Here is a 144179-nt window from a genome sequence, read left to right as displayed (position 1 = left end):
AGAGAGCTACTGCCTATGTTTTCTTCCTAGGAGTTTTACGATTTCAGGTCTTCCATTTAAGTGTTTAATCCATTTTGAGTTGATTTTTGTGTATGGTATAGAAAGTGGTCCAGTTTCATTCTTTTGCATATGGCTGTTTTTCCAACACCATTTATTGAAGAGACTGTGCTTTTAAAGTTTAAGGATAAAATAAGAGGCAATTCAGCGTTAAAACACAACATTTTTCTGTTAAGCCTTGTTTCCTATTGATATGAAAACATTCTACCAATTCTTCAGGGCTGACATAGCACATTAAACTAATAAGAAAATGCAACCATGAAACAATTGTGGGCACTTCAAAAAGAGCATTCAGTTTATAGTGAATACAATGAACAGATATACCTCTGTTCTGTTTTTAAAAATTAATCTATCAGTGGTCAGTGATCATGAAAAGGCTGATTAAAATGTTAAAATCCCATGTAACTTTATTCCCTTGGGCCAGAATAAACTTGAGGTGATATGGAAATTAATTATACTAACACTGGGAGATATTTCTTAAACCAAAGGTACCAACAATTCAAAATTAGAGTAGTATCTAAATTAATGGATATAGAAAACTTGGCCAGCTGCCTTAAAGAATCAGGCTGCCAATTTCTAGAATGTACACGAGGAAAAAGTTGACCTTCAAAGTCTTGTCTAAGAAACATGTCTCCTCTCAGCAGTAAGATTCAAGTTTTGAGAAACTGTCTTGGAGAGGAACTAGTATAGGAAAACTTTATCTATCTGGCAACTACCAGGGTGTCGTGACCATAAATCATAAAAAGGAAGTAAAAAGGATTTGGGCCAGTGTGTTCCTTAACCATCAGAGAAATTTACTAGTGTAAATTCCTGAGTCTTAGACACATGGCAGAATGGGCAAGGGCTGTTTGCTGAGATTTATTTTTCGCTCCAGGTATGCTTTTCCTGTCCCAGTGATCTCCTGGTAATAATAAATATCCTACTTTACATCCAAAAACCTCATTAGAAATAAGGACCATAGTTATCAATTTGATTTTAGGAGCAAGAGATTAGAAGTGATGTTTCCCTGACTTTATACAGTCTGCCTCACTTCAGAAGAGGGACAGAGCTTTGTCCATAAAGGTGTCTCCTTATAAACAAAGAAACAAACAATTTGTAAGGTTTTCTGTACATGCCTTGGAGATCTGTGCTTGATTAGGCTTCGGGAGGCTAAGGAGGAATATGACTCAATTAAGTTCAGATTTTGTTAAGGCACAGATGAAGGAGAACTGAGAGTTTTATTTTTAAACCACCCCCCTAGGGTCTTAATAAAATACGAAGTAGTCATTACTTAACGTACTCTTTGGTCCTTCCTAACAAAACTGGAAGAACTTTAAAGAGCATGTGATTTCCATTTTACCCCATGGGTCCATGTCTCTTGGTCAGTTTGGAAATCAAGCCTAAAACAACAACCAAAGAAACTTTAAATTTACATCCAGGTTAACAAACAGGTTTCATATTTCCTGCCAGATCTCATCAATTAGAGGTGGCTGCCTGGAATTCTGTGTTGAGCAGAATGGTAAAGTAGATTGACTCAGTGGGAAGGAAACCAGGATGGGTTATTTTTGTTTACCATGGACTCAGGGAGGAACTGTGACAGGGCCTATGCCATGTGTTCACTGACTCTGACGGAGATATTCAAAGAAGCAGTGAAGACAGATGATTGTTTCAGGGATCATGATGGAGGAAAAATAAAACTTCCATACCAAGAAGGGAGAAAACATAAAAAGTACATATGTGTATAGTGATTCCGGAGTAAAGTCATTTATTCATTCATTTAAAAAGTTTATTGCATGCTGATTTAATAATAATATTATAAAATATATTACATATAATATAAATATATTTTTATTTAAGATACTAATATATTAAATATATAAATGTAAAAATAATGTAAAGTATGCATTATATATGAATAATGAAACAATAAATATTTACTGAGTGTATTTTCCAGGTGCTAGAGAGGTAATAGGAAACAAAACAAATTTCCAACTCTGCTATATTCCTTGTGAGGAAAAAAACAAACAAAAAAAAAGCAGTTAAACAAATAAATACATGCCTGTGAGTTATAAAGGCTGAGAATAAAAATAAAGCAAGGAAAGGGAACAAAGATTATTGGGAGTGCTGTTTCATATGAAATGGTTGGTGAAGGCTTATCTGAGAAGGCAGCCTTTTGGGTCCTGTGGAGGACCCAAAAGAAGTCAGGGGCAGAGCTGTGCAGATGTACAGGGAGGGCACTCCTCCTTCAGGGAGGAGCAAGTGCAAAGACCCTGATGCCAGGATGTCCTTGCTGTTTGGGGAACAGCAAGGATTTCAGTGGGGCTGGAGTCGGGACCACTGAGAGTGGAGGGGATGAGGTGAGAACAGGGGCAGATGATGAGGGCCAAGCCTAGTCGGCCATGGTGAGAAAGTTGTCTCTTATTCGGAGTGAAGCAAGTTACCAATAGAGAGTTCTGAGTGGAACAGTACCATGATCGACCTGGCTGTGTAGAGAAGGGAAGGGGAGAAAAATAGAAAAGAATAGACCACTTAGGAGGCTGCTACGATAATCCAGACAAAAATGATGGTAGCTTGAACCAGTTTAGTTGTGGCAAAGGTGAGGAGAAGTGATTATATCACGATATATATATATATATATACACACACACACATATTTCCATATCCATATAATATTTACATTTTTAAAATTTGATTCAATTTATTTAAACTGGAAAAATAAACTCAGCTTGCCCATTTCTCCTGCTCCCCACCCCCGCCTCTTGCAGCCACCAATCTGTTCTCTGTATCTATGAGTTTGGGTTTATTTGTTTATTTGTTTAGATTCCACATATAAGGGAGATTTTACGGTATCTGCCTTTCTCTGTCTTACTTATTTTATTTAGCATAGTGTCCTTGAGATCCATCTATGTTGTCACAAATGGCAAGATTTCATTCCTTTTTAGGGCTGAATAATATTCCATTGTATATATGACTCCATTAAGTTGAGGTTTTGTTAAGGCACAGGTCAAGGAGACTGGGAATTCTTTACAACTTTTCTATTCATTCCTCCATTGTTGAACACTTGGGTTGTCTCCATATCTAGGCTGTTGTAAATATGCTACATGGAACATGGTGATATATATATATTTTTCAAATAGTTTTTGTTTGGAACCCTTATACTTTTTTCCACAGTGGTTGCACCAATTTACATTCCCACAATTTACATTCAAAAGGATGTATTTTGAAGGTAAAGGTGATGGAATTTGTTAATGGATTGGAAGTGAGATGTGAGAAAAAAATATCAAGAAAGACTCCAATATTTATGGCCTGAGCAGCTGGAGAAATAGATTTGTCATGTATTGAGATGGGGAAGATTGTGAAAACAGCAGTTTTTCAGGAAAAATGTTTGGACATGTTAAATTCTTTTTAGCTTTCAAAATCAACTTCATTGTGGTATAATCCACAATAAAATGCACCAATTTAAAGTGTTCAGTTTGGGGCTTCCCTGGTGGCTCAGTGATTGAGAATCCGCCTGCCAATGCAAGGGACACAGATTGGAGCCCTGGTCTGGGAAAATCCCACATGCTGTGGAGCAACTGAGCCCGTGTGCCACAACTACTGAGCCTGTGCTCTAGAGCCCACGAGCCACAACTACTGAAGCCCGCGTGCCTAGAGCCCGTGCTCTGCAACAAGAGAAGCCACGGCAATGAGAAGCCCACACACTACAACGAAGAGTAGCCCCTGCTCGCCACGACTAGAGAGAGCCCGCACATGGCAACGAAGACCTAATGCAGCCCAAAATACATAAATTAATTAATTTTAAAATAAATAAATAAAGGGTTCAGTTTGATGAGTTTGGGCAAATGTATACACTTGTATAACTACCATTGCAGTCAAGATATATAATGTTTTCTGTCACTTCCAGAACTTGTCCTAGTCCTTTCCCCAGCGACCATAGGCCCCAGGCAACCACTGATCTGCTTTCTATCCATATAGTTTAGATTTGTCTATTCTAGAGTTTCATATGCATGTGGTCATATAGTATATAATTTTTGGACTGACTCCTTTCAGTCCAGAGCAATATTTCTGTGATTTCATCCATGTTGTGTGTATCAGTAGTTCATTTCCTTTTATTGCTGGGTATTGTTTGCCTTTTTATTACTGAGTTATAAGAGTTCTTACTATATTCTGAATATTACTCCTTTGTCAGATACATGCATAGCAATATTTTCTCTAGTCTGTGGTTTGCTCTTTTTTTGAAGAACAGTGCACATTGATGAGCAGAACTTTTAATTTTGTTGAAGTCTGATTCATCAGATTTCTTCTGTGGTTTGTGTTTTTTGCCAAAAAAATGCTTGCTTACTCCAAGGTTGCAAAACTTTCTTCTGTGTTTTCTTCTAGAAGTTTTATAGCTTTAGCTTTCAAGTTAGTTTTTTTTTTTTTTTTTCGGTACACAGGCCTCTCACTGTTGTGGCCTCTCCTGCTGCGGAGCACAGGCTCCGGACGCGCAGACTCATGGGCCCAGCTGCTCTGCAGCATGTGGGATCTTCCCGTTCCGGGGCACAAACCCGTGTCCCCTGCATCGGCAGGTGGACTCTCAACCACTGCACCACCAGGGAAGCCCTCAAGTTAGTTTTTATATATGATGTACAGTTTATTTTTTTCAAATGGATATACAGTTTTTCTAGCACCATTTGTTGAAAATAATTTACTCTCCCCACTGAATTATGTGGGCACCTTTTTCAAATTCAATTGACCATAAATGTGAGGGACTACTTTTGGATTCTCTATTCTGGTGAATTGATCTGATTATGTACTCTCATGGCAGTTTCACACTGTCTTGAGTATTAGTTGTTGTGTTTTTTTTGCGGTACACGGGCCCCTCACTGCTGTGGCCTCTCCCGTTGCGGAGCACAGGCTCCGGACGTGCAGGCTCAGCGGCCATGGCTCAGCCACTCCATGGCATGTGGGATCCTCCCGGACCCGGGCACGAACCCGCGTCCCCTGTATCGGCAGGCGGACTCTCAACAACTGTGCCACCAGGGAAGCCCCTTGAGTATTAGTTTTATAGTAAGTTTTGCTTTGTCCTTCCAGGTAGTGGTAGTAGCTTATTGTAGTTACCAATATCTGGATTTTCTCATCAGCCCTTGGTTGGCTTCTCAGCTCTTCTAATTAACTGTGTTACTAACAAATACATTAAATTCCCTTTGCTGTAAATACTTCAAGTGGTTTAGGTTTTCCAGGTTTAATTTGACTAATATAAATTCTCACAAAATTGGTGGGTAAGTCCTATAATTATCCCCACTTTACAGATGAGGAAATTGAGGCACAGAGAAGTTAACTATTTTGCCTATACTTAAAGAGCTAGTAAGTGGTGAAAGGCAAGTTTCAAAGCCAGGTAGTCCAGCTCCTGAGGTTGTGCCTTTAACACACTTCTCTGCTGCTGGCAGACATCATTATACAGATGATATTCAAACCTTGAAGCTGAGTGAATATATGCTGAATGGAAATAGGAAGAGATGAGGTCAGAGGACTGAGCCAGGAGAACTCCAATATTTAGAGCTCAGAAAGATGAGGAAGAACCAACAAAGGAGACTGAAAAGAAGTAATGCATGAGAGAGGAAAACCACAGAAAGGAGTGTCCTAGAAAGCAGGGGGAGAAAGTGTTTCAAGAAGGAGGGAGTGATCGACTACATCAAATGCTGCTGGTAGATCAAATGAGGTGAGAATCGGGAAATGCTCGTTGGATTTGGCAACATAGGTTGTTGATGATCTTGATAAGAACAGCTGTGGTGAAACTGTAGGGGAGAATTAGCCTGATTAGAGTGGGCTCAAGGGGAGATGGGAGAAGAGAAAATGGAGATGGTATACACAATTCTTTAGCTTCATTGGTTTTGGGGGGTATGGGTGGTAGCTTGGAGTGATAGTAGTAGGAGCAGATGAAGTCACGTTTGTACGATGATGTGGATGTTCTAATGAAGAAGAAAATATCTATGATGCAAAAGTGAGGAGAGAAAACTGCAGAACCCAAATCCTGGAGGGGGCAAATGAAGATGGGAGTTAGACCCAATGCCAAGAGGGAGAGTCAGCTGTAGGTAGGAGGAAAAATAACCCCTTTCTAGTAGCAGGAGAATAAGGCAGAGGATGTGGGTACAAGGTGGTTTGACAGGTTTTGTGGTAGGAATGTGTGGAAGTACTCTTCTGGGAGCTTGTATCTTTTCAGTGAAATAAGAAGTTGGACCATTAGCTGAGAATGAAGAGAGGCAAGAAAGTTACAGCAACTTAACAAAAATGGAAAAGGTATCAGTTATGAGAGTGGGAATTAAATAGATCAGGGAAATATAGTAGAATTGCCAGGTGGTAGCACCAGGGACTTGCTTGAAGGTAATTATCAAACATTCAAACTGAGGTTCAGTCAGCTGATACTGAATAAGTAGCTCTCATTTTTTAAATGACCACTTTCACTCCAGTAACAATGTTGGGAAAATTTAAAAAGCCAAATCTTTGAATTTTTAAAACGTGGCCAAAGGAATCTCCCTATAATTTTCCAATTAAATTATACTATTATATGAAGATAACTTCCTGATTTTGATCATTTTACTGTGGTTCTGTAAGAGAATTGCTTTTTTTAAGAAAATACACGATGATATTTGAGGGGAAAGGGACATTATCTCTGCAACTTACTCTTAAATGGTTCAGAAAAAGAATAATGGGTATGTAAATGGAATATTATTCAGCCATAAAAAGAAATTGAGTAGTGAGGTGGATGGACCTAGAGTCTGTCATGCAGAGTGAAGTAAGTCAGAAAGAGAAAAACAAATACCGTATGCTAACACACATATATGGACTCAAAAAAAAAATGGTTCTGAAGAACCTAGGGGCAGGACAGGAATAAAGATGCAGACGTAGAGAATGGACTTGAGGACACAGGGAGGGGGAAGGTAAGCTGGGACGAAGTGAGAGAGGGGCATGTACATATATACACTACCAAATGTAAAATAGATAGCTAGTGGGAAGCAGCCTCATAGCACAGGGAGATCAGCTCGGTGCTTTGTGACCACCTAGAGGGGTGGGATAGGGAGGGTGGGAGGGAGACGCAAGAGGGAGGGGATATGGGGATATATGTATACGTATAGCTGATTCACTTTGTTATACAGCAGCAACTAGCACAACAATGTAAAGCAATTATACTCCAATAGAGATGTTAAAAAAAAGAATAATGTGTATATATAAATGTACATATACATATATACATGTATATATGTACATTATGTATATTGTGTGTATATATATATGTATGTGTGTATATAGAGAGACACTGACAGAAAGGCAGGGAGAGCAAGAGGGAGACAGAGAGAGAGAGAGAGCGTGAAAATAGAGCAAATGTAGCAAGTATTAATATTTGGCAGAATATGGATAAAAAGAATCCAGGATTTGTTTACACTATTCTTGCAACTTATCTGTAAGTTCAAAATTATGTCCAAAAAAAAAAAACCCACAAAAAGACTGGCTAAAGATTTTTAAGCCTATCTTTGAGGTGAAACACATTTGAAAAATTACTAAAATCTGATTCTTCCTATAACCTTACAATGCCATGATTCAGAAATTTTAAGTAACTATTCAGAAGTTATATTTGAGAAAAAAGTCAAGGCAGGATTGGTGCTAGTTTATTTTTAGTCTGTGTCTCAAAGCATTAGGAGTACTCTTCCATTGAGATATAAATGTCTATTATGAAGAAGGAACATGGTTATACTGCTTGTTGCATAGACCCTCTCTGTATTTGCATTTTCCCCAGGACTGTGCAGCATAACAAAGAACAACTTACTCAACACAAAATTCCAAGAACCATAGTTGATTCCTCTCACTCCGTCTGCACATCTAGTGCATCAGAATATGCTGTTGATTTGATCTCCCATATCCATCCTGAATTCCTCACCTCACTCCGTCTCTGTGATCTCTTTGATCATCATTCTAGTCCATGTCATCACCATCACTGCCCTGCAAACCTGTTTTCACTATTGCCTCCCCCTCCAATTCATTTTCTACATTCTAACCAAGGTCTGTTTAAAGTCAGTCATGTTTATGACTGTTAGGGAGTTTGGGATTGACATGTACACACTGCTATATTTTAAATGGATAACCAACAAGGACCTACTGTATAGCACAGGGAACTCTGCTCAATATTATGTAACAACATAAATGGAAAAAGAATTTGAAAAAGAATAGATACATGTATATATAAAGAAAAGGTTTTTAAATGATTAACTGATGAGGAGAAATATTTTAGTTTTGAAATTTATTTCTAAATTTTCAAAGAGCAAATTAAAAGAGGACTCCCTTCATCAACAACAGCAAAAAATAAAGTCAGTCGTGTTTAGATACGTAAAATATTCCAATGCATTTGGAGTTTTCTGGGCCCTGCATAGGCGTCCAAGCATCTCTCCTCTCCTCCCATCATTCCTCACACTCCAACCACACCAAATTTTCCATGACTCCTGGAACAAGTCATGTCTGTTCCCATATCCGCTGTCTTGGCTGGAATGCTCTTCTCTCTCACCTCGCACATCTCATCATTCATGCAGCAAAGATTGACGAAGCACTTGTCATGTGCCGGGCAGTGTTCTAGGATTTGAGGTTACAATAATGAGAGTGCAGACATGGCCTTTTCACAGGGCTTACGTTCTTGTCAGTGACATACTCAGGATGCTTAGAGCCTGAAGTTAACATAAATTTGACAGGCCCTCACTGAGAAAAAAAGAACCTACAAATTACGAGTACAAAATTAGGTACAAAAGTTAGCACTTATTTAGAATAACAGAAGAAATTTCAACCACTTTCTTGGCCTTGGAGATCAAGCCTTCCTGATACAGCTTGCCTTCCCCTCTTCACCCTGAACACTGCACAGCTTCCAGAAACTCCCAGCACTTATAGGGCCCCCAGGCAAGACAGGGACTCTGAAGTTTAAACTTCACTAGCTTCATGGGAAACTTGCCCCTAATTCTGTGAACAAGACAGATAATAAACAATTACACCAAAAATATTTTTAGGGAGTGATAAGTACTATAAAAAATATAAAAGTAGGCCATGTGACACAGAGTACCTGGGCAGACAGTATTAAATATATTGGAAGTGAAGATCTTAAACCTGATTCCAGAGTAAAGATCATACAAAAGCCACAAGCCTTTAAAGGTCACAAGTTCTTTGCTTTCTTAACTATTTCTATTGCAGCACATTTTAAAAAGGGATTTCATAGAAGGGTAGCAGAAGGCTATGTTGCATTTATTATGATACAAAATCGTTTATATCTTTAAAAAAATCTATACATTTAGTTTTCAGAGAAAGGAAGGATTTTGCCATAAGATAAAGCAAGCAAGATAGGCAACTGTCACTTTTATCTTTGAGATTGTGTTTCAGATCATCTTGCAGGGTATTAAAGGCATATTAACCTACCCAAAGCCCTTTTGGAAATTGTCTTCAAACTCCAGGGCTTCTATTTAAACAGAAGTGCACAGTGCAGTAGCTATTAGAGAAATTAATGGAAAGAAGAAATTGTCTTCAATTTTAATAGAAGACAAAGAGCTAGAGATGCAGAAATAGGAAAAGAATATGAAAAACATTTAAATTCTCAAGTACCTCACTGTAAATGGTAAAAACCCAAAGCCTGTGTGTCAATTTAAGCTACTGAAGGGTACGGTCATTTAGAGTCAGAGAGAAATGGAGATTGTCAGCAGCACTGTACTGTCTCAATCTGGAAGAAGAAAGAGATGAAATCTCTACATGTTTCTAGACTTTCATTGAACCACTTCTTTTAATCTACTTGAAATTGGACTTTGTCATTTTACAAGAACACTACTTAGCTCTGCAAGATTATCTTAACAAAAGAGTATTTCAATTCAGGAGTTTAGAGAAATTAATCAAATGGAGTTGGCTGTCATAATGACCATTCTGGCTTTCATCTTCACTGAGATAAAGTTATACACTTATAAACAGTCAGGAATGAGAGTGCTCCCATCTCCTCTTTCAAATTCTCCTGTCAGAAAAGTTCAGAACAATTGATGGAAACTAGTTGCAGAGAATTTTTGTAATGGAATTCCTTCTGTCAGCCAGCTTTTTTGTTTGCTTGTTTGTTTTGCAAAGGGTGGGAGTCTGGCTAATTACTTTTTATTTCAGGTGATATAGACTATGGTAATTTATTTTTTTTAAAGTCAGTAGACAGAAACATATACAATGCAAAGTAAATCTCTCTTCCCATTTCATGCCCAATCTTTCTCCCCAAATGTAACTAATAAGAATAGTTTCTTATGGACCCTTCAGGGAATAGGGGAAAGATATACACACACACGTACACACACGTACGCACGCACACACGCACACACACACACAAAGGTATACACATGTTTAATGTTTTACACAAATTGCATCGTACACCAAAGAGTGTTTGAATCTTTATATTGTTCAATTTGAATAACTGTTGCCAAATTACCTTTCAAAGAGATGGTATATTTTATTTTCCCACCAGAAATGTATGAATGTGTCTGTTTCTTCATACCCTCTCCAACATTGACTGTTAGCAAACTTAAAAAAATTTTTTAATCTAAAAGATGAAAAAGATCATCATTTTTGCTTCTGCTAATTATGAGTGAAAGTGAATATTTTTTCATGTTTTTTGGCCATTTATATTTCTCTTTCCATTAAGTACTTATCACCTTTGCATGTTTCTCTACTATATTTTGTTTAATGTGGCAATGTGTGTAAACCATTTGTAAGTTTAGAAAAATCACCATTTGTAAATAATATCTCTTACAAATACTTTTCCAAGATTTTAAAAGCACCTCCCATGGTGCTGAGACCCAGTTGTTTCTTCCTCAGAGCTTTGGTATGAATACGCTCATTTTTCTAATTATGCATGAATTGGAAGAATTAAGTTCAGCTTTGGACAACCACAGGTAGATGACCTTGCCTATGTGCTCTCTCATATCATTTTGTTAGAAATTCACCATATAAGAAAATGGACAAAAGACTTCAATGAGTACCTCACAAAAGAGGAAATCCAGGGACTTTCCTGGTCGTCCAATGGTTAAGACTCCGTGCTTCCACTGCAGGGGGCACGGGTTCAATCCCTGGTCAGGGAACTAAGATCCCACATGCTGTGTGGCCAAAAAAAAAAAAAATCCACACAGCCATCTCGGAAAATTGTTGGGTAGCACCTATCCACAGAATCTGACAGTATGTATACTCACTGACCCAGAAATTCAACTTCTAGATATATACCCAACAGAAGTGTTTCACATGTTCACCAAAAGACATATAAAATGGGTTCATAGCATTTCTAAACTGGGAGCTACTCAAGAATGCTTCAACTATAAAATGTGATATACTCATGCAATGGAATACTATACAGTAATAAGAATGAACAAACAAAACTCCACACTATAATATGCATGAATCTCACAAAGATAATGTTGAGAAAAAAATAGAGAGAGAAATCTGTTATGGATTGAATGTGTTCATCCAGAATTCATATGTTGAAGCCCTAACCCCCATTATGACTGTATTTGGAGATAGGGCCTTTAGGAGATAATTCAGGTTAAATAAGTTCAAAGAATGGGGCCGCGATTAGATAGGATTAGTGTTCTTATAAGAAGAGACACTAGGGAGCTCACTTGCTTTCTCTCTCTGCCATGTGAGCGTGCAGCATGAAGAACTGTGAGAAATTAAATTTCTATTGTTTAAGCCACCCAGACTATGTGTTTTTTTTGTTCTTTTTGTTTTTTAATGGCATCCCAAGCACACTAATACAGAATCTATTATAGTAATCCTCCATTTATGTAAGTTCAAACACAGGCAGAATTAATCTGTGGAATTAGAAGTTAAAATAATGGTCACTCTTGGGAAAAGTAGAAAATGACTAGAAGGGAGCCCAGGGAGATGTCTGAAGCACTAGCAATGTTCTGTTTCTTGATGTGATTGCATGGATGTCTTAACTTTGTGAAAATTCATTGAGATGTACACTTATGACTTATGCATTTTTCTAAATGTACATTATACCAAAAAAATTACAAAAATTGTCTTTTAAAAAATTCAGTGCCTTAGTTCACTGCTCCTAGCCAGGACATAGTTTTCTGGGGGTCTTATTTATTTATTTATTTTACATGGAGCTACTCTTAGGAAATAGCTCATTCCCCCCAATCAGCAAATTTAAATAGAGAATCCCAGATCTTCAACTCCCTCACTGTCTTTCAACAGCTGTAATTCACAATTCCCTCCCATTCAGACATTCTTTTTTAACTACAAAACATTAGTTCACAGAAAAGAAAATTAATTGGATTTCACCTGTAGTTGTCCAAGTGCCTCTTCTCTCAGATGATTTTATCTTATTTTCTTTTCTGGCATCCTCTATATTAGATCCCTAAACAACTTTTAAAAGATCAATTAATTTAGGAATTATTATAATTTTTTAGACTTCTTACCTAGCCTGCCTCCCAGAGGGTGAGCCCTGATGGACTTGCCTACCTCACTGATAGAAAGTGGTTTGTATTTCATACTCTCAAAGGATTTGGTATGTTTTGCCCAAGCTGACATCTTCATTTCTCCATTTTTCTTCAAACTGTGGTGATTGTCTGTAGGAGGGGAGGGGAGGCATGAAGGGGTGGAGATCAGTGATCCTTTAGGATACAATTCATATTCTTTCCCCCAGATGCTTATGGTATGGATGGAGGATGCCTATCATATTCTGGTTCTCTTTCCCTGGCTTGGTTATATAGCTATTTGTTTAAATCCTGCTGCCATAATAAAATTTTCTTTCAGCCATGTCTGTAGTTTTCACTGTTTTAAACTTATTTTTAATTTTTAATAGTTTTTTTATTTTTGGACAAGGAAAGGTCTACAAATACAAATTTTTTCATTATCTTACCCCCAGAAAGTCCAAGTCAAGTTTTCCTAACTACCAGTTAATTTACTTAGTTACCATATCTTCTAAGATGCATTAGTAGGTAGTTGATTTAAAAACAAAAAACTTGTATAAACCCCTATAAATGACAACAATAATACATTTATGCTAAGTTAAAATTGTCAAAACTTTTAATAAAGACTCCTGATCATGATTGACCCAAAATGTTACATAGTAGAATTCTATCAGTTCAGACCCCAAGAAAGAGGAAGAACATCTCCTTCTCCTCAAAGGACATTTAACCACTGAATTATTTTTTTCTTGACGATGACAGTGTCTTATTTACTGTTCACTGTCCTACCCCCACTGCCAGCACCCTGGACAGTGTCCAGTTCTAAATAAATATTTGTGAGTGAATAAATAAACTAATGAATGGGAATGTAATCATAACCAATAAAATATAAATATAGCATGCTGAAACTGGAAAAATAGAAAGGAGAAACATCTCTTAGCCATTTCTTCACACTTTTTTTTTTTTTTTTTTTTTTTTGGCGGTACGTGGGCCTCTCACTGCTGCGGTCTCTCCCGTTGCGGAGCACAGGCTCCGGACGCGCAGGCTCAGTGGCCATGGCTCACGGGCCCAGCCGCTCCACGGCATGCGGGATCCTCCCGGACCGGGGCACGAACCCACGTCCCCTGCATCGGCAGGCGGACCCCTAACCACTGCACCACCAGGGAAGCCCTCTTCACACTTTTAAAGCACTTTGCCAGAATGGTACCAAAAATCAAACTAAACATTTCACTTAATAAGTTAGAAAATTGAAACCCAAGAATAGAAAATAATTTTAAAGGATGACACCAGGAATGAATGGAAAATAAACACATAAAGAATAAGTTGGTAAACAAAACCATAACCTGACTCTTTGAAAATGCCACAAAATGAACTATTGTTTAAACCTTAACAGGAAAAAGATTGAAAGGAAAACTCTATATTGATATATTTGAAACATCTCAATATTTTGTAAATAGTAAGTGTAATTTTCCAGTAAAACACCCATTTCCAAAATTACTCCAAAAAGGGGAAGAAAATATGAATTTGTCGAAGCACTACCCTCTCCAAAAGATACAGCTTCCAGATGATTTCATAACTGAGTTATTTCAAATTCTCAAGGAATAAATAATTCTTCTGCTTTCTAAGTGTTTCCAGATCTAGAAAAAGAAGGATCACTTCCAAGTATATTTTACGAGGTTAACATATTGATACCAAAACCTGGCTAGAGAATGATATTAAAATAGCTAATACTTAAAATGACCTTTTAGTATAACAAGCACTATTTAACTGTTCTAGGAAGATCAATCCATTTAATTCTCACAAAATGCTTATGAGATAGATGCATATTATCACCCTTTGCAAATAAGAAAACTTAGACACAGAGATGTTAAGTAACTTCTCTAAGATCTCACAATTAGTAAATGGTGGAACTGGCATGCAAGCTAGGTAACTTGGTTCTAGAAAACAAGCTATTAACCATTACACTTCCTGCCTTCCATAGAAAACAGAAACTACAGCCCTACCTCATTTATGAATGAAGATGCCACCATCTGAGATAAATTACTAGCAAGTTTAATTCAAAATTATATTAAATGGTAAAAGAAGAAAACAAACATATATCATGACCAAAGTAGGATTTATATAAGAAAATCAAAGAAGATCAAGAGTATAAAAACAATTTATATAATTCTTAAATTCTAGGTAAATTAAAATTGTATGTAGTCATTCAATCAGATAAGAGAACAAAATAAATCATATATGAAAGAAGCAAAAATTATCATTATTAAAAGAAAATATAGGGAACACAAGAAAACAAAATGAAAAAACTTTAATAATATGAAAATTCAGTAAAGAGGTTGTTGAATAGATTTGACTGGGGGCAACTAGACCCAGAGTCTCAAAGCAGGAGTTGTTAATCAGTTGATCACTTTCTTGAATGATAAGGATAGGATAGAAGGTGGCCATAAATACAATACATGCCACCTAAAATTACTTTGGGCACTCAGTCAGAGGTTACTGACTTTAGGAATAGACCTTCATTCATACTTGCCCTTTGGGAAGCTGGGGCAAAAATAATGTTCTGAGAGATTGCAGCAAAAGTATGTAATTTTGTGTACGTAAAACAGCCTCTTTGATCTGCAAATGTCCCTTTGGGCTAGCTAAAAGCTGAAACCACGTTATAAAGATCCTTCTTTTTAGCTAGAAGCGTTCTTAATGTGTTAAGTGAAATGCCTATGGTCATGATGGTTTACTAAGGCATTTCTACCCTAGTGCAGGTAATTTAGAGCAAGTATGTTGGCCTCTTTGGTCTTCAGTTTGTTCATTTGTAAAATGAGAGGGGTTGAACAAGATAATCTAAGGTTTTTTCCAGCCCTAACGTTCCATGATTCTAAAGCCCTCAGATCCTTCCCAGAGGGCAGGTACTGATGGCTGTAATGGAAGGAAAGTCCTGAGGTCCTGATGATATTAAGAGAGAACAAAACAAGGGTGGGATGGGGAGGGGACTTGATGCAAGGAGGGCTAAAGACAAATCCAAGTGTTTCAGAACTTTGTCTAAGGTATGCCTCATAAAAGGATAATTTTTTATGTAACATATAAAAAATTAGATGTGTCAGCCATACAAGTAAAAATTATCAAGCATTCTTAATTCAGCTTTGTTCTGAGATATGAAGTCATGGAGGTGACTCTATTAAATACTATAACAACCATTTATTTCTAAGATCCTGTTACTAATTTCTAGTGTGGGTTTTTTCCCCCACACCAAGCAGTTCCCTGGCACCAGCTAGGTGTCTGTAAATTTAACTCAATTCTGACATTATGTACCTGGAGATAGCATCAGATTCCATAGTTAAGAGTTCAGTCCCACAAGACTGCCCTCCATTTTAGGTGCCAATAGCAAGTCCAAATTATTACCTGTGTTTCTAATGAACTGGCTATAAATCAGAGTTTCCCATGACCCCGCTCCTTGTGTTCAACTAATTTGCTACAGTGACTCACAGAACTCAGGAAACCAGTTTACTCACTAGATTACTAGTTTATTATAAAAGGATATAATTCAGGAAGAGCCAGCTGGGAGAGGTCCACAGGGCAAGGTATGAGGAAAGTATGAGGAGCTTCGATGCCTTCTCTGAGCACTACTCTCCCCAAATCTCCATGTGTTCACCAACCCAGAAGCTCTCCAAACCCTGTTGTTTGGGGGTTATATGGAGACCTCATCACCTAGGCATGATCAATGAAATCTTTGGCCATTGGTTATTAAACTCAGTCTCCAGCGTCACCCGCTTCTCCAGAGGTCAGGGGTGGAAGTGGGACTGAAAGTTCCAACTCCAGGGTTGGTTTCTCGGGCAACAAGCTCCATCCTTCGGTGACTAGGGCCTTTCCAAAAGTCACCTCATTAACAAAGACACCTTTATTATGCTCCTCACTTTGGAAATTCCGAGGGTTTTAGTAGTTCTGTGCCAGATAGAAACAAAGATCAAATATGTATTTCTTACTAAAAAACCAGAATATCACAACTACAAACTTGTATTTGTTACAGGTATATAGAAATGAAGTTGATTTTTTTTTTTTTTTTTTTTGCGGTATGCGGGCCTCTCACTGCTGTGGCCTCTCCCGTTGCGGAGCACAGGCTCCGGACGCGCAGGCTCAGCGGCCATGGCTCACGGGCCCAGCCGCTCCGCGGCATGTGGGATCTTCCCGGACCGGGGCACGAACCCATGTCCCCTGCATCGGCAGGCGGATTCCCAACCACTGTGCCACCAGGGAAGCCCGAAGTTGATTTTTTAATATTTACTTTTTATGTGTCTTATCCTTGCTAAACACATTTATTAATTCTAACAATTTATCTGTAGGTTCTTTTAGATTTTCTAGGTACATATCATTACATTTGAGAATAACAACAGTTATATTCGTTGCTTTCTAAAACTTATAACATTTTTATTTCTTCATTCTGCCTTATTGCCCTAGTTAGGATTTTTTTGTTTCATGTTAAATTGAAATGGTGGTAGATGGCATCCTTGTCATATACTGTAATTCTTTTGTACAGTTAATTTTTATACAATTAGCATTTATTTAGATTTACCTATTTACCTTTGTCTTGCTCATCATTCCTTCCTGCCTTTCTGAGCTTTCACCTGCATACTTTTCCATACTTTAACATTTCTTTTGGTATGGATCTGTTGGTAACAAATTGCTTTAGTTTTTCTTCCTTTTTGAAGAACCTATTCTTTCAAAACTTTGAAGACTATCTTTCCATTGCCTTTGGGCTTCCATTCTTCATGTTGAAAATTTAGCTCTCAGCCTAACTGGTCAAGAGAGTTAGTCCCTAGTTACCTGTAAGAAGCAAACATAAATCTTTGTGGAGAAAGGTAATATAGGCTTGGAGTTATATCACAAAACTTTTTGTATACAGTCTCCAGCACTCAATCAAAACTAACCAGGCATCTGAGAAGAAAAGAGAACAGAAACAAAACTTTGGAGAAACAGTGGACAAAACTGACAAAACTACAGGTAAAATCCTGCTTCCTCAGCCCCCACTGCTCCTCTGTTAACTGCTTTTAAGGCTTTTCTCCTTGACTTTGGCTCTCAACGTGGTCACTCTGACGTACCTAGTTATGATTTTCTTCTTTTTTTCTTTTCTTTTTAAATTTAGCTTCAGCTTTCTAAATCTGTGAATGATATCTTTTATCAGTTTGGGAAAATTCTCAGCCACTATCTCCAAATAATGTTTCTTACCCTACTCGCTCTCCTCCTCTGGGACTTCAGTTACAAGTATGTTACATCCTCTCAATGTATTCTGTATCCTCCTGCCTTTTACCTTCTTTTCTTTATTGCCCACCCCTTTGTCTCCCAGTGTTTCATTCTGGGTATTTTTTGGTTTTTGCTTTGTTTTGTTTTATTTTACTTTTCTGACTTAGGTTCAGGGTCATTAATCCTATACTTATCTTCAACTTAGTTCCTTCTTTTTTAAAGTTTCCAGTTGTGTGTCAAAATGCTCATGCTTCTCTTTTATGTCTTGTATCATAATAAGCATAATTATTTTAAAATCTATTTCTGATAATTCCAGTATCTATTTCTTCTCGATCACTTCTATTAGAGGTCTATTGTTTATGGAAAGTTTTGTTTCTGTTCCCTTTTTTGCTCGTGTGCTTGGTTATTTTTGATTGAGTGCTGAAAATTGTGTATAAAAAATTGTGAAATAATTCCAAGCATAGTATAATATTATTTTTCTCCACAGAGGATTTAGATTTGCTTATTTACTGGTGAGGGAATAACAATCTTGGTTTACCTTAATCCAATTTAAGGGATAGATGTGTTTGACACTGGACTTCAGTTCCTGGAATAAAAACAGATTATTTTCGTACACCCTGATTCTTAACGTGTGGCCCTTTGGGTCTCAACCCAAAGCACAGAGACATTTACTATTTTGTTTGTTTGTTTGTTTTCTTTTGGCAGGTGCTAGCCTCAATTTTTTTCTGTCTAGCTGTACAAAACTTTTAAAAGTACTGCTCAATCTCAGGCTCTCAGACATCTTTTCAAGAATTGACATATGACCCTAGAGGAAAAGTGCTCCAAATTGAGGACTCACTTCCTAGGTTACCTTTTTCTCCTAGATTTTGACCCTGTGACTTTTCACTATCACTTTTCACTATCTTCCTTTGTTTTTCTGTTGTTCACAGTGGGAATTTTGTTCTGAATTATGTAGCCTGCTATTATTGATAAATTTATTGATAAATTTTTCTTAACCATAATATAGCTGGATAAAAGTTACTGACTGAGTGATCACAGAAGTACCTTATACATTTTATATTAAAAGAGGTTAAAGGATTTTAAAATTATATTTCTAGTTCTCCAAAGTATAATTCAGATAGAAACATTTATTTTCCAGGCAGGAAAACATGACCCTGTGTTCATTATGCGATTGATTTTGTTATGCCAACTGATCTCAGCAAATTTTACACCATATCATCCTCTTACAAGGGATATAATAATTGTTGTCAGGCAAAGGCAACCATACTACAAAATAATATTTAACAGAAAGTTATTTAGAATCACATTGTATCATATGGTGACCTTTCTGTCAGTGAGATATTTAGAATGTAGCAGTTAAATGTATAGCCTTTGGCAACAAAAACACCTGTGTTTGAGTTCTAGGCCCATCATTTGCTGGGGTAAATTAATTTCTCCAATCCTAATTTTCTTATTTGTAAAATGGGATTCATAATGCTATGTACCAAATCAGGAATATCTTGAGGTTAAAGAAACCACTATTTAGAAATGAATTATTTAGCATAATGCTTGGCATATGGTAAATATTTAATAAAGATATTTATTATTAGCCATTATGCTAGATCACAATTTTCCAACCTTGGCTCTATTGACATTTTGGGCTGGATAACTCTTTTTCTGTGCAGGTATTCTATATATAGTAAAATTTTCAGAGGTATCTTGACCTCTATTCACCAGATGCCAGCAATATCCCCTCAGTGGGACAACCAAAGATGTCTCCAGACATTGTCAAATGTTGCCTGGAAAACAAAAATTTCCTGTTTAAGAACCTCTGTGCTAGAAAATCATGTATATACAATTAGTCATCCTATTTAAGTGGGAAAAATGCTAAATTTGAAGTTAGAATATCTGAATTACTATCCTAGATTTTCCCATTATTAATCTATGAACTTCAGAAAATTCCTTAATTTCTCCCATCTGAGCTTCCCCACTGTTTCTATATACACACATATGCATATATATGTTCATATGTTATATAAATGTGTGCAAATATATGTAGCTATTTAATATACATGGCAGTTCTTTTTATCCTTAAAAGGATCATACATGAGCAAACTGTGAAAAATAGCTTTGTAAACTTTCTCAATATTTCATTAGCTTGGTAAAGAAGAAAATAATAACTGCATACCTCCAGTTTTGAGACTTATAGAAACAGAAAACTGGGCATCACATGTCTTTTACAGTGAAGTAGAATCTTACTGAGAAGTTAGGTCAATTCAGTGGTAGACAAAAATTAGGTAGAGCCAAAATTACCCTTGAAAACCTATTAGAAAGGTGCTAAATTGGAGACCTTTTAATGACCTCTTAGTAATTAAAATATATCCAACGTTTAGTTCATATTGGAATAGATATCTGTTTCTTTAATTGAGTACCAGATGAAGTGTTTGGAGGCACATTTTTTTTGGGGGGAGGCACATTTTTTTTTTAACTACTGTATTATGTTTAACAACTGTATTAACCCTCCAATTAGCAAAACACTCAATGATGGGAGGCATAAGCGACAGGCTAAAGAAAAGAAAAAAATCAGGCTAAAGTTTGTGTTTCATTTCTCTTGTTCATTCTGAGACAGGTATACTCCATTGCATGGCATGATGAGGATCATCACACACTGGTTGTTTATTCATTATTCATTTAACCACACATATGTCGAATTTAAGTAACTCAGTTGTATTGATGGGACTCTGAATACTCTTCGATTCCTTTGCCTTTGAACATACTGTTACCTTTACCTGGAAGACTTTCTCCTCAATCTACTTAGTGAGCTTCTAGGTATCTGGATTAGTTTCCTAGGGCATCTTTAGCAAAGTACCACCACTGCCAGCTTAAAACAATCAGAAATTTATTGTCTCACAGCTCTGGAGGGCAGAAGTCCAAAAGCAAGGTGTAGGTAGGGCCAGGCTCCCTCTAAAACTTGTAAGGGAGAATTCACTCTTGCCTCTTCTAACTTCTGGTATTTGTTAGCAACCCTTGGCATTCCTGGGCTTGTAGATGCACCACTCCATTCTCTTCCTTGATTTGTTGCATGGTTGCCTTCTCCCTGTGTGACTCTGCTCTGGGTCTCTTCTCTTTTTATAAGGATACCAGGCATATTAGATTAAGGCTCACTCTAATATGATCACATCTTAACTAATTATATCTGCAACGACCCTATTTCCAAATAAATTCACATTCTGAGGTTTCAAGAAAGACGTGAATTTGGGAGGAACACTATTAAGCACAGTAGAGTAGCGTTCGGCAGTTTCCTCAAAGATAATCCCTGTGAATTCTTTTTTGTTTTTTTAAATTGATGACTTTGGGCCTTCTTTCATCAGCACACTCAGGTAGCTGTAGCAACTGTTTCTCATTATCACTCTCTCCCCTACCAGACTGAGACTCTTAAGGAGAGAGAACACATTCTGTTTATTTTTATATCTTAAGCACCTACTATATACACTAGCACATGTATGTCCTTGATAAATGTTTGTGAAATGAAATGAATGAATTACGCTTCACCTAGATCCTGAAGACCCTCCAGATATAAAGACAGGTGGAACTGTTCTCCTTTAAATCTCAGCTATGGTAAAGTAGAATGGAATATAGTAATACACAACTTTCAACAAAGTACAGGCTATAATTATCCTTAATTCTTTATAAAATCTATGTCAATAAAGTGAAATTTTGTCTCTTTATCTGTTACTACATAACAAAAAATAGCATAACAGAGTCTCACAAAATTTGAAGGGACATTGTCTAATTTAAAACATGAGCTATATGACATAAACAAAATCTACTTTGTAGAGCCCTGGGAGGTGCTTTAAATAGACAGGCAGTCATCGTCCAGAGCAGCCAAAGCTGAGGTAAAGTGAGGGCAGTGACTAATTAGAAGAAGCATTCCATACATAATAAGACACTGTGGTCATAAAAGAACAGTGTTTTCAAATTTGAACCAAACTGTACTGATATGGGCTGATGTTCCAAATTACTGTTGTTGCTGTATATGGAGCTGCTTTCACACAGGCAGCTTCGTACGTATGTATAGTGTCTTCCAGGATGAATAAAGAGGGATTGATTTTTTTAAGCCATTTGGGAGCTTCTAGCTGGTTCACTTAACAGAATCAAGGACTGTTAGACCAGGAAAGTATGTTAGATATCATATAGTCCAACTTTCATTTTGTAGAAGTGAAACTGAGGTTCACAGCTTAAATAAATATTGTGAGTTTCAAAAGTCAACTTTTAAAGACTATTTAAGATAGAAAATAAATATTTCCCAGTATTTATCTCTTAAAGAAGTATATAAAATTGTGACATAACCTCATTTATAAAATAATGTATATGAACATAGAAAAAGAGTGGAAGATGTATAGTAAAAGCATATACAAATACAGATGATTATTGTCTTCTTTACATTTTCTGATGTTTCCTATTTCCTATAAATAAATAACATGAGCTTCTGTGGTTGATCCCAAGGCTGGGCTCCCTAAAGTTGTTTGTTCACCTCTCCTTACTCACCCATTGCCAATAGTGAAGGCACCTCCATGTAAAACTTAATTTTCTGTGGAGCAGAGTTTTAAAGTAATTAGGATAAACATTAAAGCAGTTTTTCCCAAATTTCAGTCATTTGTATATCATGTTAGTGAGTTTGAAATATCTGAGTACCAGCTGAATATTACTTACCTTACTGAAAGTTTTTAAAAATTATTTTTGAACAGACACTTTAGCAACAAGATATAAGGATACCAAACAGGCACATGAGAAGTTATTCAAAATCACTAGTCCTTAAAGAAACGTAAATTGAAACCACAATGAGACACACTACACACCTGTTCCAATGGCTAAAATTAAAAGATTGACCATACCAGTGCTGGCAAGGATGTGAACCAAACGGAACTCTCATACATTACTGGTGAGAATAAAGAAAGCTCAAACCACTTTGGAAAACAGTTTAGCAGTTTGTTAAAAAGTTAAGTATGACTATCATATCCAGCCATTGCACTCCTAGGTATTTATCCAAGAGAACTGAAAGCATATGTTCATATAAAGGCTTGTACATTAGTTTTCATAGCAGCTTTATTTGTAATAGCCTAAGTAGGAAACAACACAAATGCTAATGGATAAACAAACTGTGGTGTATCCATACAATGGAACACTACTCAACAATACAAAGAATGAACTTTTGCTATTACATGGTTGAATATAAGAATAACTATATTAAGTGAAAAAGCCATACAAAAAAGAGTATACTTTTATAAATCTAACTAACTACATATATATGTGTATATATATATATATATATGTAATGATTACATTTACATAAAATTCTAGAAAGTGAAAACTATCATATAGTGACAGAGAGCCAAAAATTGTTGCCTGACCATAAGGGAAAGTTAGGGGAGGGCAGGAGAGAAAGATTATCAAGGGGCAGAAGGAACTTTTGGAGAAGGATGGATAAATTTATTATCTTGATTGTGGTGATTCTTTCATGGGTATGTACATATGTCAAAACTTATCAAATTGTACACTTAAGTATGTGCAATGAATTATATGTCAATTAAACATTTATCACGGTGTTGAAGCCAAAATAATTCCCCCCAAAACTTGGATACTGTAAGCCTGTCTGATACAGTATCATTGGTGTTATTAATCAGCTACTTCTTTTGAAGTCTCTATACTTATAACCACCTTTTCCATTCCATTCTAGCTGGACTACCACTCACTTAACAGAACAAGTTTTACTAAATTTGGCTTAGCGTGAGTGACATATGAGACCACAGAATTTTACAGCAGTAGGGAGTAATTGAAAGTTTTTGAACAGCTGAGGAGTGAAATAATCTGAGCTTCTGTTTAAAATAATCAACCAGGGAGTAAAGTGAACAATAAATTGGGATAAATAAAAGATGAAATTGTGCATTTGTAAGGATAATGATTAAAATGTTAGTATAATAATTCAGAAAAAAATAAGAGCATTCATGCTGGTTAATGTTGGCTTTGGGAATGGCACGTAGGGGAAGAATTCAAGAGATCCTGTGGAGATAAAAATGTTAGTACTTGGAAACTTCCTGTATAGGTAGTAATATAGAAGTCATTAAAGATCACTTGGATGTGTCAAGCCTAGATGAACTTGGACAATGTTGATTCTATAAAATGTATGGGTTCACAAAAGCATGGGTATATGAAGTGTCCTGCAGATGGAAGGATAGGTGGGTCTACCACTCAGGAAATACACTGGACAAACTGATGTAGACTTGGTAGTTGTCTGTCATGAGATCATAGCTGAGATAATGAGAATGGATAAAAATAATCAAGGAAGAAATGGTAGAGATTGGTTCAAGATGGTGGAGTAGAAGGACGTGCGCTCACTCCCACATGTGAGAGCATTGGAATCACAGTTAACTGCTGAACAATCATCAAAGGAAGACACTGGAACTACCAGAAAAGATACGCCACATCCAAAGACAAAGGAGAAGCCGCAATGAGATGGTACGAGGGGCGCAATCACAATAAAATCAAATCCTATAACCACTGGGTGGGTGACTCACAACTGGAGAACAATTATACCACAGAAGTCCACTAACTGGAGTGAAGGTTCTGAGCCCCACATCAGGCTTCCCAACATGGGGGTCCGGCAATGAGAGGAGGAATTCCCAGAGAATCAGACTTGGAAGCCTAGCAGGATTTGATTGCAGGACTTCAACAGGACTGGGTGAAATAGAGACTCCACTCTTGGAGGGCACACACAAAGTAGTATGAGCATCAGGACCCAGGGGGAAGGAGCAGTGACCCCAGGGGAGACTGAACCAGACCTACCTGCTAGTGTTGGAGGGTCTCCTGCAGAGATAGGGGATGGCTGTGGCTCACCACGGGGACAAGGACACTGGCAGCAGAAGTTCTGGGAAGAAGATGGTGGAGTGGAAGGAAGTGCGCTCACTCCCTCTTGCAAGAGCACTGGAATCACAACTAACTCTGAACAATTATCGATAGGAAGACACTGGAACTCACCAAAAAAGATACCCCACATCCAAAGACTAAGGAGAAGCCACAGTGAGATGGTAAGGGGGCGCAGTCACAATAAAATCAAGTCCCATAACTGCTGGGTGGGTGACTCACAAACTGGAGAACATTTATACCACAGAAGTCCACGCACTGGAGTGAAGGTTCTGAGCCCCACGTCAGGCTTCCCAACCTGGGGGTCTGGCAATGGGAGGAGGAGTTCCAGGAGAATCAGACTTTGAAGGCTAGCGGGATTTAATTGCAGGACTTCAACAGGACTGGGGGAAACAGAGACTCCACTCTTGGAGGGCACACACAAAGTAATGTGCGCATCAGGACCCAGGGGAAGGAGCAGTGACCCCAGGGGAGACTGAACCAGACGTACCTGCTAGTGTTGGAGGGTCTCCTGCAGAGCGGGGGATGGCTGTGTCTCACTGTGAGGACCAGGACACTGGCAGCAGAGGTTCTGGGAAGTACTCCTCAGCATGAGCCCTCCCAGAGTCTGCCATTAGCCCCACCAAAGAGCCCGGGTAGGCTCCAGTGTTGGGTCGCCTCAGGCCAAACAACCAACAGGGAGGGAACCCAGCCCCACGCATCAGCAGACAAGTGGATTAAAGTTTTACTCACCTCTGCCCGCCAGAGCAACACCCAGCTCTACCCACTGCCACTCCCTCCCATCAGGAAACTTGCACAAGCCTATTAGATAGCATCATCCATCAGAGGGCAGGCAGCAGAAGCAAGAAGAACTACAATCCTGCATCCTATGGAACAAAAACCACATTCACAGAAAGATAGACAAGATGAAAAGGCAGAGGGCTATGTACCAGTTGAAGGAACAAGATAAAACCCTAGAAAAACAACTAAATGAAATGGAGATAGGCAACCTTCCAGAAAAAGAATTCAGAGTAATGATAGCGAAGATGATCCAGGACCTTGGAAAAAGAATGGAGGCAAAGATCAGGAAGATGCAAGAAATGTTTAACAAAGACCTAGAAGAATTAAAGAACAAACAAACAGAGATGAACAACACAATAACTGAAATGAAAGTTACACTAGAAGAAATCAATAGCAGAATAACTGAGGCAGAAGAATGGATAAGTGACCTGGAAGACAGAATGGTGGAATTCACTGCCACGGAACAGAATAAAGAAAAAAGAATGAAAATAAATGAAGACAGCCTAAGACCTCTGGGATAACATTAAAGGCAACAACATTCACATTATAGGGGTCCCAGAAGGAGAAGAGGGAGAGAAAAGACCCAAGAAAATATTTGAAGAGATTATAGTCAAAAACTTCCCTAACATGGGAAAGGAAATAGCCACCCAAGTCCATGAAGTGCAGAGAGTCCCAGGCAGGATAAACCCAAGGAGAAACATGCCGAGACACATAGGAATCAAACTGACAAAAATTAAAGACAAAGAAAAATTATTGAAAGCAACAAGGGAAAAAAAAAACCAAAACATACAAGGGAACTCCCATAAGGTTAACAGCAGATTTCTCAGCAGAAACTCTACAAGCCAGAAGGGAGTGGCATGATATATTTAAAGTGATGAAAGGGAAGAACCTACAACTAAGATGACTCTACCCAGCAAGGATCTCATTCAGATTCGAAAGACAAATCAAAAGCTTTACAGAAAAGCAAAAGCTAAGAGAATTCAGCACCACAAAACCAGCTCTACAACAAATGCTAAAGGAACTTCTCTAAGTGGGAAACACAAGAGAAGAAAAGGACCTACAAAAACAAACCCATAACAATTAAGAAAATGTTAATAGGAACATACATATCAATAATTACTTAAACGTGAATGGATTAAATGCTCCAACCAAAAGACACAGGCTTGCTGAATAGATACAAAAGCAAGATCCATATATATGCTTTCTACAAGAGACCCACTTCAGACCTAGGGACACATACAGACTGAAAGTGAGGGGATGGAAAAAGATATTCCATGCAATTGGAAATCAAAAGAAAGCTTTAGTAGCAATACTCACATCAGATAAAATAGAATTTAAAATAAGGAATATTACAAGAGACAAGGAAGGACACTGCATAATGATCAAGGTATCAATCCAAGAAGATGATATAACAATTATAAATATATATGCATGCAACATAGGAGCACCTCAATACATAAGACAACTGCTAATAGCTATAAAAGAGGAAATCGACAGTAACACAATAATAGTGGGGGACTATTATTATTAATAGTGGGGGACTTTAACACCTCACTTAACACCAATGGACAGATCATCCAAACAGAAAATTAATAAGGAAACACTGCTTTAAATGACACAATAGACCAGATAGTTTTAATTGATATTTATAGGACATTCCATCCAAAAACAGCAGATTACACTTTATTCTCAAGTGCTCATGGAACATTCTCCAGGATAGATCACATCTTGGGTCAAAACTCAAGCCTTGGTAAATTTAAGAAAATTGAATTCATATCAAGTATCTTTTCTGACCACAACACTATGAGATTAGAAATCAGTTACAGGAAAAAAATGTAAAATACACAAACACATGGAGGCTAAACAATATGTTACTAGATAACCAAGAGATCACTGAAGAAATCAAAGAGGAAATCAAAAAATACCTAGAGACAAATGACAATGAAAACACGATGATCTTAGAACTGCTTTTGCTGCATCTATGGGATGCAGCAAAAGCAGTTGTAAGAGGGAAATTTATAGCAATACAAGCCTATCTCAAGAAACAAGAAAAATCTCAAGTAAACAATCTAACCTTACACCTAAAGGAACTAGAGAAAGAAGAACCAACAAAACACAAAGATGATAGAAGGAAAGAAATCATAAAGATCAGAGCAGAAATAAATGAAATAGAAACAAAACAATAGCAAAGATCAATAAACTAAAAGCTAGTTCTTTGAGAAGATAAACAAAATTGATAAACCATTAGCCAGACTCATCAGAAAAAAGGGAGAGGACTCAAATCAATAAAATTAGAAATAAAAATGGAGAAGTTACAACAGACACCACAGAAATACAAAGCATCATAAGAGACTACTAAAAGCAACTCTATGCCAATAATATAGACAACCTGGAAGAAATGGACAAATTTTTGGAAAGGTATAACCTTCCAAGACTGAGTCAGGAAGAAATAGAAAATATGAACCAACCAATCACAAGTACTGAAATTGAAACTGTGATGAAAAATCTTACAACAAACAAAAGTCCAGGACCAGAAGGCTTCACAGGTCAATTCTATCAAACATTCAGAGAAGAGCTAACAGGCATCTTTCTCAAACTCTTCCAAAAAATTGCAGAGGAAGGAAAACTCCCAAACTCATTCTATGAGGCCGCCATCACCCTGATACCAAAACCAAAGATACTAGAGAAAAAGAAAATTACAGACCAATATCACTGATGAATATAGATGCAAAAATCCTCAACAAAATACTAGCAAACAGAATCCAACAACACATTAAAAGGATCATACACCATGATCAAGTGGGATTTATCCCAGGGATGCAAGGATTCTTCAATATATGCAAATTAATCAATGTGATACACCATATTAACAAACTGAAGAATAAAAACCATGTGATCATCTCAATATATGCAGAAAAAAACCTATGACAAAATTCAACACCCATTTATGATAAAAACTCCAGAAAGTGGGCATAGAGGGAAACTACCTCAACATAATAAAGGCCATATATGACAAATCCACAGCGAACATCCTTCTCAATGGTGAAAAACTGAAAGCATTTCATCTAAGATCAGGAACAAGGCAAGGATGTCCACTCTTGCTACTATTATTCAACATAGTTTTGGAAATCCCAGCCACGGCATTCAGAGAGGAAAAAGAAATAAAAGGAATACAAATTGGAAAAGAAGAAGTAAAACAGTCACTGTTTCCAGATGACATGCTACTACCCATAGAGAATCCTAAATATGCCACCAGAAAACTACTACAGGTAATCAATGAATCTGGTAAAGTTTCAGGATACAAAATTAATGCACAGAAATCTCTTGCATTTCTATACACTAATGATGAAAAGTCTGAAAGAGAAATTAAGGAAACACTCCCATTTACCACTGCAACAAAAAGAAAAAAATACCTAGGAATAAACCTACCTAGGGAGACAAAAGACCTATATGCAGAAAACTATAAGACACTGATGAAGGAAACTAAAGGTGATACAAACAGATGGAGAGATATACCATGTTCTTGGATTGGAAGAATCAATATGTCAAAATGACTATACTACCCAAAGCAATCTACAGATTCAGTGCAGTCCCTATCAAATTGCCAATGGCATTTTTTAAAGAACTAGAACAAAAAAATCTTAAAGTTTGTATGGAGACACAAAAGACCCCGAATGGCCAAAGCAATGTTGAGAAAGAAAAACGGAGCTGGAGGAATGAGGCTCCCTGACTTCAAACGATAATACAAAGCTACAGTAATCAAGACAATATGATACTGGTACAAGAACAGAAATATAGATCAATGGAACAGGATAGAAAGCCCAGAGATAAAGCCACACACCTATGGTCAACTAATCCATGACAAAGGAGGCAAGAATATACACTGGAGAAAAGACAGTCTCTTCAATAAGTGGTGCTGGGAAAACTGGACAGCTACATGTAAAAGAATGAAATTAGAGCACTCCCTAACATCATACACAAAAATAAACTCAAAATGGATTAATGACCTAAATGTAAGATGGGACACCATAAAACTCTTAGAGGGGAACATAGGAAGAACACTCTTTGACATAAATCACAGCAAGATCTTTTTTGACTCACCTCCTAGAGTAATGGAAATAAAAACAAAAATAAACAAATGGGACCTAATGAAACAAAAGCTTTTGCACAGCAAAGGAAACTATAAACAAGATGAAAAGACAGCCCTCAGAATGGGAGAATATATTTGCAAATGAATCAACAGACAAAGGATTAATCTCCAAAATATATAAACAGCTCATGCAGTTCAATATTTAAAAAACAAACAACCCAATCAGAAATGGGCAGAAGACCTAAATAGACATTTCTCCAAAGAAGACATACAGATGGCCAAGAAGTACATGAAAAGCTGCTCAACATCACTAATTATTAGAGAAATGCAAATCAAAACTAAAATGAGGTATCACCACCTCACACCAGTTAGAATGGGCATCATCAGAAAATCTACAAACAACAAATGCTGGAGAGGGTGTGGAGAAAAGGGAACCCTCTTGCACTGTTGGTGGGAATGTAAATTGATGCAGCCACTATGGAGAACAGTATGGAGGTTCCTTAAAAAAGTAAGAATAGAATTACCATATGACCCAGCAATCCCACCACTGGGCATATACCCAGAGAAAACCATAATTCATAAAGACACATGCACCCCAATGTTCATTGCAGCATTATTCACAGTAGCCAGGTCATGGAAGCAACCTAAATGCCCATCGACAGATGAATGGATAAAGAAGATGTGGCACATATATACAATGGAATATTACTCAGCCATAAAAAGGAATGAAATTGGGTCATTTGTAGAGACGTGGATGGACCTAGAGACTGTCATACAGAGTGAACTAAGTCAGAAAGAGAAAAACAAATATTGTATATTAACGCATATATATGGAATCTAGAAAAATGGTACAGATGAACCAGTTTACAAGGCAGAAATAGAGACACAGTTGTAGAGAACAGACGTATGGACACCAAGGGGAGAAAGTGGGGTTGGGGGGGTGGGGGGATGAATTGGGAGATTGGGATTGACATGTGTACACTAATATGTATCAAATAGATAATTAATAACCTGCTGTATAAAAAAATAGATAAAATTCAACAAAACAAAAGAAAAAATAAGAAAAAAGAAAAATGGTAGAGAGATGAAAAGAGAAGAAAAGATGCTTAATTTACTGGACACAGAGAGGGAAAAGAGGACAGGAGAGGCTAGTGTAGGCACAATGATAGCATAGTGTTGCAGAAGCTGAGAACTGAAAGTTCAAGAAATATATGTGTTAAAGATTTCCGGACTAGAAATAATGGAGAAAATTAAAGCAGGTTTTCAGTAAGAAGGATGAGAGTGGACAGCTCAGAGTTAAGAGAGGTTTGTCCAGGCCCGGGATAAGGTTGGAGGGAACGTGAGCATCCCTATAACAGAAGAGCACTAACCTGACACTTTTTTTTTGAGGTACTTTAGGAGAATATTAATCATTTCTTGCTAGAATGTGAAATGGTGCCCTAGCAATTTATTGAAGATATTGGAGGAGGAGAAAAATTGTACTTTATGGAGAAATCTTTTTTATTTTTATATTAACACCTACTTCAAAGAGTTACTGGAGAAATTAATCTGGCCCTGGATTCCTTAGCAGAAAGAAACTCACTAAGTTTCAAATGAGTAAAAAGCTGTACCATCAGCCTGATGGACTGGGAAGAGGCTCCATTACCTTCAGCTCTTTTAATACCCAGATACTGGCTCAATTTAGCAAGAATGTGACTGAACTTATCCCTTATCTTGTGACGTCAGGCAATCCTAGCAAAAACACCTTACTGAGATCTGCCTTCCTACCCAGCTCCAGAAGCAGCCAGAAGTGGGCATAACCAGAGAGATCAGGAAGAGATTATTTTCCCTTGGGAATGTAACTGCCACCTCTACCCAAAGCCAACAGGTATCACAGGTGGACTAGGGGAACAGACAATAACTCTTCTATAAAAATACAATTTGTTTGATAGGACAGAAAACATGACAAACCACATTGTTTAATAGTTTTGAATCTTTCAAGTACATCAGTTTTGTCCTATTCAAATTTCTTTAGTTTTCCTGGAGTAGTTTTGAAAGTTACAACGTATTAATGTGTATTGAACAAACTATTGTGAAGTAGCATTCCCAAATCACCATACTTGAAAAGATTTTTTACTTTAAAAAGCATCTTGGGGCTTCCCTGGTGGCGCAGTGGTTGAGAGTCCGCCTGCCGATGCAGGGGACGCAGGTTCGTGACCCGATCCGGGAAGATCCCACATGCCGCGGAGCGGCTGGGCCCGTGAGCCATGGCCGCTGAGCCTGCGCGTCCGGAGCCTGTGCTCCACAACGGGAGAGGCCACAACAGTGAGAGGCCCGCGTACCGCAAAAAAAAAAAAAAAAAAAAAGCATCTTGCAGCAATGAGCTGTTAGTTTTACTTAGGAACTGGCATTCAAATATTTTAAGCATTCTTAAATAATACATGCACTAAAAGCCACTACGTACATACATCTGCATGTACAGATCAGATTGAATTTTAACAAGTTTTCTTTACAGTTGAATTAAAGAATGTAGGTAAATGCAATAATCTGAGTCGGTAAGAATGTCTGGTGGAAAGGATAAAGCGATGGGGTTAAAATAAGCTTTATCTTTGCAAATGAATTGGTGTAGCATAAAGCAGAAAACATGAGTCTAAAATCAAGATATTTCTATTTCACTTGGCACTTTTCCTGGAAACATTAGGAATTCAGGAGAAGTTGGGAATCAATTATATTTAAAATATGAGTATATCAAGGTAAGATGCAAACTTCCCCCTTCGCGGGTTGCTTAGAAGCCACATTTCTTTCCTTTATCTTACTTGTCCTAGTTTTGACTATTTGTAAACAGCCCTCTCCCCCCTCCGCAGTCAGAGTCAGAAAGTACCAGAGATTTAAATGTAAACTGTGCCAAGGCTAAACAGCTGTCCCCAATCTGGGTTCTTCCTGTGGCTGCTGCTGTGTAGTACTCAACTCCCTGCTCCTACCCCGAGTCAGGGCCACAGATGTCCACAGGAAATGCATCAGAGAGGTCTGACGGGAGTGAATCAGATGCATATGTTTCTTGGTATGTGGTGATAGGCATCCTCAAAGTGCCTGTCACAGGCAGTACTCCCTCCAGGCCAGAATTTGTGAATTTAGGTTCCAGGCTTGTGAATGCCAAGCATCCACACAAGTTTGCTGTAAAACCACCTCTCCTTCCCCTTTTCTGTACATGATCAGTTACGGAACTTTGGAGAGTTGCCGTGATGAAACGTGTAATCATTTGGGGATGTGGAGGGATGAGCACATCTTTGCAATTGAGCTTAGTCACGTCCTCATGTGAGGGGGGAGTGCAGGCTGTCCCCAGAGGGACTTTCCTGCCCCGCAATATCAGAGCACATGGAACAGTTTAGCCAGAGAATAGGCTCAATTCCACGTTTTAAAATGTAATTTTCATTCAGTTATAGTCAGTCAAAAAACTGCTTGATGGGTGAAGGTTGAAGTTACAATGTTTCTGAGCCTTATTTGTCCATCATCACAATTAAGTATGCCTTTGGCACATAACAGATATTTAGATGTTTTGCCAGATTGTCAGAAACAACAAACATCCCATTGTTATGTTCTGTCATATGACAGAAATGCTACAATTTCAACAATTTGTTCAACATTCTATCTACAACTCACCACCACCAGCACCAAATATTCCCTATCTCAGTGAAGTGATATATCCAACTATTTGCCCCAAACTACAGGAGTCCTTCTAGATTCCTTCTTCTGTACCTTCAATATTAAAAAATCCTAAGGCCTATGGTTTCCACCTCAAAAATCTCTCCTTTGATTGCCTTTGATCATGTGTTTTTAAGACACCTCTCATAAGAATTACTGCGCTCGCTTTCTAACATCTCTCTGCCTTCATTTTTGCCTCCTCTGGCCATGCTTCTCATTACCATCAGTGCGGCATAGGTATTCTTATGTACAACTCCGACCTTATTGCTCCCTTGCACAAATTTTACCATGCTTTGTATTGCATACATCCAAATGTAAGCAATTTACAGAGCATACAAATTCCTTCATTATCTGGTTCCTACCTCTTCAGTCTTCTCTTGAGAAACTGCTCCCCCCTCTCCTCCCTCCCCATGCCTTTTATACTTCAGCAGTACCAAACTGCTCAAAGTCAGCAAAAGTTTGCAATGTACCTCATACAATATTCAAGACATAGAGAAGGTTCTCTATGTTCTCTCTGTCTTGAACGTTCTTATCCTCTCCTTTTTCTGCCAAATACCTCCAATCAAGTAAGAAATGTGTTAAGTGATGGAGTGTTCTAATGTACCCAATGGTAAAAAGTTGCCCTCTCACATATTTCAAATGAACTTTGTATATATTACTCAGTTATAAAAATAACCATGTTCTATTGTAAATGCTTGTTTGCATTTCTCTTACCCACTAAACTATGGCTTCCTTGATTACCTAATCATCTTATCTTTTGTTTTCTTTGTATCTACTCAGTCTTGCAAAGGATTTGCTTGCTTTTTCACTCAACATTATCTTTCTGAGTCATCCATATTGATTCGTTTAGCTGCAGTTGGTTATTTGGCATTCTGGGTAGTATTCTAGTATTCCATTTTATGAATATTACAGTATTTTATCCATTCTTCCATCAATGGACTTTTGTGTTCTTTCTAGTTTTTTTCTTATTATCATTATAGACAATGCTGCTATGAAGCCTTGCACACATCTCCAGATGCACATGTGCACAAGTATGTATTTGAAGGTAGACTTGCTGGATTGTGAATCATGTACTTCTTCAATTTTTCTAGATAATGCAAGTATTTTCCAAAGCAATTTGCTAAAGTGTAGTTTTGGTTTTTTTCAAAACTATATTGGCCAGTCAAAATTTTATTGGCCAATGCCAGTTAAATGTTATGTTTGGGGTTATCTTTTCAATGGAAATCAGTAGAATCTCTGTCAGAAAAAGTTTATTTGCATTGTTTGAAAAACAATCATTTCTATTGCTATCAGTTTCCTACAAATTACTAAATCTTTGAATACATTTACATTACTTTTGATTTCAGAGTTGTAAAATAGCATGGCCCATAGAGAGTCAACTGCTGTATAGACCAATAGAATCAGTTAATCCTGGAGGATCTGCTAGCCAGGGATCTGCAAACTATAGCTGGCTGGCCAAATCCAGTAGTAGCCTGCTTTTTAGGCCCAACATACTAAGATTTTTTTTCTTACATTTTTAAAGAGTTGTAAAAAAAAAAAAAGCAACAAACATATGTGGACAAAGCCTAAAACAATAACTATGTGGCCCTTTACAGAGTAAGTTTTCCTACCTTTGTGCTAGCCAATTCCCCAAATTCCATTAAAAATAATCTTTTTTTTGGGTAATTTATTTATTTATTTTCCTCAGTTTCCCCATTTTTTTAATTTTATTTTTTTAACACACACACACTGTATTTTATTTTTACAAGAGATAAATCAGCTGACATCAAGCATTGTTAATGGATGACCACAACAAAAGCAACAATGATTGCAATTACCAAACACAAAACACACTCATACTATGTCATAATATTGACATGCAGTCCAGTAATCCTCCACTGTAACAGCTCCTTTACTTTGCAGTGAAAATTGATTTGTATATTTTTTGCCTCTGAGTCCTTGTGGGATCTCTTTTGTCCTTTATAAGGACAATTTTTTTTCCTCCAGGCAGATTGTACAAATTAATATTCTTACCAGTGGTGTGTAAGAAGTCAGATGAGTAAAATTTGGTTTTATGTTGGAATTTTAATTGGCATTTGCCTATTAATTAGTGAGATTGTGTATCTTCTTATATGCTATGGTCATTTCTATTTAATATTCATTTTAATGCCTGATTATGTCTCTTATTCATTTGGGGTGATTATTTGGCCTCCATTTGCAGTTCTTTATATACTCTAATAATTTTCCACTTTTATGTGTTGGAGATATCTTTCCCTAGTGCATCGCTTGTCTTTGTATTTTCTTTGCAAAGTTTCTTTGGCAAGCAAATAGAATTTAATTTGTAATTAAACTTATCAGTCTCTTTATGTTTTGAACTTTTGGGGCTTTGAAATCACTCCATATCACAAGGTCATAAAGATATTCTCATATATATTTCTAACACTTTTAACACTTTAAAAAATTTTGCTTACCACATTTAAATTTCTAATTCATGTATAACTAAGTTTTTGTACTGTGTAGAAATGCAGTATTTTTCCAGCTGAGTTCTCATCACATTTTAAAGAATTTTAAATTCTTTCTCTATTTGTAATATCAACTCTGCATATATCAAGTTTTCTTAAATACATGAGTCTACTTTTTCTATCCCTATTTTATTCCACTGATATATTTTCTTTGAACCAATAAACTACTGCTAATTAGTAAATTATTATTAAAATTACTTTGTAAGCCTTGTCATCTAGAAGGTCAAATCCTTTCTAGTGGTTCTTCTTTTTCAGGATTGTCTTGGCTATAATTTTCTCTTTGTTCTTTCGTGAACATTTTATAATCAGCTTATCATCTTTCAAAAAAATGTTTTGGGCATTTGATTGACATCTAATTTAATCTATAAATTAAGAATAACTGATATTTCTATGATATTGAATATTCAACTCTGAGTTCTTGATTTGTCCCTTAGTTTACCTGGTTTTCTTCAGTAACTTTCAGTGAAGATTTATAACTTGCATGTCTTTTATGAGATTTATTTCTAGGAAATATCTTTCTGTATCTATAATTATATTTATATCTATCTGTACAAATATATGTATTTGTTACTGTAGACAGGTCTTTTTAAGGTTACATTTTCTAAATTTTTATTTCTGTTGTAGAAAAATGCAATCAACTTTTTAATACTGACCTTATATTCATTGATCATATTACTCTTTTACAAATACTAATTTTTTTATTGATTGCTTTCATTTTCCAGTATTGACGATCATACTATTTTCAAACAATGAAAGTTTTGCCATCATTTGCTTAGTTCTTTCCTTCTTTATTCTTTTCTCCTTCCTCCTGCCTTCCTTTCCCTGCCTCCTCTCTTTCTTTCTTTGATTACTTTCTAACTGTATCGTCTCAGTCCTCTAAATACTATACTTAATGTTGAACCAAACTTGTATTCCTAGTTTTTGTGTCATTCTTATACATTGCCTGCATTCAGTTTGCTATTATTTTGTTTTTGCTTTGAAACTCATGAGTGAGTCTGATCTTAATTTTCCCTTCAGATACTCTCCTGTTATTGGTGTCAAGGTTATATTAACCCATAAAATGAATTAGGAAGTATTCTTCAGGAAAGTTTGTATGAGAATGGAATTGTCCATTAATAAGGTAGAATTTGCCTAAAAAAAAAAGTCTAGGCCTGTTTCTTTTTTCTTTCTTTATGGGAAGATTCTTAACTGTTAGTTAATTTTATTTAATGATTATAAGATTATTTAGGTTCTCTATTTCTTCTTGAAACAGTTTTTGTAATTTGTATTTTCCTACGCAACCGTTCATTTTATCCAATTTCTTAAATATATTGGATATAGCAGAATATAACATTTTCATTCTTTTTTAATTTCTGCTTTATTTTTTGTTTTTCCTTTTATTCGTGTCATATAATATTCAATTACAACCTCCCGACTCATCCTTCTTATTTAGCCTTGCCAGTTTTATTTGTCTTTTCATATTTGTCTTTTCAAAGATCCAACTTTGGATTTGTTGCTCTTCCCTATTATATATATTTCATGAATTTATTATTCTAAGGTAATTATTTATTTCCTTCCATTTTCTTAGGATTTATTTTGTTGTTCTTCTTCTAACTCCTTAAGTTGGATGCTCACCTCATGAACTTTCAGCTTTTTTCTTCTAAAATAAAAACTTTTAAGACTGTAAATCTCCTTCTAGATAAGTCAATTGTTATTGATATGCAGTATTTTCATTGTCATCCAGTTATGTTTTTTTAACTTTTGCTATGATTTCATCTTTCATTCATGTGTTATTTATTTTAAAACACAGTTCAATTGAGTAAAATATAAAGATCTAATGGTATTTATCCAACGATTCAGGAAAGAGGCAGCATTCAACCTAGCAGGTAGATTGGAGCTCTGAAGAGCTATACAGGGCAAGAAATTTTATAGACATAAGGGAGCAGGAATATGGCAGTTGTACTAGGGGAAGAAAAGCAGATTAGATATTCCTTTGGAGGATGGTAGTGGTCCACCAGGCAGATTACCTAACTAGTGCTGATCAGGCAATCCTGATTGGCTAGTTTAAAATTCCATTTTTGGAGTAGCCAAACCTGTAATTAAGTTCAGTCTCACTTTGGTGTTGTGGGACTTAACATAAGCTAAACTCCATTTGGGGCCTGTTATCTTGTCTTTAACATATTTAAAAGTGTCTGTGTGTATCATTTAACAATTTCTAAATGTACATGTGGTTTTGATTTAGCTTTCCTTAGTTGTGCTAAGTTCCAAGAATGTGTTATTTATAATGAAAAGTCTTTGAAATTCATTGGATCTTGTTTAATGGCTTGGTGTATAATCAATGTTTATAAATATTCGATGGATGCTTTAAAAACGTGTGTTCTCCAATTCTTGGGTAAAATATTCAATACATTTCCATTAGACAAGCTTTTAGTATTGTTATTCAGATCTTCTGTATCATTACTGATTTGTGCACATGCTTTATCAAATATTGTGAACAGTGTATTAAAATCACCCATTATCATGGTGAATTATCAGTTTCCTCTTGCAGTTCTTCTGTTATTTTTTATAGTACACAGTTCAACTTTATGCTATTGGATGTAACCAAGTTTAGAATTGTATCACCCTTCTGAACTGATTACTGTCTTCTTTGGTAAATTGTAAGTTTATTTTGTCTGATTACAATATAGCTACACTACACCAACTCTCTTTTGGTTCAAATTTGTTTGACATATCTTTTTTCCATCATTTTGCTTCAACCATTCTATACTATTATGTTATAGGGGTGTCTCTTAAACAGAAGATAGCTGGATTTTGTTTATTTGTTGTATTACAATCTTTGTCCTCTAACTGGAGAATTGGATCCAATTATATTTATTGTGATTAATATATTTGGATTTATTTCTACCATCTTATTTCTAATATTTCATTTTTTCTCTTTCCTTATCTTCATTTAGATTGCTTTTTATTTAATTCTAGTTTTTTTCCTTATGCGAAATTTGACCTTATACACTCTATTCCTATTTTTTTGGTGGTTACACTAGTAATTTTTACATGTATAATTAATTTAATAAAGTCTAAAATTAATCAGTATCATTATCCTCCTTTGCAACAACATAAGTAAGCACTTTAGAGTGCTTTAACCTAATTAACACTTTCCCAAGTTACAATCACCATTGTCCAGTATTTTAGTTGACCTTTTCTCCCCCATACATTTTTTTAGTCAATGTTTTCTTAGATTTACCTATATTGTTACTGTTTGCTTACCATTCCTTTTTGCATATCAGATCTTCTATCTAGTATTATTTTGTTTCACAAATTCATTCTCAACAAGTTCCTTTAGTGAGAGACAGGTGGCGATAATTCTCTCAATTTTTGTTTGGCACAGTCTAGATGGGACCACTTTACTATAATTTTTAACTTGGGAATTTTCAGGTCGCACAATTAATATAAATCTCAGCCCTACATCCATCTGAAGTCTGATCTGATCATGAATTTTCACCAGAAGCTTTTTGGTATAAATTTACCTGCCTGAAGTAGAGGCTAAAAAAGCAAATATATTTATGTTTGGGGACTGGGAAAGAGTGGAAATGGGATTTGAGTTTTTTCTTTTTTCTAGTTCACCTCTTCACTGCAGATGTTTCTTTTCAGTAGTCTCTGCTTTATGTAGGAATCTCTGACCTGATTTTCACCTTGTTCTGCACTAGGTTTTGTAAGAAGTCACAAGTTGTGTTAAGATTGAAGCTCTAGGTCACCTAGGTTTGACAGGGCCTCCTGAGATAGGTAAATGTCCCTAGGGCAGCACCATCTTCATCACTCAAATACCCTTCTGGATTCCTAGCTCTCCATTTTTTGGCTTCTCATGTTTTCCTTCCCTTTCTTGCTGGCTCAATGGTGCATTTAAAGGGGCTTTAAAAAATACTTTATCAAGCATTTGTAAGTGTTGCATACAAGTACAGCTTTTAAGGATCTATTCTGCATCTTTCTAGAACCAATGCATTCCACTCTTAATAACTTATGCATGGCAGCCAGGAGGACTACTGTTGTTACCAAAAGGGGGACCCCTTCCAGGGCCCGAGAGTGGGCTCTTGTCTAACACTTGGAAATGAATTGTCTGAGGAGAAATACGTGCTGACAAAGCAAAAGACTTTATTGGGAAAGGGCACCCAGGTGGAGAGTAGCAGGGTAAGGGAACCCAGGAGAACTGCTCTGCCACGTGGCTTGCAGTCTCACGTTTTATGGTAACGGGGTTACTTTCCGGGTTGTCTCTGGCCAATCATCTTCTCCGTGCCCATATTTAGCCTGATTCAAGGCCCTCCCTGACAGTGCGCAAGAATTTCTCAGACAGGATGGTTTCCAGCGCAAGGATTTCTGGGAGGTTGGTGGGACATATTATGGGCTGACATCTCCTCCCTGCTTTTGGCCTCTCCCGAATTCTCCAAGTTAGTTTTCAGCGGCAGCACTGTGTTCCTTATCGTGACCTCCTGTTGTAAAACAACTTACGCAAGTGGTTATTACCATGACTGGCCAAGGCGGGCAGTTTCAGTCAGCAGTTCCCTAACATTTTCTCCTCCATCCCTGTAACTCACCAAACTGCATGCCTTTGGACAACCTCCGCAAACCTCAGTTTTCTGAGTTTCCTTATCTGGTGCCTCCTTATTAGATCCGTTAAAAGAGAAATTTTTTCAGTTTACGTAACCTCCTTCAGGGAAGAGATTTAGCATTTTTGATAAAACCCTTAAATTTCTGGGGACCTTTAATAAAATTAAGACTTCTTGTAGGAAACACACACTTGCTAACAGGTGAAAGTCTCAGTCTAAAAATAACTTTACACTTTGATTTTCATTAGCTGTATACTCTATCCCCATTCTTTTCCCCTATGAAATACCCTTATCAAGAGTGAATCTTTGAATTGGATTCCTACAGGGCTTTTTTTTTAATTTTACAATAAGATAGACCTAAATATATGATATATGATCATAACTGAATAGTCTGAAAAGTTTTTATTAGCTAATCTTTCATTTATAAGAAAATTTAAATGAATTTGTTTTCATCTTTCAGCTCTAAGTTTAGAGGCACTATAAACAAATCAGACTATCTTAGTTTCTACTGGAAATAAGATATTCCTGAACTGCAAAGATAAATATTACCTTCCAAAGGAACTTTTTCTGTTTTAAAGTTTTGTGCAAATTTGAGAACAGAACCTAGCTTGAAAAGTTTAAACAGAAATGTTAAGACCAAGCCTATAAGTTTTACTTGCATTTCCTGTTGATATGCAAATTTGGTGATTATTCTGGCCAAGGCATCCCCCTCTACCACAAACTTTCATCATTATGTTAATCAGAAGAAATGTATTAAATTTTTAATGAACATGGCTCCTTATGAAGAAACTAAGGACTGGCTACATGAAAAAAAGAAAAGACTTTTCTAGCTCATTTTAATTTATTGTTAATTATGTAAGTTTGAAATAACATTTTGGTGATTTAGCTGAAAAGTAATAAAAATTAAGTACTGGAGTGTTAGAAAATCTAGATTTCTCACAGATTGAATTTGAGTAAATCACCTTTCTATGCTTCAGTATTTTCTATAAAGTGAGGATAACAGTAACTCAGCATTTGAGTCAAAATGAACTGGATTCAAATTCCTGGCAGTTTTAACTTAGAAGAGCTCCTTATGCTTCTTTGTGGGGTAGTTACATCCATACTGTAAGGATTAAGTAGTGTCTGCACCATGCACCAAGAAAGAGTAAAGAATAAAGATATGAGGAGAGTACTTTTGCTGCCGGTGAATTTAAGGTTCTTTCCTCCTCGCGAAAGAATTCAGAGACAAAGTGATAGGTAAAAAGTGGATTTATTTAGAGACACCACAGACAGAACGTGGGCCATCTCAGAAGGCGAGAAGCCTTGGGGGAAACACACTCCACACACAGAGTGTGGGCCATCTAGGAAGGCAAGAAGCAAGAGGCCTTGAAATATGGGGTGGTTAGTTTTTAATGGGCTGGATAATTTCATAGGCTAATGAGAGGATTATTCCAACTATTTTGGGGAAGGGGCGGGGATTTCCAGGAATTGGGCTATGGTTGACCTCAAAACTGTCAGGGCACTGGTGGGTGTGTCATTTAGCTTATGCTAATGTATTACAATGAACATATGATGAGGCTCAAGGTCTACTGAAAGTCAAATCTTCTGCCATCTTGGATCCAGTTGGTTCTCACTAGTTGTCATGTACTGTGGCTATGTCATTCTTTTAAAGGTTGTGCCCTGCCCCCTTCCCTCCTGTTTCATTTTTGATTTTGCTATATTAATCTAATTATTTAATGATTGTTTTAACTTTTTCTTAATGTCTCTCCACCGTATTCCCTTTACCCTTTCATTAGCAAGTACCACTTTTTCTCCTTGCTTTTCAACTTTCTCTACTATAAAAAGGATGCAAAATTTGTCAGTGCAAAGGGACATCTCTCAAGCACTGCATCATTTTGATGTTAAAAATAGCAACTGCATGTTCAGGAAAACCCACCTGTATTTCCCTATTAATTCCCCAGGGTGTGTGTGTGTGTGTGTGTGTGTGTGTGTGTGTGTGTGTTTGCAAATATATAAGGAAAAGGGGATCAATGTTAAAGCTACTTATATACTTGGCATTGATTCATTGAACCAAAAATCATGGAAGCAAAAAAAGAAAAAATTAGAAGAGCTTTAGTTCTTCTGAGTTTATAGCTGCTAAAAACAGCTTTTATAAAGGAATCGCCTTTGTGCAAAAAGTATTTTCTTGCTTTTTACGCCCTTGAAAAGGAATCATACATGAAAATGGTGTGCTGCTTGACTGCATTAAAATGACAAGGGTCCAGCAGACACATTATAGCTAAATTTTAGTAGGTAGAGCAGACACACTTGAGCTTATTTTTCTCTGACTTTCTCACTCCCCATTCCAGCCCCTCGGGTACGCACGTTACACGATTCCCTAGAGTCAGAAGACGGGAGTGGAGAGTTTCAGTACAGAATGTAGCTCTGGACATCACCAAGAAAAAGGAAGGGAAGAAAGAGAAGAGAGGGTAAGCAAAAGGGAGGGGGAAAAGGAAAGGAAGGAGAGAAGGAAAAAAGGAGGGAGGGAGCGCAAGAAAAGAATGAAAGAAAAAAAACAGAAAGCAAGGAGAGAAAAAAAATAAAGAAAAACTGAGAAAGGAAGAAGCTTCGCTGAAGGGAGGAAAAGGAGCGAGGAAGAGGAGAAGGAAGAGTGTGAGAAATGTTTTTGTCTCAGGTCCATTAGAGAGAGAAATAGAACCCTTATCAGCACTACAGAATCTCGAAGAGGCAGTGTATTTTCTTGAAAGCCCCGAAGCTAAGCAATTCCAAGAATGTTTGGCAAAGCCCTTTGGGGAAGGGTGAGGTGGGGGGGGGACGGGCGTGGGGGTGGGGGCTTTCTCACACCCCCACCCCCGGCCCCCTCACAGGATGTGACAGGATTTGGGAGACCTAGAGGAAACCTTCAGGTCACCCAAGGAACTGCTCCTCTCGCTGGTCCTGCAGTGGCGAGGCGGGGTGGGGGTGGGGGGGTGAGAGCGCCGAGACGCGCGGGGCGCGGAGATGTGCAAGTGGCGAAGCTGGACCCAGCGCAGGCGGGAGAAGCCGCCCGACTCCTGGCGCGGGATCTGCTGAGAGACCACGGTGAGTCTCTCCGGGTGCGGGTCCGAGAGATGTCCGGGTTCCCCGTCGCCCCCGGGCCCGGGCCGAGGCGGGCCCGGAACCTCCCTGGAGTCCGGCCTGGGCTCGGCGCCGCCGCCCGCCGCCAGGAGCCCGCGCTGCTCGGGACGCGCCTGGGCGGACGCACCGACCGACCAGCGCTCTGCGGCGCTCCCCGCCGCCCGCAGACCCAGTGCGCTCATTGGTCGGGATGTGTCTGCTCAGCAGCCTCCAACTTCTCCCGAATCCCATGGGTGAGTCCCGAGAAAGCGAGCTGGCACCTGGGAGCTGGGGGAAGATGGGTCCAAAGGGCGCGAGATTTCCCTCGGGGGCGGTGGGAGCCGTTGGGACGGGAGCCGGAGGGGAGCGGCGGCCGCGCGGAGCGGCTGCCTGGAAGGCGCACGGAGCAGGGTCCGTGGCTCAGGTCCGGCGAGATCAGAGCGCCCGGGACCCCGCGGCCGTGGGCGAGGGAGGCGTGCCCTGGGAAGAAGCTGCAACTGAGACTTGAAGAGTGAGGGACTGGGGTTAGAGAGGGTGACCTGGGCGAGGGCTCTGCAAGTGATGTCAGGTCGACTCTTCAGGTTCATTTCCATAGCTTCCTGCAGCCTCTGCCTGGGAGAGTTACGTCCGGTTACAGAGATCAGCGCTACGAAATTGCAGGCTGGCTGATTTGGGGGCTGGGAATTTGCCATTCCGCTGTAAAGACACTGTTTGTTTTTGTTTTTTGTTTGTTTTTTAAAGTAAGGTTTGTTTACATTTTGGTTTCTGTCAGATTTTCTTCTCATTTGTAACTCACTTGCCTATTTTTACTTTCCCTGCCCTGAAGATCTTTTCGTTATCCTGCTTCTTCATCTTGCTTTAAACCTTAGTTTCCTCTTACATAATTTATGCTGATAGAGTGCTTAAATCTCGAGGGTTGGTTGGTGGGAGTGGTGGTGGGAGTTCTTTTGCAGATGAAAGTTTCCTTAATCTGTCTTAACCTATTTGTATTATTTGAACAAAAGAGTAATTGCAACTGAAGTGTTCTCTTTATTTATTTATTTTCCAATAAATTTATTTATTTTTGTCTGAGTTGGGTCTTCTTTGCTGCGCGCAGGCTTTCTCTTGTTGTGGAGCACAGGCTCGCGGGCTCAGTAGTTGTGGCTTGCGGGCTCTAGAGCGCAGGCTCAGTAGTTGTACAGGACTGGCTTAGTTGCTTCGCGGCATGTGGAATCTTCCCAGACCAGGGCTTGAAACCCTGTCCCCTGCATTGGCAGGTGGATTTTTAACCACTGCACCACCAGGGAAGTCCCAAATTGTTCTCTTTAGCCTCTTGGTCAAGTTTACTCCTCCTCCATATACGATGCAAATGGTAATTTTATTAAACTGAAAAGAAGTACCTCGATTTGCAGTGTCAGCATTTGGAAGCTACTAGTCTGCACACCGGCTATGGAGGCATCTAGCTGGCATTATTGCTGGGTTCCAGCACTTAAAAAAAACTGTGCGACAGTTTCTTGGACTCCATGCTGTGTCTTTTGTTGTATAGCAACACTGCACATGGGAGTAATATGTTTGGGGCTTTGCGTTCAGAACTCCGTATATCAGATCCAGGAAACACCTACAAGTTTCCCTTGTCCGGGGAAACAAGGAGGTGATTCCTCTACCATATGTGCCTCCTCAAATCTGCAGCTATCGTCTAAATATGGAACCTGTTTCTCTCTGTATTTTTTGAATTGAAGTACAGTTGATTTACAATATTGTGTTAGTTTAAGGTGTATAGCATACTGATTCAGTATTTTTGTAGATTATACTCCATTATAGGTGGAACCTGTTTCTCTTGCTTCCTGTGCCTCAGTTTCCATAATACAAACTGTAATTGCATAGTGTAACCTCAGAGACTTGCAGAAATGTTAATGTACTAATGTGTTGTGAAGATGAACATTGCTTTGGTTTATACTTTTCAACAAACCAGTTATCCTCTGGGTTCTTTGATTTGATGATGTGATAAAGTAATGTGTACACTCAACTGGTATAAAAATTGCTGCTGTATATTGCTTTGAAACTCAGTTTCTATTTGGGCAAAATAATCTTTTATTCTTTTGGAGATGTTGTCAAGCTGAAGTTTGCAGTATTCTCGTTAGGGTAGATGTCCTAATCCTCTATCCTCTCTTGCGGAAGTGTCTACTTTTTGGCTTGAACTTTCCAACATATCTCCAATTGAGATGGAATACTTTAAGGATGTAGGTATATTTGGGGATATCCTGCTTTATATGGGACTACAAGTATCGACTTTATAATTTTTGTATTCTTTTGTATAATTGCCTCCTTTTCCCCCTCTCTAAAATGGGGTTGGGTGTGGTTGCATTGGACATCCAGGTATCTGAGGGATGGTGATATGTTTTTTCCTGAGGTTCAAGATTCTGACCCCTATTTTCTTAAAAGAAAATAGTGAATCAATTGGAATTACTGGAAATGAATGACAAAGTTAATTAGGAGGTTAAACTTGCCTCATTTCTGCTTTGGTCAGTGCTGTTGAAAAGTGCTTCTTAGGAGCAAAAGACTGAAAATTTGCAGGACGTTTATAGGAGGGGCAGATGGAGAGTTTGCAAGTGATTCAAAGATGATATTATTTTGATTCAGGTATAAGGACTAAACAACTTCAGTCACTGCCTTCATTTCCCTCTGTAACAATTTCTGCTAAGGTGCGGAACCATTAAGAGCCCAGCTGCCTCAGTACCCCAGTCTCAAGGGTAAGAAGTAGACGCCCGGGAAAAGTAACCCAGAAGGGAGAAAGACATAACTGCCTACTAGTTTTCCTGCATGGTGAAAACCTGGTGGCGCAAATGAGCAGCTTCAATTTAACCCATGGCTGCCCTGGTTCCTGGCCCTAGATTTTACTAGAGAAACTAATTGTTTTTTCTAAGAAAGAACTAAAAAGAGAAGTGGGTCATATTATAATATATCAGGAGAACGTTTCTCTAGATTGTTTTCTGAAATATTATCAGAGCAGGGGGAGAAATACTCAGGAAATGGAAATACTCAAGCAAATGTGATTAATATTCAGATGCTCTTGAAGTCAGTCTTGAATTCATCTGGGAGAAGCGGGAAAATTATTCTTTATTGTTTACCTCTCTGTATGGTGTCCAAGCGTTAAGTGTGTTTCCATCTTTTCTTTCCCCACCCACCTCCCCTATTAAAAATCCAAGGGCTACTATCAATGCAATTCCAGATCATAACCCAAGAAAGAGGCTGTGAGACTAAGCCAACATGAGTCATATAACCATTAAGACATTTTAACATTCAGGTACACTACATTCCACTTTTATTGAGCAGACATGGTTTTCATGGTCTAATAAAATATTTTTATTTGATAGTCTGTCCTTGGTTATAGCCTCATGTAATCCCAGGGACAGCATGCCTAAGACTTTGTATCCAGAACTTTAAAGTCCAACTGTGACTCACTTATTAATAACTCACTGGGGAAATTAAATTCCTAGTTATCTGCTGATAACTGATGGCCTGATCACCCAGGCCATACTTCAAACGTAGAATCCGTTTCTACTTTATCCTGTGCCTCAGTTTCCGCAAAACACACTCTCAGAAAATTATGTGTATTCAACAAAGATTTCTAACTATGAGAGCATCTCTGAGCAGTCACTTCATCTAGGAACTAAATTATATGCTTAATTTGCATCAGGCTATACACAGCTAATCTGTTAGTTTACAATGCTCTTTTCTACAGTCAGGCAGAAAAATTGAACTTGTGTGTTCTAAGGTTTGGTGAATAGCTGATAAAGAGTCACTAGGCCTCTAAAAGAAATATAATGAAATCTAATATTTAGGCTAATATCCCCTTAATTTTACCCCCTAGACTTCTGCAATAAGGTTTAAAGTAGCTATCATTGTATGATGATGCAATTTTCTTTCAAAATGTGTTCTTTGTAATTGTATTCTTTGAAATGTGTTCATTGTAAATGTGTTCTTACTTGTGTAGCTTTGGGCAAGTTACCTGGCTTTTCTGTGCCCCACTATCCTAAGGTATAGAACTGGAATATTCAAATCCGCCTTACAAAGATTCAGTGAAGTAGTACGTGCAAAGCACCAAGAACTGTGAGTGGCACATGGGAAGTACTCAATAAATATCAGCTATAATTAGCAGAAGTATTAATATTATTAATTTAAGAACAAGTTAAGTATCTTAATTGTTATCCTGACCTGCAAGGTTGAATTTTTTTAATCATATTTTCTTCTTCTTCAGTTGCACAAAGAAACAGTACTTACGGTTAGTATCTTTAATCCCAGATTGTAAACCATGACTTTTGGTCCAGTGAGTGACCATTTTCAAAATGTTGTCTAAACAGTTAATAGATACCCATATTAGCAGTTGTTGTAATTTTGAACTGTAAAATTAAAGATGTTTTTAAGATGAAAAAAAATACTACAAGTGTTTGTTCCTTTTTGTTTTTATCTGTATTCATATTTAAAATTATTGCTTAGTCAAAACCTCGAAGTATTAGTCATTGATTTCTAAGCTTATAAAGGAAGCCAGTGGAGCAAGCTATAAAATTCACCTTTGATGTTGTACAAAGTTCAGAAGGGTGAGTTTAAAACTTTCCTTAATGATGGTACAGAAGTTATTTGCTTATGAACTGCTGAAGGAATCGTCCGTGAGTATTTAACTGAGTCTCCTTGTCTGATTTTGCTTGGATCTTCAGTGATATGTCAAAAAAATCCAAAAGATTGTGACCAGGATCTGTCTAACTTATGTGACTATAGACTCTTTGCTTTCAGAATCAAAATTTTGACTTTCAGCAAAAAACTTTTATTTCTAATTTAAAATGAGTTAAGCTTTTACTATATTCAGCCACATTAAGCATTTAGAAAATTGTATATAGATCTCTTCTTTTTATCTATTGATTAATTTATTATGATTAGTTTGAAAAAAACTTTTTAATGTGGTTTTTTTTTTTTTTTTCAGACTTTAGGTAATGGGCAGATCAGAAAGTCAGATGGATATAACTGATATCAGCACTCCAAAGCCAAAGAAGAAACAGCGATGGACCCCACTGGAGATCAGTCTCTCCGTCCTTGTCCTGCTGCTTGCTGTCATTGCAGTGACAATGATAGCTCTCTATGCAACCTATGATGGTGAGTTACTCACACACCTGTGCCCACAAACATGCAGAAGACAGTGAAACCTTCATCTTAGGTTTTTCCCATCTATGAAACAATGTGTTAAGGAAAGAGACACTTAAAGATGGTGATATAAAGATTCATTTATAAAATGTAACATCAGTATGCCAAAACACCTAACTTTGACTAAAGTACAATGTCTTTTATGCTTGAGGTAAGTTATTAATTGCCAAGTATGTTTCGTGCACTCGTATGTATTTTAATGAAGATTCTAATGTATAATTTTACTTGATGAAAGTATTCACAATTTTATAGCCAACTTCAATTAGTCAACTGTGTCATTGAAATTCGAAACGGCTTTACAAGAATTTAAGAGGTCTAGTTTGAGTCTTCGAAGTTTTTCACAATAAGGATTAGAAAAGGTTGGTTCATTAATGGAAAAAAAAATGATTACCAGACTAAAACAACTGATGTTTCAACTTAATAGACCTAGGGCTTAGTGGTCAGGGATGATATAAGAAATACATTTTTTTCCTTCATTTAAAAAATTTTAAATTTAGGATTTGCTTATTTTATTCCTCTGTATTTTCTTCTAACTGCTGTCAATGATATATAATACTTAGGTTTTAGTTCTTGCTTTAAGGAATTGATTATTTAATTGGCCGTTTATAAAAGAACAAAAGGTAGGGAGAAAGAATATGTGTATTGCAAATATTTATGCATATATCCTCCTTTTTCTAGATGGTATTTGCAAGTCATCAGACTGCATAAAATCAGGTAAGAAGATAGTTTTTAAATTTAATAGTTTTACAATTGATGTATAGCATTTAAAAATCAAATGCTAATAGATCTCTATATTTGCTTTGTGTATATTTTTATTTATTATAGGTCATTAATTAATAGTCAAAGAACATCAAAATATACTTAAGTAATAGATTTGTTAATTTATTCATTCCAAAAAAGAATTCACTCTTTTCATCCCCAGAGTATATGGTAGGGTAGAGATGGAGAACTATATCTGTAGCTTTATGGAGCTTGCCATGTAATTGGAGAAAAAAAATCAGCACTTGAAATGGCACGCATCATATCATTAAGTGCTAAATTTCTCAATGCAGATCATTAGAGGGGTAAGAATGAAAAAGGGAGTGACATATAGTTCTGTAAAGCAAGGTGGAAAAGTTAGATTTGGGAGGGGTCTTGAAGCAGGGCTAGGATTTGGAAGTGGAGGTACAGAAGAGGGAATTCCAAACTAGAAGAAAGAACAGGAGTAAATCGTGTAGAGAAGCAGTGAAAATGTAGGCATGATAGATAGGGACATGTTATGGAGAGTTTGAAAATTCATATTTAGCCTTGATTTTGTAGTAAAAGAGAAAAGGATATTTTCCTGAACAGATCACTCGTTAAGGCAAAAGTTGGAAGATGCTTCTGAGAATGCTAGGCTGGGTGGATTGAGTGAAAAGCTAGGGAGGGAGGGCAGGTAGGGGCTGCTTCTGTAATCCAGGTGTGAGCTTAGGAGGGCTGCTTGCAGTGGGATGAAAGAGCTCTGAGACAATGTGAGGAAAAGTTGGATGGCTTAATAGCACTGACTTGCTAAATGAAGGATATGAATACTTTGAAAATGACACCAACTTTGAAACCTCAAGGGACTCAGGAGACCGTGGCAGCTCATACTGAAATAGCAAAGTTACGAGGTAAGTTTGTTTTAGGGAGGTTGTGATTAATGTGGATTTAGACCTATTGCGTCTAAGTCAGGGGTAACATCCAAGTGGTGATAGACAGCAAGAAAGTAGAGATCAAGTGAATTTAGGATCTGTCAGCCAAGGGGTGATAGCTGAAGCCTTGGGAATATTTGAGTTCCTAAAAGTAGAAGAAGTGTAAGAGCTGAACTTAAGAGGACATCAAGAATTAGAGTAGAAGGAAAAGAAAAGTCAGAGAAGGGAACAGAGAAGTGTATGGAGCTATAGAAGTCACATCAATTAGAATGTGGTAAAAAAAAGAACATTTTGACAAGGAGAAGAAAGGTGGTAGCTGGCATAGCACCTTGGATATGAACACAGTGTTTATGCCCTTTGACAAGAGATTCTAGACTTCCTTTCTGATATCTACATTTCTTCCAAGAAATAATCTGTCCCAAATGATTTTTAACCATTTTCTGTTGGATTGTCTTATCTGGGTTTTTGTTATTCACTGACTTTTGCAAAATAGTAATGGGAAAATATTGTGGGATTCTAGGTTATAGTCTAATGTCCTTAGTATGTATGTGCTCTTTGTTTTTCTGTATTGCTTTTTGCCTTTTTTCCCCCCGCACTGCATCTCAAGTACACTGACCACATGTACACTCTGGGACATGATGTGGGTAGCTTGAGGGAGACCTGATTGGGATACTAGCCATTTGCTCCTCAGCGTAATAACATGCACTTTCCCATCCAAGGGCCTTCCCAGAAACAAAAGAAGTTTCTTTATTCCTCAGGGAAATGGCTGCACAGGTGCCTTGGCTGGGAGATGTCCAGGGTCTCTGTGCCAGAGTTGGTATGTGCCCAAGTTGTCAAAGTTACCATTTGCTTCTCCCTAAATCCTATCTCTCCTTTCTCTCTACCAGCTGCCCTATTATATGCTCATGCTATTCTGTTTTGAGTAACTCCCACTTATGTGTTGCCCTCTAATTATCTCTAAGTGTCTCAGTCCTCAGTATACTTGATGCATCTATTAATAAGTCTCTTAATCTGTAGGTTCTCTCAGATTTTTCTCCCTCTCACTCTTTTTTCTTGGATTTTATTTTTGAAGAAACTAGATCCTTTGACTAGGTAGGCATATCTTTGTAAAATCCTACAGGTGATTGTACCCCAAAGATCTGAGCAGGTTCCTTTAGTGGTACCCACCTAAGGAGCAATATGACATTTGGAATCTGGAATCTTACATGTGACTTAATGTTTAGAGGTATGGCTTTGGCTTTTTTTTATACCGGTTGGCAAGGCTTAACTCATTAAAATGTATTTAAACTGTATCCTTTAATTGTAGTTTAGAAATCATACCAAATGTAAAAAGCACCTCACAGAACTATACCTTGGCAGAGAAATGTATACAATAGAAATAGCTTCAGTGGTAAACAAGGTTACTGAATAGCTGTGTGTTTTTCTTCATTCTACTCTTTTGGTTCACAAGCTGCTAGAATACTTTCATATTCATAGTTACTCTTCCACCCTGGGGGGAAAATGATGAAACTCACTCTTATGGATAAAGTTTTTACGCCCTACACACACACACACACACACACACACACAGAGAGAGAGAGAGAGAGAGAGAGAGAGAGAGAGTCCTCTACTGGTTAGAAAATATTTTCTGCCACAGAAAACATAACTATTGCTTTTAGAAGTTACTTCAGATTAAGAAAACTCTAGGGGAAATCTTGGACAGAAAAAAAAAGGGAGAGAGTGAAAGAGTGGAGTGGATGGAAAGAAAAGAAAGACAGAATAAAAGATGTTGAAAAAAATATAAAGTCTCCTACCAGCAATTCTATAGATTACTTTAAAAGATTGGGAGAATTCAAACCTGAGCACAGAAATTGTTGAGAATTGGAAAAGTTAGGTATTGATACCCAAGGTGCTTATTTCAAGTGAAAGTTGGTTTTAGCTGAAATCTTTCTCCTCATGGAAGGGGAAGTCATGGCAAGTGCACTTCTCTCTTTGATCCTTTGAAGTCAAGGGATGGAGGTCAAGCCACACCAAGGCAAAAATAAAATACTGCAGAAAGCTTTGGATCATCTTGAAATTTGTTTGGTGTTGGGTCCTTTAAATCTGAGCCTCTATAAATTTAAATATTTGTAATATACATAAAATGCTGTTTACAAGACGTACTTTAAATTAACTTGCCTGTATAAGAAATGCATCCCTCTGAAAGATTACACCAGACCTAAAATGAAACAAACACTTCTTAACAAATTACAAGTTAAGGCAGTGTTCAAAACCCTACTATTAAAGTATGAGTAATACTATTCATCTCTTATTTACTATATAAGATTGTTAAAAACATGGAATTATAGAGCTTGGATGTGATTTCTCAAACGTCTCTGTGTAAATCTAAATCCTGAAACTGGCTTCCATTGCATTGCAACCTTACTAAGATTTCAAGGAATCATATACTTTAAATCAGGATTTCTCAGCTTCATCACTGTTAACATTTTGGGCTGGATAATTCTTTGTTATGGGGAAGGGGGCTGTTCTGTGCATGGTAGGGTGTTTTACAGCACCCTTGGCCTCTACCCACTAGGTGACTATCAGCACCTTCTCCCAGCTGTGACAACCAAAAAGTATATCCAGACATTGCCAAATGTCTCCTTGGGGCAGCAGTATCATCTCCACTTGGGTACCACTGGCTTAAATAATCTCAAGAGATCATCTAATGCTTTTCCCTTTGTGGTAGACAGAATAATGCCTCCCTAAAGATGTCCACTTCCTATCCCTGGATCTTATGAATATGTTACCTTATAAGGCCAAAGGTACTTTGCAAAGGTGATTATTAAGTTAAGGATATTGGGGAAATTATCCTGAATTATTGGGATGGTCTTATGTGATCACAAGGTTCTTATAAGGGGAAGGGGACAGGAGGGTCAGAATCAGAGAGAAAAATGTAACAACAGAAGCAGAGGAAGCCAAGTTTGGAGTAATATAGCCATGAGCCAGGGAATGTGTGCAGTCTCTAGAAGCTGGAAAGGGAAAGGGATGGTTCTTCCCTAGAGCATCCAGAAGGAATGCAGCCCTGTTGACCCCTAGAGCCATAAGATAATAAATTTGTGTTGTTCTAAGTCACTGCATTTGTGGCAATGTGTTGTAGCAGCAATAGGGAACTAATAATACACCCTCCATAGTTCTTTTATTTGGGGGCTGTCTTTGAAGAGTTAAAACACACACACAGTGTTTCTTGCTAAACTAGTGTTTTATTACTAAATTGAGGTATATAATATAATAAAGTAAAAATAGAAGATAAAATGGAATAATAATAGCTAACACTTACTGAATGTTTATGTGTCTGACACTATTGTAAGCAGTTTACATTTGATCCTCATAATGACCTTGTGAGGTAGGTACCATTATACATTCCTTTTACAGATGAACAAACTTGAGCTAGGATTGCACTCCAGGCAGCCTGACTCCAGAACCTGTATTCATGACCCCTTTTCCCTGTTGCCTCAAAGGAGACCAGGAGTCTATCAAACTTTTAATACTCTATGCCTGTACGTACAGTATTTGAGAGCAGATTGCCTCCGCTCATGCTAGAACTTGGAACTAAAGGACATAAGATGACTCTCAGAGAGTTGAAATAATTAAATACAGACTAAGAAGGAGGAGAATGAACATTTCTTTGACCAAGAAACAAGCTACTTTACTGAGAACAGCGGATCAGCTCCATCAGTGATTTTAGTACATCAAACACAACATGGAATTAAGGGCTTTAAAGAAGCAAACATTAGCATTGTAGTCCTAAACTCTCCAGGGGATAGAGAAACCAAGTTAAGATACACGAGCCATACAGTTCTCAAGAGAGAGCAAGACCATCTGTACAGTTGTGCAGGTTGTACACTGCACAATTGTGGCAGTCCTGAGGGACAGGTTTGTGGAGCATCAGGACCTGGATGAAACCCCTCATAACTATCCATTTCCTTTACTTTAATTCTTTACTCATCAAGCAAACTTTGGATGAGTATTTAAATATTAATACAGGGAAAGGAGGCATTCTGTTCACTTGAAAGATATGTTAAGCTTGGTGAGATTATGTATTCATATTCTGATTTATAATCACTTTTGTGTGGCTTGAGCTGTAACCCTTGAAGTAAATGAACCTTCCAAATATCTGAACATTTCTTCAAGGACCAGATCCTGGTAGTGCCCTAAGTGAAGTATCTTGTTACCAGCTGGCCTTTTCATGGCAGCAACAAGGAATCTCTGCATTGCTGTGGGCCATGGTCCCTCCTTTCTTGCCTGTTAACACCCCAGAAGCCTCCACGAAGAAAAATGACACAACTAGATGAGTACAGGAAAGACCGCAGACAGACTCTTGAGGGCTGCCAGGCATGTAACAGCCTTTCAGAGTGGGAGATGAGGCTATTTCATTATGTAATTTAGCTTGAAAAAATCCTTCAGGCAATAAGCCGGCATCCTAGTGGAAAGGCTGCTGAAGCACACCTTTGTTAATTTAAATGTGGCATGTGGCAATTTGCTTTGGGCGGCTTCCCTGACACCATTCTCCTGACAATTGTGTAGCAATACTTGCTTCAAAAATTCTCCAGTCAAAATTAGCATCTGTCAATCACATCCTTTCCAAGAAAGGGAGTCAGTGATGTGATAAATACACACATATGTAACTTTTTTTTTTTTTAACCTTCTGGGTAGATTTTAAGCAGTAGTGCACCATCTTTTTTTAGTGCAAGGTCAAGGTATTGAAAACATAGATAAGTTGGACTAAGTGGTTAAAAGGAAAGAAAATTAGCAATGCCTGATAAGCTTATTTGGAATCTTAAGGTTTATTTTACAACTGCGAACATTACCTGTGAGTAAAGGAGTGGATATAAACGCTAGCTTGCAGGGGGTGGGGTGAGGACCCCAGCTTTATGTTCAACATTGTAGAATGAGAAATATGGGAGGGCCCCTCTGCAGTTGAAGGGTCTTGCTTTGTCCTGCTCACCAAAATCCATGGTGTAGCAAGGTGCTTCCCAATAAGCCTTTGATATAATATGAAGCTCCAGTTAATAATATTGATAGATTTTTAAAGGGAAATTGAAAAATAAAGAGTTAAAAAGACTGTAAGGGGAAAGTTACACAAGCCCTTGAATCTTGAAAAATTTTGTTCTCTGAGATCATTCAGAAAAGGAAATTCTGGGGTGGGGGGTGGTGGTTTTGAGCCGATTTCTGACTGATTGAAAACTGGAAAAAATTCTCTTTGTTCAAAACACCCTCACCCCATACCCACTAGAAGGGCTATAATAAAAAAGATAGACAATACCACGTGTTGGTGAGGATGTGGAGATTAGAACTATCATACATAGCTGGTGGGAATGTAAAATATTTCAGTCCATCCCAGTGCGATATATAAAAACCATTTTGGAAAACATTTGGCAGTTTATGTGGAAAATTAAACATACACTTTCCATAAACCCAACAATTTCACTCCTAGGTATTTACCTAAGAAACATGAAAATACATGTCCTCAAAAGGATTTCATGTGATTTTTAAATTACAGCATTATTCATAGTAGCCCAAACATGGAAACAACCCAAATACCCCTCAATAGGTGAATAAACAAAATATGGTATGGGTATAAACGGGAATACTACACAACAGCAAAAAGGAGCAAACTGTGATACATGCAACAATAAGGAACCTCAAGAATGTTATACTAAGTAAAATAAGTCAGACAATAATAAAACCTGCATATTATATAATTTCATTTATATGAATTTACAGAAAAGGCAAAACTGTAGAGGCAGAAAGTAGAATAGCTATTGCCTAGGGCCTGGGAGTGGAGCAGGGATTCCTGCAAATGGGCAAAAGGAAACCTTTTGGGGTGATGGAATTTTTCTAAATTGGATTGTGGTGATCACTGCACAGCTGTATAAGTGTATTAAAAGTCATTGGGTGAATCTTATGGTATGCGGATAAAAAGCAACAAAATCACCCTTATCCCTTTTTTTCCCATCTCTCCAGTGTCCATTTGTTAAGTAATTATCTTCTGTTTTGATCTTATGCTTGTTATTGTAATTAAATATTGAGTCCGTTGATTCCTATTTCCACAATTCAAAGTGATTCTGTGTAGTTTTCAGTGCCTACCAAATCACTAAATAACTTAAGCATCTCAGTTTGAGTGAGTACCTATTATTTCATCATATTAGTGTTATGTTGATGAAAAGTCTGTGGAAATTGTAAATCAACTAGGAAGTTGAAGTTATTTCGGAATTAGACATTGGAAGCATTGTTTCCATGTGCTGGAGTTTCACTTTCAGAGCAAGTGAGAGATATATGTGGTATGGTAGGGCCAGGTGGACCTGTCATCTGTCAATCAAAGGCAGAATACTGGGTCTACCACAAAGTGGATACTGGTGACAATCATACTTCTGGGAAAATGTGTTGGTTTTTGTAAGGGTTCTATGAAGTGTTTCCCTTTTCACCTTGACTACTAGTGTGTCAAGAGATCTGTTTTTAACCTATAATTATAATCTTTGTATACATTTGATTCATTAGCATTATTCATGCCCTCCTCCTTCTTTCTCAGCTAATGTATTTGATTTTATTTCCTGTATCCCTGTAAGGCCACTTTGAATTCTTTTATGAACAATGTAGGTTAATAATTAGATGACTAGAATATAGATAAATTCCAACAATAGATATGTGCAGGAACAAGGCTGTTAAATAGTAAACTTTATTTCAAAGAGATGCAAGTGTTATGAATAATTAAGGCACAATCTTTTGAAAGATTACAGCTTCTTTTTCCACTAAGCCAACAACATGGTAGAACTAAGATGTAAGTTCAGGCCACATCCTGTGTTGTTAGTATGCGATCTTAATTAAGTCAGTTTAGCCCTCCGCGTTTCATTTTCCTTACCTACAAAATTGAAATTAAAAGTGTCTTATTTTACAGAGAAAACAGCAAAGATTAATGACAGCCTATTTCATGTTATGCATCCTTCAAGGAGATGCACCACAGGTATAATGCACAGATATATCCCATTTAATGTGTTCTTTCATGAAAGTAACAGATGCGCTACTTAAAGCTATTTATTGAGGGGAAAAAAAGCTATTTAGTGAGAATCAAAAGAAAGCAGTCAATATATTTTTTAAGTGGAAGGTGTAGCCAAAAATAGAGAGAGGGTAGGGGGTGGAGGGAGGGAGAGAGAGAGAGAGAGAGAGAGAGAGAGGGAGAGAGAGAGAGAGAGAAAGTACATTTTAGATAGTCTCGGGTAAAAATGTCATCTCTTATTAACATTTTCCTTGACTACTGTGCTCTATGTTAGCACAGGGAGTGACAGTTCAGCCTGTGAATGAACTGTGAAATGAACACAATCAGAAATGGGCACTTGGATCCATGTTTCCTGTAAAGCAAAACGCTTTTTTTTGTTTGTTTTCTGTAAAGCCAGTCAAGCACAACTTGATTTGAACACGTAGCTATTCTGTGCTCACCCTTGCAGACATTCACTGTTAGCCCTTCCCTCCCCAGTGATTAACCCCTCAAAGTAAATAAGCCAGAGGCCTGTGGTACGAGGAGAATAACTAGATTCTTGTTATTCAAAGCGTGGTCCACGGTACCATCAGCATCAGCTGGGAACTTGCAAAAATGCAAATTCTCAGGCCCCACCTCAGACCTATTGAATCTGCAGCTGCATTTTTAGTAAAGTCCCCAGGAGAGGAGAGTGCACAGTAAAGTTTGAAAAGCGCTGAAGACTAGTGATTCTCAACTGTGGCTGCTTATTAGGATAATTGGGGAAACTTTTCGAATATACCCATGCCAGACCTCCCTCCTCTCTGACACACAGAGTTCCAATTCCTTCAGCGGAGTGGTCTCTGATAAGTGTTGGGGGAAAGGAATTTAAGTAAATAAATTGACATTAAGATATGTAGGAATTCCCTGGACATTTGCATTTGTAAAAGAACGTATATGTTAACCAACTGGTTGCTTTAAGATATGTAGGAATTCCCTGGACATTTGCATTTTTAAAAGGTATATGTTAACCAACTGGTTGCTTTAACGGGTGCGATTTCAGACTGTGCCGCTCAGTAAAAACTAAGTCAGAGCAGAGGGTCATTAGGCCTGTTTTTCTACTAATAATGGAGAAGCTGAACCTGGACTGTCCCCCTGAATTTCCCCAGTAGAATGCGGGCACAGATGTTTTCATAGAGACTTCAGAACAATGTCTTTCCTCATCCATTCATCTATTCATTCAGTCATTTTTTTATATTTCTCAAAATCAGTAATTGTGCACCTTCTAAATGTTGAGCACTTTTCTAGACACTGGGAGTATGAACTAAGATAAACCCTGTCATCAGGAAAGTGACAGTCTGGTCAGCATGACAGACCAATAAACAAAATTACCATACGGTTTGGGTAAGTGCTAAGGCAGAGAGAAGCAGTGCTACAGTCATTCTGAGAACAGGGCGCCTAAACCACATCAGTCATTATAGACTGGCAGCTAGAGTGATTGTAACTAACAGGGCCAGGAAAGCATTCGCAAGAGGAAATGTCATCTGCTAGTTCAGAAGGCCACTCAGAGGTTGCCAGGCCAGTGGAGCAGAGGGCAGCATGTGCACAGGCTGGATGCAAGATGCATGCAAAGGCTGGGTGAGTGTAGGATCTGCAAGTGGTTCATGATGGCTGGCGTGTAATGTGAAATGCACTGGGTTATAATTCCTCTTCAAGTCTATAGAAAATGAATAAATATGTTATGGGGAGCATCTAAAGGATTTTAAGCAGAAGTGGAACATATTCAAGCTTGCCTGCTGGCTAGCACAGACTTGGTGAAGCGGAGACAAAGATTTACCCACACAAGGGAATACTATTTCCAGGTCCCGGGTATGAGGGAGAGCTTAGCAAGGTTAAAGAACTGGAAGAATGGCTATAGGGCTGAGTCACAGTGGGCATGAATGTGGATGTGAGAGTGGGGGTGAGAAGGGTGTTTGAGTGCTGGCACAAGAGATAGGCAGAAACTGAATCTTGTAGTCTGTGGTAAAGTGTTTGAGCCTTCCTAATAGCAATGGGAAGTTACAGAAGGAAGGGTTTTCAGTGAAACATGACTTGATCCGAATTGTTGAGAAGGGTCACTGACTGTACCTAAAGAATGACTCTGGGCAAGGAACTGGGCTACTGCGCACTTAATCTGGATGAGAGCTAAGGGTTGCCTGGATTTGATGGTAACAGGGTGGAGAGAATAGATGGATTTGAGAAATATTTAGGAGGTAGAATTTATAAGGCATAGTGTTTATGTAAATATGTGAGGTTGTGAAAAAGGAGTGAAATGTAACTCAAGTTTCTGGCGTGAGAAACTAGGTGGTAAGTGTTGCCAGTCACTGAGCCAGGGAACACAGAGGAAGAGCTGGTTGGATAATAGGCTGGGGCCCATGCAGCGAAAAGTTCCCTTTGAGACAGTGTAGATTTGGGATACTGGTGAGTCTTCTGTGTGGCGAAGTTCAGGGAAGTCTAGGTTGGAGATAAGGATTCAGGAGTCATCAGCATAGGGGAGAGGTGGTTGAGATTTCCCAGGAAGGAATGGAGATTTTTTCAAAGAAACTGAGGAGGAAGAGCCAGGGAGGTACAAGGAAAATCAGTAACGTGTAAAATCACTGAAGCAAAAGTTAGAGAGTATGTTCAAAATCAGAGTCTGATCACTGCAGTTAAATGCAGCTGAGAGGTTGAGTAGGACAAGAAATGAAGACAGAAAGGAAGAGGTTGAAGATTCCATTGAAGATGGGAAAGTTGATGGATCTTGTTCCTGGGGATGTAAGAGAGGATATATCCAGAGAAAAGATGGCAGGACCCCTCTTAAACAGAGGAGGACCCCCTCTTCCTCTCTTACCAGGGGGAAAGCAGCGATGATAGTGTGCATGCAAGTACGGTTAGAGGCTGAGAAGGATGGGAAGCCATGTGGCTCATCCAGTTACTTCAGTTTTCTCTGTGTAAGAGGAAGTAAGGGTATTGAAGGCTGGAAAGGGCCAGTGTATGGAGTGGAAGGGAAGGCTAAGCAGGACCACGTAGAAAGGCTGTGCACAGAATTGATGGCCCTGTTGAAGCTGAAGGCCATAATTTGAAATGGCATTAAACCAGGAAGTTATGGGGTTTTCCCAGCATCACAGGTAATATCTTCCACAGATATTTATGGAGTACTGTTCTAGTTGCTGCAGACGCAGAAGTGAACAACACAAAGTCCCTGCTCATAAGGAGCTTGCCATAAAGAAGTCAATCAATAAATCTGTAAAAAACATTCTTAAATATCTTAGCCTAGAGTTGGAAGGGAAAAGGTAGGCAGCTGGGAAGATTCAGGGTAGGCTCATGTGCAGGGGCGAGGGAATGAAATACTTTGCTGAGTTGATGGTTTAAATGATGACACCACAGGATGTAGGCTGGATAGAAGGTGAAAGAAAGGCAAAGGAAGAACAGAGTGAGCATGAAGTGAGAATTCTCAGGAAAGTAGAAGAGCAGGTGCAGAGGGAATAAAGAAATGAAAAATCTTCTAAGGATGGGAAGGCCAAAGTGTAAGTTACTCAAGTTGAATATTTCTTGGTGTTAACAACATTAGGACCTTGAAAATGCAGGTACAGGTGTGGAATGGAGGTGAAGGTCATGAGAGTTTCTAAGGTTAAGAAATTCTTAAGCCAGAGAGTAGCAGAGATTGTCCACATAGTCCCTGATGTTACTTGGGAAGATGGTAGAATATTTGTGGAAGGGAAGACTGAGCGAGGTGTTGAGTCTTTAGTAAACAAAGATGAATGTCTAGGAAGTTAGTGGATGACAGAGATAAAGTAGATGAGGTGGGTGGGGATGGTCAGCTGGCAGAATCCTAAATAAACACAGTGGAGAGGAATGATTTGGAGGCTGCGTAGAGTGATAGAAGACTGGTTTTGTTTTTCAGTGTGCAGAGTGCTGAGGGAGAGAGAGCTTCAGGGGAGAGGGTTTCCCTTAAATCAGAGAACTGAAGGGAGTATCCGTGAGTAGGCTCAGGGCTTAATAAATCATGCCTTCTTGCCCAAGATGACTCTAGAAATGCTCTTCTAATCCTGTTTCCTCATACAACCCAAAGCCCTTTCTTTCATTCTCTAGAGGTAGGATTGTAGGAGATACCCTTCTGAATGGAGGGAAGTGTTTGCTGACAAGAGTCAGATTCTAGAATCATAGGATATGCCACCCGATCTAGAAATTAGTCCACACGGGGTAGGGTTTTCGACTTCTTTGTTGTCATATGTGATAATGTCACTCCAGTGGATCAACAGCAGCCGGTAAAAGGAGACACTGGAGGGCTGCCTGTCTGGCATGTTGTGCGGGAACTCCGTTTGATGGAATTCGAATTACTCATGAATTCATTTTTATTTGTTTTTTCACCAGCTTAGATAAAAACTCAAAGTGAATCAGTGAGTTCTTATCTCAAAACAAAATGTTTGTTTAAACATTTTTCAGAGGCACCATCTCCCTTCAAAATTAAAAGAAACAAAAAAGTCCAAACGGAACTATCACATTTCAGATACTTTTCAATCCAGAGAAGTCTGACAGTAGGTACCTTAGCTTGAAACTAATAAAGAGAGGTTTGGTCCACAGCACAGACTAAAGGATTAGGAAGTCAAACTGAAATCAATTAGCAGGTAACCAGTAGCCAGCAGTGCATCTGTTCCTTTGTGCTTGATGCTTAAAGCAAAAACAAGCAAGCCAACTATAAAATGGTGAAGATGGCTTAGGCCATATCTTTTAAGTAGTTCCCTTTGTTAATCAAGGCTTTCTTGAACTTCAAAGAAATTCTTATTGAAAGAACTCCCAAATCATTAAAGACTTATAATAAGATGTGCTTGAGGATCTAGTAGTTATTTAAAAATACTTCCAGAAAAGAAAGTTTTTGTAAAATCTAGGGGCTTAATCTTCTGGTATAATGAAATTAATTGAGTGAAATTAGGATGTTTCTGATACCTCTGCCAGTCTGAAGCCAAAATGAATTCATTATCCCTGAACACATGTATATAGCAATCAATGATTTCACTAACTTAGAAGCCAAGAAACAAAGTATTAACAATTGTATTTGTTCAGAGAAATAATTTAATTATATTTAAGTGAATCAAATAAAAAAGCAATATATGAAAAGTCATTAACTGAACAGAATATTTCTCAAAGCCCGGTGTATATAATATTCTGTAGCAAGGAAATGAAAATGTGTTGAGAAGAAATGGCACAAGTGAAACCTTGAAAGTCCCCTTAAACTCGTATCCATGCAAATATGAATCTTTAAAAGAGAATATAAGTTAGCAGCTATAGATACTATGCAACTTTACATGATGTATTTCAACAACTATGTAATAAAATTAAAACAAAGAAAAGAAGTGGGAGGATTTGCAAAGCTGACGAACTGGTTGAGTTCCATGAAGGCCCTTGTTGCAGGATCAGCCCCATTGCAGGCCCAGGCCCTTACTAAGAACAAGGTCAGCGACTCTGGTTCCATCTCCAGTCAGTCTCACGTCTGGTGAGCTGCCTCTGACCCCAGCTGTAGTGAGTGGGTTCCTACCTTGTCCCCTGGGACCTCACTTCTGGCTCATTCCCTAGCTATGGAAATTGAGTTTCTGCTTTTTCTTCCCCGTCTTCTGGGACTGAAACCCAGCTTAATTCTTAACCTCATTGCCTTTTGCCTGAAGAACTTTCTTGGATCACCACACTGTCTGCTGGGTACAGCCCCCTCGTCACAGCTGCCTGCAGTTCCTTGTCCCTGTGTAGCTTCTCTCCATTGCTCTTAGCCAGGAACTTCCTCTGTTGCTGATTCCTTGTGGTCTATCTAAAATAAGATTCAGTCTCACTGGATTGGCTCAGACTGCTTCTACCTGAGCCCAGTTTATGTACATGACACACATTTTATATGGAAGAAAAACGTTTCTTCATTTGCTGAGGAAGAAACAGCTCACTAATGTTATATGCCAACACAGAAAGCCAAGGATCCGGCTTTTCCCTCAACCATCAGCCAACCACACCTATTAATTTTAAAAACTTAAGGAGGGAGGAATCAGTTCTTTGTCTTGTTTTATTTAAATATAAGAAAATCTAATTAAGTGTTGAAAGTTCAAAATTTTTCAGATACTGCCTATCCGACTTTAAATGAACAATAAAAGCCATTTTTATTCGAGTGTAGTAACAGGCATAAGAAACCAGTATCAAAATATTTTAAGATCTGATAAAGTAAAAGTATGGCTTTTAAATAACAGGTGGTGATAATTTCCTAACAGAAGACTTAACTGAGAATGAAGGATTCTTTTGGAGTGTCTGTTATGAACTAGTCATCGTGCAAGGTGTTGGAATTAGAATCGTTGCTGTGGGTAGAGGGTGTACCTATAATTATCATTGTTTTTATATTCTGCGGATTACCTGGTAATATACTTTGAGTTATTTCTTAGAAACTGCACATCTCATACTGATAACTTATTTCATGGTTGATGGTCTAAGGCTCCATCTCTCACCTAGCCATACAGTCATACGAATGATGCCATGATGTATGAACCTTACAGAAGAGGTCGTCCCGCAGCTTAACATCTGCAATCCACGAGAACTCTGTCTAGATTCATGGGGACACCTTGTCCAAACTAGGGCTCCTGAAAGCCTAAGTTGACTTGGCAAGGGCATGTGTTGAAGAGATGATTTGGAACTTTTTGACCAGCCATACAGATAGATTGAGGATGAAAGGACCCGCTTCTATTAGATGCCCAAGATAAGGACTTCTAGGACAAGGCTGGCTGTTTCCTGCAAGCTCAGCAAGAGTAAATCTTTCTTCCCATGATCAGATCTCTTTCCTAAACTGGACAGGGTGACAAAGGCCAAGCCCCTGACTATTAGTTCCCACAGGTCTCTTTCCACCAATCAAAGACAGGTAGGGTTCCTCCTGGGATTCTGAGGCCCTGGGGATCTAGCTCTTCATTCTTTATCTATCCTGTGTCCTTCCTTCTGAGAATGGCCTATCTTTCCACACTCACAGAGAGCCGCTCTACACTCCAGTCCTCTTTCGGTTGCCTCTTTTATCAAGGCTGTCACTCACCTTCTCTGCCTGGACCACAACTCTGTTCCTGACTCACATATCTGTTGAATGAATGAAGGAATGAAATGGCTTCCCTCTTCCATCTTTGCCTAGCTAACTCTTTCGCTCCCAGCACATCCTGTATGCTTACCCATGACTCACGTCTCACTTGTAGTTAGTTGTGCAATGTCTAGTTTTGCCCCTGTAATAACTATTTCTATCTTACTTATCACTCTGTTTCCAGCAGCTAGCAAGGTGCATGGCACATAGTAAGTTGTCAATAAATATTGGTTGCATAAATGAATATTTAATTTATTTTTTATATTTATTCTGTCAGGTTCCTTATCTTGGTCACAAAACCAATGTTGTCTAGGCAAGGTGTTTGTTAGGGCACCTGATACACAAATACAGCAGCAAAGAAGTGGTCTCATTCGGGCTTTGTCTCACATACGTAAATTAGATTTCTCAGTTCTGTATCTCCCTCTCAAACTCTTTTCTGTCTGATCTATCTCCTTTGCTAGCAGTAAAGTCAATTACTCTCTTCCTTGGTTGTTTAATTTACCTAGTTAATTCTACCCTCCTAAGCTAGAACTGGGTCAACAAGGAAACAGTTTCTGTATGCATTTCTCTTTCCCACTATTTTCCTGTTTCAGGGAGATTTTTCAACTAATCTCCTACTCAGGTAAGCATTTCCAGCTCCTTGCGACCAAAATCTCCATTAGTCTGGGCTTTCTTTTCCAATTCCAGTTCTCTCAGAGCTTCTTCCTTCTCAGTAACTCATCTCTGCTCTCCTTTAATGAGTCCCTGTGCTCGCCTTCCCTTGAGTGTCTCTGTTTGGCTAAGTGCTGCTGGTTTTTGACCATCGTCCTCGAAGGTTCCTCTATCCCAGGTTGCTTCACTCATAGTACGCTCATTCAGACTCCTGGTCAGCTCACACATACACGCATAATAAGCTTATTTATAGATGCACACTGCAAGTGACTCCTTACCTCTAAGTTACATAAAATAGGAGCTTTACTTGTCAACTGAATACTACATAAGTTCAGGAATTGGAAATGAGAACAGAGCATAACAACCCTTCATTTCTAGATATAGTTACACTATAGGAGTTCATATGCATCATAAAAGAAACAGTCTTGTGTCAGAGGAAGACCTGCAAATTCTGTGAGGGCAGGGATTATATCTGTTTATTCGCCATGACATATATTCAGATCCCAATAGTGTCAGACATGTAGGGGTACTCAAAAATAGTTGTTGAAATGAAATGAAAAGTTTCAGAGTCTTTTCATGGTCCACAGGGAAAAAAATCTTTTTGGAGAAGACAAATGATTTAGCATAACCCTCTGGGTCTTCTATAATAGAACAGAGATACATATTCATTAAAAAAATATAAACATGTGGAGCCTAATACCACCTTGTGTCAACTAAATGCCTAGTTTGTTAATACATACTAAATTTCATAGTGCCCACTGGAGAAGAGTTTTTTTTGTTTTTACAATTTTGACTTTGTTTGAGGTAGCATTCTACAGCACCAGTGACCCAGCTAATCCTTTTGCTATGATCTTTTTGTACCACGCCCTAACCAAAATTGATGCAAAGGCAGAATGTTTTGAGTTACTCTCAGTAATTACATATTACTGAAGTTGGACTGATCATTTCTGTTCAACAGTGTGATCCAAAATTGCAAAATGTTTAAATGGGAGAAACATGGGTATGTAATTTCATTGCTTCCTCTTCAGAAACATCCAACAGTGTCCAGGAAGCTTGGGATCTAACTGATGAGAGTTACTTAGGGAACAGTGTAGCCTTTTCATAACCTTCTATATCTTTCCTTAAAAAAGGAACATTATTATTCATTAACATTATAATCAACACACAGCCTTGATAACTTATTTTAAGTGATATATTGTATTTAAATTGCAGTATAATCTCTAATAGCTTTTTGCCAGCAAAGACTCTTTTTGGATTTAAAATGCAAATTGGACTTGAAAAAGAAAATTTATTTTTAGACTTACGACACTTTAACTTAACTGTAACACAGTTTCAGGGCTTCCATTTGTTCACAGAATGTTTTTGGTTGTCAATTTTGGAGGAATCCCTACTGGAAAATTATTGAATGTCCTCTCTTGGCTGTGAGCCATTCATTTAAATGGGCTATGAGATAAGGCTGAAGAATTTCACTAATTTGGGGAGAGCCAACTAAAGATGATTACTGTAGGTCCATTAGACTTGAGATTTCTGTAATTATCTCAACAAGTTCTAAAAATCTAGGGTCAGATGAGGTGAAAAAGTTTATGTAGCTATGCTCATGTTATAGAGCAATAAAATCTTAATTGGGCATCAGAAAGACAGTGATTGCTACATAATTTAATTTGGATTCTCTCTCTGTGGAGCTTCCAAAATTTTTTTAATGCTATTTGGAGTTACAGAAGGATGATACTGTAGAAAAACATCAGTTTAAAATTAGACCTAGGTTCTATCTAAAGTCATATTGGTGGCTTTGGGCATGTAACCACTCTATGCTTAGGTTTCCTTAAAACAGAGGTAACATGTCCTATTTATAGAGCAATGGGAAGATATCATAAGGAAGAAATATAATCAAAACCAGAGAAGCAGTTTAACATCATAGTTAAGAGCCTAGGCTTTGGCCACCAGACTGCTTGAGGATAAACTTCAGTTTTGCTACTTACCAACTGTGTGACTTTGGATACAGATTCCTTACCATCAATTTCTATAGCTAGAAAGTGGGGACAAAAATATTGTTACCATATACAGTTTAAATGATAAACAAAGTCAAGGAATTTAGAAAATTGACTCGCGTGAAGTAAGCACTTGGCGCCTGACACAGGTCAAACATTGACTTGTTATTATTATTATTACATAAGCATCTTTGGCTGAACCCTAATGAAAATCCTATAGTTTACATTTTGCCTATAAATCTGACAGTGAGTTTATCTGTAAATCTGATAGCAACTGGATTCCAGGTTAACTATGTATAGCTTGTGCCTGTGTGTATGTGGGTGTGAGTGTGCGTTTGTGCCTATGCGTTCAAGGTAAATTGGTCACATGTGTACATGAAATACAATTATAAACTACTCCTCAAGCTAAAACACAAAAAATAGGTCTCCTTTCCTGAGAATTGCAGCTCTACAGAAAACATTCACTATCTTGGAACTTCCCTCAAATCTACTTGTGTAAATACATATATAATTTCTGCACAGTTATATAGAGATGACTTTTCTTGGTGCTGACCAATTGGACTAGTGCAAGACTTGACCTTGGCTTAGCTGGAACTTACCCAGTGGCTGACAGGGAGTGTTTGACTAAATGATTAACTAGCAGTCCTGATTACATCCAGCATAGGGTGTTCCCTCCCATTCTTCCCCCCAACCTTTCTTCAACCAAGATATCACAAAAGCAATTTGAAACAGGGATTTCGTTTAAAAGGGAGGATTGGATTTTGCAAGAATCCAGAATGTTTGTAATGAAAACTGTTTGGTTTTATTAGTATTAGTTGGTGTGCTTGCTAATATTCAGTCATTTTCTCTTTAGGAATGGTCCCCCAGATTCTAGTTTCCACATTGTTGCCTTCTGAATGGAGTCCTTTGTGACCCATTGTGATTACATTGCATTTTCCTTGTGTTCTTTCAAAACGTTCTGACTCTGCCTTAATTTTGGTCAGGGGATGGTGGGAGGAGGGTGGCAGCAGGGGAATGAGGTCAGCAATACTTTCAGAATGTTGTCAAAGGAGATTTTTAAACTGTCAAAAATTGCCTAGTAAGTAATATCAAGCTTGGTATCTATTAATAAAGCAAGCATTTAGGATAGGAGTTTGGGTCAGAAATGAATGTCCTAAGGCCTTCACAGGAGCATTTGCTCCTGGGTGCCCCAGCATTTCTCTGACCTCTTCTGGACACTTCCATAGCAGTCATAAGCCAGGCTGATGATTACAGTGATTTTTAAGATACCAAAATGAAAATGTTGTGTGAAAATGTTTTGGGAGCAAAAAACCAAGGGCGTAGGCCGATTGGGAGAGAACAGAGCTGAAAACAGTTTTGCTCATAAAGGCTTCCCTAAACCTTACTTATGCAGGGCAAGAACCATCAGTGAAGAAATTTTGCCACCAAGCCAGATATGTGGCATATATGTTATAAATAGATGCCTGGCCTATTTAAAATGTTCAACACCAAAATATATAGTGGCCAGGACTTTTTGAAAAATACAGTAGTAATTATGAAAGAAGTGATTTGAAACCATTCCCACTTAATATTGTTGCTTCTTGTGCACATTTTCCTGGATATTTTTTAAAAGCCTCAAAGAAAAAATGGACAAAAGTGTAGTCAATCCTAATCATTTACAGATTTCCTATTTGCTAATTCGCCTACTGGCTAAAATTTATTTGTTACCCCCAAATCAATATTCACGGTGCTTTCGAGGTCATTTACAGACATACACAGATTGATGAAAGATTGCCATCACTCTGCACACATGTACCCAGCTGAGGTCCAACAAGGAGATTGTAAACAAGGGTCCTTCTCTCAGTCTATTTAGTGCCACGTTTTTCACATATTCTGTGCTTTTTGTTAGTGATTTAACTGTTTAAAATGGCCCCCAAGCCTAGAGCTGAAGTGCTGTCTAGTGTTCCTAAGTGCAAGAAGGCTGTGATGTGCCTTACAGAGAAAAGACATGTGTTGAATAAGCTTCATTCAGGTATGAGTTGTAGTGCTATTGGCTGTGGCTTCAATGTTAATGAATCAATGATATATATTAAATCCGAAATTAAACAGAAACAGACATAAAACAAGATTGTGTATTGATCAGTTGATGAAAATACTGTGTGATCAGAGGCTCATAGGAACCTAACACTATTTTCCAAAGGTCAATGATTCAGTATTTGTTAATTCAATGTTAGTGTTGACTTTAGAACAAAACCCATCAAATAACGAGAAGCAGCCCTATTCATAATTCCTGTTAATCCATTCGCATGGGAAAGCATCAGTGATCTACTAAGTAGGGATCCACGTTAAATAAACTTAAACCCACAATTAAGTGCCAGCAGAGAGGTTCATGCTATCCAGTTTATTCATTTGCTGCTTGTGGCAATCATATTTATTTGAGATTTTCATTATTTTACTGAGAGTTTCCCCAGGATTACTTGACACATGCAGAAATCTCTTTAAAACACACATGAACATTCACACACACAGCACCAGAAAAGTAGCCTCTGTGGAATGTACATGTATCAACATAGAAATATTTCTTGTGTATAGTGCCTAAAATTCTATTTTCAGTTAGCAAGCTATTGATGCTGTTGGAAAGCATGGCATATAGATAAGAAAGGGGGATCATGTGACATTGCAAGCCATTGGCATTCAAAGACAGACCAAGGATTGCCCCTTCTTGAGGTAGACATGTAGCAGGTTTCCAGTGTATCTGGAATTCTGATGTCTGGCAATGAGTAGAGTGGTTGTGTCTCTGGTCTGTTGCCTGAGAGGGCCAGGAGCCTCCTAAGATAGAGAGAGCTCATCTCAGAGGGGTAAAAAGTCAAGCTCAACAAAAATGTCCCTTGAATAAAGCCTTTCCCATCAGAGAAGTGATTCTGAATATAGTTCAGCTTTTGCTGTTGCAGTCTTCCCCCAAACCAGGCCCATTGGTCCTTGTGGTTCTTGGGAGAGGGAGGTATGGAGATAAAATCTAAGAGAGCTCTTCACCTGGAGGCACCATGAGCCCTCCTGGGAACTCCTCTAGGACAATGATGATGGAAGAGAGGCATTCTCCCTGTATCACAGGGCTCCAACCCCAGAGGTTATGGATGGGGTCTGGGGCAGAAGATCGTAGAGGTAAAGCCAGTATAGAGAGTGGAGACTTGAGGAGAGTGGACTTGTACAGGAGACACACGTGTGGCTCCCTGCCATCCTGTGCCAGGGACTCAGAAGGGACAATTGTACTTAGAAATATGGGTTGTCATGACATGGGCCCATTTGTACTTACAGACTGGAAAGGCAAGAAGAAATAGGCCTGATTCATCTAAGTATGGGACCGTCTTTACTTCCTGATATTAGATTCCCCTGTTTTCATTTTCCGTGTTTCTCTATTGTCTAATCTGATAGTTCTCCCCTGGATGGACATTAGAATCACTGAGGAAGCCTTAAAAAATGCCTGGACCACCTCAAAGATTCTGATTTAATTGCTCAGGGATCTATCATTGGCATCTGTATGTTTAAAGGCTTCTAAGGTGATTCACATGGTTAGCCAGGGTTGAAAAATACTGCTGTACAACATATCACTGAGAATTTTCACCCTCCATCATCCATCCTGTTCTATCCAGAGGAAGGTTAGGCAAGAACCCTGCTACGTGTCCACCTCAAGAAGATGCACTTCGGGGTGTGCCTTTGAGTACGAAAGGCCTCCATGCCACTTTCCTGTCTGTTTGCCCCACTGTGAAGAATTCATCTGTTTTTTACCCTTTCTTCCCGGCCACTACAGACTCCAAATTGTGATGCTTTCTTCTTCCGTGGACTCAGCACTAGTTGCTGGTGATAAGGCTGACACTGAGGAGGGAGGGACGCTGTGGCGACAGAAAGGCAGGGAGCAGACAAAGTAAAGAAGGGGGCATGGCAAGGGGAGAATAAAGGCTAATTGGGAAAGAGTGGAGGAGGAGAAAGCAATGGAGCATGCTCACTGCTTCTCACACACTCCCACCTAATGTAGCCAAAGTGTGGAGGGGAGAGGGTGAGCCTGGAGCCACGCACACCTAAGTGCAGGTCCTGGGTTTCCATCATTTACTAGCTGCTTGATCTTGGGGAAACTACTTATTCTTGTACAACAAAGAAGTGGGGAAGCTCAGGGATTCAAAACAAGTCTGCCTGATTTAAGCACTCCAAACGTTTTCTCAGCTTATACAGCATGTCCTAATCCATACCCTCACAATAGACCCTGGTAATGAATACAGTAATTAATAACATCCCAGATGGTAGTTGAGCTTGTTTTTAAATTCCTATGATCAAATAAGTTGGGGAAATGTTACAAGAAGCTTAGTTGGGAAAATAATGGTGTGCCACTTATTATCAGCGTAGAACATTCAGAATTGTCATTCATAAGAAGTAAGCACATTACTAATAGATTACTTTTCTTGTCTTTATGTGACTATTTTCTTGAATTAAAAATAAACTTTTTTCTTACTGCAAAAGCAACACATGTTCACCTAATACAAATTGGAAAATAATGATAAGCAAATAAAACAAAATTAAACACACTCATAATCCCTCCACCCAGATATAACTGCTGTAAAGGCCTTTTAGACTTTCTTTGTTTTTATACAGATTTTCAAAAATCGTAATATACACTTTCTTTCACTTTATAAACATCTGGTCAACAGCATTCCACGCCAATACATTGGCCTTTACTACATCATTTTTTATGTCTGCTTACTAAGGTGAAATAATTTTATTTGTTTTTAAACCACATTTGTTTACTCAGATGTCAGAAACCCACAGATAAGGAAACATCTGAAGAGCCCAGGTGTGTCTATGTGGAGAGGTTGAGTAATTCAACGTGCAAAATATAAAAACAATTTTAACCAGTTTGACAGTGGTGCGTCTGTTTCCTATGGCCCTTCTACCCATGAGTCTACCGCCGACTTCAAAGAAAAGTCAGCACAGAGGGGGTCCAGAGGATAAGGTGCAAAACGAGAATCAAACCCATGATAAGAGATTAAAGGAAGGTTGATCAAGGCCCCAGCATAAAAGTGCTAGCCCATGACTTGCCTTGGCCCATGGCCCCAAAATATTCATCAGAGCAGAGCTGTCTTTGAAGTGATTGGAAGCGCCTGTGCTCAGATGAGCTCTCTGGTCAAAGGGCAGTTTTAAAAGTGGCACAGAAGGGGTGGGCAGAGTTGCCTCTCCTTCTCTTGTCTTCACGTCCCTCACAAATTGCTTGAATGCTGCTTCTTTGGTTTGTTGTCCAGATGTAAGTAGTGTAACTGGGTATCAAGTGAGCAATTCAACCTAAGAGGGAAAGGATCAACTTTTTCCATCATGGGAGATGTGGGAAGTAGGGCTGCAAGAACGTGGCAGTGGATTTGCGCTCATGAGCATGGAACTGCAGCCACTGCTCGTCCTTTTCGGGCAAGGCAGGTGGTACTTCCAGAGAGGCAGTGAGACTTGTTCCTTCCTCTCCCTGTTCATTCTACTTGCTCGTTACTTGTTTGCTGCTCTCCCAAATAGGAGTTTTTGGCTCTTTGTGGTGTTAGGACATAAACCATCCATTTCCTCAGAGAAGAGAGGAAAATAGAAGTGCTCCCAAAATGGCAGTTGCCTTTACAACATTCAGCTTACATTTTTAAAAGTATGTTAAAAGACAAGAGTTATATAAAATTGCTAAAAATGTGTGCTTAGAATGTCTTTAGGTAGCAGTTCTTTCAGGCTCCAATTTTCTGGTTTTTCACTCTACACGATAATCTTCTGTTCTTTAGGGTCTTTATTTTTACTTCCCCTGTCATCTAATCTTCATTTCCTTCAAAGTGCAAGGGATTTGCATTTTCTCTCTACCTTTTTAAGGTCAATTTCTTAATCTTTACTTGAGGTTTCAAGTTAGAAATTTTACTGACAAGTCTTTACTGAGCACAACGTTAGGCCCTGAGAGAAAACTGGAAAATGTATCTCCTCCTTTACTGGAACCACAGTCCCGGTGAAGAGACAATGGATTTTCCAACAAAAAAATGAATGTGATGTCAGCCAATATGGGCTTTGTAAGGACGATCCTTCATGAAGAAGGAGAATTTGAACTGGGCCTTGAATATACCTGAATTATGTTACAGAAGCAGAGAACTGTAAGGTGTTTCATAGCAGAAAATGAATACATTCATTAAATTGGGGCAGATGGCTCATGTGAGAAAGTAGTGAAAGAAGCTTCACTAGGTATAGTGAATTAGAATAGTTCAGAACTATAGTTCATAGTTAGAATGTGCTATGACTCTGGATTTTATTATGAATGCAAGAGGATTATACTGAAAACTTGGAAGTGGAAAATGGCGTACTGAAATGACAGGACAATGTGAATCTGACTGACACACAGGATGAATGGGGTGGGGAGAGACCTGGGGCCATAGTTTGGTTGAAAGGGCATGAATAGAGCCTGAGAGAGGAGGGCCCAAGAAAGAATAGAAACTGGGACCTGGAAGGATGGATGGACTCTGGAGGCTGTGAAATGAGAGCTGGTCTGACCTGCAGGAGCTGGGGAGGGGGGCGTGTAGGAGGAGGGAAGAAGGGGGCTCACTGATGATTCAGTAATGTCATCACACATAAACTTAACTGCATGACTTTTACTGAAGTGCTAGGTGATGGGATTACAAAGAGGTTAAGTTCATCAACAGAATGGTTAGGAAGACACAGTAGGTATTCACCTGAGAAATTCAAAGTAGCCTCATCTAAAGCCTCTTTAAGACTGAGTGAGGCAGTGAGCTCTCAGGAGTTCAGAGAAAGAAATTTTCCCTAAAGTTTGGAGTCATGGGAGCTTCAGGAAGAGATGGGACATAAGATGAACCTTGAATAGTGGGTAGAATTTGGAAAGAATGGGAGGAGGAGTTAAAAGGTGGGGTGAGGGGGAGAGAAACAAAGGCATGAGGTAGAGAAACACAGGAGTGTTTGTGGCACGTGGAGTTAGCCCATCTGGCTGGAGCAGAGTTTGTATGAAAACTCAGAGAGGAAAAAAAAAGAGAACGTAGAGACTTTTGATTAGCCAAGTTAAAGAGTTTGTAATTTAACCTGGGCGACGTCAAGCCACTGACATTTTTGAGCAAGGGAGTGGCCAGAGCGAAAGGGTATTTGGTGAAGTTTAATCTGTGAACGATGCTCGACATATGTATAAAAGTAGGGAGATAATACTAGCAAGAGGAGTAGTTAGATGAGTTCTGGTCAAAAGGGATGAAGATGTAAAACTGATCATCAAAAGAGTATAGAGAAGAGGCAAAAGTGTTACTGATAAGCCCAAGGGAGAGCAAGAAATACAGAATTTTACTCGAGATTTCAAACACCGAAGGCTGTGATAACGATTGTGCTGTAGACCAAAGTATGAACGTCCAGAGAGGACTGGTTTGGAGGCAGCCCAGAGAGTTAAGTCTTAAAGAGATGGAACCTGAGATGACAGCCAGGCAAACGTGTCCAGAAGTGGTTAGAAGCAGGGGCTTAAGGCTTAGCTGAAAGACAGATTTACCATTCCAAGTTGGAAAATTCCACAGAGCTCAGCAATCCATAAAAGTGTTTAATTAACTTATTTATTCAGAAAGTGAAGTATTTTCAGAAGCTCACTTGAGAATTTATACTCTCTTGATGCAGATGAATTCTCAATTGCTCTTTTGTTTTCCTTGCGAAACAGTTCCACTTGTATGAGAAAGAATGAGGGGAGGGCAGTGGAAGGGTTTCCTCACTATTCCAGGTGTAGAAGTTGTGGGCATTGAGCCTCCTGTACGTAATATTCTTCTCTTCAGTGGTAATGCTTTATGAAGATTTTATACATCTTTCTGTCAATTGCCACACCCACCACAGTCAGTGTTTTGCACACTGTAAATACTCAGTGTTGGTTGATTTGCACTTTCGTCATAAATCTCAAAGATAAAATAGTGGGCATAAGAAAAACTAACAAGCTTACAGCTAATCTGATAATGACAGACTCTACATAGACAAATGCAGAGCGGATATCAAATTTGAATTGCAAAAATTTTGTAAGCGAAGTACAAGAAGCAATCACTGTAGCTTCAGAGCTTTACTAAAACGATAAAATCCATTAACAATCCCACATGCCTTGGAGCCATTCAAGGTAACGAGCGGAGTCAACAGCCCAAGTTATCAGAGTGAAGAGTGACTCCAGGCCCAGGACGGCTAAGGCGGACCTTCATTCATTTTTTTTTTTTTCCGCGGTACGCGGGCCTCTCACCGCTGTGGCCTCTCCCGTTGCGGAGCACAGGCTCTGGACGCGCAGGCTCAGCGGCCATGGCTCACGGGCCCAGCCGCTCCGCGGCATGTGGGATCTTCCCGGACCGGGGCACGAACCCGTGTCCCCTGCACCGGCAGGCGGACTCTCAACCACTGCGCCACCAGGGAAGCCCTGCATTCATTTTTTCATCTGACATAGGAACTAGCAAGAACCTCAGTTATTTAAAGGAGGGGGTGAGATATAGGATAGGAGGACCCAGACCTCTCAAGAATAAAACCAACCAACTACAGTAAAGGAAGGAGGACTATACACAGATAATATTCGTCATTCTACCTGAATCCACAGTTACACAAGTAAAAAGAGGAGCATCAGTCTGGTTGACTAGATCATAAAGAAGCAATGTGTCTCTTTTTTCCCCTTCCAAACTTACAAAAATACACCCTTCATTTTATCTTATCCTTTCTCTGGTCTTTCAGCCGCTCGACTGATCCAGAACATGGATGCCACTGCTGAGCCTTGTACAGACTTTTTCAAATACGCCTGCGGAGGCTGGTTGAAACGCAACGTCATTCCTGAGACCAGCTCCCGTTACAGTAACTTTGACATTCTAAGGGATGAATTAGAAGTCATTTTGAAAGGTTAGTGGAGTTTGTGTCTATGCATCAAAGATTTCTCTCTTAATATATCCATTTCTTAAGATACAGCTCTTAGCGATTACAGGGAGTATCTCAAAAGACTAAAGTCGATAATCCCTCCAAGTTTTGTGGACCACCGCTGAGTCACTCTGAGGGTGGTAGACGCTGAAATGGATATGTTGGCATCTCTTAGCATTCCTGCTTTCATTTGTAGGTACACACGATAAAGCTCTATTATCCCTGGAGATGGGATCTTTATGCCATTTTACAGAAGAAATTAAATTACTGCCAGTAAACACCACCTGCATGTTCTTTCTACCCTGGCCCTGTGTTGAGGTCACTGTGAGATGTTACTGAGATTTGCCTTCCCAGAGTAGGTATATCTGTTCTAACCCAGTTAAGACACTCTCCCTGGGAAGTTAAGAAAGCAGTGTCTAGTCCTTTGCTATCCTCCATTCTGTGTTCTCCTCTTTTAGAAGTTACTTTGTAAAAAAAAAAAAAAAAATTCGCTATTTTCTAATATCCAAAAAAGAAGAACAGTACATTCATTTCATCTGGAGCATGGACAGTACTATCACACAAAGATAGTTATTTTCAAACCATCAAGAAGACTATCACATTAAATTCCAAATTCCTCTGTAGTATTTGTTTTCTTTTTAATGTCAATTTCAAAAAAGTAACTTCTCTATGGTAGAGCAGTACACATCACTGTTCACACACACACACACACACACACACACACACACACACACACACACAAAGCTAAGCTGGGTGATGAAACTAACTCTCAGTTCTGCACCAGGAATAATGATCTGGTGTAAGGGGTTTGGTTTTTCCTATAGGGTTTTGGAATGGGAGATGTGTGAACATATGTACAAAAGTTTTTTCTACCAAACCTGCATTGAAAATGTTAATTGCAGCTGCAAATAAGCAATTATACTTATGTGTTTTATCAATACCCTATTTCAGATGTCCTTCAGGAACCCAAAACTGAAGACATAGTAGCAGTGCAGAAAGCAAAAACATTGTATAGATCTTGTATAAATGAATGTAAGTGCTCTGTATTTTATTTTATTAGGAGTGTGCCAAAATATGTATAGTCTTCATAATATATTTATATTCATTATTTTCAAAAGCTGCTATTGATAGCAGAGGCGGAGTTCCTCTACTCAGACTGTTACCAGATATATATGATTGGCCAGTGGTGACAGGAAACTGGAACCAAACATATGGTAAGGCAATTTTCCTTCTTTTAAAAAAAAATTATTTCCATATAAAATCTGTTATTATTACAGTATCATATTAATGCACTAAAGCATCTAATGATATACTTCACCTTTCATTGCTTTAGGTTCTTCTTGGACAGCTGAGAAATCTATTGCACAGCTGAATTCTAAATATGGGAAAAAAGTCATTATTAATTTTTTTGTTGGCACTGATGATAAAAACTCTATGAACCATGTAATTCATGTAAGTTTGTGTGGCCAACAGCCAAAGTTACTTTAAATTGCAGTAAAACTTCCACACACATTGTTGTTATTGATATTTAGAAATAATGCATATTCTCATTTGAATTGCATGAGCAAGGTGGTAATAAGTTCAAGGACAGATGCCTGGATTCCCAATTTTGAAAGTGTTTTCTTGATGCTGTGGTTTAGACATTCAACTCTCCTTCCTGCTACCTTTGTTTTAGATACCTCTCCCTTTATAAAAACAAATGATAAGAAAGGAAAGACTCCAGGTCTCTCCTGTTTAGAAAAAGCACCTGATTTCTCTGTATGTTCATGAAAGGAGCATGGTCTGGTTTACATAAGTAATACAGGTCAGAAATTAGAAATTCCTAATTGATTCCAAAAAGATCATAGAAATGGGATTTTTAACACAATTTTGGTTCTTGCTAAAGAATGTCTGTACTTTTTTCTCAATTAAGGTAAACAGAATCCCATTCTTTTTAAGTGGCTTTATTTGATTTTTTTAAAGTGTAAGCCACTCATTTAGGTTTACCTAGGACAAGATTTACTTAACTGAGTATGTTCGGAATAGAGTGAAACATCTAGGGACTTTTGTTTAGTCTCCTGTAAAAGAAACTAACCAAAAGTTGCAGGTCACAGAAGCATAATTATGTCACTGTTGCATAAATCTTTATAGTCATTTTTATTAAAATCATGAAAGAGACTGAACCCAACTCTTGCCTACAGTGGACCCCTTTCTCTCTTCCTACGTTCTCTCCTTTGGCTCTCAAGTGCCAGTATCCTGCATGATCGCCATGAGGGGGTTTCCTAAGGAGGGTCAGGAGGTTGAAGAAGGGGCAGGGCTCTTCCCGTGGGGATGCCTTTTGGCTCTTTCCTTACGAGTCCTCTGGGTTCTGTTTCTTTTGTATTGGCCTGGCCCTTTACAGCTGCTAGGATATTCACTCTCACCCATAAATGCTCTAGTTTACCTCATCCATCTTACCGTTCGGCGCGTAAAAGGGACTCTCACAAAGCCGCGAGTATGTCCACAAGTTTTTGCTAGGTATCCAAGGTGTCCAGAAGTTTCTGCTAGGTATCCAAGGTGGACTGGACACACTAGAACCGAGATGAGTTACCTGTTTCACACACTCAGCTGGCAGCTGGGTCTGCTGGCGTCCTGAGCAGGACAGCTTTGGAGAGAACTGAGGAGGAATCTCCTCTATCCCCTTAGGGTAGAGGATCTCAAAATAATCAAGATTTCTGCTAGCTTAGAATTTCTTGCCTTACCATAGAGGTTTTCCACCTTTTTTTTTTTTTTTTCTGTCCCAATTAAGGGTGGGGGTAGAAGAGAATGTCCCTCAGGGAGCATATTAGAATCTCAGGAAGCCAAAATGTCCTGTAAAAGTATAATGCTCCCTAGTCCTAGATTCTAACATGTATTTGTTCACCTCCCCCTTTGTTATGCATTAAAAATCCTTCCCCGTGTGTTTTTTTTTTGTTCAAGATTTCTTTGGTTTTTCTCAAATATCTGCAGCACAGACTTCCAGATTATCTAGCTACCCATCAGTTTAACACTTGGAAGCAGTAGCGTGGAAACCATTTCCTATGTATTCACTCAGTGTCTGCTTGTTACCCTTATAAAGAACAAGAACACTAGGATCTTTTTTGTTTTTTAACATCTTTATTGGAGTATAATTGCTTTACAGTGGTGTGTTAGTTTCTGCTTTATAACAAAGTGAATCAGCTATACATATACAAATATCCACATATCCCCTCCCTCTTGCGTCTCCCTCCCTCCTACCCTCCCTATCCCACCCCTCCAGGCGGTCACAAAGCACCGAGCTGATCTCCCTGTGCTATGCGGCTGCTTCCCACTAGCTATCTATTCTACATTTGCTAGAACACTAGAATCTTGCTCATACATAGATAGGCGTGCTTGTAATTTGTCCAACTGTTCTATATCAACTGAATATTTTCTTCTTCGCATATTTTTGTATAGATTGACCAGCCTCGACTTGGCCTGCCTTCCAGAGACTACTATGAATGCACTGGAATATATAAAGAGGTAAAAACAAAAACAAAAATCCAACAAAATAAAATGAAACTACAGAATTTAAACTTAACGCTCTATGTCCTTCACTCAGGCAGATACTGAAAATCACACATAATAGTGAGCTTCCTTTGACTGAATGAATATTCTAAACTAAGAAACAAAGAAACTTGAAATTCCTTGTTCGTGTCTTGACCTTAGTACTTAAGTCACATGACCCATTTTGAAAAGTCAATTTTAAATGTTTTATTTTCTCTATAAATTTGATCGTTTAAAAAATGAACAGGTTAATCATGGTCTAGGTCAGTGCCAGTGAGGACCAGGGAATGGTCCAGTATCAGACACATCATACTCTGCAGCACTCTTCTAGAGCCTTCTGATTTGACTTTCAGAGGACTACCCAGATAGGGGCACTGGGTTCAGACAAACCTTTGCAGTCACCTGATTCTAACATTCATCATACCCCACAGAACTGCTTCGCTTTGCCTCACAGCCTTGCCTCCCTCAAGCTGGTGTTGATGTGCTTTTGCTTCTTGATATAAAGGAACCATAGATGATAAACTTAGCAGTGTAATAAATTATTAGGTATTTGGGGAAGGTGTTGGTTCCATAAATGTTTTCCTCATTATTTGGTAGCTCAGAAGTAAGTTAAGTTTACCTTTGATTATTCTGGTGGGTCACAATGGTGGTGTGGCTGAAATTACTTCTTAATTAAAATTATTAGCTTTATATGTTTATACTGAGTGTGCATTTTGCCTCATTATTAAATTCAAAATAGCATGGAATAAATTCATTGTAAAGTATCTTTTTGAGTGGCTACACAGCATTGAAATGAAGAAAAAGATATATTGTAAAAGTCCACAGTTAAGAACACAGACAGTCAAATGGGTATGGGACATTTGAGTTCATTACAGGTATTGTGTGGGTTGCAGCTATTGGCTTTATGAGCTGTCTAGCTGCTTCCTATTGCAGAGTTGAGGGTGATTGAAGAATTTTGGCTCATTATACTACATTTTCATTGTCATCAACTAGGATGTTTTTCAAATTTAGGATTTTGTCCTAAAAACATAGCAAATTTGTCCAATCCTAAAAAGATGTTTGTTTTTTTTTTTATTTTAACATTCCTGATATCAAAGTATACCCGCCAGTTAGTGTATACATTTAATGTGGTAAAGTTTCTTTTTTGTTTTTTTTCTTTTGGAAAGGATCCTGTTGTTAAGATGATGGTGTATTTGTGCATTTTATATTCAACGCTATCTCATAATCGAGAAAAGGTCATAATCTAGAGCTGTCTTTCATAGGCTTGGGTCATATGGAAGCATTTTGTTTAACCTGTGGCTGTTTTTTTTTTTTTAATTTTAGATTAGATTATATTTTGAGAAATGCATATTGTATTCCTCTGGTTATTTTAAACTTAAATACCTCAGTTCCTTTTTGTTTTCTGTACTTTCCTTCCTAAAGAGAGAACCGGCCTTAAGGCAATAGAAACTCAAAGGTATTTATTCTTGTAGTTTTTACATGGCAGAATGGTATGTTTTCTTACTAATTAAGGTTACTCATGCACAGACTTTAAGAGCTAAACGGGACATTAGAGAATTTAGTTCAACCCCTCATTTTACAAATGAGAAAACAGAGACCCAAATAAGTAAAATGATTTGCTTAAGTCATGGATTAGAGGATCTATGTGTCAGGAACATTAATTGTAAGCAATGGAAACCTACTCTAACTTAAATTCTGTAAAAAAAAAAATGTTTTCTGTTTGTCACACCTAAATGTAAAGTTCTAGGGATGAATCAGGCATGGTTGGTTCCAGGGGTTCAACTGAACCATCTTATCTCTTTTCCTGTTCTCAAGGTGCTACTTTCTTCTGTGTTGGAGTCCTTCTCTAGCAGGCTTTCTCCATTGTAGCATCAGAGATGATCCCTGGCAGCCTTACAATCCAGAAAAAAGAAATTCTATCTCTCTTATTCCTATCAGTTTCTGAGGAAAGGGCTCTGATTGTTCCTGCTTGAGCCACCTGCCCTTCTCTTGACCAATCACTGTGTCCAGGGAACTGGGCTCTCTGATTGGGTAGTTGGTACTGCCAACCCATCTCTACAGCTCAGGAAGGGAGACCCCTTGATCGATAGTTCCACCAAGAGGAAAGAGAATAGAGTGTTCTGTTATGAGCAGATGAGGAGAAATATCTACTATAGCCCTCCTCATCATGATCCTGTCTCCTGGTTCCCAATCTATTTTTCCTTCTAGATGGTGCTATTTCTACAGAAAAACCTGGAGAGCAAATCTCATTTAAAATTATGAATTAAGCCGGCTCATGTGGATGACACAAGGTGCCAAACAAGACTACATAAACACTCTTTTTCCAGGAGTTTATAATGTAAATTTAATAACACAGTGTTCCTACCAAATGTAAAATAGATAGCTAGTGGGAAGCAGCTGCATAGCACAGGGAGATCAGCTCGGTGCTGTGTGACCACCTAGGGGGGTGGGATAGGGAGGGTGGGAGGGAGACGCAAGAGGGAGGAAATATGGGGATATATGTATATGCATAGCTGATTCACTTTGTTATATAGCAGAAACTAACACATCATTGTAAAGCAACTATACTCCAATAAAGACGTTACCAAAAAAAAATAGCACAGTGTTCTATAGGCCAAATATTAGGCAGAAGGCCACATAGCCATCTATATAAATACTGAACAAATCCATACATTTATTTTAAAAATTGGGATTTATCTGTGTGGCACCTTGTTGTATAAAGTGTCCTTTCCCAGGAAATAAATAGAACTTCCTAAATGTCCTGGCAGACGAAACTGTTCTCAAAATGGGTTCATCAAGGAGCCACTCATGCTGGATGTCTCTTGTTAAAGAGATAGAACCTTATTTCTGAGGTATTCTGATTATCTGAAGAGATCACTTAATGACACATTGCTACCTCAAAGGACAGAAGTAGTGAGATTTGAAACAATCCTATCCCATACAAGAGTATACATTTCCATGCTAGGAAAACAATATGAAAGATACATAATTGCCCATAAAAAAAAATCATCCCATTCATGGAATTTTAAAATGGAACCAACCAATTACTTCACGTGAGAAAGCTCTCGCTTATTGATTCACTGAAAGGAATGACAACCTTAATTTTCTTGAAAAATCACCACCTCCAGAAGAGTCTCTGAACTCTATGGGGATGAATTGGAATTGGTCTCAAAGTTTCCCTTTCTGTACCTCTTTAGCTTTTCAAAGCTGATTGCTGCCTTGTTCCCCCTCATAAGGAATCTGCAGGTTAGGTACCCAAAATATTTGAGCATAATTGGATCACAGATATGTTTATGTTCTGTGTCTGTCTGAAAAGGTAGTAGCCAGGGTAGTGGTTTCTGAACCTAAGGACCACTTTGTGTGTGCCAATGACAGTGCTCTGTGTAGCCACACCTTCATGTTTACGTTCTTCAAGATTCATTTTACTTATTTATACATTAACAAAACATTATTTGAACAGAGCATCTCAGGGCTAAAAGAAAAGTGAGAAAACCACTGATCTAGCAAGTGAGAGCCCTAGGAGGTAACAAAGGAGTTGGAGATTAGAAGCTATATAGTATAATGCTATGGGGCCTGGCAGGGGTGGAGGAGGCCAGAGTCATGAAGAAATTTAGAGCGCTTAGAAAAATTTGATGTTCATTAAAAAAAAAAAAAAAAAAAAGGGAAACATTTCAGGGATGAAGATAGAGGACTTGGAATATAGCCAGAATGGTTAGAAGCCAAAAAAGAGGTGATCCGGGGCCTCTTTTAAACACAGTCCAGGGAAATTCTCTAAGCTGTATCTGCTCTGGAAAGAGCACAAGCTGAGTTTTGCAGTCCTTTAGATGAGCAGGTATTGGAACTGAGGGTAAACCTAGAGAGGATTTTGTTTGCCCACTTACCCAAAATACAAGCTCAGAGAAACTGCTCCGGACTTGGACTGCGATTAGAAATCTGATGACATAGGAGGTGAGGGAAACTTACTCAATATACTTACAATTTAACTTTATTTTTATTGAGCTTCTACTATGTGACAGATGCTTTTCTAGGCAGTAAGGATACCAAGGAAACAAGGCAGAAATGGTCCTTATTCACATGGAACTCATGTTCTAATCGGAGGAGATAGATGATAAAGAAACAAGTAAATAAATTAAAGAAACAAGATAAATGGAGATAGTGTTATAAAAGAAATAAAACTGGATGATATGATACAAGATGAATGACTGGGGGTAGGGGTTGGTGGATAATTTAGATGTGATTTGATTTGGTTTTTAAAAAGATTGCTGTGACTGCTGCTTGGTTGACTTGGTAAAACGGATCCTGCAAAGGAAGCGGCTGACCTCATTTTGTACTTTCTGGGCACCAGGTGACTAATAGTCAGGAGGTTTCACCCAGTCCACAAAACCTAAAGGAGCTTTTGAACTTGAGACTTCCTGGATATGACAAAACAAATTTTTTAGATCAACTGAACTCAGTTTGTACAAAGAACTACATGCACCTTCCCAAACATATGCAACAAACCTTAGAAGTTACACAATAAGTTCTCTCATATGAATCTGCAGGCTCTCTCATTAATAACTTGATGAAAGCCCCCACCAGTCCCCATGCTGGTCCGTAGTGGATCCTCTTGTAACCTGTGTTTCTCCTACTCCAGAGCCCTGCTAGGATTGGGGGCTGTTTCTCACTTCCTGTCCCCAGGAATGGCTGCGGGATTCTCTGTGTCTGTGCCCTTCTTTGGGGAGTAAGCCTCTGTGTTCTGGCAGCTGCATGATCCCTGACATGCTGCTTCAAGTGGGAAAAAATCCCAAGCCTTCTGAGAGGAAATATCTCTCTCCTGCTGGGGGCCCCTGTGTGTTCCCTCAGGAAACTTTTCTGTGTAACACTATTAAATAACACCACCGGCATCAGTGGCTAGGAATAAGACAGTTCTGTGACTTTTCGGTCACTGCATGCTCCACATTATGTCTTGGAAAGGGAAGGGCAGAAAATTGGTAAGAGCTAGGTGTCCCGGAACAGAAACTTTCAAAGTGAAACCCCTGGTCCATAGCTGTTGGCACACCAAGGTACAGAAATATTGGCCAACCTGTCCAGAGAGCTCTCTGTTCCTCCCTGGCACTTGCTGTTACTTATTAACAAAGATACCAAGTATGAAGGACAATAGTGGAATGGCATCACTCTCTTGCTCTTTGGCAACTCTAACAAATATCAGCTTTCTTCTAAGCAGGAGAAGTCCAACTTCTGAACAGAGCCAATATATAAATATTATTGCCTGGTCCTGCAATATGAAGATAGTCCTAATTAGAGTAACAGTTCATGGTGTTGGGTACCGGTAAATATCATCTCACCAATAGTGTGTAATTTAAAAGTTCACAAAACTGCAATTAGGGATTTTACCCAACCATTTAAAACCAATTAGCGTCTTTGAACCTGCTATTATAAGCATTAGGATTTGCAGTGTTTTATTTTTAAAGGAAGGACTACATAGACATTTAGGTTTTGGGGGTTTTTTCATTTGTTTTTGTTTTTGTTTTGTCACATAAAGGATTCACTGTATCAAAGCTTCAACTAGGCTACCTTACGACTGTCGAAAAAGGTAGCTGCCTCTGACCCTTATCGTAATAACTAGTTGCTCTCTTAGTGACAGAAAAGAAAAATTGACATCTGATTTAAAAAATATCCTGGCCAATGTACTTTTTAAATGTTAAAATATGTGTTGATTACTTTTTCGCCAAATTATGACAATTGCTATTATTTGGCATTTTAAAAATCTAGAAGTATCTCAAGGAAGAAAATCAATACCTTAAGGTAGAATCATATCTTGTAGAAAGGGTTTAACAGCAGCAGTAAGCCTGGGTTCTGACAGCTACTAGATAAATTTGGAAGCCAGGAAAGATAATCAAGATACTAAGACATGTTTTAATCAGTCACATTGTAATAGGTTGCCAGGTGGTGGAGCTCATTAAAGGAAGTAGTGTATTCCATGTAAGTGTATTAAATATTCAAGCATCTCAGAAGTTCATGGTATAATATGCTTCCAGTTTTCTGGGAAACTTTACCAGCTCAGAAGACTAGAAGCATTTTCCAAAGTTCTTCTGCTTGCCAAATTCTATAGTCTTTAAATAGATCTGTAAGGATAAAGATACTGGAGTTAAAACCAGTTTGCAGAGTCAACGAAACGGAGGAGAACACTCTTATTATTGTTTTCTCACCTCATTAATGAAAAAGCATCCCATAGAGTAAAAAAAAAAACTCAGTAGATTGATACTGGAAAATTTTAATTACCATTTCCTTCATAGTCAGTAGTAATTCCCTGCTGAATGCAGATGAATTTATATGATTTGAAATGCAGTTAATTCAAAGCACTGCATGCTTGTACTTTGGAATAGTTGGTCCCATGAGGTATGAACTCAGACATATTTGTTTTCTTCAAAGTGAAACAAGAATTCTGATTACTTTTTAATAGGAAAAGAATGGAGTTGGCAAGAATATACATAAAAACATCCTTTTATCCCTGTTACCTTAGTGATTTGGTTTTTAATACAGACACATGGCTGAAAAATAGTTTGTTCTATTGAGTAGCAGATCCATGGATAGAGATGCCAGCGAGACAGGCTCACAATCGCTGGGTATCCTTGAAAGAGAGAGCCCTCTCCCTGGGAAATTGTTTACTTAGCATTTAGTAAAGGTCATGGGATGCCAGTATCTAAAGGTGTCCTCTTGAATTTCAAATTAATAATGACTTTGTACATTTTACTTAGGTTCTTGCTTGATAAAATATTTTCATTTTCCCTATAAGTTTTATGTTTGATTCTCTTAATGAGTCACTGTGAATTTAGATGTGCCTTTGCACTCACAGTGACTAGAAGGGTGCCCCTTTCACTGATAATCAATTAGTAGGGTTGTAAAAGCCCCTTGAAAGTGTGGAATTGTTAAGCACTCTACAGCTTTCCTTCATATTTACCCTGTGTGGACAAGTCTTTGAAGCATAGGACTACCCATCGATCCCAAACTTGTGTGGTATGGCTTTCCTAATTCGGTCATCTGCGTGTCACCAAACTGGTGCTGGGACTTGAATGTGGTGGGATCATAATTTATTTTAACTGCTCATAGAAAATAATAGCTAAATAGCAATGTTATGAAAGTGGTATTAAATTTCCTGGGTTCAGTGCCACTCTGAACTTGAATAAGGTATTTATATATTCTATAAAAGGTCAATAATAAAACTAGTTTATAGCTTATCTTCATAAAGTTAAAATGTGTGTGAAGATAAAATGGAAAGAATTTGAGTTCTCAGAAGAAAGCTGATATTCAAATCTATGGTATCTTAGAAATTTCACAGTAATGACAGCCAGCTTTGGAATTAACTAAAACCCACAGATTTGTGTTGGAGGAGCTCATGAGAATGCATTCTCATTAAAAAAAAAAAAAAAATACTGCTTGGCCAGAGAAGACAAATAAAAGATGTCCTGATAATGTAATATGTTTGTGGCCATCTCTTCATGAATAGTTGAAATATATATATATGTGTGTGTGTGCAGAGAAAACCTGTTAAAAGGAAATTTGGCAAAAGAATTTATTATTTAAGAAAAAAATACTAGGTTATTGCTTACCAAATGTTTTACATCTGCATTCTTATTAAAGCAATTTGTTTGATTAAAAGTTGAAAGTTATAAAATCTCCGTAACCAAATGGTTATAAGTTACTTAATACTTTCAGAGTGATCCTTTATTGTTTTGCTATAATTCAAAGACACATTGACTTTCTGAGAATCTGTACAGGTCATTTCTTTTAGGATTCAGGAATGGATTTCTATTTTGTTGTGCTTTATCTGTCACCAAAAATTAATACTGAATGGAAAATAAGTTTTAAGTTAAAGCACCATGATGAATACTTAGAAGGTTCTTCAGCAATGTACTGTCATTTATTTCTTGCAGGCTTGTACAGCATATGTGGATTTTATGATTTCTGTGGCCAAATTGATTCGTCAGGAAAGGGGACTGCCTGTCGATGAAAAAGAGCTTTCTTTGGAAATGAATAAAGTTATGGAATTGGAAAAAGAAATTGCCAATGTAAAACACATTTTCTCTGATACACTGAACAATGTCAACCACTTTTTATTTCTTTCTCTTCTCTATCGTATTTTAAGGGTAAAATGTACATCTCCTTAACCAAGTGATAAAAATGCATAGCTCGGGAATGGATCATTGACTTCAAGAGGACCTTTAAAACTGGAATTTTACAGTAAACCAGGTTCCAGACATCCAGGAGACATACTTAATTTGACAAATATTAAACTAGATCTACTTAACGACCTATTATAAGTGGATTACATCAATATCCTAACTATTTACAGTCAAACTGTTGTTGAGATGCCCTTGAGATTCAGGACACACTTGATTGCTAGTTATTCAGCAAAGCTGTTTTAGTTTTGATATGTACAATTTTACTTTATTTTATTTTAAAGTTTAAGGTGACCACAGAAATTGTCTCTATCCCTTTGCTAAGAAATATTAGCCTCTGAACGTGGCCACACTACAGTACAATATCACTGAGTTCAAACTGTCAGGCTGCTTATTAGCTCAGGGGAGATCCAAGAGGAGGAGTTTATCAGCAAAGCCCAAGGGGTGTGTTCCTGAGTTTCCTCTAGTTCCAGGTCAATCCTTAGAGTCTGAGTTGGCACATTCTTGTCTGAAGTTCCTCTGACGGGGTCTGCAGTCTCAAGCGAGTGAACTCTGTAAACAGCATCCGGGTTATTGATTGAACTCATGGTCAGTTTCAGTCTAGGATCCACAGAGCTCTCTGACATTGCAAACAGCAACCTGCACTCCTAAATCCCCGTCTGCTTGTCACTTTATCATCAGAACCTTGAAGACTGAAGATCTTTCAGGGAAATTTTGGCTTTCCTGGGGCTACATGAAACCAAAAGTGTAGAATCAGAACCAGACTTTGCTTGGAGCTGCAGCTGGATGAATGGCAGTTTGATGGGTTACATGTGGTTCTGTGTTGGAAACAGAATTTTTAGAGGAGAACAGTTTATTACCCTGGGTTTTTACCTCTGGCACCTTCCAAGACCGTGTTCTCCTTTGATCAGCCTCAGCTTCTGTAGTAGTTGTATCTTACCTCAGAATTCTTTGTGTCTACATTTTCTCTCCCCTCTGACACTCTGAGATTGTAGTGGGGTCTCAGTCCTCCCTGAATCACCTATGTGTCTCTAACAGTGTCCAGCACGTTATTGCGTGCAGATGTTACAAACATAATTTTTAAATGAATAAATAAGTGACCTAAAGGGGAAATTGGAGCCGTTGTCACTTGAGAAATAATTCCCATTTTTACATTTTGTTTCTTTTCGCTTAAAATTGCTTTTACTCCTTTCAACCACTAGTTGGGCAGTTGTTATTGAAATTTTCTTTTTTGATTGAATGAAAAAAATAATACTGGATGCTGTTGATAACACTGAACTCGTTAGGCCAGATGAGCGGACAGTCACAAAAGTAGATGCTAGAACTCTCCAGATAATTTGCCACCTACCTGTGTTATGTACTAGGAATTTTCTCAGTCTTACTTGCTTTAAATTCTTGTAGAAATCATTGTGCTTTTTTCTACTCTTTTTCCCGTCTGAATTTTAACTGGGACACTGAATGGTGGTAGGTGAGAGAAAGAGTATTTGAGAGAGAAACTGGAAATGACTATATTCAAGAAAGTCATTATCATATGAAATAGCCACAGACACAACTGAGCTGCCCATTTGGCCATAGAAGGAAAGAGGCCTGTAAATATTGCTGATGTGGTTTGGCAGTTATGAAAATACAAAAAGATTTTTGAAAAATTTTATACTTGACACTGCAGCCAAATCTTGATAATTGTTACTGAATATACTTAAAATCTCTTATATTTCTCTCTTCTTCTTGATAAGACAAAATAAATTATAACACAAATACAGAATAGAACTTAAATATAATTATGTTGTACCTATGCCATATTTCTTTTTCCCTTGTATATAGTTATATTTTTCTAAAGAGTTCTTGATCTAAAATAATGATAAGAAATTAAATCCATAGGCTACAACTAAATCTGAAGATCGAAATGATCCAATGCTTCTTTATAACAAAATGACATTAGCCCAGATCCAAAATAACTTTTCACTAGAGATCAGTGGGAAGGTAAGTAGCAGTTTTATGTACTCTCTTATTGTGCCATTTTCTAAAATTATAATATTAAAATGCAGTTTGTTAAAATTTAATGATTTTTTAATTTATTGAAATAAATTGAACATCAAAATGAATTTAGACGACATCAACCATTTGACTTCATGAAAAGACTTGAAAAAAAACTATTTGACATAATTATATTTAATTAGTGTGAATTTCAAAGGTAAAAGTCCTTTCAAGGCAGCTATGTAATAATATTAGAAATTATCATAGAAAAGGGTTTGGAAACATTAAAAGCAAAAATCCTTCTGAAGGACCATTATATAGCCATTGGACTTGGACAGTCAAATAATATAAGTACCAGATTTCTTTTTAACTCTGAAAAAGGATAATTTATTCATAGAACTTGCCATGTTCTCATCAAGGCCATCTATGGAGGTGTTCAGAGCAATAATGGAGAAATAGAACATAAGAAACAGAAAAATCTATAGGTTCCATTTATAAACATCAATTGACATCTTTTTGCTTAGTTGTAATTCCTTAGCTAGTATTTAATAATCTCTTTTAAGGCTATGAATGTATTCTATGTATTAGTTGATGCACACAATCAGGTAATGAAGCAACATTCGTGGAAAAATCTACAAACCACCACATTCAGTGATGGAATTCTCTTTGTCACTAATTGCTGAAAACAAGGACTTTTTAAAGGCATAACCTACTGAGTTAGGAATTTCTTACATAGAGCTTTTTAATATAATAAGTGTTTAATGAATATGTTTTGAAATAATGGGCCAAACTGCCAAAGGAAATCAAGAAAAGTACATAGCATCTCACACTTAGTAAGTGATCAGTGTATTTATATACTTCTAGGCATATATATATAAAATTACAGAGCATAAGATATTGGTAATCTTAAACATTCTCAAACATTGAAATGTGGCATTTCAGCAAGATCTGCATAATCTCCACTTCTGCTGTTTTTTCTTATATCCATTGGTGGTTGGATAACCACAATTCCCATTTAAAGAATAATAGATAAGACTCCATCTTCTGGCAACTCCAAATCCAGCTTCTGACGTGTGAGAACTGCATGCCTGTAGACCTGATATTGATGGCTTAAAGTACATTTTGTTCATCTTCATTGGACCATCTGTGTTGTATCTATACATTTACTATACCTCTGCTAGGACAACAGTGTGCTTTCATTTACAACACCAGCTCCACTGAGATGTATTACTGTGTTTAAATTGATTGTTTATTAATATCCACCTTTAAGAGATAAACATTTTATACCCATTTAAATTTTTGCATAAACCTAGGAAACTTTATGTTTACAGCTAAATTTCTTTTTCTTTTTCTTTCTCTTTCATATTGGTTAGACCAAGAATTTGACACTGAGCCTAATTTCTAGCATATGTTCACTACACTTAGAAGCTTTGCTTTTGCTCTTAAATGGTTGGTTTAATTCTTTTATTTAAATAATTATGCTACAGAACTAATTTTTATTCAAAAATTGATTGAAGCAATTAGAGAAAAATCCCAAACAGATATCAAACTGACTATTGTGATAATTATATAGTGATGCAACTGACACTGTAACCATGTCTGACCCTGTAACCATAACTGAGTCTTGGACCCAAGAAGAGAAATCCATAATTACTCAATGTCTTGTGCCTGCTTTTTTCCAGCCATTCAGCTGGTCAAATTTCACAAATGAAATCATGTCAACTGTGAATATTAATATTCCAAATGAGGAAGATGTGGTTGTTTATGCTCCAGAATATTTAACCAAACTTAAGCTCATTCTTACCAAATATTCTGCCAGGTAGGTATGTCAGAGTGCCCATGTTCCCAAAGTTTACATTTAATATCACGCTTTAGAAGCTTTGCAGCCTCATCTTTTCTGTTGCTGGGTGGTGGGTTTTTTTATGCAGAGATCTTCAAAATTTAATGTCCTGGCGGTTCATAATGGATCTTGTAAGCAGCCTCAGCCGAACCTACAAGGAGTCCAGAAATGCTTTCCGCAAGGTGAAGAAAAAATCTCTCTTTTCTTAAGACTTAAAGCATAAAGCGATCCATGGTTATGAAGGCTTGCCATGTACATTACTAGAAGTGGTAAACTTTGCCAAGAGACAAAATGCCAAATGCTGGGTACGTTGCCTGTACTTAAGCCATGTTGCCTAGGAAAGCCAGTTTTCAGGTGCTCTGTGGTCCTATGATTGTCTTCTCTGGCACCGTGATTGAATTGCCCGGGAAGGGCATGTATTGGTTATTTGAGCAGTTCGTGGAAGAATACTAGCTTGGTTTTTTGTTGTGTTCAAAGTAATTTCAGGGGTATCTATCTCAATTAATTTGATTTTTCTGGTGCTTATAACATACTAGACATTCAGACAGTTGGACTACATTGATGTGGACAATCCCCTGAGAATATACCTACCTGGAGATAGCCTTAAGACCTTTTACTAGACTGTACCTGCATTATTTAAAGAATCATCATTTTTGTCCTATTGTGAGGGGAGAGGGCAGGAGGGATTGAGGAAGGAGAAATTCTCACAAATGTATTGGTTGGTGTCACGGAAAGGAAATAACTCCCTGATTGATTGAAATTTTTAGTTTTTACCCTTTAAAAAAAAATGTAGACATATTTTTTAAATTAGAGAATGTAAAAATGGTGTTTTGCTAAATTTCCCTTCCATAAGTTAATCCCTTTATTGGTTCTTAAATTTGTACACATGCAGTTCTTCTAAGTACTGGAACTTCAGCAAAAACTTTAGAAAACAGGAATGTGTTTTCTTGTATACCAGATCTCTCCCCTGTTACATTTATTGAATATTACTTCACATTTATGTTTATACAGTGGCAACAGTGTTATTTTGTTTGTTTGGTGGAGAGGGTTGTTGTTTCTAACCCTGTCTAGAAAGATATTAACTTGCAATAGCCAACAGTTTTTCTAGGACGTGCTACTGAAAATATACCTTATTTCCAGATCATAGTAAGTAATAATTCAATTGGATTACATTTTATCCTATGCAAGGACATCCTGACATGTGAGGAGAAGCAATGAATATTGCAAGAATTTAGGAGACATAAAGAACAGAGTCCTGTGAAATTTGTGCTCTTACCACGCTTCGGCCATGTACTCCTGGTCAAATGCCATTTCCTTTTTCTCTCCCATAGGCTCTTTATGGCACAACATCAGAAACAGCGACTTGGAGACGTTGTGCAAACTATGTCAATGGGAATATGGAAAATGCTGTGGGAAGGCTCTATGTGGAAGCGGCATTTCCTGGAGAGAGTAAACATGTGGTAATGTTTTCTGCACAATACTCTATCAGCGTGTGTTTGCAATGATGGGCAATTACAATAGTCCATCATTTGGTTAAAATTTTATTAATTGGCAGAGAACTTCTGAATCACAATTTGCCATTATTTCCCAATAAATCTTATTCTCCTTCCCCCATGGGTCTGGTTATGTTTCTGATCCTAATACTGTTTAACCCAAAACCAATTGTCTGTTTTCCAGAAGCAATGTATTCACAATACCCAGTCACGTGTTCTAATGATATAGTCATTTGTAATCTCTTCTGTTATCAAAATTGACTAAGAATTAGTATTTTCTTAAAAACCAGAAAGTAAACCAGGGTTTATTTGAAGCGTAAGACATGTACTTTATTTTTTATTGTTACTGAAATGAAGACAAGGGAACTTAAAGACACGGTGAAAGAATCTATTGAAATGCTACCTCGTGCTTAACTAAACTACTAATAGTAATGACAGTATTTTATGTTAGTTCGTCTTTCGTGATAATGGAAACCATACATTCTGAAGATGATTTTTATTAATGTACGCATTAAGACCTATTTAATCATTAGTGTTGATAGTAGCAGTGTTGCTTTAAAAATATAATTACCCACTGATTCATTTTGTTGTGAAGCTGAAACTAACATACCATTGTAAAGCAATTATACTCCAATAAAGATGTTTAAAAAAAAATAAATAAATAAAAATAAAAGAAAAATATATATATATATAATTACCCACATATATCCGTTTGTTTAGATCACCAGTTTGTTTATTAGTTTACATTTATTAACATATCATTGAATCATATAAAGACAGCTTATAGCTCTATTTTTTTTTTAATTTGTGTTAGAAAAAATTAATTCATGGCCTAAATTTGCCTTCTGTTCTTTTGGTTTAAGGTTGAGGATTTAATTGCACAGATCCGGGAAGTTTTTATTCAGACTTTAGATGACCTTACTTGGATGGATGCTGAAACGAAAAAGAGAGCTGAAGAAAAGGTAAAGAGCAAAAGGCAGGGCGAATTATCAAAGAAAAATCTATAAGAAAAGATTAACTTTTAAGAAATTTGGGGAACACATAGTATTCAAAGATTGCGTAAAATAAAAGCAAGCTCCTTCAAGCTGCAGTGTGTCCAGGAACACTTTTCAGGGATGAAGAATTTTTTTTCTATGACTTTCATCTTTTATTATCTCTTTGTAACTAGCTCCTACTTTCCATGTTTGGCTCAAAACTTTGAAAGATCTCCAATTTTCCTCTTTTTTTTTTTTTTAAACGAAGTCTTCACAAAACAAGAGGAAAATCTTGTGTGAACAAGAAAGCATTAGAAGATATTATCAGTGGTTCATGTTTTTCCTCCTTTTATGAAAAATATTTAAAAGACCTCACCAATATCTAAAAATATCCCCTAATCTTTAATGTAAATTTCTAGCTAAATTTTTTTTAAGCATGCACTATTTAGTTTTTTTTTAAATGACCTAGGGAGAAAAATACTAAATTTCTATTCAAGCAAATGTAAGGTAGTGCATTGAGTACTATAAGGTGACCTACAGTTAGAGGGATGTTGAAGGAGCTTTTTATAACTATTCTTATTTACCCCCATTGTGCACCTTTTATTGGGACTCTTAGTATCTTGCATTAGAATAAAAGTGAGATGTCTAAGGAAATCTCAGGTTTAAATTTACTATGCCATTGTGTTGATAACTATATAAACCTAAAAGGAACATGTCCAGTGAAAACTGTATGTGTTTATGAGCAGTATTCACATGCAGCCTGATTATTCCTCTGTAGTTAGGGTAACAGGAAGAACAGACCGTTCTTTGAACTAACACAGAAAGAGTCCATAAATCTATTATAATAAGAGAATCAAGCTGTAGTCTAGTTCTCTTTCAGGATTAGATCACATGAAAGGATTATCTTTTTCAGCTATCACAGAGCCCTGAGTGGGTCAGGTCTAGAATTTGGCACCCCAGTATAGCTATCTTTCCATAATTCTGTAGGTCCTCAGAAGTTCAGGCTGGATTTGCTCCTTTCATGTTCTAGCTATCAAACATGGTACTATTTGATGGTAGCCAATCAAATTGTTCTAGGTAATCATTTCCCAAGGTGGTGTCATGAAACTCTGGACCTGCCAAGTAGCTCTGTGAAAGATTCCCATGGTCAAAAAGAGTTTAGGAAACATTTCCTGCAGGAAGGCTTCCCTGATCCCACCCTCGACTAGGTTCTATACCTGTAGGGTGTGATCTTATGGCACCATACATCACACTTGAGAGTTAAGATTCATTTTATTGCCTACCATTGACCTTTATAGTAAACTCTCCAGGGGTAGAAATTTTTGCCTAGCATTGTATCCTCAGCCTCTTACAAAGTACCTGGCTTGTTGTATACCCTTGAAGACAAATTGAATGAATAAATAGACAAATTAATTCATCCCATTGGGCACTTACAATTACTTAATTTTAAACTCTAAGTAGTCTTTCAATGAAGAAGCCTGCTTAACGTTTTTGTCACAGTATCTACCCCAAATATTTGACAATATATCCTTTTCATGTAGTACCTCTTATTTCTGTAGATTTTGTATCCCTTAGGACACCTTTTGGGGAAATACCTTCTAGTAAATAAAGTGCCATTGAGAGGGAGATGATTCGTTATGGGCTGATGGTATGGAAAGGAAATGGGCTTGGCCAAACTGCTTTAGTGACACATCTGTCTGATCCACTGGGGAAATCCTAGGCTTATGAAACAGATTTGTAACAAAACCACATCCATTTGATGGTAAAACAAATAATTCAGAGATGCAAGCTTAATATCCCATGAAAATATTAAATTAGTTAAATTATTTAAGAGCAATGTGATATGATAAAATCAAAAGTCAGCTATCTTTGAGAAAAATGAGAGAAATAAAAAATAGAAATAGGAATAGCAAATAGTAAACAAGTGGTACTGATGAAATAATTACAATAAGTAAGCAATTTTAAAATAATAAAAATAGAAATAGTAGTAAGGTAGTGGTAAATATGAGATGGTATAACAAGGAAAACGCTGTTTTCTACTTGTTTAACTAATGTCATTCATTTAACTGCGGGAAGTTAGGTACACTAGCTCTGGAGACCAAAGGAGAACATAAAAACTCCAGGAACCAATATTTAGGAAGAATATTAGCATTAAACCTGTAAGCCCACATCTGTTTTCTCAGCCAAATCAGTGAAGTGGAAAGATAATTATAAGCTGCTAGAATGGAAGTTCTAAATATTACCCCTCCTGTAAAATTGAAGAAAAAAGCCTTTCAGAGAAAAAGTTCATAAAAGTACAATACATGTGGAACAGTGACTTGTCAGTTTTCATTTTGGTTTTCTTGGGAAAGCTGTAGCCTATGAGAATAGGGTATTAGAAGCTAAATTTCAGAACTATTTTTTGTTTATTTTGAACTCCAGGAAAAAGCCAATGCAAAGATCTCTGTTTAAACGTTGTCAGATAGTCGTCTTGTAAACAGTATGGCTCAGGTTATTCAACTGCTGTCGAGGGCAAATTATAATGTTTGCATTTGGAAGTTCTTAATCATGCTCACATTCAGTATTCTAATTTTCATAGGCCTTAGCAATTAAAGAAAGGATCGGCTATCCTGATGACATTATTTCAAATGACAACAAACTGAATAATGAGTACCTTGAGGTAAGTATTTATAAAGACTGCACTGATGATGCCTGGGGCTGGTGGCAATGTCATTTCTAGCTATGAGGGGGGCCAGAAATTATGTGAAATAGCCTACACCCAGAGGTCTTATTATATTGATATTAAGCCTTTAACACTGAAGCCAGAACTATGTTTGTTTTAGTTTTAACCTGTTGTTTCATGGGCTGGTCTGTATTTGGTTTTGTTATTTTGCTTTCCATATATTCCATTTTAAGAGTAGTGATAAAAATCTGGTGTTTTTTAAAGAGCATTAAGACGTAGACATTTAAATGATGAACAGGCAGTACTCAGGCTTCTTATCTCATTTTATACACGCCTGAAAGTCAAATCTTCAGCTTTCCTTCCACTTTCTAATTATTCCTCCACTGGGTAAACCAGGTCATGCCTTCTCTATTTGAAAAAAAATCTACTATTTGAGAATGGGGAACTATTTTATTCTCCTTTGGTAATGTAACAATGAAAAGAAAACAGAGTTGATTGAAGTCACTACAGTATTGATTTCAGACTCAGCTAAAGGTCCTGTCATTAACCTTGCAGTCACCACAACTACTTGAAACCCCGGTGACAAGGTGACCCTTGCCTAGATCTGGGGATGACGATTCCTAATCTGTTGATTACTAGCATAACACGGGAGTTTGCAAGGCATAGTGTCCTCTTTCCTTTTTCCATTTGCAGAAAAGCTTGACTTTTTATAAAATGAGCTGGCTGTAGCATGTGAGTCCCCGGGGCCCTTGTGGCAGGAGTCTAATGGCTGAGCACATAGTCTCACCGCTGAATTGCTTGGGTTCAGATCTCAGCTACACCTCTCACTAGCTGGCTAAGAGCATAAGCTCAAAGTCAGACTCCTAGGGTTCAGATCTCAGCTCCATCACTCATTAACTTGGGCAAGTGACTTAATTGCGCTTCAGTCTCCTCAGCTTCAAAATGGTGGTAACAGCCCATCTTCACAAGATTGTTATGGGGATTCAAAAATGTGATATATGAAGTTCTTATAACTTAGTAGGTACTAAATATGAATGCTTTTATCTTGTCTGTCCTGTAAGGATTAATATCAATATAGAAAAGCTTGTTTGACATTTAGTTTCGTTTAATTACAAAAGAATAGACTGAGGTAGTGATTCAGCCAGCGCAGCAGCGATCTGTAATATAGAACTAAGCTCGTTGGAACTTAACTTTTCTTTGGCAAATTTTGGTGTTCTCTGTTAACTTTATTAAGTGATAGAATGTAAGAAAATATCTCTTAATGTTATTTAGCAAAAACTTTGAAGATACCAGTTTTAATATTTTTCCCCAAATCTTTTAAATTACTATAGTTGAGCTACAGGGAAGACGAATACTTTGAGAACATAATCCAAAACTTGAAGTTCAGCCAAAATAAACAGCTAAAGAAGCTTCGAGAAAAGGTGGACAAGGATGAGTATGTATATTCCAGTTTTTTCTAAAAATATGTTCATTCAGAAGAGAGACCTTGTTGGATTAAGAGAAAGAACCTGGTTTAGAATAATGTTAAAAGGTGTCATGTTCTCTTTCTATCGAGTACTTCTAAGAGCATCTAAGACTATACCAAAGATGAGTCAGGGATTTAATCAAAATTTAAACTTTTTTCATTAAGGTGTCCTTAGATTACCTTCGGTTTCTCCTCATATGATTGTCTGTCCCCTCTACTTTGTTTGTGGACAGGGCTCTCAAGAACACCTTAGCCTAAGTAATCCATAGCTCCTGCAAGCCTTCTCTGAGGCTGTATTACTGTACACGGCATTATCATCTGCCCTCAGCCCCACCTGTTTTCTATCGGTCCATCATCCTGCAGCTCCATGCCCTTCCTAGATTGCTCCAGGTAACACTTCTGTCAACCCTGTGGTAGCCAAATATGAGATATCAGGACTCACTCTCATTTGTAGTTTTCAAATGCTCTTAATCTCTGCTTACTAGTGGCATTAGTACATTGTAGTAACTATTAGTTTAATGTTCATTTTTCAGTTAAATGGATGTGTCTAACATATTTATCAACATAAGTGTTTATGCACTTAAATCCCTAGAACTGCTTGTGCTTTTAGCTCCTAGAGAGCAAGGGACCATTCAGCACAGTGCTGAACACATAGGAGGTTTTCAGTTAAAACTAAATTAATGAATGAGTGAGCAAGTGAAAAGTAAATATACTAGTTTGATTTTTGTGGTAACTGACACAATGCCATACCAAGTCCAGGTGTCATTGGGAACTGGGAGAATCAAAGGTGAACTTTGATTGTATTACATTACATTACAGCAGCAGAGGGTATGAAAGACGTGTTATAATAAACTGTATCACCAGGAGGAAAATGTGCCAAGAAAGGTACAAAGTGCAGAAGGACTATTTGATAACAGGACTCTTCTATTAGTAAACCAAGTCCAGGTTGGACAAAATTCCTAATATGGAAATGCCAGTTTATTTCAATCCCTGTACGACATTTTGAGCCCTTAAGGTACCCTGAAAAAGAGATTGATTTCTTTTGCTGACCTCTATGTTTACACTGGAGCAAATGTTATATTGTCTGGTGCTAAAAATGAGACAGCAAATGTCACAGAATGTTTAGTGTCCCAGGTGGGAAAGAAAGATGGAGAATGGGCACATATGGTTTGTGTTATAATCAGTTGTCAGTCCTATCTCTAGAAACAAACAAAAAGTCATCAAAAATAATATCCTGTGGGAAAATTTATAATCTGAGAATCCTTATAAGTCTGAATATTTTTATTTCTTTAAAACTACATATAGTTACACTTAATGGTTGTTAGCACTGAGTAAAATATCTACATAGAAATATCATCGAATATTCTTTCTGAAAATAGCTAATATAACCTGCACCCACCTGACCCCAGAAGATTTCTTCATAATTTAAAAAATAGTTGTTGAATTATTGCTTGATGTTTTCTTTAGAAGTTAATATAGTCCCAGCTCCATAGTCATTTCGTAAAATGGTGTGCAGTTTTCATTCCTTTTTATCGTATGTGTTGACTTTCTCTGAGTTTTTTTTTCTTTACTATAGATAATCGAAAGTGACAATTGTATATAATATTTAAATGAATATTTGCTCAGTAGCATGCATAGCTCAGTAGTACTTTTTGGATCCTTTCTGTGAGCTTCTGACTGTTAATCACAAGTGCAATATGATGTATAAGGTCTTCTCTGCCATACCAGGCTAGTTTTTCTTCCTTCCCTATCTTCTACCTGTATGCTGAGTACAAGGGTTCAAAACTCAGGCTGCACTTTAGAGTCACCTGGGGCAGAAACAGAGACACAGATGTAGAGAACAAACGTATGGACAGCAAGGGGGGAAAGTGGCTGGGTGGGGGTGTGGTGAGATGAATTGGGAGATTAGGATTGACATGTATACACTAATATGTATAAAATAGATAACTAATAAGAAACTGCTGTATAAAAAATAAACAAAATAAAGTTAAAAAAAAGAAGAAATAGTACTGATTCCCCAACTCTACACCACCCTAGATTGTGATGTACATACCTGTAGGCGGGGACCCAGGTATTGGTATTCTTTTTAAGTCCCACGCCCCCTTCTCAAGTCAGAACCCCTGCGTTAGTGTTTGTTCCTTTTTGTGTTGACTCATACTTGCTCATATTCAATTTTGTGAAATTTTTTTACAAGGTGATATCTTTAATTTGGCAATTTAGCTTTAAAATTTAGTGTTTGTCTTCCAAAATATTGGAAGTACTTTTGACAGTGATTGCATTAAATCATTAGGACTGTACCCTGTAGATTACAGCATAATAAAAGTTCTTCCTATTTTATTGAGTTTTCTTATAGTGAAAGTTTTTGACTTAATTTGTACCTGCTTAATAGCAATAAAGTCACTATGTTTTCTTTCCTCTTTTATATAGCATCAAGTTCAAGTCCTCACTGTGTATGTTCAGGCAGATAACATCTATTGCTTCTACTTTATTCATGTAACCTGCAGTTAACTCAGAGAATTACATTTTCAGATGCTCAAGTCCTCACTCCTAGGGTCTTGCAGGACAAACAGGTGTCCATATCCACAGTAGAGGAGACAGAGATGAGAAAAGCTATTGATTACAGTAGGGTTATATTGTAGGGTATTATAGAGAAATGATGATGCATTAAATTTTCAAGGCAGCAATTAATTTAAATAAATTCAGTCAATTAACCAAATAGTAAGCTTCAGGACTTTTTCTTTTCTCACTCCACATGCTCTCACTGGGCAAACTTGTATACTTATTTGCATCTTCTACTATCGTTATGACCCCTGAATACATGTATCTGGCCCAGGTCTGTTTGCTGCGCTCCAGAATCAAATGTCTAGCTGTCAATGAAACATCTCCATGCAGGTGTTCCATTGACCCTACAAACACAGCATTTGCCTTTTCGAGAAAAAACTTATCATCTTTCTCCCTTGATCCCCCTAGTTTCCAACTTCTATCTTATTGCTACCAAGACAGAAACCAGGGGTTCATCATCCTAGACCAATCCCTTTCTGTCATCTCTGATATCTACAGTGATACCTACTTCAAATCCCATTCAAAAAAGAAAAAAAGTTTACATCCACCAGCTGCTAATTAAATATTTTATAGGCATGAGGGGGTGTGGATCTCCATCTTAACCATCTCCATTGTCATGCCCTAATTCAGACATTTCTCATTGTTCACCAGAGTGATGATAATATTTTCCTAATCTTATCATCAATCATCTCACAATCCTTCAGCTAACTCTCCATGCTACTGCCTTAGAGAGCTTTTAAAGACACAAATTGAGTCATGTCATTTTCTGATGAAAACCTTTCCATACGTTTGTTTTGCCCGTCTCATGAAGCGTGTACCGAGCTCTGCGTACCTCCCTGTAACAGCACTCCAGAATTCCTCTAGAGTCACCCTACCCCACAGCATTGCCCCAAATCTCCACCCGTAGGAATTACTGTAAAGTCATCGCTGCATCTCTTCCTCCTCCTTATCCCTTACCAGGGCCACCCTTTCTGCCCTGTTCATTTAACAGAAACCAGCACATGGTGTGATTCAACTTGAGCGTTATCTCCTTACTCATAGCACCCCCTTACATGATCCTCTTCATCTTGTCCCTGTGCTATCCCTTACACACATTTTAGTCACAGCACCAGTACATCTGATTACATTTAGCTGGACTAGGCCTTGTTGAAAGCAGAAACAGTGTATTTGTGTCACCAGAGATTGAACATTGATGAGCAGAACGTCGACCTCTCCTCAATGATGATGGAGTGAATGATTGATAAAATTGCCAGTTTGTAATAATGCTTACAAAGTGAACTCAGCCACTAAAGTAAATATTGACACATCCAAGCATTTCACCATCATTGTTGGTGAAGATGTCCAACATGATCTCTGCTGTTCTCTCTGCTTAAAAATTCAAAACATTAAGGAGGTCCGGAAGTCTGCATGTGATATGCCTGAGTTAATCATCTGGCTAAAAGGACTTCTGCCCATTTGAGCCCCTGGCAACTGCAAAGGACAAAGGTTTAAATTTAAAAGGCTCTTGGCTCATGTGGTTTCTGAGTGCCTAGCTTGTGTTTCCAAAATTATCTCAAACATCATGTTCTCTGGGGACTTAATGACAGTTTGTAAAGAGTTTCAAACACATCATGTTATCAAATAGTAATAATGTTAAATTGAGACTGTAATATCCATTGGCAAAATTACTTAGTGATATATCTAAAATGATTTACTGCCAGTAACATGATTATTCACTTAGACTCCATGGAACAAACGTAAACCTCTGAAAAGAAACAGTGTACGGGAACAAAATAAAATGAATTCCTTTTCTTATTTTTAGACTTGGTATTATCTTGTTAGTTTCTCAGGACAGAATTTTCTGTAATATAATTGGGACAGATAGTGCCAGTGTTTGTAAATTATGACCACTGAGCATGTGGAGTTGCATTTTGTAAACTACGAGGACTTATTCCATTGCTGCTTCTTTCCTGCTGTTGTACATCAAAATAAAAACAAGCTGACATTAACAGCAGCCAGCTCAATAAACATTTTATCCAGCAGCTACAGTGTGCAAAGCACTGTGCTAAGGATATAGCACAGTAAAGTAATGAGTAAGGATAAAGAGGATAAAGTAATGAGTAAGACTCATAGCCTGTAATCTAGTAGAAGAGGCAGGTGAGCAGCAATGAAAGCTGATAGAAAGCAGAGTTGGTTGGTGCTATTACAAGACAACAAAGTGCTAAGATAGCACTTTTTTAAGCCACAATTAAACCTTTACTTATTAGTAAAACAACTAATTGTTGTTTTACTAATTGTTGTTTCTCTGGAAACAACATGTCAGCATTTAAATTAATATTGAGGTGAACAGAGGATTCACTTAAAACAAAACCAGACAAAATGGTTGGTTCATTTCTGTCTTCTTCATTGCTTCAAGTCTGCTGTCTTTTCTAATCCGGGCTAATTGAATGTTTGCAAGCCCCTGAAATGAGTGTTGGTACTGAGGTTGGCAGCCCAACAGCTGTGGCTTTATGTGGTTCTTCCTGAAAGGCCAACACCATCAAAAATAGCAGGGTGAGGGACTTCCCTGGTGGTCCAGTGGTAAAGAATCTGCCTTTCAATGCAGGGGACACGGGTTCGATCCCTGGTCAGGGAACTAAGATCCCACATGCCGTGCAGCGCGGCCAAAAAAAAAAAAAAATAGCAGGGTGGCTGGTACCAGCATAGTTTTGCCACTGCTGTGAGTTACTATCACTTTTTCATGTCTCAGTTCTGCCAGTTACTATCTATGGCCTTTTAAAAGCCATGAAGTTTCCTTATTTATAACATGAGCAGGTTGATTTAGACTTCGTAACATCTCTAAGGTTCTTTCCAGCACTAAAATTTTATGGCCCTTACTGTGAAGTTTTGACAAGAGCCAGGATGTTTTACTCCCTGGCTTCTCCACATCAAGTGACCCAAGAGAAAAAGAACATATTCTTGGGAGTTAGGGAAGTACCTCACTTCTTTCTAAAATATCTCTTCTGATATTTACCCTTCACTAATGTTTCTAGACTCAATCTTGTAACTAACTCTGTATCATTGAACTTAAAGAAGAATAGTTATAGAGGACTTATGTGGGTAAATGAGAGGGCACACAGGTGGAGAGTTGATAGGACCTGTCCAGGGTGGGCATGCAGACTGCTGGAGACTTGGGACACAAGTGACTCTCCATGATGTAGATGTATGGGGAAGATACACAAAACAGATTATTCGGCTCATCAAGTACTACTCAGCCAGAAAGACAGAATAACAGATAAACTAAACTTGGACAAGTCACTCTAATTCCCTATGGCAGTATCTGCCCTGGTGTGCCCATGTTCTACACATATTATAATAGATTAAAATGTTAGAGTTCCATCTTTTAGATTCCCATTAGGCCAACAGACTATGCAATTTTTCAACATGTTTTTGGGTTATAAGCAAAATACATTTTACCACTAAAAACATTTCTGCATTTTAATTAGCACCCAAGCAGGGTTTTGTTTTCAGAGGGGGAAGAAGAGGTAGGGAGGGAAGATAAAAGTTAAAAGGTTTAAACAGGGAGAACTTTGCAAAAGAAGTCTAGAACTTTATACCAGTGAACCCTCTTGAGAGGGCAATGTCCAGATAGTACATGACTTCCAGTTTCCATGGCTCTCTACAGCCTGCATAACACCTAGGCTTAGTGCCCTCCACCCTCCCAGGGTCCCAAGGATGAGAAGGGTCAGTACTCTTGGGGCTTGGAAGGACCCACTGATATGCCAAGACCCAAATATGTGTTGAGTGCCTATCATGTTCCCAACACTGTGCTAAGCCCTAGAGATACTATTAAGAACAAAACATGAAATACACAGTTGGGACTACATTGAGATTAAAAGCTTCTGCATAGCAGAAGAAATGAAAAGGCAACCTAAGGAATGGTAGGAAATATTTGCAAATCACATATCTGGTAAGGGGTCAATCTCCAAAATATACGTCACTCCTACAATTCAATAGCAAAAAAACTAATAACCCAATTAAAAAATGAGCTAAGAATTTGAATAGACATTTCTCCAAAGAAGACATACAAATGGCCACCAGGTATATGAAAAGATGTTCAACATCACTAATCATCAAGAAAATGCAAATCAAAACCCCAATGAGTTATCACATCACTACCGTTAGGATTGCATATTGTTTTTTTTTAAAAAAAAGACAAAAAGTGTTGGTGATGATATGGAGAAATTTGAACCCTTGCACAAATGGTTGGAATACAAAAGGGTGCAATAGCTATGGAGAACAATATGGAGTTTCTTCAAAAAATTAGATATAGAACCACATGACCCAGTAATCCCACTTCGGGGCATATAGCCAAAAGAATTGAAATCAGGATCTCAGAGAGATATTAGCACTCCCATGTTCATTGCAGCACCATTCATGTTAGCTAGGATGTGGCAACAACTTGTTTCCATCGACAGATGAAAGGTGAAAGAAAATGTGGTCTGTATATAAAATGGAATACTACTCAGCCTTTAAGAAGGAGATTCTGCAGTATGCAACAACATGGATGAACTTAAGAACATTATGCTAAGTGAAATAAGCCAGACACACAAAAATAAATACTGCACGATTCCACTTATATGAGGTATCTAAAATAGCCACATTCATAAAATCAAAGGAGAGAATCATGATTACTGGGAGCTGAGGGGAGGAGGACATGAGGAGTTGTTCATCAACAGGCATAAAAATTCAGTTAAGCAAGATTAATAAGGTACAGCATCGTACCTAAAGTCAACAATAATGTATTGTACACTTAAAACGTGTCAAGAGGATAGACCTCATGGTGAGTGTTCTTACCAAAATTTTAAAAAAGAGCAAAACATGGAACACCCCTGCCTTCATGGAGTCACTGTCTAATGAGCTAGACAACAATGGACTTATAACATCACGTTATATCATTGCTAAGAGTTATACAGGATGTAAGAGCTTTCAATTCTTTCCTGAAAGATCGCAAGGTTTTTCTTAACCAGGAGAACAAGTACCAAAAGAAAATTCTGACAGAAAAAATCCACCCGCCCATATATGTTCCAAATTGGGCATTTCTCTGAATTTGGCCCGTGACCCACATGAGGGCACACGTGCGTGCATGTACACACATATAGAATTATTGAAGACTAAAAAGATGGAGTCTTGCTGCCAAACTTAGAACCACACACAACCAACTGATGACTTCTAGGAAGAAAATTAGAGTAGTGATTTGTGTTGCTTTCTGTTGAAAGAGAAGTGGATTCTCCCAATGTCGTGTCAGCATAGGAGTCCTGGCTCTCACCTCTCAGAGGATCAGGTGAGTCACTCAGAGTACTTCAGTCATGTAAACAACTCTTATGCAAAAACAATGAACAGTGGAATAGGCTCTTTGGTCCTACTGTGCTTTTGCCTTTGGGTAAAATATTGTACCTTAGGCAGCAGTGGAAAGAGCTTGTGCTCTGGAGTCGGGGCAGTGATGGGAGGTGGGGGCTAGAGGGAGTGCGCAGTCCTGAGGTAAGATTCTTCCTCTGCCATTTATTCGCTGTGTGAACTTAGACAACCTACATAATACCTCTGAGCCTCAATGATTCCTTTATAAACTGAGGATAATAGCATTTATTTTTGCCTTGTGGGTCATTGTGTTGTGTAATGTGCTTGCCACGTAACTTAGGTGTTCATTAAACAGTAGCTATTGTTGTTAAGATCTGGTCATGATGAGACTTCAGGGTGGCATAGAGGCCAGCATCCTAAAGCTTCTTAGGGAAAGGGGCAGCCCTAAATGTGAAGCAGTCTAAAAATGAGCACTTTCATTTTAGAAGAGGATGGCAAGGAAATGGCATTCATTTTTGTGATGAAATTTTATGTGTGATGCAGATCAACATGTTAGAAGTAGGGGATTTGATTGGAAGATGAGAGTGTCCTCTTTCTCCCTAGTTTATATATCCTTTTCCCTGTTGTATTGCTAAATCTGTAAGTAGGAAAAAGAGTTTGAGCTATGATGTGCCTTAGTTTCTACACCTGAAAATTGGAGGTGTCATCTATCTTATTCGTATGGTTTGAAAGGTGAATGAAAATATATAGAAAAGCTTGAAGTTTTGATGAGGGAATATTAATAAATGTAAAGCATTACAGTGGCAACTGCAATTACAAAATGAGAATTCTCCTTTCCAGAAGTACTTGAGGAAGACAGAGAAAACCAATGTATTGTACTGCTGATGTCAAAGGAGTTGCTTCAAGGCCACAAGATGCTAAGAAATTGAATGCTTTCAGGGAAAGGGGCATTAATGATTTTGTTGCTTAAATTTTTTAAGTTGCACATGAGTGAGCAAAAGAAGTTTTATTCCAGGTGCCTTTGCAATCCAGTGGGTTTATTATATCCATAAGGCTATAGGATCAGTCTGTAGACTTCTGCTTTTCTTCCCTGCAGTAAAAATGATGTCTCTGTTCTTTCATCTCATCACCACTTAGGTTCTTCAGGGTAATAAGAGATAGAAGAGAAACACACCTGGTCCCCCTCTCAAGGGTATATCATTCATATTTCCCAGCTACATTGTTAGTTCAGCTTCGAGGGCCATGCTGCTTATAGTGGCCCTTTGTCCTACTGTAAATGCCCCAAAACAAGAATAAGATTACCTGACAAAATTATGTCTCAGCAATTTTAAATAAAGTTTGCTTACTTCTTGCTTCCCCACCCTTCACTTTATACCACACACACCCATCCATACTCCTACACACATACCGGAGGCAGGAAGAGAATTCAAAGAACAGGGTGATATCTACTCCATCTCTCAGGTTCAGTACCTGCTCTAGGAGATGCTCGTGTCTGGCCTCCATACTTTAAAGGTATCTTCAGATAACCTGCACTATCCATTATGTTAGTGGATACTTGGTTTTCTCTTTAGTTGTGCAATTTCTCTTTCCTATGCTGCTATTCATGGTCAGATTTGTCTGTTTTCCATACATGAAAGCTTCTCCTGAAACTTGGAGGCTGCATCCAAATCAGAAGAACTTACATATTTTGTTACATCACCATTTACTTTGAAAAATATTTTTTGTCCTATTAATTTAGCTTTTATAGTAACATAGTGAAATATTTCATGATTGACCACAAATATTAGACATTGAGTCTGTAGCTGTTATCATCACACTAAGATGTAATGATCCAGTCACAGTACCTCGAGTTCTGATCATTCCCAGGGACAAAGTGCCCTGTACTTTTGAATCTGGGTAATTACCCAGGGGTAGTCTGAGGACGCACTGTGAAAGATCTCAAGGAAGAAAAGGCAAACACTGCACACTAGTGCTCTGTGAACCTAACCACCATAATTCTAATTTTATTTGAGTGTCCTGTGGTCATAAATAGCTACCTATTTTCGTGAAGGTGTAATTCACAGTGGACATTTTAATATGTAAAACCCTCCCTGCTGGAAAGTTACAAACATTAATCAAAGTGCAATCTTAACCCCCCTCAAAGTAATGTAACAGAAGAGCAGAAAAATCACTAAAACAAAAGATGTGACATTTATTTTTACAAAAGCAATAAACATGAGATGGGTAATATAAACTTCATTCATCTGTGTCCTACTTCTGAGATCTGTTGCTATCTGAAACATTAGTTTCCTGTATCTAGTTCCTTCCCTCTGTAATATAATAATTTTAAAAAAAAAAGCATTTTGAATTGGGACCTTTTGTATTTCATTATTAGCATTGTGCCTGAGTCCAGAACCAGCAATTTGCATATTATTTGTTATTACCCATTAAAGTCCATGCAGAGTATACCATCACTAAATCAGAAGTTCATAATTGAACAAATGAGACCTGAAAATATGTTAAATTCATTTGTATAACAATTGAAATTTAATAACTTTAATAATTATAAGCTGTTTATGCATAAAATCTACTGCCATATTTGCTATTACCAGGGAGGAAGAAATTTTCCTCTACCCTTCCAGGATCTTCTGGCTGGTCTAAGAATTAAATTGACATGAGACAGATTAACAGGAGAAAAGTCAAACAGAGTTTAATAACATGTATATATGGGAGAGACCCAGGAAAACTGAGTAACTTGCCAGGATGGCTGAATCCCTCACCTTAGGTACCATCTTCAGCTAAATACAAAAGGAGATTGGGGTAGTGGCTGGAGACTTCAACGGGGAGGAGGGCAATTCACAAGGAGATGGAAAAGCAAGTGTTTGGTAAACACTTGTTCTCTGGGTCATGCTGAGACAATGGAATACAGAGTGGACTCTGACCTCTGGGCTCTGTCAAGTTTCTCCCACCACACCTGGCCCATATTCTTTGAACTTACCTCTGGTGATGGCTCTATTCCAGGAACAGGACCTCTATCTAAAAATTTTTTAGGCAGTTAGGAGGCAGGTCAAAGTCTCTTCCTGAGTCTTTTGGGCCTTGATTTGTTTTCAAGTCAAAATAATCCTCATACCAAATAGACATTTGGGGGTGGCAAGTTTTGCTCTCCTACACTATCAGAATGTTGAGGACACATCAGAAATATCTTTCTAAAGTCACTGCAAGGAACAGCGTTTCTCCTCAGGAGTAGTATGAGCACATTTCCTATTTTGCCCCTCCTGCCAGACAACCTTGAACCATACTTGAGTCATAATAACTGTGTGAATATATATAAACAGAGTCCTAATACATCATTTTCCCTGATCCTGAGTTTTATTTATACAAATGTTTTGTTTCATAATCTTTTGGGTCACACAAACAAAATCTACCTGTCCTATGTAGTTTCTGATCTCTAGATTTTAGTCTAACACCCCTGGGATTACAAGTATATGTTTTTGTTGTGAGTCACCACAAAGCATGTGGGAAAAGGTGGAGTTTAATTAAAATAAATAAAATTATATGCTTATAATCAACAACCTGCAAGAAATTAAAATATTGATGACTCAGCTGTGATGAAATTAGGGAGGACTAAGCTATCTGTCACACCATCCTGTATGAAAATGTTTTCTGTTTACAACAACAATATCAAACCAAAGAAGAAACACATTGATCAACTATTCCCCCACCCACACCCTCCATCTTCAAAGTTATTTTCTTCCTAAAGAAAAATTCACAGAGATTCTATCTGGATTTTCTTTTCAAGTCCCAAATCCTTTATATGAATGTCTTAGTCATGTTATTGGAGACAGAATTCATGCTTAATTAGAATTTATCAGATAGTTATTATATGTCGCCCTCCCTGAGTTATTTTTAAGAGATCAAAATAGGACTCACATCTGAAATCTGACAGTAGTTATTGAAATTGTAGCTAAAATGCTGATTTAGGGGTGCTGACCTTGTATTGCTTATCTTGCAAAGCAGGGTCTGGAAACAGTTCTGATTTAACCTCATTGCACTAATTACTATAAACTCCTTCCATGAGTAGGATAATAATTGCCATTCTAATTGTTGCCCTAAAAGTGGAATAACTACAATGCAGCCATTAGATAATAATATATGATTGTCTTAAGTGTATGCATGTGTGCTGACATTTAAGGAGGTATCTGAAGTCAAGCAGTACCCATTTTTCAATGAGTATATGAGGATATGTGTAATAGTCTATTAAGATGGTAATATTACTCCTGTTGCACAAAAGTGTTTAACAGTGATTATTGATGTGCAGTCTTCATAACATCTGAGCAGAAAGACATTGGAACACTGGCACCATCCTTTAGCTTAACGCTGGCTGGGTTGTTGTTTTTTTTCTCATTCTGTCTTGTATTATAGTTATTTATGCCTCTTTATCATCTCCTCAACTAGAGTTTTCTAAAGTCAGGAATTGTATTTTATAAAATCTTTAGATTCAATATAGAGCCTAATTCATGGCATACACGGGCAAATCTACTTAAGAACCACCTGAATTTCATTTTACAGTCATTATACAAAAATATCCCTTTGCTCTCATAGCTGGTATGCCATATTTTAAAGAAATAATTTTAAATGGCAATAATCAGAGGAGGCACATTACCCAAAACTAAATACCTGCCAAAGGGATCTCTTAGTCCCCAAAAAGGCTCCTCGTAAACTATGAATTTAAAAAAATTTAATTCATAGTTTACAAAGAGTCTGAAATTTTAGCAACCTGCATTTCGATATTCTGTCAACTGCTCCAGAATTGTTGGCATAGTTTACCTAGTATCAGGAACACGGAGCTAAACACATTTCAATATAATTTTTTTTTTTTTTTAATGTATCATTTAAAGCTTGTGTTTCCTTATTTATTTTCATTTTGGATGATCTGTCCATTGGTGAAAGTGGGGTGTTAAAGTCCCCTACTATGAATGTGTTACTGTCGATTTCCCCTTTTATGGTTGTCAGTATTTGCCTTATGTATTGAGGTGCACCTATGTTGGGTGCATAAATATTTACAATTGTTATATCTTCCTCTTGGATCGATCCCTTGATCATTATGTAGTGTCCTTCTTTGTCTCTTCTAATAGTCTTTATTTTAAAGTCTATTTTGTCTGATATGAGAATTGCTACTCCAGCTTTCTTTTGGTTTCCATTTGCATGAAATACCTTTTTCCATCCCCTTACTTTCAGTCTGTATGTGTCTCTAGGTCTGAAATGGGTCTCTTGTAGACAGCAAATATATGGGTCTTGTTTTTGTATCCATTCAGCCAATCTGTGTCTTTTGGTGGGAGCATTTAGTCCATTTACATTTAAGGTAATTATCGATATGTGTGTTCCTATTCCCATTTTCTTAATTGTTTTGGGTTTGTTATTGTAGGTCTTTTCCTTCTTTTGTGTTTCTTGCCTAGAGAAGTTCCTTTAGCAGTTGTTGTAGAGCTGGTTTGGTGGTGCTGAACTCTCTCAGCTTTTGCTTGTCTGTAAAGGTTTTAATTTCTCCATCAAATCTGAATGAGATCCTTGCTGGGTAGAGTAATCTTGGTTGCAGGTTTTTCTCCTTCAACACTTTCAATATGTCCTGCCACTCCCTTCTGGCTTGCAGAGTTTCTGCTGAAAGATCAGCTGTTAACCTTATGGGGATTCCCTTGTGTGTTATTTGTTGTTTTTCCCTTGCTGCTTTTAATATGTTTTCTTTGTATTTAATTTTTGACAGTTTGATTAATATGTGTCTTGGCGTATTTCTCCTTGGATTTATCCTGTATGGGACTCTCTGTGCTTCCTGGACTTGATTAACTATTTCCTTTCCCATATTAGGGAAGTTTTCAACTATAATCTCTTCAAATATTTTCTCAGTCCCTTTCTTTTTCTCTTCTTCTTCTGGAACCCCTATAATTCGAATGTTGGTGCGTTTAATGTAGTCCCAGAGGTCTCTGAGACTGTCCTCAATTCTTTTCATTCTTTTTTCTTTATTTTGCTCTGCAGTAGTTATTTCCACTATTTTATCTTCCAGGTCACTTATCCGTTCTTCTGCCTCAGTTATTCTGCTATTGATCCCATCTAGAGTACTTTTAATTTCATTTATTGTGTTGTTCATCATTGCTTGTTTCATCTTTAGTTCTTCTAGGTCCTTGTTAACTGATTCTTGCATTTTGTCCATTCTATTGTCCATTCTATCTCCAAGATTTTGGATCAACCTTACTATCATTATTCTGAATTCTTTCTCAGGTAGACTGCCTATTTCCTCTTCATTTGTTAGGTCTGGTGGGTTTTTATCTTGCTCCTTCATCTGCTGTGTGTTTTTCTGTCTTTTCATTTTGCTTATCTTACTGTGTTTGGGGTCTCCTTTTTTGCAGGCTGAAGGTTCGTAGTTCCTGTTGTTTTTTGTGTCTGTCCCCAGTGGCTAAGGTTGGTTCAGTGGGTTGTGTAGGCTTCCTGGTGGAGGGTACTAGTGCCTGTGTTCTGGTGGATGAGGCTGGATCTTGTCTTTCTGGTGGGCAGGTCCACGTCTGGTTGTGTGTTTTGGGGTGTCTGTAGACTTATTATGATTTGGGGCAGCCTCTCTGCTAATGGGTGGGGTTGTGTTCCTGTCTTGCTAGTTGTTTGGCATAGGATGTCCAGCACTGTAGCTTGCTGGTCCTTGAGTGAAGCTGGGTGCTGGCATTGAGATGGAGATCTCTCGGAGATTTTTGCTGTTTGATATTATGTGCAGCTGGGAGGCCTCTTGTGGACCAGTGTCCTGAAGTTTGCTCTCCCACCTCAGAGGCACAGCACTGACTCCTGGCTGCAGCACCAAGAGCCTTTCATCCACAGGGCTCCTTAATTTGGGATGATTCGTTGTCTATTCAGGTATTCCACAGATGCAGGGTATATCAAATTGATTGTGGAGCTTTAATCCGCTGCTTCTGAGGCTGCTGGGAGAGATTTCCCTTTCTCTTCTTTGTTCTCACAGTTCCCAGGGGCTCAGCTTTGGATTTGGCCCCGCCTGTGCATGTAGGTCGCCGGAGGGCGTCTGTTCTTTGCTCCTCAATATAATTTTAATCCATTGCAGTTTCCAAAGAGATACATTAGAATGGGTTTTGTACTGTCAATTGCCTCCATTAAAAATTTATGCAAATTAAAAAACAGATTGCAGACCTGGATATATTCCTGTATTTCAAGAAGTGGAAATACTTTCAATGAACTCTCTCACCTAGTGAGCTAATTTTAATTTGTTGATCATATTTCAAACAGAAAGTTAAGATTCATCTAGGAACAGTGATAATGCTTTTATTGTGGTGAGCAGATTAAATCAGGTAATGCAGTATCGTTTGTAACAAGTTCTTATGTTTTCTATAGGTGGATAAGCGGAGCAGCTGTAGTCAATGCATTTTATTCTTCAGGCAGAAACCAGATAGGTAAGGTCTACTCCTAAATAATTATTTAATATTTCTCTGTTGTTCCCAAGCGGTAGTGCTTTGCGTGACCAATTTATTATACTGCCCATAAAAGCACAGCGAGGCTGAGTTACGGATTTATTGAATATCCTCCTTGAAAGTAAATGCATCCATGTACCTCTTTTCACTATAATAGCAAAATTTAAATCAGTGTAAATCACACTAAGTAGTTTTGTTTCTTTTACAATATTCTCATTTATAGTTGAATGGTTTGTCTTATTTCTAACTACTTTTATTTTATTTTTAAATACTTTTTTAAAGTCCCTTATATCGCCATAAAGTTATATTAACTTTAGGACTTTCTAAGTGTCAGCATCTTAGGTGGTTTAACATTCCAAGAACCAAATTTTCAGAAATCCAATTTTTTTGTCGATTTTGTACACTGGCACTGGTAGAGATGGTCCTGTTCTTTATCATCTTTTTTCTAGAAGATTCCAAGAGGCTCAGAAAGTTGAAAAGTCAATTATGCTAGGTTGAACCATATGAAATTTTATTTATTAACCACTTCTGATCAAAAAAATTTTATATGTTCCCTAGTAGTAGTATCACAGAAATATGCATAGAAATTAATACATGAGTGAATAATATAATGAATAATGAAATGGCTTAATATAACAAAGATATATTTTTTTCTCTTCCTGGGAATACTGCGACATCTTGAAACTCTCTCTTAAGTATCTCACAGATAGACCCATTTTTTCCCAAGGGTTTTTAGTATGTAGAAAGGCAACCAACTGATTCAGTACTTCAGTGGGAGTATTCTAAACAAACAGTACAGCCAGCTTCTCCAGGTGTACTCAGTCCAGCCCTTCATTTCTCAGTGTAGTCAAGAATCAAGAGGGAAGATAAAATTTGATGACACTTTCCCCCGTTGCCTTTATTTTATTTTTATTTTATTTATTTATTTTTTTGGCCACGCCACGCAGCTTGTGGAATCTAAGTTCCCCGACAAGGGATTGAATCCAGGCCCTTGGCAGTGAAAGTTGTTGAGTCCTGACCACTGGACCACCAGGGAATTCCCCCCCACCCCCATTGCTTTTAAACCTAGGAAGTGTTAAATTAAGAAATCATCCACATTTTCTTCTAGTATTTTTATAGATTTTTATTTTTGGAGCAAATCTTTAGTCTATCTGGAGCTTATTTTGGTACATGAGATGAAAATGAATTATGATCAGAAAAGTTTGTCTTTATATAACAAATAGGTAATAATTAAGGCATGTGTACTGGGTTAAAGTCAGTTAGTTCGAAGTCTAGGGTAATATATCTCCCAGCTAGTGAAATGATTACCTAAACCTAGATCAGAGCCTGTTTAATGATCAGCTCAGAACCCATGCAGTCTATCTTTGTTATGTATTCCTAGACACCATTCAGACCTTTTCTTAGAAGCTCCATTATCTTGGGAGAGTCTTCACTTTGAAGACCTCTTGAGGTCTGTCAGTGTAAGATCTAGTTCATTGTAGACTTGGACAGAACAGGATAATTGACTTTTAATGGAATCCCAGGGCAAATTGAGGTGGCCTTGACTTGAATTCTGCATTAGGGCAGACTAAGGGATATTGCTTTATTTTAATCCAGCTCAGGATCCTATCAGACCTGACACTGATTCATCCCCATAAGAAGAGCCATACAGACCTGTGGGACCATTCTGGCATGTTCATCCTTTCATTTCTTCTCTAGAGCAGGTCCACCCAGTTTAGGTCAAGATGGGCCTAGTGTGGCTTTGAATTACCCCATAGCCCTGAGGCTGGCTCAAAATTGGTCTGCCTCAGAGATTCCCTGATCTGAGAAGACCTGGGAATGTTCTCATTTTGAATTTAATACATTCAAACCAAACAAGCGTACAGCAAAAGGAAAAAGAAGGTAAAAGTGTGCTAACATTTCACAAAGTAGACAAATATCCTCTGAATAGTCAAGAAATGGCTGTGATAAACATTCTTAATATATAAGAAAGACCTTTTAAAGATACTCAAGGTAAATTCATATGATGGAAATAAGAAATCTGAAAAATTGCTAACGTCTTTTCATATGCTTTTCATATGCTTATCTGCTAATAAAAGCAGTTCAGAGAAAGGGAAAGTGTCATGCAAGAGGAGAAATATTTGACATGTATACGTTTTCTCCTTAACAATTCATTTAAATCTCCAGAGTGGGGATTGTCTTAACTAAAAACAATTGAAGATCCAGATCTGTATCTTTCTTCTTGATAAAAGTGTATTTGTGTGTCTATCTATACCTAGAGATATAACTTTTGCAGCACTGTCTTAATGAACTTGATATGATGTGCATTACATAATTAGAATTGGTATAGAATAACATGTCTCATAAATGATCCTCCCACCTTCACACAAATACCCTAAGCTAGATCACATACAATTTCTAATGGGATTGGTCTTTTTGTGTTATGGTGATAAATAACTTGTTTTATTATTGTATAGGGAGTTATTCATATTAGTAATTTCTACTGTTTAATTCAATTCCCACCACTTTTGTCATAACTCATAGTTACTCCATGGAGCTTTAGGAATCTTTCATGCCATTAGGAAAGCTGTGCTTGAAAGTTTTGTCAAATGTTTCTCTGTAAGTTTCAGACACCACTCAATCATCCTATTAAACTTTCAAGTCATTTCCAAGGAAATGCTCAAGTCATTTGGGAAGTCTTACTACTGCTGCATTCTCCTTTTTCATTAACAAGAAATTTTTTTTAAATTTTAGGAAATTTATGGATTATTTAGTGTACTCAGTCTGGGTGATCTATGACTACCTTGACATAATTAAATTTTCTAAACTTGTCTTAGTCATTCTTAGGAGTCTTATTTTCAGACTTGAGAATTAAGAGTAAATGTTTCTGAACATATTGCTATTTCATTTGATATAAAAAACAATGTTTAATTTTTTCCACCAAAATTGAGTTTATCTGAATGCACTCTTGAGCTTTATATCAAAGATTCTAAAGTCGAATTGCTTGCAGCCTTAAAAAAATAAACCAGGGCAGTGAGGGGCTGGGGGTGGGTAGAAACAGCCTTTTGTTTCATGGACCAATGACTTATTTAAGTAACTAACTTGTTGACAATCATGAACATAAAAAATGCACAACTAAGCAGTTGGTTATTATCAAGAGTTGTGATGCCTACTAGTAACAGTGATAAGGCTAATGGGGAAAATCCTCATCATAGACATTTAGCTGACAGAGTAAAAGGAGAAATCATAATTTGCAAAGTTGAACCTGAAGACTAGTATTTAATATGAGCCATAAAAATCTTATCACTTGCCTGAAGAATGGCATATCAGGGTATAATTAAAGCAGCAGGATCTTTACAGTTAATGTTTAGTCTTGATAGCACATTTCATAAGAGCATTTTATATAATGGATGGATTTTAATCAAAGTACATAGTGTGGGAGATAGTGTTCACTTTAAGTTAATAAAGTACTGCACATAATTTTTATACTTCAAGCTAAAAATAATTTCTTGGCACTGTTGATAGCTCAGGCAGCTACACATGAGGTATAACGTTCATCAAAATTCTCCAAGGACAAAACTATTTTTTTTTTTGTAATTTTGAATGTTATGGCAACTTTCAAGATTTTTTTTTAAAGATCTGGAGAGCACTTAAATTGCCCAGTGTATTTTAAAGTCTCCTCTGTAAATATCTAATATTTATCCCTGAAACCTTGCAAGATTATGTCATACTCACTCCACCTGAATGACAAAGAAACAACATTTGCTACTCTGTATTAACTAGGTCTTAAATTTCTTAAGGTCAGGGCCTTTCTCTTGTATTCTTGATATCCCATGTAGCAATGGCCCGGGGATTTGCATGCATAGTAGGTGTTGAAACTAATGATTTTTTTTCGATTACAGAACATAATGCTTCAGTGGATACTAGAATTGTAGAACATGAAAGATACAATTACAAAACCATGGACGTTATGAGGGAAGGGGAGAGTATGGGGGAGGCAGAGAAATAGAAGACCATAGAGACAAAGGCCAGTAAGAAGAGGCTGTATCTAATTAGATTATCTAGATTATCTATCATGGCAATGATAAGCCATCAGAGGTGTTCTAGCAGAGGAGAAATAATGACTACAGTGGCACTTTTATTGGCAGACAAGATAGGTTGGATTTAGGATAGATTATAGTAGGGTGAGACTGGAAGTAAGAAGACCGATTAGGAAATTAAGTTCTTGAGGCAAGGAATGAGAGTGTGAACTAGGAAGGTGGCAGTAGGACTGATAGGAGGAGATAAACAGAAGAGATGCTACTGGAAAGAAGGTACATGACCTGATCTTTTCCTAAATAGATCATATGAGACTTCATAAAAGAAAGGAGACATCGAAGATAGACAGAAAAATGTTCAGTTTGGGTGACTGAGACCCTTCACATGCTATTAGCAGAAATAATAAAGTCAGAGTGATGGCTTCGAAGGGAAAATGATGAGTTTGATGTCTGACACATGAAATTTAAATAGTGTGAGACACCTAAGTGTAGAAAGTTAGCAAGGTAAGACAGATGTCAGGGTAGACATAAAAATTACAGTTTATTTATTTGCAAAGTCTTTAGGATACCGTAGGAAATTCATTCATTCATTCATCATCATTGATTATTCATTTATTCAACACATTTCCTGAGCACCTGTTATGTTCCAGGCACCATCCAGTTTTAGGTGCTGGAGATAATGAACTGAGAATTCAAATGGACTCAAAAACAAACAAACACATGTATGTACTAACAAATCTGTGCTCTCAATGAGCTAATATTTGAGGTGCCATGGGGACAGACAAGAAAAAGAAGGACCAAACAACCATAAATAGTCATACATGCCTTGATGAAAATAAATAAGGGTGGTGTAATTGGGGGATACTTTCGATTGAGTGGCTCTGTTTATTTACTAAGCTATTGTAGATGGATAAAATGTTAGACACATTAAAAGTAATACTTCCATTATTAAGTAACTATTTCTCCCAAATATTTGCGGTTGGGGAAAAGACCTTCTGCATGAAGATGATAATTTTCCTTCGCTCTAAACTCCTTACGGTGGGGAAACAATCTTAATAGATGTTACAAAGTCAACTATGATTGTAAATCACAGATGTGGTGCCACTCTGGGATGAACTCTTTACTGTCATCAACAATAAAAGACCTGCATTTGTTTCTATCACAGAAGATTTTTGTACACAATTAAGTGAAACTGACATACTGGAAAACAGCTTAGCAGGCAAGAAGCCAACCCCAGGCCTGTCATCACAGAATAAAACCACAAGTAGTCTTAACTGTCTTCTTTCTTCATAGTCTTCCCAGCTGGCATTCTGCAGCCCCCGTTCTTCAGTGCCCAGCAGTCTAACTCATTGAACTATGGGGGCATCGGCATGGTCATAGGACACGAAATCACCCATGGCTTCGATGACAATGGTAAAGTGCAATGGATGCTTTTCTTTGGCTGAGATATACCCTAGTAAACCTCATTAAGAGTTATTATAATTTATCAATACAAAAACACATTTATTCATCAGCATATCATTGGTCTAATAATCACCACACTTTTAGTGTTCCTTTTAAATTGTTGCTTAAGAAGATCAGAATTTTCTAATAGTGAGGTTAGCAATGTGTGCTTTTTACTCTGACAGAATAAAACAAATATTCACATTGAGAAAACATTGTGATATTTGTCAACACCAATGATAATGTTTGGTCTTATTTCATGATTGTTTATGTCTTATCTCTCTAGACTTTTAGAGGGCAGAGTCCACGTCTTAAAAATCAAATGTAAACTCAAAGTAAGGTGCCCACAGGACTTTTAACTGCTTGTGGTCAGAGACATATTTTTTGCTGCATCTTGCACCTACTACCTAGTTCAGGGCCTTGAAAACAGTAGGCAATTAAATGTTTACATGCTGCCCAAAATGCAAAATAGTTTTAGAAATGAAATTTGAGAGGCATAGAAGTAAGGATGTAAAATATGTAAAGAGGTAATAGTTGAAGTTATAACAAAGATCGATTCACACGTGGAAAGAAAATAACAAGAGAACAGTAGAGGGAAAATAATGAAGCCTTAATCCAACTTTAGAGAGACAGAAAAGGAGACAGGAAGGACTTAACTAAGCTTCTGTTAACTCAAACTATACAACAAACTTCACAGGTAGGTATTAATACTATTTCCATTTTTCAAACAGAAAAATATAGATGCACATAAGACTTGCTCAAAATTACAAAACTGGAAATTGGTGGAACCAGGATGTGGGTTCAGGTAGCTTGTCTTTATATCCCTTTTCTTATTCACTACATCATAGATAACTGTTTAAAAGATAATAAAATCAAGTATCAAACGTATGACGTATATAAATGCTGCTAAAGCTCAAAAGGGGAAAGATCAATGTAGTTAAGATTAGCAAAGGGGAAGGGTTGGGTGGAAGGGATAGTTAGGGAGTTTGGGATTGACATGTACACACTGCTATATTTAAAATGGGTAACCAACAAGGACCTACTGTATAGCACAGGGAATTCTGCTCAATATCATGTAACAACCTAAATAGGAAACGAATTTGAAAAAGAATAGATACATGTATAACTGGATCACTTTGCTGTACATCTGAAACTATCACAACATTGTTAATCAACTATACTCCAATATAAAATAAAAAATAAAAAAATAAAATTAGCAAAAAAGCTCCAGGAGAAAAGGTGACTTTTTCTTTGTACTTGAAGTATAGCAAAACTATGAGTCTGCAATGTCTAATGAAGGGTTTGAGATATGAAATGAATGCCAGAGTGAAATATTGACATCTTTACAATCTCAAAACATCAAATTAAACAGACCATCCAACAGAAGCAAGTCATGATTTCAGGAGTGTTTGTCTGATGGCCTTGGCTGAGACATCAACAGCCAAGTGGGTGACATACCTGGATTAATACTAAGGCATATCAGCAAAGAGAGTCCCAGCAGCCGGGGTTTCATCAATTCTGGTTGAGAAAGCAGAACAGTTTATCTCATCATCTGTCCAGTTTAATGTTCTCTCACATACTGGTATTTCAGTCCTTGCACTTTGAATTAAAGATATCTTATTGCAATTGTAATAAGTTCCCATTTTAGTTAAATAAATATATATTCCAGGCAGAAACTTTAACAAGGATGGAGACCTCGTTGACTGGTGGACTCAACAGTCTGCAAATAATTTTAAAGACCAATCCCAATGCATGGTGTACCAGTATGGAAACTTCTCCTGGGACCTAGCAGGTGGACAGCATGTATGTCATCAGCATTCTCTTGAAAAGTTATATTCAATCTTAAGTGAATTATTGATGCTTTCTTTTTTTTTTTTTTTTTTTGCGGTATGCGGGCCTCTCACTGTTGTGGCCTCTCCCGTTGCGGAGCACAAGCTCTGGACACGCAGGCCCAGCGACCATGGCTCACGGGCTTAGTTGCTCCGCGGCATGTGGGATCTTCCTGGACTGGGGCACGAAGCCGTGTCCCCTGCATTGGCAGGCAGACTCTCAACCACTGCGCCACCAGGGAAGCCCTATTGATGCTTTCTTAACAATCCAAACATAGTTAAGAGTCTTTAAGTGTCTTTTTTTTTTAACAGCTCAATGGAATTAACACACTAGGAGAAAACATTGCTGATAATGGTGGTATTGGCCAAGCATACAGAGTGAGTAATATTTTCTTCCCCTTTTAGTGATGGAGTGTATATTGATCATATTTAATCACTCATTTAAAGCCTTTTGCAAAAAACATATAATGTAAGCAATAAATGGATGACAAGAAAATGGAAAATTCACAAGGAGAAAGGGGATTGTAAATATGCTAACCAGAAGGGGCAATACAGTTGATATGATTGAGCTGAATACCAGTCTCTAAGCTTTGAAGAAGCCAAGGAGAAAAGGAAACACAGAATATTTTAATGATAGAATTGAGATAAGCAAGTTCCACAGAGGAGGCGATATTTTTCTAAGAAATAACCTCTGAAATAGTTATTTTAGAAAAGATAGTATATAGAAAGGTTTATTTCAGAGTTGTTGATTGATGTACCGAGCATGACCCTCAGTTTCATGGCAGATGAAGCAGTATTTGGGAACAATAATCAACATAAACCACAGGCATAATATTAAACTACAGTCCATTACAATGACAGTGAGGGACTGAAGTGATATGGTCCCAGCATGTGGCCTTGTAATGGTGTAAACCATTCGACTCAGAGGAGTGTATTGTTGGAGCATCCCTTAGAATCTCATTTGGACTTCCCTTCATTCTTAACATTCGACGATACTTTCTGAGGGCTTTACTATGTGTTTGGCCCTTGGTACTGGAGATCCAGCTTCGCACCCTCCATAAAATATGCCATTATTTGATGATTTGAACAAGGATTAAACATGGTCTAGTGGATACTATGTGCACAAGAAAAAGTAGGGGTTTTCACAAAACAGTGGAGGAATAATGGTCTTGGAAGCAGCAAGGAGTGAGCATGATTTTGAGTTGTTTTCCCAATGCTGAGGTGGCCCACATGTGGGAGAAAAAACAGAGTCCGCTTGAGAGGATACAGGGGACAAGGTGTCCACAGGATAGAATCAGGCTACTGACATAAAGATGGATGGAATATTCATTGGAGTGGGGGAGGATATAGGGTTATTTGTTCTCCATCGAGATATTTGGGTTGGAGGGGAGGAGGGAATTATCAGAGTAATGCAGGAGAGTTGACTGGTGGGGCCTGTGACTTGGCAGTGACCCTGGATGATCAAAGTGTGAGGCTTGGGAAATTAATCTGGCTGCAAAGTTTCCAAAAGAATGAGTTCCAGCCAAGTCCTGGGAGATGGTAGATTACTGCTTCTTTGAATACTTGGAAATTTTTTTGCTGGATGCCAGACGTTGTGCATTTTACCTTTTTGGGTGGTGGATATTTTTGTTTGCCTCTAAATATTCTTGAGCTTTATTCTAGGATGCCATTAAATTCCTCAGAAATGGCTTGGTCCTTTTAGATCTTGCTTTTACAATTTGTTAGGCATGTCTGGGGTAGTGCTCAGTCTAGGGATAATTATTCTTCACTGCTGAGGCAAGAACCTACAGTGTGAATCTTTCGTTCTTGTCTTGTGTGATACCAGATGTTTTTATCTCTAATCCTTTTCTGTAGTTTCTTCCCTAGCCTTGGGTAGTTTGCTCACATGCATACTCAGGTACTCAGCTGAATACCTGAGGGGCCATTGATCTCTGAGAGTCTGTTTCTCTGCAGCTTTCTCCTCTTCATTACCCTTTCCTTGGTGTCCCTGAATTCTCAGCCCCTTCTCCTCACCCTCTCAAGGAGTCTGCCAGGCTCCCACTGGGGTTTCCTGCTCTATTTTGTGGCCTGGAAATGCTCAAGTCAAAAAGCTGGGGCAATCGTAAGGCTCCTCCATTTGTTTACCATCTCCAGAGATGACTTTCCTTTTTGCCTGATGTCTAGTGTCATGCAAACCATTGTTTAATATATTTTGGCTATCATTTGGTCATTTCAGTGGGAGGGTAAATTCAGTCCCTGTCACTCCATCTTGCCTGGCAGTGGAAGGCATTGGGCCTTCCTCCATGGTGATTCTAATACGCAACCAGATTGAGAATCACTGCTGTAAAAATTCAGCCTAAGTCTGGGTTAAGGGTACTTGCATGGAGATCCTCATGTAGAACAAGTACAGATTTATAATAATGAAGCAAATTACAATTGTACAAATATGTTATTATACATGAAATCTTGACTTGTAATGCTCCCTGCTAGATTATGAGCTCCCTAAGAGGAGTAGGCTCAAGTCTTTCCCATATCCCCAGCATCTTTGCACATTACAGACTCAATAAATCTATGTTGATGGCAAGTAAGAAGAAAAGAAATATATCTTCTGTGTATCTAATATCACCTTTCTTTGTATTAAACTGAAACTAACACATCTCAGAAAGTTTGTTGTCAATCCTTTTCTTAAGTGTATTTAGTAGAGGAAAACTACATTTTTCAATAGTGTCTATAGATCCTTAAGAATTAAGAAAATTTCCTGATGTTCATGTAATCTAAATTCCTTTTTCTTAATGTGACTGAGGTTCAATCTATTTTGCCCTGTCTTCAGGGGGCCGTAATAATTGCACATCCTTATTCTTAGAATCATAGGGTGCTAGGCCTCTAAGGGCTGTTAAGAGACTCCCTTGACTTTTGTCAGGAATCACTCATATGAAGTCTGGTGTGAGTCTCTTTTGCTGAGAGTAGTACCCAGGCCAAGTATAGCAATTACAGACTCCATTGGCAATCTTTTCTTCCAACTGGCTAGACTCACCCATCTATATAACAACATTTAGATAAGTTTTTCATCACTATTTAAGTCATCCATTCATTAAGCTAACATTTGCTGATCATCTGACATATGCTAGGCTTTTATCATCTGTTAGTCATTAATCTTGTTCTTTTCAGAGCATTTGTAAGTAAATACTAGTTTTCTTTCTAATCCATTAAATACTTGTAGGTTGCCATAACTAAATATATTATTATGGTGATTCTGATATAAAAGTTTAATTACTTGGTTACATGATCTTTGCATAGATTTATATATAAATTTGGAAATTATAAACATCATGTTTCTCTTTCATTAACTGCCTAGGCCTATCAAAATTATGTTAAAAAGCATGGTGAAGAAAAATTACTTCCTGGACTTGACCTAAATCACAAACAACTGTTCTTCTTGAATTTTGCCCAGGTATTGTATCTTTCTTGATTGATAGATATGAAAATCATCTTGAGTTATAATTTCATAGTACGTTAGATATTGCATACTGAGTTTTCTCGTTTTAATCCATTGTGGCAGAGCATTTGATTGACTAACTTTCATTGTGTGTAACAGACTGTCAGACCGTATTAATGATAATTATGTTCCTGGCTGCCTATTATTGAACATTATTTGAAGAGTAATTGGTTGAGGAATGCAGAATTCCAATTTAACTTTTGCCATAGGAAGTTTGCTTTTCCTCCAGATTGCCCAAACAAATAATCCTTGATGGAACCTAAGTATGCTGCTTTCTTTTTTCTATTTCTGTCCCTAGGTGTGGTGTGGGACCTATAGGCCAGAGTATGCAGTCAACTCCATTAAAACAGATGTGCACAGTCCAGGCAATTTTAGGTGCGTGGTTATGAATATCTGTTGAGGTGCTCCAATATTGGCTCCATTATTTCAAATTTGGAGGGTTTTTTCTAACTCGATGATTCTGTAAAATTTGGAAATCCAGTACTTTTCTTTTTCCTTCTTTTTTTTTTTTCTTTTTTCTTTTTTCTTTTTGAGGGTCTCAGAAAGGAGTAACAGAACACTTCAAGATAAATGTCATGTTTACACAAGCATAGCCGTGACTGCTGTTATCCTCAGAATATATGTGACCTAGGTCCAGTGCTTGATGAATTCCAACAGAGATGTCACCTCAGAAGAGTGACTCTATTTAAAGCTAGAGAGACATTTCTAAGAGGTTGCAAAAGGCTTAGGCCTAGAACCAATGAGTAGCTGTTCCAAAGAAAGATTTCCATTCAACACAGAGAGAAACTTTCCAGTAATTAGAGGTCTCAACCTCTAATAACTTTGGAGCAAAGTTATCCCCAAAGCTCCAGGAGAGAGTACCATGAAGGAGAAGTCAGAGAACAATCTGCTAGGGATGCTGGAGAAAAATTCTGTGCAGAGTGGAAAGTTGAGTTATAAGATATCTAAAATCCATCCCAAATCAGAAAACCTAAGAGAATACTGGATTGAAAGAGAATCAAGCAACCAGCATTTGAGTGTCAAATTCTAGACCCCCATGTATCTATTTTAGGACTGAATTCCTAATTCCTACCTCTTCCGCAGGCACTAAAATCTTCATCACTGATTCATTGATCAACAGCAGCACCTCTCAGGCATGAGTGTGTGAAAAACCAGTTAAAAATTTTGTAGGTTTGTTGGAAAACAGAGTTTGAGAACAAAAGAAAACTAATGGGCCAATTTTAAAAGATCTTCCTAAAATAGATATGAACATACTGCCCAGACTATTCACTCCTGGGGAAAAAACTCATGCAATTGTGAAACAATAAAATAGCACATTTAAAATTAAAGAATTTTCTCAGCTTGTTCTAGTATCATCATCATCATCATTTGGTGTTTGCCTTAGCAGTTTTTTCAAAATTCATTCACTCAACAATTGATTATTGTACGCCTATTATATGTATAGTGCAAGCTAAATTTAGTCTTGCTAGGATATACAAATTAGCTTCTTTTTCGGTAATGAGCAACGAAAGTCCCTGGATCAATTGTCATTATGGTTTTGTAACTTTTAGTTTTAATTTTTCTTTTCTTTTCTTTTTAAAATTTTTCTTCCAGTTTTATTGAGATAATTAACATACAGCACTGTATAAGTTTAAGAGGTACAGCATAAGGGTTTGACTTGCATACATCATGAAGTGATTACCATAATAACTTTATTGAACATCCATCATCTCATATAGATACAAAATTAGACGAAAAAAACATTTTTTCTTTGTAATGAGAACTCATAGGTTTTACTGTCTTAACTGTCATATATAACATACAGCAGTGTTAATTATATGTATCATGTATATTACATCCCTGGTACTTATTTATCTTATAACTGGAAGTTTGTACCTTAAGTTTGTACCGTTTGACTACCTTTATCCAATTCCCCTCCTCCCCACCTCCCACCTCTGGTAACCACAAATCTGATAGCGTTTTTCTCTGAGTGTATTTGTTTGTTTTTGAGTATAATTGACTTACAACACCATGTTAATTCCTGGTGTACAACGATTCAATAGCTTTAATTTTTTAAAGTTGTCTTTTTCCTTACTAAAGTTTCAGAGTTTAAGATCTAACAATCTGAGGATAACAGAGTATTTATAAGCTCACACAAATGACCATAACAATCTAATTTGTCAAAGCTCTGCACTACATAGCCTCATGAACCAAAACATATATCCATAAAAAGCCTAGGTGAATTTAAATAATATTAATATAGTACCTTCTACATCTGGCATCCTCAGAGAACAAGAGGTGGCACATTAATTTTTGACAGCTAACATTTGTCTCTTGAGTATTAACATTTTTATCTTAACCCGTGGCTTAAAATTTCTCTGTTTAAAATAACTTTTCTAACTTCCTGCCTTATTAACACAGTATCCTGGAGAAAACCTAAGTTTTCTTTTTTTGATGACACAGACTTCTGTTACGACTATTACTTATAGTTTCACTGTTTATTAGGTTAGTGAAAGCCTCAGAAGCTATAACATGTGGAGTTATTTATTCCTACCCTACAGAGCCATTAATGGTGATTTTCTTGACTTTTCAGTTTATTTTTTTATTAGAGTTTTCTATTTATTTGTCTCTTCCCTAGTTCTCTTTCTTGTTAAGGTATTGCCTGCATTCAACTGTGCCATTCCTCCATTCCAATTAGCTCAGAAAACATATCATTATACTTTGTGGTAAAAAATGAATGCAAGCTTTGAAGTAAGAAACCCTTGAGTTCCATCAATGGCTCTGCCGTTTATGAGCTATTCCTTAACCTCTGGGTCTCAATTTCTTGATATATAAAGTGAGGATTAAATTATCATGAGAGCTGCTAGGAGGATTAATGTTAATATATATGAAGTGCCTATTACATATATGTGTTTGAAAATTAGTACTTGAATTACTTTTGCATGAGAGAGATACGAACAGGATAAGAGTTCCTATGAATAAAGTATATGGATTTTGCAACATTCCATGTTAGCTGACAGTTAAGGGCTTTTTTTTTTTTCCCCTCATTTCTTATGTCTGCATAGCTCAAAATGTTAGTAACTGATCACTGGTTAAGTGATCATGTAGGTAAATATGTAATTGTTTTATACCCCCAATTTTAAATTGAAAAAAGTATTTTATTAGAAACATGTAGAATTATTTGTAACTTTTATTTTCTTTGTTCTGGTCCAAAAGATGCCTCTTTGACCATTTTTCATTCATAATAAGAGAAGTATGTGTTGATTTTTTAAAAGGGTAAATGGAATGCCAACCTTTTGTCAAGGAAATTATTATTTTCTCTGGATGTAAAGGGATTTCCTTGGCAAAAGGTTGAGGTCACACTTAGTTTTGGAAACAGGCTGCTTCCTGGCTGTACAAAGTAAAACACATTTTTTAAAGAACCTTAAAAACTAATAGACATTGAGTTGCTATTGAAAAATTGTGCATGGTGGTTTCTGTAGAAACATTTCTAAACAAAGGGCGATTTTGTAACCTTACGCTTAAAAAACCACAGTATCAAAAGCAAAAGGCAAAGTATAACTGTAAAGAATCTATAAAACCATATAAAGCTGAATCTATAAAACCATGTTAGGTCTAAGCTATAATTATTTTATTCTTCCTAACTAAAGTTTTTTGTACTTTAAAATAAACTTCTAAAACTTTAGTATTTAAAGCAAAGCCGTTTCCTTATGATATTCTAGAAATTTAAATGACTTCATTTTGGAAATCCAGCTTCTGTTAGCTGTCTACAGTCACTTCAGGGAACGGTTGTTATGATAATATTTACTATATGATCTATAAATGTGTTTCTAAAGTTATTCAGATATAATATTTTTTAACATCTTTATTGGAGTATAATTGCTTTACAATGGTGTGTTAGTTTCTGCTTTATAACAAGTGAATCAGCTGTACATATACATATATCCCCATATCTCCTCCCTCTTGCGTCTCCCTCCCACCCTCCCTATCCCACCCCTCTAGGTGGTCACAAAGCACCGAGCTGATCTCCCTGTGCTATGCGGCTGCTTCCCACTAGCCATCTATTTTACATTTGGTAGTGTATATATGTCCATGCCACTGTCTCACTTCATCCCAGCTTACCCTTACCCTTCCCCCTCCCCACGTCCTCAAGTCCATTCTCTACATCTGCGTCTTTATTCCTTTACGGCCCCAGGTTCCTCATAACCATTTTTTTTTATTCCATATATATGTGTTAGCATACAGTATTTGTTTTTCTCTTTCTGACTTACTTCACTCTGTAGGACAGACTCTAGGTCCAACCACCTCACTACAAATAACTCAATTTCATTTCTTTTTATGGCTGAGTAATATTCCATTGTATATATGTACCACATCTTCTTTATCCATTCATCTGTTGATGGACACTTAGGTTGCTTCCATGTCCTGGTTATTATAAATAGAGCTGCAATGAACATTGTGGCACATGACTCTTTTTTTTTTTTAATATATGGTCTTAATTAATTAATTAATTAATTATTTTTGGCTGTGTTGGGTCTTCGTTTCTGTGCGAGGGCTTTCTCTAGTTGCGGCAAGTGGGGGCCACTCTTCATCGCAGTGTGCGGGCCTCTCACTATCGCAGCCTCTCTTGTTGCGGAGCACAGGCTCCAGAGGCACAGGCTCAGTAGTTGTGGCTCACGGGCCTAGTTGCTCCACGGCATGTGGGATCTTCCCAGACCAGGGCTCGAACCCGTGTCCCCTGCATTGGCAGGCAGATTCTCAACCACTGCGTCACCAGGGCAGCCCACATGACTCTTTTTGAATTATGGTTTTCTCAGGGCATATGACCAGTAGTGGGATTGCTGGGTGGTATGGTAGTTCTATTTGTAGTTTACTAAGGAACCTCCATACTGTTCTCCATAGTGGCTGTATCAATGTACATTCCCACCAACAGTGCAAGAGGGTTCCCTTTTCTCCACACCCTCTCTAGCATTTATTGTTTCTAGATTTTTTGATGATGGCCATTCTGACTGGTGTGAGGTGATACCTCATTGTAGTTTTGATTTGCATTTCTCTAATGATTAATGAAGTTGAGCATTCTTTCATGGGTTTGTTGGCGATCTGTATATCTTCTTTGGAGAAATGTCTATTTAGGTCTTCTACCCATTTTTGGATTGGGTTGTTTGTTTTTTTGATATTGAGCTGCATGAGCTGCTTGTAAATTTTGGAGATTAGTTCTCTGTCAGTTGCTCATTTGCAAATATTTTCTCCCATTCTGTAGGTTGTCTTTTCATTTTGTTTATGGTTTCCTTTGCTGTGCAAAAGCTTTTAAGTTTCATTAGGTCCCATTTATTTATTTTTGTTTTTATTTCTGTTTCTCTAGGAGGTGGGTCAAAAAGGATCTTGCTGTGATTTATGTCATAGAGTGTTCTGCCTATGTTTTCCTCTAAGAGTTTGATAGTGTCTGGCCTTACATTTAGGTCTTTAATCCATTTTGAGTTTATTTTTGTGTATGGTGTTAGGGAGTGTTCTAATTTCATTCTTTTACATGTAGCTGTCCAGTTTTCCCAGCACCACTTATTGAAGAGATTGTCTTTTCTCCATTGTATAGTCTTGCCTCCTTTATCAAGAATAAGGTGACCATAGGTGCGTGGGTTTATCTCTGGGCTTTCTATCCTGTTTCCTTCATCTATCTTTCTGTTTTTGTGCCAGTACCATACTGTCTTGGGTACTGTAGCTTTGTAGTATAGTCTGAAGTCCGGGATCCTGATTCCTCCAGCTCCATTTTTCTTCCTCAAGATTGCTTTGGCTATCTGGGGTCCTTTGTGTTTCCATACAAGTTGTGAAATTTTTTGTTCTAGTTCTGTGAAAAATGCCATTGGTAGTTTGATAGGGATTGCATTGAATCTGTAGATTGCTTTGGATTGTATAGTCATTTTCACAATGTTGATTCTTCCAATCCAAGAACATGGCACATCTCTCCATCTGTTTGTATCATCTTTAGTTTCCTTCATCAGGGTCTTATAGTTTTCTGCATACAGGTCTTTTGTCTCCTTAGGTAGGCTTATTCCTAGGTATTTTATTCTTTTTGTTGCAATGGTAAATGGGAGTGTTTCCTTAATTTCTCCTTCAGATTTTTCATCATTAGTGTATAGGAATGCCAGAGATTTCTGTCCATTAATTTTGTATCCTGCTACTTTACCAAATTCATTGATTAGTTCTAGGAGTTTTCTGGTAGCATCTTTAGGATTCTCTATGTATAGTATCATGTCATCTGCAAGCAGTGACAGCTTAACTTCTTCTTTACCGATTTGTATTGCTTTTATTTCTTTTTCTTCTCTGATTGCTGTGGCTAAAACTTCCAAAAGTATGTTGAATAATAGTGGTGAGAGTGGACAACCCTGTCTTGTTCCTGATCTTAGAGGAAATGGTTTCAGCTTTTCACCATTGAGAATGATGTTGGCTGTGGGTTTGTCATATACGGCCTTTATTATGTTGAGGTAATTTCCCTCTATGCCTACTTTCTGGAGGGTTCTTATCATAAATGGGTGTTGAATTTTGTCGAAAGATTTTTCTGCATCTATTGAGATGATCATATGGTTTTTCTCCATCAGTTTGTTAATATGGTGTATCCCTTACTGATTTGCATATATTGAAGAATCCTTGCATTCCTGGGATAAACCCCACTTGATCATGGTGTATAGATATAATATTTCTGTATAAGATATAAGGGTCTGATCATTTTTTTAAATAAATAAATTTACTTATTTATTTATTTTTATTTTTGGCTGTGTTGGGTCTTTGTTGCTATGTGCAGGCTTTCTCTAGTTGTGCAGGCTTTCTCTAGTTGTGGCGAGTGGGGGCTGCTCTTCGTTGCGGTGCGCGGGCTGTTCTTCGTTGTGGTGTGCAGGCTTCTCATCATGCTGGCTTCTCTTGTTGCGGAGCACGAGCTGTACACACGCGGTCTTCCATAGTTGTGTCATGAGGGCTCAGTAGCTGTGGCTTATGGGCTCTAGAGTGTAGGCTCAGTAGTTGTGGCGCACAGGCTTAGTTGCTCTGCCGCATGTGGGATCTTCCCGGACTAGGGTTCGAACCCATGTCTCCTGCCTTGGCAGGCAGATTCTTATCCACTGCACCACCAGGGAAGTCACTGATAATTTTTTAAAGTAAGTCCAAATAGACAAAGTGATATCGATGTCTGCTACCTAAATAGTATGGTGCTAATTTAGATACCTATATTGCTTGAGATCATCTTCCAGTCAGAATAAAGGACACTTTATAGAACCTACGCCACTAATAATGCTAGAAATGTTTTCCACAGCTTAATATCTAATACTTTTAAAAAAATATTCTTTCTAGTGTTTTATTTAGACATTTTAAAGTAATATGGCTATTTTGTTCCTTATTATTCTATGATTTAGTATGCCTAAGCTAAACCCTCTTTGAAATACTGATGTTTCCTCCATTTACCTTAAATATTAGCATTGGTTTCTGACATTTTATAAATGGTGTGGATTTTGGTGGGCCTTGAAGAATTTCTATTAGCACTTATTAATCTTTAGCCCATACCTGGGAATCTATTCCGGCATTTATTTCTTCATGAATTTATAGAGGAACATGTGTAGACCAATGTGACCTTACTTTAAAAGAATCCTGAACATCAGTTAATGATAAAAATTGGACAGTTTACTCATGAATGAAGCTGGTTAACCTTGTAGCCTAGTTGTTTATTTAAGAGACGTAGCAAAAGATTGTCAGAGAACTCATTAATTGTAAAATGCTCATTCAGTAATGAAAAAGAAAAAAAACAGTTAAATTCAAGCAGGAGTAGTCAGATATAAAGTTCATTGTTGGTTACATGATGTTCAGCTCCACATATCTTAGGTATTTTCAATACAAGTGATTATTTGCCATGGGAATAAATAGCAGTAGTATGATAAAACAGCAGCAGTATATATTTTATATATTAAAGTAAAAATTTCAAGTAACTTACTCTAGGAAATAATCAATAAAAACTTTTATTATATTCTGTTATTATAAACACAACACAAAAACTACATAGTTTTCATATAGCATGAAATTCATTTAAAAATGAATTATGATCCCACTCTTAGTGAAGGGATTCACTTTAATAATGTATCCACATTTTGAAATAGATTATGTCATCCATCCAAAGATTTGATGTTATAAACAACCAAACACTAATTAGAGTCCTAGGAAAATAAGTGAAGCCTTGGTACATTGTTGACCTAATTATTCAGAATCATATTATCTAAATGGAAGTTTTTGGATGGAAAGAGAGGAGCTGGAATGGAGACAGAGGGCTGAGTGTGCATTAGTTTGGGTGTTGCTGCATGGCCAAATCCCAATGGTGTCTTGTGAAGACTTTCTTGTTTTAAGGTTTGTGGGGTTTTTTTAATTTCTTTAATATTTTTAAGAGAAATGTAGAATTAAGTCTTGGGTTTGGACATTTTTACTGAAGTACTTATCTCCGTACGGTGATATCTAAGACAACAATCCCTTGAAAAAATGTTAATAAAGTAAAAAACAAAAGAAAAAGCAGCTCTTTCAGCCAACGACCCTCAAATGCTTACCCTGTCCATCAGGGACCTTGCTCCCAGCTAGAGGAACAGTCAGACCACCAGAATACTGTCCCTCAGCCAGTGTATAGGGCTTCCTAATGTAGGAAGAGGATCAGATTAAATGAATCAAAGCACCTCTGTAACTCAGAGTCTGTGAGCCTAGAACCTTAAAGGTACTAATATAACTCCCCGATGTCTAAAATCTATATATTCTTACATATATGATCACTTTGACCATGTATCAAGTGAACTTGTTCGAACTTTCAGGTGTAAGAAATGACATATTATTATTATTATTAATCAAATTAATTCAAACTCTAGGCTCCCACCCGAAGCCAAGAGGTGAGAAATTTAATTTCAGTCATTTTCAGTGTACTCCTTTCTAGGGTTATACTGGAATCCAAAGGCATCTCATGAGCCTAGAAATTAGGGAATAACCTCCTTTCCCAGCCTGCAATGGGTGCTGACATCCTTGCAGTCTGATCGCCCTATCTGAAGTCGGGTGGCTCCATTTCCTTCCATTGGTCACGGTCAAGGGAGGCAAGAACTGCCCCTCTGGACATTCAGCCTCCTCGACAGCCACGTACCATCCTATCAGAAGTCCTCTCGGGGCCCTGCTCACAGTGACAGGCACGTCCTTGTCATTCATATAACCTGCCTTTACTGGGCCCCTCTTCAGTCTTGGGGAGGCCAGTCTTCTCCCTCTCCAGCCAGTGGACGAATAGATGTAAATTCTTCTGCTCTACCCTCCCCAACTTCAACCCCCAGCCCTTCATACCAGAGAGATTCCTTTCCATCTTTAAGACTCCTCTAGGAGTCCTCAAAAACATACAACCAAAAAAGTTTTCCTCCCTGAAGGATAGTGGGGTTTGAGAAATAGCTGATGTGGTGATGGGTGACACAGTAGGAAGGAGAACTTTTAGAAATTCGACGTGGAATGGAGATAGGGAAAGGAAATGCTTTCTTCCTCTCTCTGGTTGGTCCACAGTAGCAAATAAACCAAAAACACTGAGCAGTATTTTTCTCCATAATGCCCTGTTACTCTCTGCATATAATCACCATGGCCAGGTGACGGGCTCCTTCATTATTTCCGGAGTCCTGCAATAAGCAAAGCACTGTGCTGGTCTTTGGCGGTGCAGCCGGGAACAAGGTATACACAGTATTTTGTCCTCATAGAGATTATAGTGTAGAGAGTATGTCGGGAAGTAAAGAAGGAGAGAAAAATCATTGCACATCGTGATAAGTGCTGTGACAGGCTAGCACAGGTGGGAGAGACTCACGTGGACTGTATTCCAAGAAGACCTCTGAGGAGGTGTGTTGAAGCAGCGGCATGAAGACTGAGAAGGAGTTAGCCGTGTAGGCACTAGGGAGTAACTTTGCAGGCAGTGTGGTTGGCAGGAACAGCAGGTCCAGAAGAGGGCAAGAGCTTGGCGAGTTTGCATAATGGAAAGTGAATCTGTGTAGTTTGAGCTTCATGAGGAACCGGAGGAGAGACAGACCATGAGGAGGCCTGGAAGGTAGGCTGGAGCCGTAAGGACGCTGGAGACGTGGAGAGGAGTTTGAATATCCTTCAAGCCCCTGGAGGGTTTTAAGTAAGAGAATGACTGAACTTGATTCAAATTTTAAAGCTCACTCTGACTGCTGTGTGGAGAAGGGGTCAGAGGGGAGAGAAACGCTAGGATGTATACATGTCCACACATCTACCATGTAGGGAGAGCTCAGTAAGCCCAAGGTGGCTGAGATGGGATGGTCCCAGTGGGAAGAGAAGGGAAGGAGCTGGTTCAGGGTTGATGGGAAAACATCACCTCTGCATCACTGTACTGACCTGTCTGTCCTTCAAATGCTGCTTGGTGCCAGTAATGGGCTGGACAGTGTTGTTTTTGCCTATTGGGGTTAGAGTTAAGAGGAAATTGACATGTTGCCAACCCTTTCAGGCTGAATCCAGTTTCTGATATCTATGGGGTTCTTCTGGGAAAAAAGAAAATAATTGTTATCTTCCCTATTAAATCAAATATCTATTTAAAGTCTATTATATTGAAAGTTATTGTGTGAGGCCTTTCAAGATACAGTAAGAAATCATAATTTTATTCTTTAACCAAATTCTTCTTAAAATAACTGCAATTCCAAATATGAATTATTCACTTTTCTTACAAACACATATAGAGTGTTTATAAATTGACTCCCCATACCAAGCCTAAGATGTAGGTAATATTATTATATGCATTTTACTGAAAAGGAAACTGAGGCACAGAGAAGCTAAATAAATACGACTCAAAACCAGGATTCAAACCATGCCATCTGTCTTCAAAATCTGCTTTTAACTCCTGTAGTTTGCTACCTCTCCATTTAAACATTTTGTTAATGAAAAGGAAAGGGCTCATTCTACCAGTTGTTTTTTTGTTTGTGTTCTTTTTAAATTTCCTTTTAAACTGAAAGTTCCAAACCTACACAGCTGGCCTACATAAAAAAAATTCTGTAGAGCTCCTGCATGGTATGGACGTGAGTATCAAATGCTGATGGTGACTTTTGTTTGTTTCACAGGATTATTGGGACTTTGCAGAACTCTCCTGAGTTTTCAGAAGCCTTTCATTGCCACAAGAACTCGTACATGAATCCAGAAAAGAAATGCAGGGTTTGGTAATCTTCAGAAGAAGCGGTGCAGTCCTTGGCTAGACTTGCCCGCATCACAGAAATGGGGAACTCTATCTGAGAGAAAAAGGACCAGAGAGGTCACTGATTACGTGGAGGTAGTTCACGGGGATGAGAGCAATAAAAATGAAGCTAGGTTACTCTGGAAAAATGTGGAGGGAGGAGAGGTCTAATGTCTATCAAATCAATCACTTCTCACTGTATAAATAATGCTTAATCTCTAAAGAGAATATTGCCATTCATTGCTGTTTCTCATATGATCTGCCAGTTTGATGTTTTCTCTTGATGTAGACCGGCATTTCTAATCAAAGGGAGAAAGAAGAGGTGGAAGAATTCCGTTGGCACCAAAAGCACAGCAGTGACGTGAGAGTTAAAAACATGTTGCCAGTGTACTTATTTTTACTTTTATTTGCAAAATTTATGCTCCTTCAAAACTCTTCCAAAGAATTCTTATACATATTGGGGCCTTGGGCCTTAAAGTAGTTTTAATCTAATTTTGCCAATCATCAGTTACTCATTCTGAGAGCATTGTATTTTAAGCACTCTTAGGGCAAAAGTGAGTGTCTAAAACTGTTTTTTGTTGTACCTGCTTTGACTGATAATGAGATTCTTGAGGCTCCCTGCAATTTTCTAAGCAATTTCTTGTCCTCTCTCTCTCAAAACTTGGTCTTTTTAAGAGATTTGTAGTAATGTGTAAATAATAATTTTTATATTTAATTATTAACTACACTTATGACTAAGGAATTGTTATTATAGGTAATCATTGAATATTGAAGCTTCAGACCAAGATAAATAGTTATGAACCAAGATCTGTAAAGTGATGTACAGATGAAGATTTGAGACTTTTTAAACTTATAAATCATATTGATGAAAAGCTTTAAGCACAAACTTTGGGGTAAAAATTGCCATTGGACAGTGGTCTAAAGATACATGAGAGTTGTGGTTTACAAGCAGGATTTTCAAAATTAAATCTGTCCCTGAAGGTGGCCATGATAAAAGGGCAAAACTGCATCTATGTAGCTCTGCATCTCCTTATCTTTTCAGGTGTGTCATCTGATGGAAATATTTTGATAATAAATTGAAATTGTGAACCCATTACTCACTAAGCTTATTGTGCCAGCCATCTAGCTTTGGAAAGCACATTTCTGGATAGAAATGAGACGCTTCTACACATCCAATGGACTTGCTTCTAAAATTCTAACTCACCTAGAGTTCCGGGAGGGGGAGGTCTAGTCCCTGATAGCAACTCAGCTCTCAAGGCTTTTATGTTCTGTTTTCCTGTCCTGTTTGCAAGTTTAGTTCATTTCATTACTTGATTAATATTTTACAAAAGGAGTCCAAAATCCTTATTTTTCCTAACAAAGCATGAAAATGAAGGAACATCCAAAATATGAGTGTTGGTTTTCCTGCCTCTTGAAAAATGTCCATTTACATGTTTTTTTAAAATGGTATTAAAACATAACATATATACCAAAATTTAAAAACATAAGTGTACAGCTCAATGAACTTTCTCCCCCTGAACGTGTCCCTGTAACCAGGACTTCTGAGAAACAGAACATTACTAGCGCCATAGAAGCCCCTTCTCCCAACTATCACTTCACTCTTCCAAGGACAACTACTGTCCTGACTTCTAACATCATCCATTAGTTTTGCCTGTTTTTGTCTTTTATGTAAAGAGAATCGTTCAGCATGTATTCTTTTGCGTCTGGCTTCTTTCACTCAGCTTTCCGTTTGTGAGATTCATCTGTATTGTTGCATGTGGTTGTGGATTCTTTGTTCTCATTGCTGAACACTATTCTGTTGTGTGTGACTATACTACAATTCATCCCTTCCATTGTTGATCCACTTGAGGAGTTTCCAGTTTGGGGCTGTTACAAGTAGTGCAATTATGAACATCCTTGTGTATTATCATCTTTATGTACTTGAGATTTTAATGGACTAATTTCCACAAATCCTTCCTAAAATTATTATAAATATGGAAAATACAGTTTCAAGCTATTCATGGATAAAACTTTATCTTTTTCTCCTTTATCACTACCACCTTTATTGTGGATAATTCAAAGTATACTTATGTGTATATTTCCTTAAAGTAAACTTAAGACATTCCTAAGTAGTATTAATAGTTGGAGCATCCAGTGCTGAAGAGAAAAGCTATCTCTGGATTATTTAATTTCCATCCTGTCAGAGCAGCTGAAGAACCAGAACTGAAGAGTGACTAGTACAGATTATAAAAAGGCACTAGACTCCCCAGCTCTATAAAACATCCGGCTCCCATCCTTATGAGATAATTTGAGTGAAGTTTTCTGGAAAAAGTTTCTCCAGTGCCTGGATCTTTTCTCTCTAGAAATATAAGACTTTCTGAGACCAAGGGCTAGACCAAAGTCAGAATACCAATACCTCCCCTGCCCTCACACGTGCAGCCATCACTAAGTATACGTGGCACAGTTGTTGAGTTGTATGGGACGTTATGGTCTCTCATAAACACTCCCAATCACTTGGTGTTATCCCATCAGTTAAAACCTATCTGTCATGATCTCACACGTTAAGTCTAACCATGCCCGACTCCGGGTCAAGAAAAGAGTTAATAAGCTGAGACACCAAGGGTTGGGAGCTGATGTCACTCAGGGATGAAGATAGAAATGTTCTTGGCAACATCATTGGTAAGGTGTCTGCTCCATGCTGCACTGTCTATGTAAATTCTAAGTGCAAGGTGGAAAGGACACTATCCTGGGAGAAGAGTCTTTTCTTATTCTAATCTGATTCTGCCACTAATGACAAAGTGACCTTGGGCATTTGATATCTTCTCTTGGGCCTCTGCTTTCCCCACCTGAAATAAAGAGAATTAGGTTTTGTTAGTAGTTCTTAGTAAGAGAGGGAGAATACATCCAGTGCTGTCTTAATCTATTCCCCAGTTAAGACCCATTGGATAAAATGATCTCAAAACTCCCATGTAAATGTCTGAGTCCAATTAAACCACATTATAATCCAAAGAACAGAGACCAAAGTTTCATTGAGATTGGGTCTGTGCTGTTGTTAGAGTTTCCTCAAAAGCCTTTATCATTCCTGTTGTCCCAGATGTAGTTCTCCAAGTAGACGATAACTGTTAGTTTGGAAATAAGACTCCACCCTGCCAAAGATGGAAAATCAGGAAGTTTTATCAGGTTCCAGTCTTAAAAATAAAAACAAATATTTTTCATACTATTGCTTTTATTCCTAGTCGGCTCTGTTCCAGCCTCGCCACCACCATCCCTCCCACCCCACCACCCCCCATGTAAATCCTCACAGCATTTATGTCTTGAAAAATGTTAAGGCCAAATGGAGCTTTTATCTCTGTAACCTTACACTTCCTGCTAGCTTCAAACTGAATCTTTTAAAACTGAATGATAGGGCTTCCCTGGTGGTGCAGCAGTTAAGAATCCTCCTGCCAATGCAGGGGACACAGGTTCGAGCCCTGGTCTGGGAAGATCCCACATGCCACGGAGCAACTAAGCCCGTGCGCCACAACTACTGAAGCCTGTATGCCTAGAGCCCATGCTCTGCAACAAGAGAAGCCACCGCAGTGAGAAGCCCGTGCACCGCAACAGAGAATAGCCCATGCTCGCTGCAACTGGAGAAGGCCCGTGCACAGCAACAAAGACCCAACGCAGCCAAAAATAAAATAAATAAATTTATTTAAAAAAAAAGAATGATAGAAACTATTTGACCAATATTTTCTTGTTTTCACCACCCCATTCTTGCAAAGATACCACAGTTTTCTGATCTGATTTGTTTTCAAAAGTTAAGAAAAAAAGGTGGCCAAGTGCTATAGGGAATTACAGGCATAATCAGGTGACTTAGGCGGGAGCCAAAACTGTTTTTGTGCTGTGCCTGGACTGAGGGACTTGACTTTTGGTCGATCAGGTGAAGAGAGGCGCCACATGTGACTGGTGTCCAAGTGGCACACGTTTATTGCATTCTGATCTCTTCTTTAACAGTGTTGTCTTAATTTCAACTTTTTTTTTTTTTTTTTTTTTTTTTTTGCATTTCCTCTAAAACAGTGAGAAACTCCACTAGCGTTTTCATCCTTGTAGCCAAATGTGCTTCTGTTTTATTTGACCAAGCAGATCCTCTAGGTTGTGCAAGTGAAGTCTGGCAGAAGAATGAGCATTGGCTCTTGCTGGAAACAAGGTTGAGCTCTCATCCTAGGCAGTGAAGAAAGACGAAGTTCAGCCATTGTGACTAATTTTTATACTTCTGGATTTCCTTTCTAGCCAAAACTAACCATTTTTTCAGGTCTATCAGGCATATTAACATCTGATTCCACTTCTGTAAGTACACTTGCTGTCATTTCTGACTTGATCATCTCAAATTATAATGCATCCTGAAAGTTCACTCTACATCCAGAAGGCAAAAATGGGGTCAAGTACCTGGATTATCGATTACCTTGGTGTTAATCCTTCAACACACATGCTATCCAAGCTCTATGTTCCCTACAGTATGTCGTCAAAGATGTAATGGCAAGATGGTCACAGCAGCTTTATCCATGATACCAAAGAAAAAAACTAAACAGCAGAAAATGTTTAGATTTGTTCAAAGAAAATATGAAAAGGACATAGTGCTGAGTATGCATAATGATTTCAATCATGTTAAAATACTGTTGCGTAGGAAAAGAGTGGGAAGAATATATGCGAAAAATTAATAGGGAATATCTCTGGTGATGTTACAGGTGATTCTTATTTCCCTTTTTTCCTGAATTTTAAATATTTCTATAATGTGAAAACAGTACATTTTAAGAACCATTTTTAAAATGTCATTTGGAAGAAAAGAGGAAGTATGGGAGAAAAGATGAAAGGGAAGGAATGATGGAAAAGTTGACCAAAAAGAGAAATAGAGGGGCTTCCCTGGTGGCGCAGTGGTTGAGAGTCCGCCTGCCAATGTAGGGGACACGGGTTCGTGTCCTGGTCCGGGAAGATCCCACATGCCGCGGAGCGGCTGGGCCCGTGAGCCATGGCTGCTGAGCCTGTGCATCCGGAGCCTGTGCTCCACAATGGGAGAGGCCACAACAGTGAGAGGCCCGCATACTGAAAAAAAAAAAAAAAAAAAAAAAAGAGAAATAGAACTCCCCTGGGTTTAAGCTGTGTTGATTTATTTTAGAAGCTATTCACTTTGGTATCTCAGTCTACTTAGATTCAAGGAATTCAGGGCAGAGAATTTGGGTCAGAAGCTTCCCCCACCCCACGACAGACCAGATCTCAGATTTATGGGGTGGCTTTTATACACACAGCTTAACGTAGGGCAAAGGGATTTGGCAGACTTCCCACTGACTACTCGAAGTGGTTCTGTGAGAACAGAGCATGTACTCTAGAGGGGTCTGTTTGGGTTCTTTTACCCCTGAAAATGCTAAAGGGATGAACTGATCCGGCCACACTCTTCCATTGGTCTCCCTCCATGCAAAACCCTAGCATTTGCCAAACACTGACAAAATTAAGGATACAGTCTATGACTGTGAAACAGAAACCAGTAAATTATACAGTGATCAGACCTAAATGCTCCACCTGGTAGGCACCATGATTTACCTGGGGGTCAGATGCTAACGTTTAGAGGTGGATCAGGGAGGAGGGAGCAGGATACAGCTAATTCTAGGCGATTCACTGCTTATATTTGACTTTGGTTACAATCAAACTCATACTAGTTTAGCCAACTGGGCCTTCTTTCCATGTGGTCTACTTTATGATTGCCAGTCGACTTTCTCCAAAAGGAAGCCATGCTGGTCAAACATGACAGGGTCAAAGATTCTCTGCTTCCTTCCCAGGGGAAGCACAGCTTCTAACTGCAGTACCTTTGACAAATCCTGGAGAAAAACCGATTAGCCCATTTTGGAAACATGCCTACCCATGTGAATAGGCCATGGGGAAGTGAGAAAGTTGTAGAAATTATGATCATTGATCCCCTACAGAGTAGGAGAAGGGCAGTTTCCCCAGAGAAGAAAAGCACCATTCCTAGAAGAGAAAGGAAAAGACACAGATGTCCAAAACACCAAATTATACTAGATATTTCTTAAAAGCTTTGCAAAACATCCCAGTTTGGATTATGTTGTGCATATTAAATTTCAAATGTGTCAATTTTAATTTTGTTTGACCAAAATGAAGATATCATGCATTTTACTTAGATTTAATTTTTAAGAAAAAAGTTTTTAATAAAAAAGGGTGGGAAGGAAGGAAATAATACATTTTACTTATTGTGAGTAAAGCCCATGATTTAGGTTGTTTGTATAAAGTTTCCATTTAATGTAACTTTCCTGTGAGTTAATGTTAGTACTCCTATTTTACAGATGGTGAATTTGAGTTTCAGAGAGGTTAACTGATTTGCCCAGATTCACAAAGATAGTAAATGACAAGGGACCAAATCAAGGTATGTTGAAGTCCAAAATCTATATAAATTTACTATCAGAGTTTTCTGTGTCACTAAAAAATGCATTTTAGCCTATCAGAATCAACTCATTTGTAGCTAATAATTCCCCAAACATATCTTTTATAAGAAACAATATATTTTCTAATTTATTACTTTACATAAGCCTTTGTTATTTTTAAAAGGATGTTTAGTGTTTTAAACAATTATAGCAGTGAACACATTGAGCATCTGCTATGTTCAAGGTACTATATTAGAAGGAAAAATAAAAATAGCTAGAAAAGAAAAACAAGATAAACTGATATTTTTGGTTGGCACTACAGTTGTCCACTATACACATTCACTTACTCATTGACCAAATGTTCAGCACCTTTTATGTGTGATGCACTATATCACATATAAAAGAGTCCTTAGAAGATTATCTTCTACTGGGGTCATTAGAAGATAAAAATAAATGAAAACAGCTGGACTTTTAATTTAGTAGAGACATTAAAATGTACACAAACACATTATGCAGCTGAATGTGTGATGTGTCAAGAGATACAGAGAAAACACAATTTGAGAATTCAGGAGAATTTCCTACTATGGCAAAGACATCCAATGGAAGTAACACGTTGCATTTGACAGTATGGATGAGGTTTTGAAAATTGAAGAAGGAGTTAAGGAAATATTGCTGTGTACGCCTCATATACAAAATTAGGCAACTAAGGAGCAAGATACAAATTAGTCTAGGTAGAAATGCTAATTCTGGAAGGAGACAGCCAAGGGGAGTATGCACTCTGAGATTGACACAATTGTTCATTATTCACAGTTGGCTCTTGACATGTCTTATACCAAGAAAAGCTTTTTAAATTTTTTCAGGTATCTTATGCTGTTCTCAAAGTTTATGCATTATCATTTTACTTTGAAAGAAGTTCTGTGCATTTCTTGCATTTGCTAGAAGTTGGGTGATAGGATGACATTTGTTTCTATTCTTGGGAAGTTAGAATACTACTCTTATTCCAGTCCTGTTGCTAAGTCACTGCATTGAGCAAATAACTAATTTCTCTGCATTTTCATTGTCTCAGAATTAAAATCAGAGTAAAGGTCAAGCCCTTTTCCAAACCAGAAGGCAGGCAGGTGAAATGTTTTGCAAATCAAACCTTTTGGAGATGGCGAAAGATATCAGAGTGCAGAACTAGGGCACAGTGTCATGGAAAAACTTGAATCCAGAGTGATCCATACAGACCCAGGGACACGCAGGGTCAAAGCAAAGACCAGCCAAATGGCTACATGGCAAGCATTTGACTCCTCTAAGCTTCAATTTCCTCCTCTTCAGAATGGTCATAATCACTGTACCGTTCTGGAAAGGGTATTGTACCAGTTGCCAGCAAATTGTATTTTCAACCACACTGAAGTTTAATATCTTGATTAAGCCTGTAGGTCTTTAAAAACATGAGGACTTTTGGCTTAAAGACTAGAATTTTATTTTTTCTTTTTACCATATTGTCTGTTCTGTTGCTCTAGGTGAGTCGCTTACTTAATCCCTGTTGAATCATTTTTCTCACTAGACACTCTTGAAACAGAAAAGGCACAAAACGTGCAATCCTTTAAATAGCAGAGGATTTCTTCAAAAGTAAAAAAAGCAAAAGCAGCACACTCAGAACAAAATTGAAGTTTTCAGCGAGATGACAATTTGGGGGAAAACAGTTTATGCAAGTTCCTTTACTTTGCTCAGAAAATGGCATTGGCCCAGAGATCTTGGGAAAGCTATTTAACCCCTTTGAAACTGTTTGCTCAGAGGTAAAGTGTAAAAATGTAAATGTATTTTTGTCATGTGATTATGTAGTGGGTAGAATAATGCCCCCCTCCCCACTCAAAGATATCCATATCCTGATTCCCAGAACCTGTGAATATGTTAGGGCACGAGGTAGAGGGGAATTAAAGCTTGCAGATGCAATTAAGGTTGCTGATCAGCTGACCTTAAGGTGAGATTAGCCCAGCTTATCCAGGTGGGTCCAATGTAATCACAAGGGTTCTTAAAAGTGAAGAGAGAGGTAGAAGTCAGAGCCATGTGATGTGAGAAAACAACCAGCTGTGGCTGATTTTGAAGATGAAAGAAGCGGGTCACAATCCAAGGAGTGCAGGCAGCCTCTAGAAGCTGGAAACGGTGAGGGAGCAGATTCTTCCCTAAAGGCTCCGAAAGGAACCAGCCCTGCCAAGACCTTTATTTTGGCCAAAGGAGACCACTGTCCGATTTCTGACCTACAGAACTGTAACGTAATGAATTTATGTTGTCATTAACTTCATGGTAATTTGTTGCAGCAGCTATAGAAAATACACGCTATAAATAAATATTCACTGTATAATACTTCAGAATTATTTAAACTTTTTGAAAATTATGCCAAGCTTAGATATTATCTTCTAATGGTAAAATATATGCAACTATAAAAAGTTGGTCAAAATATTTATTATTCTTCACTTATCTGTTATTAGATTGTGAAGTATGTGGTTACAACACCAGTTTGAGATAACTAGATATGAGTTACCAGTATTTTCAACTAATGTGAGTAGTCATAATTGGTTCACTCATGCAAGGACTAAAACATTGGCCTTTATAAAATAAACATAATCCATCTTACAGAAGTTAGGTATTTGACACTTAACGAGCCTTGCCTGTCACCCACCTTTCATCTCAGCATGCAAACTAATTAACCACAAA

The 144179-nt window shown here is 37.8% G+C and overlaps 1 protein-coding gene across 2 annotated transcripts; it reads left to right on the top strand.

Annotated features, from left to right (window-relative positions):
- The first annotated feature begins 43077 nt into the window (after window positions 1-43077).
- On the top strand, window positions 43078-136186 carry MME (membrane metalloendopeptidase). 2 transcript variants are annotated; one of them, XM_004283419.3, is made up of 23 exons: window positions 43078-43294; window positions 48267-48436; window positions 49163-49198; window positions 75560-75721; window positions 76688-76768; window positions 76855-76950; window positions 77070-77188; window positions 79169-79234; window positions 87172-87306; window positions 89296-89397; window positions 91074-91210; window positions 91320-91413; window positions 92563-92691; window positions 93588-93686; window positions 96277-96357; window positions 97692-97795; window positions 113063-113121; window positions 118449-118568; window positions 120268-120401; window positions 120740-120805; window positions 123762-123857; window positions 124201-124277; window positions 134984-136186. In XM_004283419.3, the coding sequence occupies exons 2-23, from the start codon at window positions 48277-48279 to the stop codon at window positions 135081-135083; spliced, it is 2253 nt and encodes a 750-aa protein (XP_004283467.1). In that variant the 5' UTR covers window positions 43078-43294; window positions 48267-48276; the 3' UTR covers window positions 135084-136186. The 2 variants fall into 2 exon arrangements, with proteins under 2 accessions (XP_004283467.1, XP_033268118.1); XM_033412227.2 differs by lacking the exon at window positions 124201-124277 and having other exon boundaries at window positions 43179-43294.
- Window positions 136187-144179: the final 7993 nt, after the last annotated feature.

Source organism: Orcinus orca, chromosome 5, assembly GCF_937001465.1.
Source record: "Orcinus orca chromosome 5, mOrcOrc1.1, whole genome shotgun sequence".
NCBI classification, from domain to species: Eukaryota; Metazoa; Chordata; class Mammalia; order Artiodactyla; family Delphinidae; genus Orcinus; species Orcinus orca.
This window is presented reverse-complemented; position numbering and strand designations above follow the sequence as displayed.

Coding starts and splice junctions, on each gene's coding strand:
- MME (XM_004283419.3), top strand. CDS start 48,277: ATGGGCAGATCAGAAAGTCAGATGGATATAACTGATATCAGCACTCCA. Junction 91,211..91,319: donor CTTACCAAATATTCTGCCAG/GTAGGTATGTCA, acceptor TTTTTTATGCAG/AGATCTTCAAAATTTAATGT. Junction 123,858..124,200: donor TCTTCTTGAATTTTGCCCAG/GTATTGTATCTT, acceptor TTCTGTCCCTAG/GTGTGGTGTGGGACCTATAG.